This window comes from Patagioenas fasciata, chromosome 25, assembly GCF_037038585.1.
Source record: "Patagioenas fasciata isolate bPatFas1 chromosome 25, bPatFas1.hap1, whole genome shotgun sequence".
NCBI classification, from domain to species: Eukaryota; Metazoa; Chordata; class Aves; order Columbiformes; family Columbidae; genus Patagioenas; species Patagioenas fasciata.
Window position 1 is genome coordinate 299,778 of NC_092544.1, and position 139,564 is coordinate 439,341.

The 139,564-nt window shown below is 56.1% G+C and overlaps 2 protein-coding genes and 3 long non-coding RNA genes across 10 annotated transcripts; 3 read left to right on the forward strand and 2 right to left on the reverse strand.

Annotated features, from left to right (window-relative positions):
• Window positions 1-5,944: 5,944 nt before the first annotated feature.
• Window positions 5,945-55,433, forward strand: PTPRU (protein tyrosine phosphatase receptor type U). 6 transcript variants are annotated; one of them, XM_071799219.1, is made up of 32 exons: window positions 18,322-18,655; window positions 19,084-19,212; window positions 25,191-25,462; window positions 25,554-25,635; window positions 26,258-26,373; window positions 26,859-27,033; window positions 27,745-28,038; window positions 28,894-29,202; window positions 31,868-31,977; window positions 32,510-32,711; window positions 33,514-33,616; window positions 33,745-34,018; window positions 35,652-35,688; window positions 36,183-36,321; window positions 37,850-37,879; window positions 38,393-38,550; window positions 39,440-39,630; window positions 40,751-40,823; window positions 41,010-41,086; window positions 41,748-41,765; window positions 42,508-42,544; window positions 42,828-42,925; window positions 43,020-43,136; window positions 43,786-43,934; window positions 44,911-45,052; window positions 45,144-45,293; window positions 45,826-45,999; window positions 47,907-48,047; window positions 49,640-49,765; window positions 50,214-50,371; window positions 50,941-51,076; window positions 52,524-55,433. In XM_071799219.1, the coding sequence occupies exons 1-32, from the start codon at window positions 18,337-18,339 to the stop codon at window positions 52,584-52,586; spliced, it is 4,599 nt and encodes a 1,532-aa protein (XP_071655320.1). In that variant the 5' UTR covers window positions 18,322-18,336; the 3' UTR covers window positions 52,587-55,433. The 6 variants fall into 6 exon arrangements, with proteins under 6 accessions (XP_065712977.1, XP_071655320.1, XP_071655321.1 ...); XM_071799220.1 differs by lacking the exon at window positions 41,748-41,765; XM_071799221.1 differs by lacking the exon at window positions 37,850-37,879.
• Window positions 55,434-61,989: 6,556 nt separating this feature from the next.
• LOC139825599 (uncharacterized) lies at window positions 61,990-66,951 on the forward strand. Its single transcript, XR_011735757.1, has 3 exons — window positions 61,990-63,532; window positions 65,181-65,386; window positions 66,430-66,951. It is a non-coding gene; the product is annotated as an uncharacterized lncRNA (long non-coding RNA).
• Window positions 66,952-75,958: 9,007 nt separating this feature from the next.
• LOC139825619 (uncharacterized) lies at window positions 75,959-87,681 on the forward strand. Its single transcript, XR_011735809.1, has 5 exons — window positions 75,959-76,627; window positions 77,223-77,902; window positions 78,445-82,041; window positions 83,744-84,400; window positions 85,657-87,681. It is a non-coding gene; the product is annotated as an uncharacterized lncRNA (long non-coding RNA).
• Window positions 87,682-115,481: 27,800 nt separating this feature from the next.
• LOC139825596 (uncharacterized) lies at window positions 115,482-119,107 on the reverse strand. The gene is made up of 3 exons (XR_011735752.1): window positions 118,973-119,107; window positions 117,661-117,957; window positions 115,482-117,374 (listed from the first exon to the last, which is right to left on the reverse strand). It is a non-coding gene; the product is annotated as an uncharacterized lncRNA (long non-coding RNA).
• Window positions 119,108-122,456: 3,349 nt separating this feature from the next.
• LOC139825597 (uncharacterized) lies at window positions 122,457-130,871 on the reverse strand. Its single transcript, XM_071799020.1, has 3 exons — window positions 130,516-130,871; window positions 123,813-123,926; window positions 122,457-123,069 (listed from the first exon to the last, which is right to left on the reverse strand). The coding sequence occupies exons 1-3, from the start codon at window positions 130,703-130,705 to the stop codon at window positions 122,705-122,707; spliced, it is 669 nt and encodes a 222-aa protein (XP_071655121.1). The 5' UTR covers window positions 130,706-130,871; the 3' UTR covers window positions 122,457-122,704.
• Window positions 130,872-139,564: the final 8,693 nt, after the last annotated feature.

Here is a 139,564-nt window from a genome sequence, read left to right on the forward strand (position 1 = left end):
GGACACGCGGGCACCCGAACCCCGCGCGGCAGGGGGTTCGTAACTGATTACAGCGGCCGGATGAGGCGCCTTTCCCTACCCTCGGAAACGTATGCGTCCGCAAATCAGGGCTGGCAGACAATTTATGATTATTTTGTTAATGTTTCTCCCGTAACAAGCACCATTTCCTGGTGATTGATGACTGCTCCAAGTACTGAAATTGCCTTTTTTTCTTTTAGGAGAGATGCATGAAAATTCCCTGTGTAGTTGAGGTTTCAGGAGCGGGTGGCAGGGAGGCAGAGGAGATGGTTCCTTCGGCCGGGGAAGGAGCGATGCTCCCCGCTCCCCTCTGCCTCGATACCGTGTTCCTGTTAATGAGCGATGATTTATCACAGCCACTGATTAATTTGACTAATTCATACCTATTCATGGCTGGAAAGCAAAAGTGCTGCTGATGAGGTGGGTTTGTTCTTGCAGACGCGGAGCCTGGGGGTACGGGGATGGGCAGGAACAAGTGCCTGTGAGAGCCGGGTGACACCAGGGTGACATTTGCTGTCATTTTGTCCCTAAAACCTCAACACCTGTTGGGGATGGAGACTTCATCCCCTGGTTTACAAGGACAAGCTGAGCCCAGCAGGTTCACCATAACCCGAGGAGCCTTGTGTGCTCTGCGCTGCCCTTAATCAAGTTAATGTGGCATTATTAATTCACTCCTTACAAGACTGACATACTTTTTAATGAAGGAGAATAACAATCTATTGCCTTTATTCGGTGGAGAAATTGAAGGTGTGTCTGCTTCTGTTGGGAATAATTGAGAGAGCTTTGCCTTACAGGCGGTTTTCTTTGGGGAGGTGGAATCACAGAATCATTCTGGTTGGAAGAGACCCTCAAGATGGTCGAGTCCAACCACAGCCTCACTTGGGACGCTGGTGTCACATCTCGGTGACACCAGGTGTGGCCCAAGCCCCGCTGGCCTCCCAGGGCCCTCGCGGGTGTGTTGGGTTGGGGTGCTGGGGTCCCAGGGCCGGGATGCACCGACCAGACGGGGCTTGGAAAACCACCTGCAAAATAATTGCCCGTTTCAGGCAGAGAAAGGGATGCTCAGAAACCTCCTGTGGGGAAAGGTGTGGACGGCTGCACGTCCCGTCAAGCACAGGGGTCCCGTCCGTCCTCCCGTGGCCATCTCAGGGTCCTGGGGCTGGACCTGGCCCCACCACCTGGTTTTTATAAAGCTTGGGATCAGCTCAGCTGTTATTTTCCCATTCTGAGCCCTGTTCTCCCCAAACCAGCCGCGCTGCAGAGCTCCATCGCTCTCACGCCCATCACCTTCTTATTAGACATGCCTGAGTCTTCGAATACAAAATACATTGTGCTGAGAGACCCACTTTACATAATCCTCTGCTTATCCCCGAATCCCTCATTTAACACCTCTGACCGTGCCGGACAATCCCATAAACTATTGAATCCTTCACGTAAAGACTGGAGCCCGGTGCTCCTGGCTCTCAGTAGATGTGACTGGATGCCCAAAGTGGCTCCATGTTTCTGAAGGACACAAATGGCTGCTTCTTGCCCCTCTGACTTTTTAATCCCCCTTTAAATTGATTCATTGTCAGAATAAAAATATATATAGAGAGACAAAAAATGCGCCGTTCAGTGGCTAACAGCTGTCGCTTTTCCCATCGCTGCTTTTTCCCGTTCTGCTCGCATTTGGGTTGTGGGTACTCGAGCTGGTCCGTCCCTGGGTTCTCGGTGTGGTCGGTGCGGAAATCACCCCGTGGGGCGCTGTTCGGCTGGGGCGGTGCGGGGCTGGCCCCTGGGGCGGGTGTGGGGTGGCGCTGAACCGCGCTGCGCTGCTTTTGGGACCCGCGTCACAACAGCACCCAAAGGCACCACCCTGGGTGAAGAAAGGCATCAAATCAGCATATTTGATCCTTTTTAAACTGTATTTTAGCTTTTCTTTTGTCCTCCCCTTTGCTCGAGGACCCAATCTATTCCCATTCTGCTCCCATGGGCTGCAGACCCCAAGCATTTCCAGCACTGCAGGAAACTCTGAGTGCGAACGGTCTGAATTCTGGAAGGAACTGATGGGTCTCTGGGTTTTACCGGTTCAGAGCTGGGCGGTTTTGTTTGCTCCTGTTCAGCGTAAATGCCCGACAGGTTGGGTTTGCTGGGAACTGCCCTGCTGGGGTTTGGAAAAGCACCAAACCGGAGCTGCCGATGCTCAGAGGACGACAAAGGAGAGGAGCTGACCCTGTCCCGAACGTAAAACTGAGTAAAACGAAACCAAACGAGCTGTAAATGCAGATTAAGAGTGAATAAATGCTAGATAGAACACTGTTTGCTCCCTTAGCCGGGTTTTATGGGATGGAGGAAGCTGGCTGCACACCCGTCTCCTTGCTCAGGCTCCAGCCGTCAGCACCGAGCGGTGATTATGAGAAATTTGAGCAATATCCAAACCCCAGGTCTGAAAATAAATGGCTTTTGTGATTTTGGATGTGATCAGAGACCCAAAAACGCCTCGACTGAGTCACATCCCCCCTCCCCCAGAAAAAACAAGACCTTGAGGTGGTAGTGGAGGAGAGGGCATGGAGAGTTTTGGTGTACATCTGCAGAGTTTCAACGCCTTTATTTTATTTTATTTTATTTTATTTTATTTTATTTTATTTTATTTTATTTTATTTTATTTTATTTTATTTTATTTTATCTTATTTTATTTTATTTTATTTTTTTTATTTTATTTTATTTTATTTTATTTTATTTCATTTCATTTTTTTAAATCAAAGTGACGTTATTGCGAGGTTCAGGGCCGGGCAGGTCCCTGCGGCTGGGCGGGCAGCTGCTCCGGGTTACGCGCTGAGCGGACAGACAGACAGACAGACAAGGCGCGATGCTCCGGGGCACTTCGGGTGAGAGCGGCTCGAACAAGCCCTGGGCGGGACGGTCCACCCCACGTGGCCGCGCTCAGGCCGGGACGCTGCCGCGGGCGCTGGTTTTCCTGCGGATGGGGGGGCTGCACACAGCTGTGGGAAATGCTTCAGAAAGCTCCTTCTGAGAGGGGGGAACGCTCCTCCTCGTGATCGGAGCCTGGGGTGAAAAAATGGCCATTTTCTGGGTGCGTTCATTCCGCAGACTCCGCCACGCGCTGGGCATCCGAGGGGCGGTGGGAGCAGCAGGGTGAGGATTTAGCTCGGGGTGTTGGGCACCGAGCTTGTTCTTCCAGCCCCCCACGGAGAACCCAGCGCCCACCGAGCACAAACCCGGCGGCGGGCTGGAGGGCTCGGATCTTCAATAAGCCATTTCCATGGCTATTTCCTCCGGGAACTCTGGTTCAGTCGTTGCGTTGAAGAAGAATAGGGAGGTTTATTTGGACGAAGACACAGAAGTTATTTCATCCTTTCAGGCTGTGATAACTCATCTAACAGCCCCATTACATCCGGGCGCGGCACCGCGCCGGGCGTCTGGCCGCTCGGGGCTGGGGGGCGGGATGAGATGAGATGAGATGAGATGAGATAATCTGTTTTGTCTGTTGAGGAAGAAAAAAGGGGGTTTGGCATTAGTAAAAGGCAGGTGATTTGAGAAAATAGCAGAGACTTATTAGAGAGAAAGAACCGGATGGGGGTGTAATAGCTGGAGGTGTGGAAAACGGAAGAGGGATGCAGGGGAAGAGAGGCTGGTGTGAAGGGGAAAAGGGAAAAAGAAGTGGAAAGTAAAAATGTGAGGGGTGAAATTGCTTGATTCCAGTGCAGGCTGCTGGGGGTCGCGTCCCTGTGGCTCTGCAGGAGCCGCCTGCTGCGCGGGAGGCGCCGTGCGAGCGATGCTGGAGGGGTGCGGGTCCTGCCCGGGGCTTGGTGGGGAAAATGGGGAAAACGGGGAATTACTGTGCTGGCGGCAAAAGAAAAATAGCATTCTAAAGATAAACCAGAAAAGTACCGCTGGCTCTTAAGAGATTCAAAGCGCCAAAGCCCAACTTTGCGCCCTCAGCCCGGGGAAGCCGGGAGGTGTGTTCGGAGCTGCCGGCCCCGAGCGCCCGGAGCTGGAAACATTGACGCTCTGAACGGCAGGGGCGGTTCCGGTGGAGATCGCCTGCGGGCACGGCGGGGCCTGCACCCACCTCCCGCTCCACGGAGCCCCTGCCGCCGTTCGCTCGGCGAAAAGCTCTTCAGCTCCCAGGAAAAGTTCAAAATGAAAGGTTTGAAATGAAGTTGCACCGATGCGGCCGGGGCTGGGGTTAAAACTGCGGCAGCGACTGCTTTTCCTCACCCGCTGCGCTGCTGGGGTGCCCGCTCCTTCACCCGCACCCCAGGAACCGGCTCCAGGGGTGGTTGGTCCTCCCAAATTTTCCCTGTAAACGTTTATCGACGGCTGGGTAAATGACAAATAACTCAGCCTGACGTGGTGAAGCGGCCCGGCAGCCTCCGGGGATGAGCTGGACCTGGACCAAGCCTTCTGGCGATGCTGTTGTCCCACTGCCAGCACTGGGAACTTCCCAGAGGGTCCGTGGGGCTCAGTGACAGCAGGGAGCCGACCCCTGTCCCCTCCCTCTGGGCGCTGCCGGTCTCACAGGACAGGGCTGCGTTGTCGCAGGGTGCTGCTAATGCCCAGGCTTCTCCCTGCACGATTTGGGGAAAAAGTGCCGACATCGCAGCACCGTTCCCTCCAGCCCTCCAAGTCTTCACCTGCCCAAGTGGTTTCCCAGCGGAGTCGCAGCTGGGGCTGGGATAACGCCAGGAAGCTGATGCAAATCTCCCTCCGTTCCTCCCCCCAAACCTTTGGAAAAACATTTTCCTCCAGAAATAAGGCCGGAGAGGATGTGGGTGAACAAGGCGCCTTTCATCGCTGCTGGCACGGCCGCGGGGACACCCGGGGGCTGCCAGCGCCCTGCGCCGCCTCCTGCACCCGCAGCCTTTTACACCCTTCTGGGTTTCTCTCCATTCTGTTCGCTCCAGGTTTCATCCTGCATCTCCCTCTCTCCATCACTGCCTTCCCACCACAAGGGACAGGGGCTTCGCTGGGTGTCACCAGGGTCCCATGTGCCACTGCCACCCCTTGTCCAGGTTTCCATGTCACCATCTGGCGGGGGAAAGCACCATGTCACCATGTCCCTGTTGCTTGAGGACATCCAGCAGGACATGGCAGCTGGGGTGGGAGACCCCCCCAAAGGGTCTGGGGGCACTGGAAACACTGGGGCACCCACCAGCCCGCCCAGGGTGGGTGTCACCCCCCTTTACTCAGCTCTGTGGGGTGCAGGAGCCCCACACAAGGTGCTCTGCACCCCTCCCACCTGCAGCTCCCACCCCACCCACCACCAGCACCCGCTCTGCGGCTGTGGGCCCTCAGCTTAGTGGGGACCCCCCCAGCCTGGGGACACCCTCTGCACCTGGGGACCCTCCTGCAACCAGGGATCCCCCAAAGCCTTGCACCCCCTGCAACCAGGGCCGACTCCCTGCACCCAGCGGCCCCCCCTGCAGCCGTGTCGCGCCCCTGCAACCGGGAAACCCCTTGCAACTGGGACCCCCCTGCAGCGGGTGCCCCCTCCCAGCCGTACTCCCTCCTGCACCCGGGGCCTCCCGTCTGCACCCGGCCCCCCGCCCGCAGCCCGCCCCCCGTTCACCGGGCGCCAACCCCGCAGCCGCGCCCCCCAAGCAGCCGGCGCTCCCGGGCAGCGTCCTCCGCCACCGGGAAACCCCTCCGGTAGTCGTGCGCCCCCTGCCCCCCGGGACGCCCCCACCGCCGGGCCCCCCCATCGCCGGGACTCCCCCCGTCGCCGGGCCCCCCCGTCGCCGGGACTCTCCCCGCCACCTCCGCGCGGGGGCGGGAGCGGGGCTGGGGCTGCGGGTGCGCGCGGCGGCCGGCAGGGGGCGCCCCCGGCCTGCCCGGTGCCGTTGCCGCTGCCGGTGCCGGTGCCGCGCGGCGCTGACGTCAGGCGGAGCGGAGCCGCCGCTATTTGAGGCGCGGGGCGGGCGCGCGTGCCCCGCTGCGCCGCCGCGCAGGAACCGCGGGCCCGAGCGGCCCCGGCCCCCCGCCCTCCCCGGCCCGGCCGCACCATGCGGAGCGCCCGGGCACTGCTGCTCGCCCTCGCCCTGCGGGTCTGCGCGCTGGACACCGAGACGCCCGCCGGTACGAAGGGGGGGGTACCGGGGCGGGGGGTGTGTTCGCGGGGGGTCCTGTTTGTTGCGCGAGCTCGGGAGTAGCTCCCCAGCACCCCCCTGGCGGGGCCACCCGCGGTGCGAGCGGCTCCTCCCGTCCCGCCGCTGTGGCTTCCTCCGGCCGTCGAGTTCGGGACACCGGTGCCCGGGGCTCCCCGGAGCCCGCTGGCGGGTACAGGGGCTCGGCTGCACCCCCCGTCTGCACGGCCGGAGCTGAGCCCACCCAGAGCCCGGCGGCCTTCGGTACCGGGGCGGCCTCCCTCCCTCCCTCCTCCGTCCGCCTCTCCCGCTGCACCCCCGGGAAGGAAAACTCCCCCCGCTGGCAGCGGGGGCTCGTTTGCAGGGACAGCCCTGCAACGGCTTCGGGGCTCGGGCGGGGAGGACGCATCGGGCACCGAACGCCGCCGTCGGGAGCCCGTTGGGGCGGGGGTGCAGCCCTGGGCGGGGGCGGCGGGTCCGGGCGCGTTGTGTGTCCCTCGGTCCCGGAGGGGCCGGGGGACCGGGGACCCGTCGGAGGAACAGGTGGCGGCCGAGGCCGCTCTCCGGCTGCAGCCTCGCGCCGTGCCGCGGGTGTAGTTCGAGCTGTGCCGAAGCACGGTCGGTTTTGAGAATTGTTTATCTAGGGCTCTTTGTCGTTGTTCGTGGAGCAGCTCGGCGTTGGGACTCGCGGCTCTGCCGCCCCGGCGGGGCGCCTGGCCCTGCCCTGCCCGGGGAGCGGAGGGGAGTGAGGAGCAGGGGTTGGCTGCTGCGGGGTGGGAGAATTTGGGGCTGCCGAAGTGCGGCCAGGGACCGTGAGTGCTTTTTGCAGGAGAAACTGAGGCACGGGCAGGAGGGAGCTGCTGCCTTGCTCTGAAGGACCTGGTGCTGTAGCTCGGTACAGCAAGGTGCATTTTTGCCTGGTTCTTTATTTTATTTTCCTCTAAAATGAAGCAGCTCACCCGCGTGCAGTCCCTGTGCTGGTGCATTGATTTCTTTCTGTTTTTTTGGAGTAATGGCCTCTCTCAAAAAATTATAAATAGTGACACCCATCAACAGTAAGCAAAATAAGTGCGACCCATGCAGAAGGGGGAACGATGGATGGATGGATGGGGGAAATACGAAGCGGCTGAGGCTCCTGATGGCTCATGTGAGGTGGAGGAGGTGGGGAAAGAACGGGTTTATATTTTATTGGGGCAGCTGGAGGGGGCAGAGCCGTGTGCTGGGTGAGGGCTCAGCTCTGGGGTGCAGCCGAAGGGACCGGGTTCAGCTGGAGGCGAGGGGGCTGTTCAGCTCCCCGTGTCCGTTGTCCTCACCCTCAGCTGCTTTTCACATAAATCTCAGTGTTTGTTCCTCCGGGTGCGGCTTTACTGGCGGTGGGGACATCGCCTGGCTGCAGGGCCGTGCCCGGGCGGTGGGGACATCGCCTGGCTGCAGGGCCGTGCCCGGGCGGTGGGGACGTCCCTGGCTGCAGGGCCGTGCCCGGGCGGTGGGGACGTCCCTGGCTGCAGGGCCGTGCCCGGGCGGTGGGGACGTCCCTGGCTCGTCCCCGCGGGGCCGGGGGCTGCACAGCGGGCAGGGCTGCTGAAAAGTACTTAAACCATCTGTGCGTGCTCTGGGGTCACCGGAGACCCCGGCGCCCATCGCGCGGAGCACCGGCTGCTCATCGCTGGGTGTTTGGGAGATGAGTGCTGTTCTTGCCACCCCTTTAAAGAAGGGGCGCAGTGTGATCCTTCCACAAGTGGGGAAACTGAGTCACGGCGTGGCTGGCTGACCTGGCTGAGCTGCGATAGGAGCCGGGTGCTGCGTTGCAGCTTCCCCACCAGCTCGGGATGCTCTTTGCTCCTTTCTGCAGCATGCGAACTTTTGCGGTTTGTTAGGATTTCAGACCGACTAAGCTGCCGGTGCTCGTTGTGTTGAAAAAGCGTTTACTGACCCTCCAACCCGAGGGGTCCCTTGTGCTCTCGCGGTGTCAGCGCCTGCGACGGGGACCTGTGAGTTGTCACTGGTGTGCTTTGCCAGCCCCACCTTTCCTCCGTGGGCTCTTTGCAATAAAAGCCAGAGCTGTTCTTTGCTCTTGCTGGAAGTGTCCATCTGGGAGCAGCCTGGGCTGCGGGGCAGCAGGCTGTGTAGCCTCAGCTCGCTTTGTTGCCTCCTTTTGCCTTCTGCTTGGAAAGGGTGCAGCTCCATTCCTCTGTATCGCACTCCTGCACCCCAAATCTTCAGCAGTAACTTGCTGTGTGGGGGTACCCCAGCCTGTGTCCCCTGTTCCTGCTGCGGGCTGTTTCGTGACACTGGGGGCACGCAGTGGGGACACAGGTGGGGACACAGGTGGGGACACGCGCCTGCAGCCGCGGGCGCTGCGCGGCACTCCCGCTGTAATTATGCGGAAGCGGTTTGCACTTGGTTTGACTGCGTGAGCAGCAATTAAGCAAATAAAATATTTGAGTTTGGAGCTTTGACTTAGGTTGGTGCTGCTGGGGAGCCCCAGATTGGGGTTGGTGGCATCTCTGGGGGCACCAGACTTGTTTAGGGGGGTGGTTGCTGGTTGTCTTGGCTGGGCTCCTCGCTGCGGACCCCGGGGGTCTTGTTGCCCCGGGACAGCCCTCGCAGGCTGGCAGGTGCAGCGGGGGTGACCGTGACCCCATGGTGGTTGTGTTGTCTCAGTGAATGGGAAGCCCTGAGCAGATGCTGTCCCCAGGGCTGGGATTGGGGTCGGGGAGCGGAACAAATCCGCCTGGCGTCCCCCGGCCGTTAACCGCAGCGTCTGCATCCGTGGGGCCTGGGGATGCTGTGTGTGTGGGCTGGGGAGGGGCCAGGAGGGGACCTGTCCCCAGGGGCCGCAGGGACACAGCTGCCGGCAGCCCCTGCACCAGCCCCAGGTGATGGGATCGATGTTTGATGCTCTCTGGTGCCTGCTCCTGCTCTTCGCGGTGTTTATTTCCCTCCATCTGGCTGCCACTGGGCTCTTCCATGCCAGGGCATTTTTGTCTCCCCACCCTGCCTACACCGAGCACATGAAATGTGTGAGAGCACTGTCAGCTTGTTTCAGGCTTGGATTTTTTCCCCTCGCTGCTCTGCCGTGCCAGGGAGGAATCTCTGTCTCTTGCTGCTGTGTGTGTGCTCTCCATGCTCTGGAAGTGCTGTGGCCTTTCCCAGAGCCCCAGACGCTGCGATCGCCCCCAGGCTCCCGCACGCCGGAACATCGCGCACGTCGGTGAGCCTCGGTGTGCCCGGGGCAGGGCTTCCCTGCTCTCCTGGTCCCCCTCCGTGGATCTTCACCACCCGTGGGGCTGAAGCAGAGTCACGGGTGCTCTGGTGCTCCTGTCCCCTGGCTGTGTCTGTATCTCTGTCTCTGCGGTGGAGGGTGGCAGCGCCTGTGTTTTCCCCTCCACCGAGCCTTGCAGTTGCATTTGTTTCATTTTGACCCTCTCTGCTTGCTCCAGAGCTCCTGTTTCATGTTTTGCTCAGGCTCTCAGCCCTGCCCCTGCCTCGGAACAGGGATCCTGGTGAGTCACCTCCTGGCCTAAATTCCACTTGTTTTTTTCCCCTTTGTTATCCAAACTAAGACAAACCATCCCCATCCAGCTTCCCTGGGAGCTTTCCCGGAGCAAAGCCCAGCAGGATCCGGGCCCGGGGGGGGCAGGGACACCGCCTGGGAGACAAAGGCAGATGCGTCTTGGTGGCTCTGACCCCTGCCCTGGCTGTGACAGCCTTCCTGAGCACCCGGGATGGACCTTTTCCATCGCACTCAACCCATTGCAAAGGTGCTGAGAGCCCCGAGCACCCCAGTGCCCCCCATAGAACTCCGCTCCGGGCTGCAGCCCCCAGGAACTTGCTGCTTTGCTTTCGGCCGCTGTGCGAGGGTTAAGCAGGAGCAGAGGCAGGTACATCCCTGCTGTGTGCTCGGAGGTGGCACAGGCTCGGGAGAGCCTTATCGACACAGCCCTGCCATCTGCCTGCTTAAACCTCCATAAATAAGCTTTTTAATAATCTATTATTAACATGCACTATAATTGTCTTATTAGACATGTCTGGGAACCTTTAGTTACCGCATGATTAAATGTCGAGATTCCCAAACCTCCTCTTCTCCCCCATGGCAGCTCGGGGTTTGTTTTGCAGCTTTCCTTGGATCCTGCTCCAGGCTGGAGACCCCGCTCCTTGTACTCGGGGAAACTGAGGCTTGATTTCCGGACAAGGGTTCCCACCAATTAGTCCCTCGGAGCTAATTGCCTCCTTGTTGGCGGCCTTAAAATAAGTCCTGGAGATGGAGCTTTTTCTTCCTGCTGCAGGTGGCCTGGCCGGAGCTGCTGCTGGTTTGCCCTGTGTGGGGATGGATGGGGGGAGGCGGGGTGGGTGACAGGGGGGTTCCCTGGCTGGGGGTCCTGGGGACATGGGGCCTGTCCTTCCTCACCAGGAGGAGGAGGAGGGCTGTGGAGCTGGCTGGTGCTGGAGGGGCTTTCCTGCGTGTTCCTGGGCTGGCTCCTTCCCTGGCGCTGGGAGCGGCCGCTCTGCGCCCTCTGCCTGGATCAACATCCAAAGTCCAGCTCGTCTCCAGCTGCTGGAAAGCAGAGGCAGAGCCCCCTGCATGCAGGGACAGCCCTGTCCCCTGCCCCAGGCTGCTGCTGGCGCCGGGGGGGTCACACATCAGCTGCTCTTTCGGGCTTTTTATGTTTTCTCTGTTGAATCTGGAGCCTTGCTCCCGCTTGCTGGGTGCTCGTCAGCTGCAGCTGCTGCCGGGGCTGCTCTTGTGCTCTAGGGTCCCACCCGGGGTGTCGCAGCCCTGCTCTGCAGCACACGGGGGACACACAGGTGTCCTGGGGTACCCCATGGCTTTCCTACAGACCTAAGGCCCTCAGGCTTTGCACCCCAGTTTCTCCCACCCAGAGACTGAATCCCACGGCAATGGGGCTCTGACCGCGGGCTGGGGGCTGGAAACCCGGTCCCGGGGGGGGTGCGGTGGGAGCGCAGCGTTGCCCCCTCGCTGCCCCGGGGCTGTAAATGCGTTGCAGCCAGAGCAGCTCTGAATATTTTTGTTATATGCTAATTTTTTTTGGCTTGCAAAATGTTGGCGAATCGCCCGGGTCCCTGCGCCCGCAGCTCCTGACCGTGCAGGGTGCGGGGGGTCCATCCGTCCCTGTTTGTGGCTGTACTGGGTGCTGGGCTCTGCCCCAGTGTGGCACCACCAGGTGCTGGGGACCCCCCCAGGGAACCCTGTATGAGCCAGTGAACTGGTTTGACATCCCGGACCCTGCTGTGTGGATCAGACCTTTCTCAACATCGTTAAGTTGATCAGGATTGTGTGGTTGGGATGCAGCAACCGATCTGGCTTGAGATGTTCTGAGCTCTCCCGGGACAGGACAAGGGACAAGGACACCGATGACCTGATGTGTCTTAACGAGGCCACTGTCCCCACGGCCGTTCCTGGTGCCTGCAGATGACCGTGCGTGCAGACGAGCGCAGTGGTGGCAGCCCCTGGCATGCTGCTTCCCCATGGACAACTTAAGCCTAATTAGCCCAATTAGCCCAGCCGGGGAGTGAGCGCGGCTCCAGTTCAGTGTGTTTCACCCTGCAACTGGATCATCAGCCGCTGGCTGGGGCCGCGATGTCACCGGGGGGAGGATGTCACCGGGGGGGGGATGTCACCCGGAGCAGAGGGGAAGCACTCGCTGCAGCCGGGGTGGGGGGCTCGGCTTTGGGGTGCTGCCCGGGGCTCTTATCGCTGTCTGGCAGATCACAGAATCGTTTTGGTTGGAGAAGACCCTCAAGATCACCAGGTCCAGCCGTTCCCCACCCCTGGGTGCCGGAGCTTTCCGGTGTCTTTTTGGGAAGCAGGAGCGGGGGTGATCTCTGCAGCCCCCGTGCCAGGGCAGGCTCTGCCGCTCCCCGTGGGGCTGGGGCTGCACTGGAGGGTTGGCTGATGCCCAGCTGGGTCTTTTCCCAAGGACTTTGCCATTTCTGCTTATTTTTTACTGTAGTTTCATCTGTCTGCTGAGTGATAATGTCCAATTGATTTTTTTCCCCCCACAGCCAGCACTCAGCCTGCTTTCCTTTGATTATAACGATATCAAACCGGAGCGGTGCAGCTCTGTGTGGGGCTATTTCTTCTTTTATTAGTTGAACTTCTAATTTAGTGAATCACCTGGGGACCTGCTGCTCACTGTGCTGGGCTGAACAGCGTCTCTGGGTGCAAGGGGCTGTCTCCTGCCTGGTTTTCCTGTGGGACGGCTGAGCTGTCCCACTTGGGCTGGGTTTGGTGGCTGCAGCTGCTCTGGGTGCAGGGAAGGGGTGCACGGTGCTGGGCATGGGGGCTGCAGGGAGCTCACTTGGGTTTGAGTTGCTGAACGCCCGTTCAGCACCGCCGCAGGGCTCATCTGCCTGGTGAAGAGGGGTTTGGACCTCTGGGAGCACGGGGTGGCACTGAGGCGCTGATGGAGACCCCGGCAGAGCTTGCTGGAGCTGCTGGTGTTTACCTGGGATGGATGCATGGATGCCTGAGCCGACACCGACCCTGGGTGGCTGAGCCCAGCGTGGCACTGGTGAGAACCCCCCTGCCGATGTTTGGTTTTGGGTCTCGCTCAGCCGCGTCCCCGCGTGTGCCTGCCTGCAGGGCACCGGCTCAGCCCAGCGCGCTCCGCGGAGCCGTGACCCGGACCCTTTTCACTCCCCACGGTGGCTTCTGCCGGAGCCTCTGACCCCCCGGCCGATCCTGTTCCCCGTGTGTGACGTCGGGGGTTTTGCTGCGCGTGACGGATGTGCCCACGTCAGCCGCTCCGCCACCTCTGAACCCCGGTGTCGATCTTCCCACGCTGCTTTTCCTGGTGCGACGGGAGGAGGAGGAGACCGCCCTGGATTCCGCATCGCACCCAGACGTCCTGCTCTGCCCGACCTCCCTCCCGCCGCTTCCTGCCGCTTTTGTTTCCCCGAGGGCTGGGGGGGGATGCTGGGCACGGTGGGCACCGTGCCGCCCTTCACCGGCTCAATGAGCCTTCTCCCCTGCTTTTTTAATTCTATTTTAGTAGTTTTTCCCCTTTTTTTCTCCTCCCTTTTTCCCTCCTCCCCCCAGCCAGGTGGCTCCATAGTGCAGGAGCTACAATTGCACAGCGAGCAATCAATAAAGCAGGATGGAGGCTTCCAGCTGCCTGCCTTGTTTTTTATTCCTATGGGGTCCAAGAGGCAGTCCTGGCTATGTTAATTAAGTGATGGTTAATTATTAAAGCACTTGTGTTGCGGGTTAGTGGCCTCCTGGCCGGGCGTTTCAGGGCGTTTCTGCGCTGCGGGACCTTTCCTGGCCTGGGTATCAATAACGGAGAAGTGGTGCTGGTCCTTCCCTTGGAGCAGGACTTGCTGGGACAGGGACAGCACTTGGATGGGGGTTAAATTCACACGTCCCCTCGGGCCACGGGGCCACAACCTCCCGCCTTGTGCCCCACAGCGTCACAGCACAACAGCTGGGGAGCCGCAGCCCCGGTTGCATTCGCATCGGGGTGATGCAGCACCCTGGTCCCAGCGGTCCTGAGCCCCTGGGAGCTGCTTTTTGCAGCTGGATGTGCCCCAGGCAAGGACTCTGCCAAGATTAATTCTTCCCTCTTTGCTTTTCAATGCGTCTTCCTGAGGAAGTGATGCACGTGAGCCAGCCCTGAGCTGTTACAAACCCTTCAGGTTGTGTGTCCCGGTTGTATTTGCTCGCCCAGGTTCCGGGGTGTCCGTGGTGAACCCACATGTCCCAGTTCCCCAGTCCCTGTGCCCAGGGTCCCCGGAGGCTCCTGGTGCCAGAGCTGGGACTGGGCACCTGCTGTTTGGGGTTCAGCACCCGCATGGGGGCTTGCAGGTAAAATCCATCAAGAGCTGGAAAGAGAGATTTGTCTTCTGTAGTTGCTGGTGGACGGATATTGTTCAGTGCTGCGCTTTCCAAACACCGAGGTTATCGGGCATAAGTGACTTATTATGCAAATCCTCTGTCTTAATATCTGGCTGCTCTCTCCCTGGAATTGCATTGGCTGAACCCCATGCGTTATTGGAGCTGCTAATGTTTACACATTAGCTTCTTTGGCTAATATACAAGGCTTCAAGTTGCAAATTGATGTTTCTTACAGCTGAGCAAATTATTTTTCTATTAAATGCAATATTTAAAATGATTTGGAGAAGGAAAACAAACTACTGGTGAGAATTTTAATGGTGCTGCTTTCCATATTCTTCTAATCTGCTTTTATCGGGGCCAGGAAATGGGTAATTTTTTTCCAACATTTCTGTTTTGCAGAAGTGGGGAACAGCGAAGAGCAGGGAGGGTGTTTATTGTGATCTCCGGTGCGTGTGGTGCACAGAACGCGTTTGCTGGTGCCCCAGGGCCTTCTGAGCATGAGTGCAGCTCGGGGGATTTAGTCCTGCGATCCCCCCGCTGGGCCCCGGAGCCCGGGATGTCTGGGCTTGGCTGGACCTGGCCCTGGAGCCCCCGAGCGATGGTCGTGGTTTCCGGGGGTCCATCGGTGCGAGGTGCTGGGCTGCAGGACCCACTGTGTTGGCTGAGCTGGATCCTCGGTGCCGCATCCCCCGAGCGAGTCCCAGACCCCCGCAGCATCATCCCCCGTGGATAAAAATGGGGTTTCCGATCCCATATCCATTAATAACCGCGCCCGGGAGCCTGCAGCGTGGTACGTATGAGATTTTGCTGGGTGAGAAGCGTGTCTAATTTTAGATGGATCGCAGTATGTGTTCCCTGTCCCCCGCGTCTGCTGGCGCCTGCAGGAAAGCAGCTCCCAGCGTTTCCTTCCCGGGGCACCTTCCTGGAGGAGCCCAGCAGCGGCGGATCCGGCAGGGGGCGCTGGCCGGGCTGGGGGGCGCTGGCCGGGCTCGGGGGCAGCATCTGGGCATCGCTGCAGCGGGTTTGGGTCCCGAGCTCTCCGCTACCCCCAGGCATGGCGCCGGCTGCTGCTGGTGCCGTGGGGCTTTGCCAGATCGCCTGCGTGCCTCAGTTTCCCCATTTGCAGCAGCAGCATCCACTATTTATCCTGTATAAAGAACTTGATCGTTTGGTGCAGAAGAAGAGCATCTTTTTCATGTGCATTTAAGAGAAGAGGCCTTGGGTATGATAGTCCAGGGCTGTGTGACTGTGTAGCCTGTTGCTCCATCCCTGCTCCTGGGAAGCACTTAAAGCTCTGGATTTGGGAGACAACGGAGCTCTGCTCACCCCCTGCCCCATCTCAGTGTGTTTGGATGATGGTGGTGATGGGTCATAGCTCTGTTTCGCTGCAGGTGATGGAGCCGCTTGGCTGCTGGCGTGGTGCACGGTGAGTCCGGTGGGTACCCAGCTCCTTCTGATTCCTGCGGGTGATTTCCTGGGCCGGGCGCAGGAGCAGCTGGAGGAGGCCGGGGATGAGGAGTTCATCCGGACTGCAGGTCACCTGTTGTTTCCCAGCTGTGGGGTGCTGGGGCTGCACCCCAGGGTGACCTTTGTGCTGATCTGGTCCTGGCTAAGCCAAAATGGGAACAAAATGGTTTTTTTCTCATTGATTGGCTTTGTTTCATCCTGGGCCACGAGTCCTGGGTACCTGCCCTGAATTTCATAGTCCTGGTTAGCCCACATTTGTTCAAATTTGGATATAACCCTGTTTTTTTTATAAAACCTTTCTACTTCTGGGTATGATATTCACGTAGCATCCCCATCCGATGATGCCCCAGAGGGTCTGGGTGGGGTCGTTACCCATGGTGTACAGAGCGTGCGACCCCATCACAGATGGTGCTGGGCTGCACTTTACCGCCGGAACCTTTTCAAGGCTGCTTGATAAAAGAAAAGAGAAGCCTGAGGAGCATGTCCCACGGAGCAGGAGGTTAAACAGAAAAGGTTTAAGTGTGTAATTAACTTTGAAGCAAAAGGAACGTAGACTCGGCGGATGAAGGAGCGCGGGGCGGGCTGGCAGGCAGGCGGCCGCGTTCCTCGGTGGCCACGGAGATTTAATTAGACACCGTCCATAGGACTTGGTTGTTTGGTCTTTGTTTTCCTTCCTCTTCTTCTCGAACTCTTTGTTCCTCCTCTCCAGCCCTGGGTACCCGGCAGGGATGCTGGGTGGCACTGGTACCCGGCAGGGATGCTGTGGTACCTGGGAGGGATGCTGCGTGGCAGTGGTACCCGGGAGGGATGCTGGGGTACCCAGGTGCATCAGCACCCAGGGAAGGATACTCTCCCTGAGCACACCGTGGTGCCACAGGGATTTTGCACGGGGTGTTTATCGGGGTACGTCTCATCCTTGGCACAGGTGCCTGTTCATTGGCTCTGGGTTTGGGGAGGTTTAGGTGACTTTGGGGTGTTCAGACACCATCTCAGCTGCATCCTGCCCCCGGAGGTATCTCATCCTGCCCCCGGAGGTATCTCATCCTGCCCCCGGAGGTATCTCATCCAGCCCCGGGGAGCAGACCGTCGTGCCCGGGTGGTATTTTTAGCCGTTCTTGCGTTCAGATCGCGCCTCCTGCGCTGCCGCCTCCATCTCCCCACCCGGAGCCGCTGTGACCGTGGCCTCGAGCCAGCGCAGGGGCGGGGAGCCGGGGGCTCCTTGTTTCCCAGCAGGGATCTCCAGGGAGCACGTGGCGGTGGAGCGGTCCCGCAGGCCCCGTCCCGCTGCCGTGTGCGGGTGTAACCGTCCCCGCTGCTGCGGCCCGGTGTGTCACGCTGTGATCTCCCTGCCCTCCTTGCAGACATTTTAATGCACTTGAATTTTTTTGAAAACTGCTTTGGGTTTTACCCCTTCTGACTTCTGACCCCCTGTCGAGCTAGGATGTTGGCTTTTAATTGCTCAACTGTTAATTTTTATTCCTCTATTAATCTTGTGATGGGGAGTGAGAAGTGGCTGGAGGTCGAGCGTCTCCCCAGGGAGGTGGTGCTAAAAGCACCATGCAAACCGAGGCTCTGCAAAACCCCTTATTTTTTCTTTCTGCATACAAATCCCAGACAAATTTGCTGGCGACATGGAGCCACCTTCGTTTCGCTCTGCGGATGGGAGGGGAAGCTCGCGCTGGGAAGATCCATACCCATAAAGCTGTCTGAGGGCAAGATGGATCGTCCCGGCCAGCTGCGCCTCCGCCAGCAGAACATCCACTCCGCGTAATTGCGTTTTAAGCTTCTGGAGCCTGGGCATCATCTCAGAGGCGGCCGAGGATGCGGCCTTGGGGTGATGGGGAGCTGGGGCACGGGATGCGGGTGGCGGGGGAGGAGGTTACGTCTCTCAATGTCGTTAGTAGCTGGGAATAATTTAATGAGGCTCTGCCGGCCCGGAACGCTGCCGCCTCCGCTCCGCTTTCTCAAACCAAAGAAAAACCCAACACTAGGAACGATTTTTCTCCTCCCAGAATGTCCCGTTCCGCAGATCTTGGAAAGAAACTCTTCCTTTTTTCACTAAATCCCTTGGCACTTGGTTTCTGACACGTTGTTTTATTTTGAATTTCTTTTTCTCCTGTTCCTGGAGAATTTTGACAGGTTTGTGCTTTTTCCTCCACGAGCAGCCGCGGCCGGGTTCCAGACCCGCTCAATGCGGTGTCGGCGGCGGAGCCGGGGGAGCCGCGGCCCCGCTCGGTGCCGGGGGCGGGCGATGCTCCGCTTGGGAAGGATTTTAAGGAAACTGTGAGTTCTTGGTACCTCCGAGCATGGGAATAGGACATAATTTGCTTTTAGATCTTAAAAAGAATTTTCCTGTGGGTCTGGGAGGAAAAACCAATTTGTTGATGGAGCTGGAACGCACCCTGGTGCTTTAAAAAATGAGCGTGAAGTTGGGGAGAAGCCCCAGGTGTGTTCTTACGTGTGAGAGAGCTGGGAATCGTAATTTTCTGTGCATTTAATGGGCTTTTTTTCCAGTGTTGGACTTGTTTGTACAAGCGACGCCCCCGAGCGTCCCCGGCACGGGAAGCCCGACCTGCCGGGCAGCGGCGGGGCCACCGAGCGGCAAAGCCCCCGGCAGTGCGGGAATTACTGATGTAATTTGGGGATAAAACAGGAAAAAAACAACTGAAAAAACAAGCCCAGAAGCAATAATCCCCTGGCCCCGCTCTGCTCTCACGCTGGCCCATTAGGGAGAATTTGCCTTTGTTCGTTCTGCTTGCTCAGGGCTTTCCTGTTGTGCCAGCCCAGGGGCTCCTGTTAATTAGCGCTGCTGCCTGGTCCCCGTGTAATCTGGGGGTTTAGCGGAACAATGGGTCAGTGTTAACGAACCAAGAGGTCACTGTTAATGAACCGGCTTGATGGGGCCACATGGGCAAAGGGAGCCCCAGAGCCTGCGGGGTGCGGGGCCGGATGCGGGATGCGGGGCTGGATGCGGGATGCGGGGCCGGATGCGGCATGCAGGGCTGGCCACCATCTCGTGTGCTGTCTCCATGTCACCTCGGTACACATGGGGACAGGTGGCCTCTTGGCACTGGTTCTGGTCCTCCACGCTCACCCAGCACCTTGCGGAGCAGGGAGGCGTGCGGGGCTCTTGCCTGCGCTCTTTCCAGAGGACAAAACCCAATCCCAAAGACCCAAAGGAGAAGCAGAGGCGCTCGGAAGTGCCACCCGCGGCTGGGGGGGCTCGGTGCGTTTGCGGGGCCGTGAGTGCTGCGGGTGGTTGGGGCTGGGAGCAGCCGCTCTCGGGGAGCGGTCAGACCCACGCGTGTGGGGCTTTGTCAAGGGATTTTTGCAGGAGCCCCCAGGGCCGTGCGAATCCCTGTGTGACCACAGCGAAGTGCCCGTTTCTCGGAGAAACCCCGGGTTTGGTGGTTGCCCCCGGGAAGCGAAGCGGGGAGCTGCATCCTGCTCCCACGGCTGAGCCCCCCGGGCGCTGGGACCTGCCAGCTCCTTTCACTGGGGGGCCGAACGGGAGAGATGGGGGTTGGCGGCAGACAGGACCGTACCCTTGCTTATGGTACATGTAAGGGGAGGCCTGGGGTCCCCTCGTGATTTGGGGGCAGCCCATGATCCCAGCAGGGCTTTTGGGGGTCTGACAGGTCTCTCTGTCCGCAGCCGGCTGCACCTTTGAGGAGGACGGTGACCCGAACCAGTGCGAGTACAGCCAGGGCGAGGACGATGACTTCGCGTGGGAGCTCATCCGCAGCTACATGATGCCGCACCTGCCGGCCGACCTGCCTCACGGTGAGCCCTGGTCCCCAGGGGGGTCACGCCTGTGCCCCGTGTCCCAGAGACCTGCCCCAAACCTGTGCCCCAGCGCCGAGCCACCTGACTTCTCCATCTGTAATCCCCACAGTGTTTTAGGCTCGTCTTGTCCTGGGTCCGTGGGCAGGTGCTGGCGAGGTGTGACGAGCTGTGTCCGTCCTGAGCGCGGTGGGGACGGGGGACACGGGACGCTGCTGCTGCCGAGGGTTTTAACGGCACAGCAGGGACAGGGACATCGGGTGGCGCTGGGTACCGCTGGGGCCCTTGGTGGGGTGTAACCCTGTGTCATCCAGCCCCCTGGGGCAGAGGGCTGGGGGAGCCACAGACGCTCCAGATGCGGCTTTGGGTGGAAAGCCAAGATTTCCAGCCCCACTCCCTCTGCGCGTCCCCTCTACCACGGCCGTGTTTGCTGCCCTTGTCCCCGGGTGGCTGGGGCTGCGGGGCACGTCCCCTCGCCCGCCCCGCGCGATGCAGCAGCCCGGGCAGCTTTCCATGCTTCCCCTGGGTCTCGGCGGCGTCTCCGGCGGTGCCAGGTTCCCCATCTGGTGTGGAGCGTGGCAGCTGCCGCCAGCCGGGGCGCCCGGATCGCGCTGTCCGGGGCACCTCGGATCCCTCCCCGGGGTCTGCAGCCGCTGCTGTTCCTCACGGGTGCATCGGCTCCGGCTGCTGCGCTGCTCTGGCATCTCGTGAGAAGTTCCTTCTGCTGGGACATGTGGAAGATGGATTTCTGGCTCTTGCAAGTGTAGGGAAAAGCTTGTGGCTGTGAGTTGGAGGCATCCCTGAGGCCCTGGGAGCTGTAAGGAAGAAAATGCAAATAGGTTGTTTTGGTTTTGTTTTTAAATCTCATTGTTTTAAGTCATTTTCCGTTATTTTCTGGTCCATCTCCTCGCTCGGATCGGCAGGCGGAGGGAGCGGAGCCGGGCGGGCGGCTGTGCCTGGGGGGCGCTGTGCCCGGGTGGTGCGAGGTGCTGTGCCCGGGGGGTGCTGTGCACGGGGGGCGCTGTGCCCGGGTGGTGCGGGCAGCTGAGCGGGTGGCGCTGTGCCTGGGTGGCGCGAGCGGCCGAGCGGGAGGCGCTGTGCCCGGGTGGCGCTGAGCGGGTGGCGCGGGTGCTGTGCCCGGGTGCGGGCCATGGGCTCTGCTGGCTCCAGACTGTGTCCCGCCGGGACCCCCGAGTTGTCCCTGTGTCCATCTGCACCGGGGCCGAGTCTCCTGTTTTTCGGGACCGCTGGCTCCTCCCTGGTCCCGGCGCTCCGGCTCCTGGGATCAGGTCCCAGCCTGATGATGGGCATAAGGAGATGAGAACTGGTGCAGAGATCGATAGTAAAAATGACTCTTTTTTTTTATTAAAACATTAACTGCTTTGTAGAAAACTCGTCACTGCTCCGTCAGTCTGCCTCCAGCTGTTTGTCTGGTGCCTTGTTCATGCCGGGGTTTAATTTGGCTTTTCCCCGCTAAACCTCCCTCCGTCATCTCCTCTCCCTTCCTCTCCCATCCCCCTGGCCTGTCCTGGGCACCGGGCGGGGGCGAAACAGCACTGACAGGTCCTGCTCCCCGGGATGGCTTCCCAGGTCATTGCTTTACACTGAAGTGTCCTAGTTCGTGTGTCCTGGGGGGGCCTGGGGCAGTGAGGGGGGAAAGCAGAGCTGGGGATTGAGATGGCTCATGGTGGAGGGTCTTAAACCTGTAATTAGGTGAGTTTTCTGCTCATTTTTCAGCAGTAATTGAAAATCTGGAGCAAACTGCCTGAGTTTAGAGCCTGGGGGGCTGACGGGGTCCGGTGGAATGGGGCTGCTCTCTGTTCTGGGAAATAACTCCAGCTTAGCAAGAGCTGGGGGCTTAAATCAATGTGAAGAGTTTAAGAAATAAACTGCAGAGCTGACGGGGAGGTGGGCGCAGCTGGTCCGGGTCAGATGTGCGAGCACCGAGGGTCCGGTCCCCAGGGAAACCGCCTGTCCCCAGTGGTGACACCCAAAGGGCTGCTTGTCCCCATAGGCGGGGGTCCCCTAGTAACCCCCTCTCTTCACTGTCAAGGGGGCTGTGGAAGTGCAGGCGGACACTGCTCGCAGCCTGGGGGCACCGAGCGGGTGCGGGGATCCCGTTTGCGTCCGGTTTCACCCCAGTACGTGCGTGGAGCTCGGCAGGAGGCCCCCGGCGCCCCCGGTCCCGCAGCAGTGCGGTGGATGCAGGTTATTGCGCGGCGCTGGGGCCTCTCCAGGGAGCACTTTCCAAAGGAGTCTCGTGGTCTCAGATTAAAATGAGTTTTTGTTGGAGATCAGCCAGTTTCAAGGAGCGTAGGATTTATTGGAGCGGATGCTGGCTGCCGGCCACCCGCCTCCTCCTTTGCATCCCTCGTTCTGCTTTGGTTTGGGTTTTTTCCCTCCTTTTCTCGACTTGACTTGTCTCCCTCCTTCACCTGAAGACAATGGATGGGTCTCTCCTACGCTGCAATCGCCATTTTTCTTATCTTCAGCTCTTTATTATTGGTTTTTAAAGGAGCGGGTGAGGCGGGCGGGAGGAGGCGTCATCGCCGCGCCCCAGGATAGCTCTGGGTGTTCGGGTGCTGCTCCCCGCTCTCCCCAGCATCGCCTCTATGAGCCGGGCTTGTCCTCCCCTGCCCGCGGGCCCTGCAGCGTCTGATTTCATAGGAGCTCCGCTGTTTGGAAGCCGAGGGGAGGAGGCGCAGCCTGTGCCTTGCTCAGCACCGGCGCTGCTGGGCACCCGGGGCTCGTGGAGTTCGGATGGGTCTCAATGCGCTTGGAGCAGGGGACGGGGCGCAGGGTGGTCCAGCCAGTAGGGTGAAGCATGGCGGTGAAATCAGGCTCAGTCGTTGAGCTCCTGGTGTGAAGCGTGAGTTGAGGTTACTTAATGAACAGCAAAATGAAGCAGGGTGTTTAGGTGAAGCTTTTCATGGATGTGGATGGAGCACGGAGCGGAGGTCCCTGTCCTCCCCCCGCAGAGATGCGCGGTGACCCCTGAAGGACAGGGATGCTCTGCAGGGTCTCCCTGGGAGAGGTGCAGGTTGAGTTCACATGTGGGAATTCAAAGGAGGCGAACTGAGTTGGGAGAAGCTGTGGCGAAGTTCCCCTGGGCGCCTCGTGCCCTCCGCAGCGCCCGCTTTCTGCCGCTGCACGCAGCTCCGCTCGAGAGCACTGCTCCGTCATCTTTGTGGGTGGGTTTTATCTCCGAATGCCTTTTCGTGCCTTAGGTTTTCCTTCCAAACTCAGTGACATTAGAAAACGCTCCATCACTGAGTTTGTTCCCCGCTCATCTTTTCCTCTCCACACACGGAGCCGCTGTCGTGTGCGGCCACATCGCCGTGTCCCAGCGAGGCCGTGTGGGGTGACGGAGCTGTTGTCCCCACCCCAATGAGCTCCGAGGAGTCTCTTTCAGGCGATAGCTCCAGCACCGCTTCCCAACCAGCTCCTGCTACGTATCCATAAAAACCTTGAAAAACTCAGCTGGATTTTTGGCTCCTGAGGGTTCGACTGGTCCAAGGACCCTGCGGCAGTGGAGGATCAGATGTTGATGTTGGGGCTTCTCCGAGAGATGCTTGTCCTGGGGCTTGGTGCAGGAGCAGGGATGAGGTACCCGGTGCCCAGTACCCGATCCCGGTACCTGATCCTGGTACCTGATCCCGGTGCCGGCTCTGACACATTGAGAAGAAAAACCAGCGCACGAGGAGGCACCATCGGGCTTCATCTTCCAACGCGGTTTTCTGGAGGCAGGCGCCGCAGCGCTCGGATCTGGTCCCCCGGCACCTCTTGGCTGGCGGTGCCGCCCTCTCCTTGTCGTGCTGCCTGTTCCTGCCTTTTAATAGCTTGGGTTTCTTTTTTTAACTTATTTTTATCTCTCGGTGGTTTTGTAGGAGGAAAAACTTGGCAAGACGGTGAAGCCGGCGGCGCGGGAGCGGCTGCTTCCCTGTTTTTGGGCTCTTTCGGGCTTTGGGTGGCGGGTGCAGGCAGCCGTGGGCAGGGCGCTCGGGCGGGCAGCGCCATGGGAGCGCTGCGGCGTCCCCGCGGAGCTGCGGAGGAGACTCCTTGGGAGCTCCTTGCTCTCCGATTTACTGCCAAGGTTATCGGAGGTGCTGCGGTATCCTCGAAGCTCTGATTTGAATCCCGAGGAAGAGCTGATGATCCCGCAAGTGGGAGAATTCCTCTTTGCTGGAGGGGTACAAGGCTTTCAGAGCACAGCCCTTCCGGCTGATTTTCACAGCTTTAAACCTCATCGTTGACTTCTGTGTAACAAATTGATGGTTTTCCTGTAGGGAACGTTGCTGGAAACTTGTTTCTCCTTTCATTTGTTTGATTGAAATATTATGTAGCGCTTTTTGAGTCTTTTTCTCCGCAGAGCACTTGTAAAAGCCCGCCTGAAAGCTGAATCGAATTGTGTGGCTGCAGCCAGGCTGGAGGGACATGGGGGCTGGCTGGTTATTCATGGTGAGAAGGGGTGGTGACAGCTCTCCCGGACCGGTGTCTGGGTTCAAAGTGACCTTAATGGAGGCTCCGGGGGAGGCCGGGGAGCAGGGCCCGGCGCGGCGTGTGCCCGCGGCCCGTGCGTTGGGCTGAGGTCGCAGCCGGGGTTGGCCCCCCCGGGCCGTTTCTGCGCCTCCCGTTTCCTGGGAGGTTTGGAAATTATTTTCCTCATGATTTTTGGAGCAGATTCTTGTGCTGCGTGACGCTGACATACGGGCAGGCTCAAAACAACGCAGCTGTGCTGCCGAGCTGCGGTGTCGCATCAGCCCTTGGGTACGTGTTCCCCCCAGCCTGGGGACACAGCAGGGCTGGGACACCCCCTCCTCTCCATCCCGTCTCTGGCTTTGCTGGCAGGAGTTAAGCTGAGCTTTCCAGGCTGGGCCTGGGCAGTTTGCGGGGCTCTGGCTGCAGCTCTGCTCTTGCGCTGTCTGGGGAGGTGGGGGCACGGGGCAGCTCCCCAACGCTGGGGACACGGGTGGGTGCCCCCGCCTTTCCCTGCTGCCTTCCTTAGGTTTTTCTCGGTGCCTCCTTGTCTGGGAGCCGGTGGGAGGAAGGTGCGTGAATTCGTTTAAATTAGCCGGCGGTGAAAGCTATTAATAATTAAGCTCCTACTGTCAGGTAAACAATGGTAGACTTGAATAAATGGCCTGGCTTTGTTACTTACAGCTTCTGCCGTTATTAAAATGGAAGGATATTAATAATCCCCTCACCTTTGGTGGTGGGGAGGGTTTGGGAGGGCAGATGGGAAGCCCCGTGTCCCAGCCCCGTGGCTGCGCCCCATGGAGCTGCTGGGGCTCCTGCATCCCCTCCTGCCTCCGACCGCCTGGGATGGAGCGTGGGGTGGGAAGGTGCTGCCTTTGGGGTTTCTATCCTTCCTGCCCCATAAAGACGGCTTTGGGATTGCGCCGGGACTCCTGGGTTTGGGGCTGGTGATTTGGGGTGCTGGGAGATGGGGCTGGCGGCCCCGAGAGCCGCGGTGCTGCCGCTCGTTAAGCTGACGAGCGCTTTTTTCCCCTCTGCGAGCACCTGCTGAGCACAGTTTAAACTCGGCGACAACTGCGTGGTAAATGATACGAGGCGAGGGGAATGGGAATTAAAACGGCTGGGGCCCGGCTGGGGAGGTGGTGTTGATGCAGCCGAAGCTGTGAGCGTGGAGGGAAGGCAGGCAGAGGGGCTCCGGTGCCGCTGAAGCTGTTACCGACCCCGCTGGCCTGCAGGCGTGGGGCTGGTCCAGCAGCCGGGTCCCGTTTTGGTGTCCTGTCGCTGCCCAAAGAGGAATCTGACACCGACTCCATCCTGTGTTCCTTGCCCCGTCCTGCACGTCCCCAGGGACTGGTACCCAGTGGGACCTGAGCATCCTCGCTGGGTCGTGCGCATCTTCGCAGTCCCACATCCTCTGCCTTCTGCGTCCCTGCCAGCCAAGCTCAGGAGGTGTGGAACGGGGGGTTACTCCACGCTCTCCCCCCTTCTCCCTCCCGCCGCAGGCTCCTACCTGATGGTGAACGCCTCGCAGCACGCCCCGGGCCAGAGGGCTCATCTGCTCTTCCAGGCGCTGAGCGAGAACGACACCCACTGCCTGCAGTTCAGCTACTTCATGTACAGCCGGGACGGGCGCAGCCCCGGCACCCTCAGCGCCTACGTCCGTGTGACGGGGGGGCCGCTGGGCAGCGCCGTCTGGAACTCCTCGGGCTCCCACGGCCGCCAGTGGCACCAGGCGGAGCTGGCGGTCAGCTTGTTCTGGCCCAGCGAGTACCAGGTGAGCCCCAGCAGACCCCCGTGTGGCGCGGACCCTGCCTGGCGTGGTGCGGATTCCCCGCAACGCGTGACCCCTCTGTTTGGTGCCGCAGGTCCTCTTCGAGGCGGTGGTCTCCAGCGAGCGCAGGGGTTATTTTGGCTTGGATGACATTTTGCTCTTGAATTATCCGTGCTGTGAGTGTCACGGGAGGGGACCCACGGGTGGGGGGGGTGTGATGAGGGGGTGGGTGCTGCTGAGCTGGGCTGGGCAGCAGGATTTGCAGCTGGTGGAGTATCACAGTATGTAATGTAATGCCGAGGTGCAGCCTGGTGCCACCTGTGTGTCCTCTTGTCACCTGGGCGGGTGGAGCTCCAGCTCCTCAGGGGTTCTGGGGCTCGTTTTTCCATCTCCATCGCTGGATTTTTATAAAACCTCCCAGAAGTGCAGCCTGAACTCGTGGCCTGAGAGGGGCCGCCTGGGCAGGTGGGACCTGAACTCCTGGGTGGTCTCCACACCCTGGATCTTGGGGTTCACCCCCTATTTCCTCCACGCTGGGGTAGGAGACCTACCCCCCTCTATCAACCCCATAGCCTGCATCTGGTGACAGTGCAGTGGGATGCGGGATCCTTCTCTGGGATGGAGGCTCATTTTATGGGGATGGGAACAAATTCACGAGCCAAGGCTGAGGACTGAGCCCGTCCTGAGCTCAGCTCCAGCCCCAGCATCCCGGGTGGCTTTTGGGCTGCGGTGGGATGTTTGCAGCAGGTCCCCGTGGAGCTTGGCTGCTTCATCACCTCTGGCTTGTGTCCCTCGCAGCAAAAGCGCCTCATTTCTCCCGCCTGGGCGACGTGGAGGTCAACGCGGGGCAGAATGCCACCTTCCAGTGCGTGGCCGCCGGCAAGGCCACCGAGGCCGAGCGGTTCCTCATGCAGGTGAGCAGCGGTGGTGACACCAGCATCTCCGCTGACACCCCCGTGCACCGCTCCTGCAGTGTCCCCGTGCCGTCCCTTCGGGAGAAGGGCAATCCCTCCCCAGCCATTTAAGCAGATGTCATCTGGGGATGTGCTCGGTGGCTCTGGATGTCACATTGTGCCAAAAAGGAGCGTGGCCAGCAGGTCAAGGGGGATGATCCTGCCACTCTGGTGAGACCGCCATGCAGTGCTGGTCCAGCTTGGGGTCCCCAGACAGGACACACATGGAGCTGCTGGAGAGGGGCTCGAGGATCCCCAGCAGTGACCTGAGGCTGGAACAGCTCTGCTGGGGACAGGCTGAGAGAGCTGGGGTGTTCAGCCTGGGCGGGCTCTGAGCAACCTGAGCTGGTGAAGATGTCCGTGCTCATGGCAGGGGGCGCTGGGGCGGCTCTGAAGGTCCCTCCGACCCAAACCGGTCCATGACGTGTTGTTTCTCCCGGGGGCAGAGGCAGAGCGGTGAGGTTGTCCCCGCCGCCTCCGTGAAGCACATCAGCCACCGGCGCTTCCTGGCCACCTTCCAGCTGGACGAGGTGTCCAAGGAGGAGCAGGACCTGTACCGCTGCGTCACCCAGTCCAGCCGCGGCTCCGGCGTCTCCAACTTCGCCGAGCTCATTGTCAAAGGTGGGGACCTGGGTCATGGATGGGCTGTTCCTGCTGTTTGCGGAGGAGGAGGAGGGTGGGATGCTGGGGGCGGTGGGATCACAATTTCTCACTGAGTTGTTACACAGGGATGGTTCTGCCTTTCCTAGTGGCCTTAAATCATTTATTTTTGATTGCAGTAGGTGGGAATTAATTCATTGCAGTGAAACTATGCTGCACCACGCTGGGCAGTGTATCTCACAGAGATAATTAAGGTTTGATCAGATGAAACATGAGTAGCCTGATCAGGCTGAAGATGCAGGGGGGTGGACTAGAGGAGCTTTGAAGTCCATGATTCTGTGAAACCCCATTGCAGCCGTTAAAGCTTCACTAAAAGCGATGGAGGGTGTATACGTGGGCTGAAGTTTGAAGAGTGGAGGATGTCCTCCCACGTTCTGGTGTCCATCCCCATGTTCTCTGGGCAGAGGATCCAGCTTTGTCCCATGCTCTGCAGTGAGATCTGGGTTCGTTTGGGGAGAGACGTTGTGAATATCTCGGCTATAGCTAGTGGAAAATCAAAGGATTGTGGCACCTGTGCCTGTGCCTCTGTTGGCCTGTGCCTGTGCCTCTGTTGGCCTGTGCCTGTGCCTCTGTTGGCCTGTGCCTGTGCCTCTGTTGGCCTGTGCCGGGGCTGGGGACACTGTGGAGCTGCTTCTGGAGGGGGATGCTCCACCGGCCCCTTCTCTTTTCCAGAGCCCCCCACACCCATTGCACCCCCCCAGCTGCTCCGGGCCGGTTCCACCTACCTCATCATCCAGCTCAACACCAACTCCATCATCGGCGACGGCCCCATCGTGCGCAAGGAGATCGAGTACCGCATGACCTCGGGGCCCTGGTCGGAGGTCCACGCCGTCAACATGCAGACCTACAAGCTGTGGCACCTGGACCCCGACACGGAGTACGAGATCAGCGTCCTGCTCACCCGGCCCGGCGAGGGGGGCACCGGCAAACCGGGGCCGCCCCTCATCAGCCGCACCAAGTGTGCAGGTGGGTCCCACGCAGTGTCCCCGCGGCCACCCAACGGGAAGGATGCTGGTGGGCACTGGGGCTGAGGTTTGGTGGGTTTTGGTAGAACCCGTCATGGCAATGGGTTTAATGCTGGGGTCCCAGCAGCGTGGGGCTGTGTGCCCATTGCTGGGCTCACCCCCCAAAACCAGCTGGGGTTCTGCACAGTCCCATGAGGACACTGGGACCTGCAGGAGCATCCACTGAGGTTGCAAAAGCCTCTTGCAAACCTGAGCTGCCCAAATTCCTCTGTGATGCAAATCCCAGGGGAATTGCCTGTGGGGTGGGCAAAGACCTTCCTTCCTCCCGGGGTGCTTCCCACCACCCTTGGGTGCTGTTGGCAAAGGAGCTCGGCTCCTCATTAGATCTGATTTCTCCTGTTCACGCCAATTAGAGCCAATTAAACTCCTTCCCAGCGACAGTGCTCCGTCTCTGTCCTTTCGAGAGCCTGACGCGGGTGGGATGTAAATGCGAGAGCTCCCATTGCACAGGCACGTTCGTCTGGTTATTTGGGGCCGCTCACGGCGTGGATGCTCCAGTGCCACTGTGTCACTGCACCAGCTGGGGCTGCTACCCGGTGTCACCTCCACAGGGGACCCGAGCCAACGGGGGCTGCTGTCCCTGTGCTGTTGGTGGTTTTGGACCTGGTGATGTCCCAGCCCTGTCTGCAGGGCCGCAGTGTCCTGTGCCAGGGCCGGTCCCGGTTTGGGTCAGGGTTGCTGTCTGCACCCAGCCGTCACCTTCCTATGCTGTAAAAGGGCTTTCCCTGGTAAAACACATAAACCCATGAGATGTTTTACTTCGTGACTCATCTCTCCCCATCTCTGCTCCCTCCAGAGCCCATGCGGGCCCCCAAAGGCCTGGCGTTCTCCGAAATCCAGTCCAGACAGCTGACGTTGCAGTGGGAGCCGCTGGGCTACAACCTGACCCGCTGTCACACCTACACCGTCTCGCTCTGCTACCGCTATTTCGTGGGCACCGGCCACAACCAAACCTTCCGGGAGTGCGTGAAGATGGAGCGGAGCGCCAACCGCTACACCATCAAAAACCTCCTGCCCTACAAGAACATCCACGTCAAGCTCATCCTCTCCAACCCCGAGGGTCGCAAGGAGGGCAAGGAGGTGATATTCCAGACGGATGAGGACGGTGAGTCTGCTCGGGGAGGTGCATTGTCCCAGAAATACAATGGGCAGCTGCTGGGGTGTTTCCCGTGGCACGGTGTACATCGGTGGCCAGGGGCATGCTGGGAATATCTCCTGCGGCCATCGCAATGGGGAGGTGAAAAGGCTGTTGCAGCCCCAGGGCTGTGCAAGGGGAGATGAGAAAACAGGACAACAGTGTCACCTGGGGAAGGGAAATCCAGCCTGGGGGACAAGGGGCTGGATGGGGATGTCACTTGGTCCCTGGAGCAGAGCGTTTTAGCCGTGCCCAGTCCAGCGAAGGGCACAACCGTTGGCTGCTGCCCAGCTTCTCCCAGCACGGGCCATCCTTGTTCATCCCTTTGTGTGGAATTGAAGCCTGGCAGCAGCAATGATAACAATTAAAACAATCAATGCTCTGCATTTAGGTAACATCTTTCATCCGCTCGATCGCTGGTTCGCTTGGCATTGCTACGTTTCTGGGACGGTGCTGTTACCCAGAGCCCAGCAGTGGTTTTTTGGGCTTCCTCGATGCTCCTCCCCTGTTATTTTACTCTTGTGTGGGTTTGGGTTGTGCGAACGAGCTCTCTGGGTGAGCGGGTGTTGATTGAGGGGTGTCTGGCCCTGGTGTGGCTGGAGCATCCCTGGCTCTCGCAGTCACTGACACTGTTAAGCAAGGATCTCCAAAGCACTTTTTAGCATCAAGAATCAGCAATTAAGGTAGAAAAACTGGTAATTGCAAAGGAACTGACCGGCTCCAGGCTCCCCGGATGAACCCCGAGAAGAAACCTGCCATGAAATCACCCATGAAATCGCCTTGGTTTGGGACCCACCAAAACATCCAGTTTTTCTGTGTGCGCTGCTGATTGTTCCCATTTCCCAGCTGGAAAGCAAAGCCCATGGAGCTGGAGCAGAGTTGGGAGGCTGCAGCAGCGCTGTGAACCCGATCGGGTCTCCAGGTCCCATTTTCATCTCAAAAGCCTAAATCTGGCGCGTGTCTCCGTGCATCCCATCAGCACGTTGCGAATCTCCAGCCCCGCATCTGCCTGACCCGCAGCACCCGGCTTCGCGCTCCTGATGGTTTGTTTTCCAGCTCCAGTGGCTTCAGCTGTTCTTGCTGTGCTGTGACGGCTCCAGCTGTTTGCTTATGGAATATTAATACAGGAGCTCCAGATGTTTTTCTGCTCTACTGTAATCACTCCAGCTGCTTTCTCCTCTGCGTTGATTATCCAGGGCTTGTGGCTTCCCCCTTGGATTGAACTTGGGGCTGTGTACACGTTCAGTCTTGGGTGGGATCGATGGAGGGATGTCTGCCTATGGATATATGGCAGATATTACACGTGAGCTTGGCCCAGCACCTTCCTGCCTGGGCGGATGATCAGGATTTGAGCTCCTGCAGCTGGGCGATGAGCAGCTGGAGATTTCGTTCTGTGTCTGCACAAAACGATGAGGCTGAACCGCGGGTGCCGGTGGAAGTGTCGCTGCCGGGTGTTGGTGCTGCCGGAGCCAGGTGTTGGTGCTGCCGGAGCCGGGTGCAGGCAGGGTACACACAGTGCTAGCCAGAAAATATATATATAAATGCATAAGTAAATACGTACATGCATATATGGATGGCAGAGAGGTATACGCAGACCTGGGGAGCCATTGTGCACCTCTGCCGGTCTCATCCCAGTGCACGCACAAGCATGTGTTTTCTGTACATATACATATACAAATATATAGGCTACATATAAAAATGTCTATATGGGTATGCACATTCCTGCCCTAAAGGTTTCCATAATTCTCCACAAATTTAATAAGTGCCTTGCGTACACGTGTAGGACAATGGCACCTCTGATTAAATTAACTTATAAATCAAGTGGAAATTGTGTATTTGCACGGGGGGAAGCAGAAGGAAGCCGAGCCCTCTCGCTCGGCCCCGTGACTGCATATGAGAAGCTGTGAAAAAGAGAAATAGAGGGGAAGAGCTGGTGTCCCTGTGCAGTGAGGGGGTGCGCTCGTGGGCGGTGGAGCCTGTGGTGGAGGATGCTGCAGGTGAATCGTGGTCTCTGCGGAGCCACCGCCGCTCCCGTCCTCCTCGCTGGCCCCTCAGGTCGAAAAATCCATGGTGAAGACGGGAGCATTGATCCTGGTGCTGTCGATCGCTGTTATTGTTTGCAGTTATTGTTGTTGGTGTTAATTAGAGGGGAATGCTGGGGCGCGCTGAGCCCGTCTGCAGATAAGGACGCTATTGCTTACGGGGGGAGCGCCGGCGATGTCTCCTGAGGGTGCGTCTGCGGGGATTTGGGTTCTATGGAAAAGGGAGTTTCGTTTTAATTCCTCGCACAGGTGAGCTCAGGTGAGCTGGTGATGGCGCTCGGGGACTTGCTGCTGTGCCACAGCGTACGATGCCAGAGATGCTTCCTGTGGGGACCGTGCTGTGGTGGGGGGACCTTCCCCCATGGCAAAGTGTCACTAGTGGGGGGCATCATCGTCCCAGGGAGCGTCATCGCCCTGGGGAGCCGCCAGCCCTGTTGGTGGCCCGTGCTGGAGCTGGGTGGCGTGGCAGAGGGGACGCGGTGGCTCAGTCACAGGGCAGAGCTGCTGCAGCCATCGAAAGGCGTTTCCCGCAGGGTTTCTCCTCCCAATCCGGTTTCCTGCCGCATCCGAGCTCGTCCTCTTTCCCTCCCCAGTGCCCGGCGGCATCGCCTCGGAGTCCCTCACCTTCACCCCGCTGGAGGACATGATCTTCCTGAAGTGGGAGGAGCCGGTGGAGCCCAACGGCCTCATCACGCAGTACGAGGTAGATCCCGGACAGCTGGGGGACCCACGCGGACCCGTGGGGACACGAGAGGGTTCCACCAGGGTGATCCGGGACAACTGCTGCTTTGGCTCGTGGGGTTAAGGGCGGCTGCAGCGTTGCAGCTCCCCCTGAGCCCTCGGCTTGGGGCCGGGATCCAGCCTGCGCTCACCCTCCTGCCAGAGGGTCTGTCCCTGCTGGGCAGTCCTGCTTTCGGGGTCACCGGTGTCACCCAGCAAGGGATTTTTTGATGAACCTCTGCTTTTGATTTCCCCTAAGAAGTGTCTGCCCTGTGACCATCCCCGAATTCAGCCCTTTAACCCCGTTTCCTCCTGGATCTGGGGTCTCTCCCCTCTCTGCTGGTGATCACAGAATCACAGAACAGTTTGTGTTGAAGGAGCTCCCCCAGCGCCCCCCCTGCCCCGACAGGGACATCTTCACCAGCTCCGGTTGCTCAGAGCCCCGTCCAGCCCGGTCTGCCTGACTCTCCCCTTGGTCACATTTTAAAGCCGTGATGTCTGCCCTGTCCCTGCAGATCAGCTACCAGAGCATCGAGTCCTCCGACCCGGCCGTCAACGTCCCTGGCCCGCGGCGCACCGTCTCCAAACTGCGCAACGAGACCTACCACGTCTTCTCCAACCTCCACCCCGGCACCACCTACCTCTTCTCGGTCCGGGCCCGCACGGGCAAGGGCTTTGGCCAGACGGCGCTCACCGAGATCACCACCAACATCTCGGGTGGGTTCCCCGGGCTCCACCCTGGTGCTGGGGCTTTTCTTTCGCACGGGGATGTGATGGCAGTGCTGGGGTCTCCCGTGCGCTGCTCTGGAGTTTGGAGGCTGGGTGCTGCTCTGGAAGGATGCTCTTGGGGGTGGCAGCTGTGCTGTGACCCCCCGGGCAGACCCCACACCATCAGCTGGGCTGCCTGGGGCTCTCTGGTCAGGGAGTCTGGACGGCCCGGTGCACCGGTGCTGTCTGAGTTATCACCGTACAAGCGAGGGGTTAATTTGGCTTCATTAATAAGCCTTGCAGTACCTGGGGCTGTTTGCCCGTGTCTGCAGTGTCTCTATTAACTGCAGCAAATGGGCTGCGACGAGCCCTAATGGGGGCACCGAAGGTGCAAAGCAGCATGAGCCCGGCCCTGCAGCTGCTGGTGGTGCCTTGGGGACCACGGGACCGTGGCAGATGCGAGGGGGTGTCCCCCACCTTGGTCTGGGGGTGCTGCTGCCCTGGGTGGGATGCTGGCGCTGTGCTGGCGATTCCAAGCGGTGCTGTCCCCTGGGCGCGTTTGGGTCCTGCTCCCCTCACCTCCCCTCTCCAGACCGGCGTTGTGGAGCCCCCTCAGCACACACCCATGAGTCCTCTCCCACCCAGAACACTTCAAGACCTTTTGAAGGGTTTTCTTTGTTTGGAATAATTCACGTTTCACCATTCAGTGATGAATGCTTGTGCCTCGGTTTCCCCCGAGCAGGGGCAGCCCCGAGCACATCCCTGGGGACCAGCACTCACCCCCGCCTGCTCTCTCCTGCTCCCCTTGCAGCTCCCACCTTCGACTACGGGGACATGCCGTCGCCGCTCGGCGAGTCGGAGAGCACCATCACGGTGCTGCTGCGCCCGGCGCAGGGCCGAGGGGCTCCCATCAGGTAGGCTGGGGCTGCCCGAGGGAGAGACCCCAAAATGTGGTGTCACAGCATGGATGGTGGGGTCGAGCACCAAGGGAAGGGCAGGAGCATCCTTTTAACAAGCTAAACCTGCACCTGGTCCTTGCCAGCACCTACCAGGTCATCGTAGAAGAAGACCGGCCCAAGAAGCTGAAGCGGGAGCTGGGGGGACAGGAGTGTTTCCCGGTGCCGCTGACCTTCGACGACGCCGTGTCCCGTGGCTCTGTGCATTATTTCGGGGCCGAGCTGCCGGCCAGCAGCCTCACCGAAGCCAAACCCTTCACCGTGGGGGACAACCAGACCTACAGCGGCTACTGGAACCCGCCGCTGGAGCCCAAGAAGGCGTATCTCATCTACTTCCAAGCCATGAGCAACCTCAAAGGGGTGAGTAGCTGTGCGACCCCGCTCCGTCTGGTAGGTTTCTGGGGTCCTGGTTGGACCAGGCAGGAGCCCACGTGGGGGGGTCAGTAAAATTGGGAATTGTTTTAGATCCCTCTCCCTTGGCTCCTCTCTCTGGGCTCAACCCCAGGCCCTGCCCATGGGGAGCTAGTGCCTGGGGACACCCTTGGGTTGTGGCCGGGTGTCCCCCTCCTGGCACCCCCAGGCTGTCCCATCCTCCTCCTGGTGCTGATGGAGCCCAGTCTCCACCACCCTCTGTGCTACCAGCCAGGACCCCAACCAGGTGGGGAAAACCACATTCCCGGGGCTCGTCCTGGGGTGGAAAAGGACCCTTTGGGCAGCAAGAGCTGTTTGTGCGTCACTGGGACCTGTTGCCGACACCGTGGCTGCTGCTGAGAGCTCCAGGGCAGCTGCTGAGTTTCCAGCTGCTGTCTCCCTGCCTGCTGCTGCCTGCGTCCCCCTGGGGCCGATTTCCACTATCGGGACCCTCTCGGCTTCACCCGCTCCAGCAGCTCCTGTCCCACCAGGGAGGATGGGCTGTGAAAGCGAAGCAGCAGGACCTGGCAGCATCCTCATCCTCATCCTGCACAGCTCCGTCTTGCAGAAAAGATGCCGGTTTAGGGGTTTTTGAATCCTTCCCTCCGCTCCGGGATCGTTCACACCTCGCTGGGCTGTAATTAGAGCCGGGACGGATGGGGAGGATCTCTGCTCTGGCTTGTTCGGGCACTGCTGGATAGTAACTGGTGGCTGAGCTGGCTCATAGCCTTCCTGCGGGGAGGCAGGGGGTTTGTCCCGGCTGCCATCAGGCATTGTGAGAAAGCTGCAGCCCAGCTTGCGTTCTTTGTGGGCTTTGTGCCAGACAGAGCACGAAGCAGGAGAAGAGAGCTGGAGGCGCCGGGGCGAGCAGCGCTGGAGCCGCCCTGCCCCGGACAGGTCCCCGGGCGGGTCTCCGCGCCTCGGTCCGCGGGCGGATGGAGCGGAGCTGCCAGACCCCGCGCCCTGAAGGGCTGGAGGAGGCTCGGGGAAGAACGCGGTCCTGCCAAAATGGTGCTTTTTTCACTTTTGCGACTGAAGTTGGATGTACAGGAACAGGGAATGTTTTTAGCTGAACCCATCCCTAAAAAGTGCAAATACCGAAGTCTGTTGGAGACCTGAGCTGGAAGCGCTTGTGGCGGCCTTGGTAGCAGCACTGCCAAGGGATGGGGCTTGAAAACTGATGGGAAAACCAACCCTACAAAGCTCTGAATGATGACCTGGGGGTGTTTTAACCACGGTCGGTGATGTGCTGGTGACCTCTGGCTCGACGGGGTCTGCTGGGTCTCCCCTTTGCTTCTGAGCTTTGCCATCTCCTCTGTGCCTGGAGCGGTGGCCTTGGCTAAACAGGAGGACACCAGTTTAGGGGGCACCGGGACAGATCTTTGAGCAGCATCTCTTGGAGCGCGTGTCCCTGGGAGCTCCTTTGCCTCGGCAGCGGGTGCTGCAGCACTAACCACCCGCACACTCTCCTGATTCGGAAGTCGAAGCGCCGACAGACCAGCCGCACAGGCACCCAGCGCCGCGGGGAGCAGAACTGCGGGGGTCCCCGTCGCGTGCTGACCCCTCTTTTCTTCCTCCATAGGAAACCCGGCTGAACTGCGTCCGGATCGCCCGCAAAGGTGAGTCCCCCGTTTCCGGCCGGCACGACGCTGCCCAGGCTGCGGACACAAACCTGCGGCCGCTCCGGCGGGCGCCACCGTGTCGGTGGGTGTTGTGCTGCGGTGACCGGGGTGTGCGTGGTGGGTTGGTACAGTCCCATCCTGTGCTCTTGTTTCCCGCTTTCTTTGCTGGCTGGGTTTTCCCTCTTGATGCCGTTACCATGGTGGGAAGCGGGAGTCGGTGCTGGATGCTGAATCCAGGCATGGACCAGCTTGCGGTGGGTGCGGTGAAGGGTGGCACAAAGGGACTGTCTTACCCCATGGGGACCGAGAGAAGGACTCGCCCGCCGTCAGGGTGTGACAGCGCTGAGCCCCGTGATGACTCAGTGGAATAAAATCTGCTCAAGGAGCAATGTGTATCCCGTGGGGCAAACCCCAGTGTTTTCCTGTCTGGTGATGCCAGCCCCCCTGGAGCTGAGCCTTGACCCCTCCTGCCTGTCCTTGTCCCCTGGCAGCTGCCTGCAAAGAGACCAAGCGTCCCCTGGAGGTGTCACAGCACTCCGAGGAGATGGGCCTGATCCTGGGGATCTGTGCGGGGGGGCTCATCGTCCTGATTATCCTCCTGGGAGCCATCATTGTCGTCATTCGGAAAGGGTAAGGAGACCCAGCATCGCGGCTGCTGCCTCCATCCGTCCCCTTCTCCCAGCTCAGCCCTTCTCCACCACCCCAGCGCTAACTGGGAGTTACTGGTGGTGATACTGGCACGTCGGGCAGACTCCAAACCCTCTCTCGAGCTGTGTCTCCGTGTGCTTGTGCAACCCACTGCGCACGGTGCTGTCCTCGCTCTGTGGCACCGGCTGCATCAGGAGGCCCTGGGGATGTCCCCTTCCCCTCGGGGCTCTGCAGTTTTGTTCCCCTCTCCCTCTCTCCTGTATTTTTTGGTCATTTGCCTCTCTTTTGCTTCTTTTTTGCTTTGTGCTCCTCTGTCGATTCTGCATTGATGATGCTTCTGGCCAGGATCAGGCTTGCAGGGGTGCTGGGCAGGTGCTGAGTGTGGCTGCCCGTCCTGCCTTGTCCGGGCACCATCCTGCACCCTCCTGGGCTTGTTCTACTGGGGAGCCACTGAGCTTCCAGTGAAACAGGAGCAGTCCCTGGCCGAGAGCCCTCGGCTGGCTCCAGAAGAGTCACTCAAGTGGGGGTGCGCACCGGGGGGACCCCCAAACTGCTCTCCCATCCCCACGCTCCCCAGCGTGGGTGCAGCCGTGGCCATCGCAATGGGCTCTCCCTGGGGAAGCCGGGGGTGGGGGCAGGAGGACAAGGGCTTTTCAGGACACTCGTCCCCAGGAGCGCTGGGGATGCGGCCGCTGCTTTTTGCTCGAGCCCAGTGCCCCGGAAAGCGGCTTCTTACGATGTGGGGCTGCAGGCGGCACTGGGCCAGAGGGGCTCTCAAAGCCCAGGCAGAAAGGGCAGCAATTACCCACCTTCCCAATGATGGGAGCAAAGTGTGTTAATAGCCAGCGGGGAGAGAAAAAACAGCAGGGCGCAACCTCAGCCCCTGCAGACCTGCGGATCTCTTTATGGCTTTGTTCGCCTTTAAAGGGTTCTTGCTGATTTACACCAGGTGGAGAAGCAAGGCTGGAGCGTCCCTGCGCGTTGTGAGGGTGCAGGACCGGCTCCTGCCCGCCGCCGCTGCTCTGGGTGACGCCTGTGCAAGTGACATCGGGTCTGTCCCCGATGGAGCAAATTCCGATGTGGTTTTGGGAGCGATGCGGTGGGGCCGGTGGGTCAGGAAGGCACGAGCACAGCTGCTGCATCCCCAGCGCTCGTGCTGCGGGGCGGGAGGAGGAGTGGCAGCTTGCATCATTTTGGTTGGAAAAGCCCCTCAAGATCATGGAGTCCAAGCGTTAACCCAGCCCTGGCACTGCCCCTTGTCCCGAGAACCTCATCTGTGTGACCCCTGGGACAAGGGTGCCACGGACACCCCATTGCTGGTGCTCGGGCGCTGCCATCGGGACACCAGCTCCTGCGTGGAGTAAATAACCTACGGATGTAAAAAAGGAACCAAGTTTATTTACGGTGCATTTAATTTTCCGGCAGCCGCGTTGCCCCGTAACCCCCTTCCCTGTGCCAGAGAAAAGCTGCTTATGCAATTTCTGCTGTTCTTTGTTTGCACGCTTGCCAGGAGGAACTACTATTCTTATTCCTATTACCCGTAAGTAATCGTCACTCTTTCTCCATTGCCGTTCCTCCTGGCCCCCCCGTCCTGCCGCTCCAACAAGCCCTTTTCTCTGCCCGGTGCGTTCAAGGGCCTCTTTAGCTCAGGGAGAACGACGCTGCGGAGCTCGTTAGAGACCGAAGGCAGCGTGAAAGGGAGGGGTCAGTGACTCGGGGTTGAATCCTGGATTTTGGCAGGCATCTTGCAGCGTCCCAGCCCCACCAAGATACCGATGTGGTTTCCCGTCTCCTGTTCATCCTTCCCGTGCTTTAAGAGCCTGATGCTGCCTCTCAGACACGCTCAGTCGCTTTTTTTTTTTCCTAAATGTCCTGAATTTGGGGTGTGAGGTTCTGTCCCAAAACAAACCAAAGCATGATGAGCGCTGGAAATAATCAGCCCTGCTCCCCAGAATAATCCCAGCCCGGTAGCTTTGGGGGAATCTCACAGCACCGTCGGCTCGGCCCCGCTCTCACGCGCTCCCCTCCCCTCCCGCCGTGCGTTTTCCTGCAGAAAACCCGTCAACATGGCCAAGGCCACCATCAACTACCGCCACGAGAAGACGCACATGATGAGCGCCATCGACAGGAGCTTCACCGACCAGAGCACGCTGCAGGAGGACGAGCGCCTGGGGCTCTCCTTCATGGACACCCACAACTACAGCACCCGAGGTAGGGACAGGGGCCCGAAATACCTCAGAAATTGCTGAACTGTTTACCCAAGGCTCAGTAGCAGGTATTTGAGCCTGATGTGTGTATACGCCGCAGGCTTTTCCGTGCCATGCAAGGAAACCTCCAAGGGCATCGATCTTGTCAGCGTCTGTAGTGGCTTTTAGTATCGTCATCCAGATGTTGCTGGAGGGAGGACACTCATGGGCATCATGACCTCTCAGAGCAAAGACCTGAGCTTGTTTCTGGGAGGGTTGAGGCCGTTTGTGGGCTTAAACGCTGGCTGTAGCCCCCAAAGCTCGGTGAACCCCAACTCCTCAGCCTAGGCCGAGTTTGAAAGCTTTGCAGCAGCCTTTGCCCAGCACAGCCAGGCTTTGCTCCCTGGTGTCCTGCACAGCCCTGGGCTTCGGGGGGTTAAAGATCCACTGTGTTCACATCAGAGGGAAACCGATAATTTAACACGCGCTGGAGTGTGCATCTCTGTGCCGATTTAGTTGTAAAATAACTCGTTTGATGCCCCAGTTTCAACCATATGCTAATAACATCTGCTACAGTAACTTCAAGATGCTGCTTACACACGGCTCTTCTCCGCTGGCTGCGGGATTAATACACTTGCTGGCATTGTCTCGTGGATAATAGAAGCCCACAGGGCAAACTTTTCCTCCTCTTCATACAGCTAGCGAGGTGTATCATTTTTGGGTTGCTGTCCTGGCATGGCTCACAGGCTGCTGGGTCTCTGGGCTGAGCTGGGGCTGCTGCTCCTCGGTTTTTTAGCATCTCCTGGGGATGTTTCCAGGTGCCCTCTCATCCCTCCATGAGTGCCAGGACATGGGGGGACACAGTCCAAGGTTTGCTCCCCTGATGGCCCTGGCTTCTCCCGCCCCTTCTGCAGGTGACCAGCGCAGCAGCGTGGTCAATGAGTCCAGCAGCCTGCTGGGGGGCTCCCCCCGGCGCCAGTGCGGCCGCAAAGGGTCCCCGTATCACACCGGGCAGCTCCACCCCGCCGTGCGCGTGGCGGATCTCCTGCAGCACATCAACCAGATGAAGACGGCAGAAGGTTACGGCTTCAAGCAGGAGTACGAGGTGGGAGCATCTGGTGTCCTGGGGAGGTGGGAGGGACAGGGTGGCCTGGGCAGGACCTGTGTGCAAGGAGAAGATGCTCCAGACCTGGAGCTGCAGCGATCTGAGAGCAGGAGCTCACCGCTCTCTGGACAGGGATCGTAGGCACGTGGGGCGTCCCTGGCTCTGGTCTGGCAGCTCAGGATTTAAGTGTCAAGCTTGAAGAGGTCCCTGAGGGGACCTCTGGGTGAAGAACCTTCTCCTCAAGTCCAGCCTGACCCTCCAGCGCATCTTCTGCCATTCCCTCGGGTCCTGTCACTGGTCACCAGAGAGGAGGGGATGCCGTGCCTCTCCAGCACTCGTCCTGTGACGCGCGCGGCTGTAGCCTGGGGACAAGCGAGTCCTCAACAGCCCGGCAGGCGTGGAGACCCCGGGAGAGGACAGGGGAGAGGGCGCTCCCAGGGCGAGGAGTCCCCCCACGGCTTGTTGGCCATGTCGTGCCCGTCCCACCCCCAGGGCTGGGTCACTGGTGCCGGGGCGCACTGCTCCTCGTGCCTCGGCCACAGCAAGCCCGGGGGGCTGATCTCCCGAATCCTCCGTGTCCCACAGGTCTGACAATTGAAATTTCCCAGGGAAATTACTGTTTAATGCTCAGTTGTTTCAAGTGCAGGAGCCTTCTTTTTTTCCTTCCCCTTTCATGTATTGGACAAACCAGGGCTTGCTATAATCGTTAGTGCTCCTTGAAAAGCTGCTGTATGTTCCTGGAACTACTCATTTGAAAGCACTCAGATATTATGGGAGGGGAGAAAACATGTAATTTCCTTCCACTTTCCTCCTCTTACGCCAATCTGTGAATGTTACTGTTATTACACACAAACCTATTCTGTGCTGGGGAGAGAAAGAGGCTGGGGAGCTTTAGGAAAACACAACCAGCCCTAGGAAAAAAACCAAACAGAGCAGGCAGTGTATAATTCACTGGAAAATGGGGCATTTTGTGGATGCCACAGCAGCAGGTAGCTGGCAGGTGCTGGGGCTGTGGGGCCTGGCTGCTGGGGCTGGAAAGCCACCCTGTCTGCAGGTTTTGGGGCTCGGGGGACGCCCCCAGTCCTGCCCTCGGGTCCTGACAACCACCCCTTCCTTCCAGAGCTTCTTTGAAGGCTGGGACGCTTCGAAGAAGAAAGACAAGACCAAGGGGAGGCAGGATCACGTGTCCACATGTGAGTGCCTTTGGCACAGGACAACCCCGAAACCCACCCCGTGTGCCTGGGGACGCTGTCCAGTCTCTTGAACGCTGTCGGGCTGGGGCCGTGACACCTCCCCGGGGAGCCTGTTCCTGTGTCCAGCACCTCTGGGTGAAGAACCCGTTCCCCGTGTCCAACCCGGCCTCTCCCCTTGCTCTCCAGACGACCGTCACCGGGTGAAGCTGCACCCGCTGCTGGGCGACCCCAACTCGGACTACATCAACGCCAACTACATCGACGTGAGTGGGGACGGAGCCTCTTTGGGGGATCTGGGGGACACGTGAGGTTCCTGGGGACCCTGTGGCATGTCAGGCTCTGTCCCTGAAAAATCAGCATTTGGAGGGGCTGCGACAGCCCAGGATGGGCTGAACCATGCGTCCCTGAGACGTGCTATGAAGAGCCCATCTGGTTTATCGACGTTTATCACAACGTCTGTGCTCTGTTGTCACCGTCCCCTGCAGCTGCGTCTCTCCCTCTGCTCTGTTGCTCCGTTCTCATTCCCTCCCTCCTACCCCTTTCCATCCTCTGTCCTCGCCTGCTCTGGGGGATCTCCCTGCTCCCTGCGGGGAGGCTGCAAAGGCTGGGGAGGCCACAGGGGTGTCCCCCATCGCCTCCAGTGGTGCTGAGACCAGGACGGTGCAGGATGGCTCCACTGGGTGCAGGGCTGGAGCATCTCCTGGAAGCACCAGCAAGTGCCTCTTTTCCAGAGGGTGTCACCTGGCAATGGTGGCCTGATGCCCAGGCAGCGTCCCCATGTCTGTCCCGTGTCCGTTCTCCCCTGTGGCTCTCCATGACCTGCTCTGGGGCAGGCGCTCTAACCTGTCTCTCGGTCTCTGCCTCACTAATGTCGCTGTCTCTGATCTTTTTCTCTTAAAACTCTGTCCCAATGGGAACATTAAGATTCGGATTAACCGAGAAGTAAGTAGACTCCTCCCTTCCCTGCTCCCACCTCCTCCCAGGCATCGCACTGGGCAGCGTGGCATTAAATAGCAGCTGGGAGACGCAGGCTGGGAAGATGTCTGGGTAGACTTGGGTTTGGTCCAGGGAAGGGGAAGGCGAGGTCTCTGCGCACGTCCTCCCCGGTGAGGGGAGCAGGAGCCGTGTGCTCGGAGGAGGGGTTGAATTCAGCCCACACAAATCCCCCATGAAAGGACCCGTGGTGGCTGCAGAACCTGCCAGCGCTTCCACCCGTACGATGTGGCTGAGCTCCGCGGCACTTACGGCCAAGGTGTGGGACACCTGCTCCCTTTGGCAGTGGCCTCACTGGGACGTGTTCTGCTCTTTGGGCTGGCACGCACCAGTGGAGAGCAGGGAATGGCCCCAATAGCAGCTAGGATGAGGAAAGGGAGCGCAGCCATCACCCAGCATTGTGTGGCTGCTGTGGGACAGAATGCCCTTAATGTGGCTCTCATGGTTGTGTTGTCACCCTAGGGTGCCCATGGGGTGCTGTGGGGATTTTAGTGCAGAACGGGGATGAGGGTTGGGGGTTACAGGAGCTTATTGTGGGATTTTTGCTGAGTCTCCTCCTCCTGCTGGTGGCCAGGACCTGGCCCAGGGGACCATGGAAGACCCCACAGTTGGGTGACTGGGCAGTGTTTTACGGGGCTGTGTCACAGTGTGTCCCCCCAGTTTGGGACTGACGTCTGTGCTTCCCTTGCAGGGCTACCACAGGTCCAACCACTTCATAGCCACACAAGGTGAGTCGCCTCCTCCCCTGGCACCTCTAGATTTACCAACCGGGTTATGTCAATGAGGGGGTTTAACCCCGTGTGGGCAAGAAAAGGGAGGGATTGGGCCAATTTGGGGCCAAATGGGGTGGCAGCAGTGTGGAGCAGCTCCTGCCCCACGGCACCGTGTGTCCCTGGGGAAAAAGGGTGCTGGACATTCTGCGGGGTGCTGGTGGCGCAGAGCGGGGAGGGGAGGTGCCGGGCGCCGCGGCACTGCCGTGTCCACCCCAGTGGCCTTTGCCCCGTCCCGCAGGGCCCAGGCAGGAGATGGTGTACGACTTCTGGCGCATGGTGTGGCAGGAGCACTGTTCCAGCATCGTGATGATAACCAAGCTGGTGGAGGTGGGCCGGGTAAGGACCCCATCACATCCCACTCCCTCCGGGCTCCAGCTCGACCAGGAGCCTCCTCCACAGACCTGAAACCCCGGCCGTCCTCTCCTTGCAGGTGAAATGCTCCAAATACTGGCCAGATGACTCCGAGATGTACGGGGACATCAAGATCACGCTGGTGAAGTCGGAGACATTGGCCGAGTACACCGTCCGCACCTTCGCTCTTGAGAGGGTACGGTCCCACTCGTGCCGCCCACCACCTGCCCATCCCTCGTGGGCAGAGAACCCACCACCTAACCATTGCCAGATTTGCATTTACCAATACCATGTTTATTTACCCCAATGTGGGGCGTGGAGCTGGTGTGATCTACCCCGTAATCTACAGGAATGTGAAATTAGGTTGTAGTGTGGAGGGTGTTGGTCTCTTCTCCCATGGAACAAGGGAGCAGAGGAAACGGCCTCGGGTTGCGCCAGGGGAGGTTGAGGTTGGATTTAGGAACAATTTCTTCCCCCAAGGGCTGTGGGGCATTGAACAGGCTGCCCAGGGCAGTGCTGGAGTCACCATCCCTGGAGGGCTGGACAGACGGACATGAGGGTCTCAGGACATGGGGCAGTGCCAGGGCTGGGTTAATGTGATTTTGTGATTTTATGATGACTGTCTATAGGGCAGGGAGCAAAGATGCTGGTGGAGTTCGACCCATGGCTGCTGCCACCTCCTCCTCTTCCTCCTCGGCTGGTTTTTAACCCTGCAGCCCCCTCGCTGTGTGGTCTGTCTGGCTGACTGCTGAGCTGGGAGAATCACAAATTCCCAAGAAGATTCCCCGTTTGAGTGTCTTTCCCTCCCCGCGCGCGCTCCCTCCATCTCAACCCTTCCCTTGCAGCGGGGCTACTCGGCCCGGCACGAGGTGAAGCAGTTCCACTTCACGTCGTGGCCCGAGCACGGCGTCCCCTACCACGCCACGGGGCTGCTGGCCTTCATCCGCAGGGTGAAGGCGTCCACGCCGCCCGACGCCGGCCCCATCGTCATCCACTGCAGGTACAGCGTGGGCTTGGGGGCATGGATGGCTCTGGGGTGGGCAAGCGCTGTCTTAGGTGGGTGCTCAGCCTCTGACTCCAAACGATGCTCAAAGCTCCAGATGATGCTAAAAGCTACAAATGATGCTGAAATATTCATCAGCGAATAGGGGCTGCCCCAGCGCGTGTTACTGGTGACACAGCCCTGTTCCCGTGGGCGAGCGTGGCACAGAGGGGACGGGCAGCTCGGCCGCCGCTCGTGGTCAGGATGTTGGGTCTGGCTGAAGGGAGGGACAGCAGGACAGCCCCGTTCCCAGGGTCACCTGCTGGGCTGTCCCATGGGGCTCAGCCACTGGGACGCTGGTGGCAGGTCTGAGCAGGAGCGGTGGCTTCCTGTCCCCTGAGCAGGTGTCCCCGTGCACTGGGTTAATGGCTCTTCCTCCGCTGGGCAAACAAGGAGGAGCTGATGAGGAGGAGGGATTTTGGTATTTGATTTCTCCCTGTCAATCGCCTCATCAGTATTCATTCACCAGCAGCAGCCGGTGTGATTAGTGCCCGTAGCCTGTAATCACTGATAATCACGACGAGTGATTCATCAGCCCCAGAAATTAGTATTTCACTCAAAAAGACTTTGTAAGAAAGGAATGGGGGGAGCAATTCTGTTCCCTACGGTTTGCGGGGGGGTCGCAGCGTCAGTAGTTCTTTGGCTGTGAGTCAAACCACACCATGATTTGGGATGTTGCTGCTGTTGGGGTTGAACAGTCGGAGTTGGGGTTCCCAGGGCCGTGGGTCAGTGCCGGGGTGGGGAATGGTTGGACTCTATGAGCTTGAAGGTCCCTTCCAACCAAAACGTTCCTATGACCCCAACTGCGCCCACACCCGCGGGCGGGGGCCGTACGTGGAGCCCTCGCCCACACAGCTGCGCCGTGCCCTCGGCTGTGTGTAGATGCCGTGTGGACTGGGAACGTGTTTGCTGTGCTCTCCCCCTCCACCTGCAGCGCCGGCACGGGCAGGACTGGCTGCTACATCGTCCTGGACGTGATGCTGGACATGGCCGAGTGTGAGGGCGTCGTGGACATTTACAACTGCGTGAAGACCCTGTGCTCACGGAGGATCAACATGATCCAAACGGAGGTGAGCGGGTGCTGGGGACAGCCAGGGACACGTGGAGCCGCTGTCACCCCAGGCTGTGGGGCTCACCCCTGTCCCCTGTCCCCCCCGACAGGAGCAGTACGTCTTCATCCACGACGCCATCCTGGAAGCCTGTCTGTGCGGGGAGACCAGCATCCCCGCCAGCGAGTTCAAACCCACCTACAAGGAGATGGTGAGGATCGAGCCGCAGAGCAACTCCTCGCAGCTGCGGGAGGAGTTCCAGGTGAGCGGCCCCAAAACCCCTGCAGCCCCCCTGCTCCTCATCCTCCTGGGGAGAGGCTTGGGGTCTTCAGCTGGAGAAGAGAAACTCCAGGGAGACCTTATTGTGGCCTTTCTGGACTTAAAAGGGGCTGATAAGAAAGATGGGGACAGACTTGTGAGCAGGGCCCGTTGTGATAGGACAAGGGGCAATGGTTTTAAACTAAAGGAGGGAGATTCAGGCTGGACATGGGGAAGGAATTGTTGCCCTGAGGGTGGTGAGAGCCTGGCCCAGGTACCCAGAGAGGTGGTGGATGAACCATCCCTGAGACATCCCAGGCCAGGCTGGACGGGCTCTGAGCACCCTGAGCTGGTAAAGATGTCCCTGTCATGGCAGGGGGGCACTGGGGGGCAATGAAGGTCCCTTCAACACAGACTATTCCATGATTCTATGGTGCTCAGCACCGCTGGCACCAGCAGGCTCTGAGGAGCTGCAGGCGGGGGTTTTGGCCCCGGTGTAAGCAGGGATGGAGCTGAAGGAACACATGTCCCTGCAGACCCTGAACTCGGTGACTCCCCACCTGGACGTGGAGGAGTGCAGCATCGCCCTCCTGCCCCGCAACCGGGAGAGGAACCGCAGCATGGACGTCCTGCCGCCCGACCGATGCCTTCCCTTCCTCATCTCCGTGGATGGAGACAGCAACAACTACATCAACGCGGCCTTAACTGATGTGAGCGTCCTGTGGGGATGGAAGGGGCCGGTTCCAGTTGTCTCAGGGCACCTTTTCACGGCAAAACCTGGCTCGGCTTGAATTTCCAGCCTCATTTAGCAGAAGGGCACACGGCAGCCGTGTGTGGGGGCAGGAAGGGCTGGGACGGTATAGTGGGTCCTTCACCCTTTTCAGCTGCTCTCACAAGCCACACACAAAGGGCGTTCATTGACGTGGTAGTGATAGTGGAGCACAGGAGGGTCTGCGAAGGGGTGGCAGCGCTGATCCCCACTGTGTGCTGCCAGCACCCTGCTGAGCATCCTGCTGCCCGTTGTCTTGGTGCCATTCAGGGGCTACAAACCGGCCCTGAAGCCCCTGGTGTGGTCGTGAATGACACCTGTAACAGCAGAGCTGTTTCCTGTGTGCCAGTGACTGCAAAGCAGAGTGGAGATGTCACCAAGCGTTGGGTGTCACCACAACCTCTTTCCTCTCTCAAACGAGCTGGGTGCTTTGCAGGAGCAGCGCTGAGCCCCCCCTCACCCTGGGCGCCGTCCCCAACCCTCCTGGTGGCAGCTGGGTCCTGTACTGTGCGCCCGTCTCTGTGCGGGTCTCCTCTCCCTGCCGTCGCCTGCTCTCGCTGCCAAAAGCCGTTTGGAAAGCAGAGGTGGTGGCCGGGGGGCAGCACCCACTGGCTGCAGCCCCCATCGGGAGCTTTGTTTTCAGCTTGCTTAGTGTTTGCATATATGTTTTATCTTCATACCTCGCTGATCCTCCCCTAATCTCTGCTACAGGGTCAGAGAATACACATTTTTTTAATAGACAGAAAAAGCTCTTTGGATGAAATTCTCGCTGAAGGGATAAAACCCATTTCCCTCTTTGAGGGGGACAGGAGAAAAGTCTCATTTTGTGTAAGTGCTGAAGCGGTTTGCTCGCTCGCTCTGTCCATCTGCCAGGTCAGGTTACGTGCGCTGCCGTCACCGGTGCGGCCGAGCTCTGCTCCGTGCCGGCTGCCGCCGTGGACGCCGCTGCCGAGGGATTTCGGGTGCCAGGACAGGGCTGGTCAGCCCCTGGTGACGTCCCCCCCCCCGCCGGTCTCCGCATCCTCCTGGAGAGCGGAGGGCGGGGGTGTCCGTGCTGCCCCACGGCAGGGTGGGGAGGGTCTGATGAGGGCTAACCAGGGAGGTTTTGCAGCGGTTCCACGAGGTTCCGCGGCAGCCGGGGGGCTCCCCGTTGGTGCTCATTCACGGGCACAGAGCATGTTCTGTTTCCTTCCTGTGTCTCTGGAGACTCAAGCTCAAGTTTGTTGATTTAAAGGTCGATTGATGCAGTACTGAGTTGGCTGTGGGCTCGCGGTCCCTCGGCAAAGCCAGCGCCAGGACGACCGAGGGGACAAATCTCATTTGAGGCACAAACGAGAGTTACAGGAATTTTTTTCTTTTTTTCCCTCCTTCCTCCTTGCCGTCTCTAGGGGTCTTTCATTTGGGGGCTTCCTCTCCGTTCCCCAGAAAAGCCCTTGAGCCCAGGTGAATGGTCATCTCTCTGCTGCTCTTGGTGCCCGGCGATGCTGAGGGCGATGCTGAGGGCAATGGTTTCATTCAGGGCCAGGGTGCAGAGTTGGAGCCACTGGGCAGCCTCCGCCTCCGCTTGTTTTTGGTTCAAGGTGACATCTTTTGCCTCGTTATTGGTGCATAATACCCTTTTCTGTGAGAGCAGGAGGCTGGTGCTTTCATCCTGACCAAGGACAGGTCACAGCATCTCCCCAGCACCAGGGCACGGAGGGACCGAGGCTGTGCCGGGGAGGCCAGCTCTGCTCCAGCAGGGGAGGTGGCTTTGGTGCCACCCTCCTCTGGTTGCACTGATTTTTTTGGGACGTGACCAGTGGCTCCAGCAGCTCTGCCATGTCCGGTGCTCATCTTCCCTCTCCGCAGAGCTACACCAGGAGCGCTGCCTTCATCGTCACCCTGCACCCGCTGCAGAACACCACCACCGACTTCTGGCGGCTGGTCTACGACTACGGCTGCACCTCCATCGTCATGCTGAACCAGCTCAACCAGTCCAACTCCGCCTGGGTGAGCGCTGCCCCGGGACGGCACCGAGCCCCGCGGGTGGCCCCGCCCTGCTCTGTCCCCACCAGCCATGGGGACAGCAAACCGGCCTGGGTTCGTGGCGTTGGCATTGCGTTGGTGTTGTGTTGGCGTTACTTTACTGTACCATCATCTTTGTGGGTGCCCCAGGGAGGTACAAGATTATTGTTATAAAGAATTGATTTTTATTCTTCTATTACAAAGGGGAAACTGAGGCACGGGGTTTGTCCCACTTTGCTCTTCTGAGGGCACCGGTGCCTTGTGAACGCTGCTATATAAACCAGCCTGCTGCAGAGCAGCGGTCCCGAGGGTTTTACAGTGTGAGGGGCTGGCAGGTCTGCCAGGCTGGAGGGGACGCGTCCCCTGTCACCCCGGGGAGAGAGGGGCCGTGCTGGGCCCTGCCTCGCTGAGCGCTCCGCTGCTGCGCTCCCGGGGGTGCCTGCAGCCCTCCTGCCACCCCTGCAGAGGATGTGACCGTCGGCTTACAGGTCTGTGATGTTCATTCAATGAGGAAACTTATTGGTTTTTAACATAAAATTAGCATTATAGACTCTTAATGGCTGTCTGGAGAAGACTTCATTAGCTGGGTTATTTTGTGAGTTGAGCTCAGATACCCGATGTAAATGACCCAAACCGGCAGTTGCACCGTTCGTCACGAGGATGCAGATGGATGCAGCGCTGGTACCGGCTGCCGTGGAAATCGCTGGTGTTTATTTATATCTATACATGTAAATGTTGGACACCACGGCGCCATGGAGCGCACCCACGTGTTGCTCGGTGCTGAGCGGATGCCGCGTGCTCCAAAGGCCCTTTGCTGTCCCCCGGCACCGTCCGGTGGGGACCCTGCCGTTTTTCTTCGTTACTCAGCTCTGCCTCTCTCCGGACGTCTGTTCTTCGGGGGGTGTGTGTTACAATAGTTAGCTGGAGCTTAAATGTTTACCAGTTTAGCACCAACAGGTAATAAATCAACCTTTACAGCAGGCAGCTCGGAAAGGTGACTTAGAGGGTATATCCCTCACTTGAACTGTGTCTTGCCGAAGGAAGTTTTAATATCCAAATTACAGCTCTGAGCCTAGAAGGCTTAGAGATCCGGGAGATTTATAGCCCCTATTAATAACCAATTATTTCTCGAACACGTTTGCCATGCAGTTAGGCCCAAGCCGTTAGATGGCCTGAAATGCTAAATGCCCTGTTAAAGTGTGGTGACAAACATCATATATTTTGTGTCGATGCTGCTTTCCCAGCTGTCGCAGTGAGAAAACAATCGGATCCGTGACCTTTGGGCTGAGCCATCCGTCAGTGCTGGACGCGTGGCGGGGGACACGAGCGCTCCCCAGCCCCTCCTGGGCTGTCCTGGCCATGGGGACACTGGGAATGGTGCCCCCGTTGCTGAGGGGCTGGAGCACAAGTGTGATGGGAGCGGCTTCTCATTTTGGGGCCACCCCTGTGCCAGCGGCTCCTCTCGGTGTCCGGCGCCATCCCCTCCCTTCCCCTCAGCGCTGCCGGTGGCGCGTGGTGCCGTCTCCGCGTGTCCCGGCGCCTGTCCCGGCCGTGCTGAGCCGTGCTCCTCTCCGCAGCCCTGTTTGCAGTACTGGCCCGAGCCGGGGCTCCAGCAGTACGGCCCCATGGAGGTGGAGTACGTTTCTGGAGCGGCGGATGAAGACATCGTGTCCCGTCTCTTCCGAGTCCAGAACGTCACACGGGTGAGGGTCTGGCTCCGTGCCAGTGAAGGGTGCTCGGGGGGGCTTCGCACGTCTCTGTGTGTGCCCACTTGCTCCCCCGGCCTGGCCTCATGTAGCTTTGGGGATGTAATCTTCCTCCTGGAGCCCGCTAACCGGCTTAGGTCCCAAACTAACTGGATTACCAGGGCATTAAGGTGTCCTTCCGCTGCTCCCTGGGTGCCACCTTCTCATCAGCCTCCTGATTTACAGCAAACACGACAAAACTCATCCTCTGGGGTGGGATGGGGTGGTGGGACCGGTGGGACAGTATTTGTTGTGCAGGAGAGAGCCAAACCATCCATCTTAAAGCATCAGGAAAGGGTTTTCCTCTCTTTCTCTACTATCAATGCGTGGCAAACCCCTCTTGCCCTCCATCAAACCTCCGATGGAGGCAAATGAGGGCAGCCCATGATGAGATTTGCCTTTCTAGTTGCAGGAGGGGCACCTGATGGTCCGGCATTTCCAGTACCTGCGGTGGTCGCCGTATCGAGACACCCCAGACTCCAAGAAATCCTTCCTGCACCTCCTGGCCCAAGTGGAGAGGTGGCAGAAGGAGGGCGGCGACGGCCGGACAGTGGTGCACTGCCTGTGAGTGTCCGTCGGGGACGGGCGGGCCTGACCTGGGAGAGGTGTCACCAGCTTGGGCTTCACAGTCCTGCCTGGAAATCCTCTAGAAAGTCCTCACTGGGGTGACTTTGTGCCCAGGTTGTTCTGTCTCTCCCACAACACAAGTTACCTTGTGGTCACCAAACCAAACCTGTTCCGACAGGACAAGGGTGATGGTTTAAACTAAAGGAGGGAGATTCAGGCTGGACATGGGGAAGGAATTGTGGCCCTGGGGGTGGTGAGAGCCTGGCCCAGGTACCCAGAGAGGTGGTGGATGAACCATCCCTGGAGACATCCCAGGCCAGGCTGGACGGGGCTCTGAGCAACCTGAGCTGGTGGAGATGTCCCTGTCATGGCAGGGGTGGCAATGGCGGAGCTGGGAACGTCCCTTCCAACCCAAACTATCCTGTGATTCTATAAGCTCTGTGCTGGGTAAGTCATGGGATGGTTCCTTCAGCCGGCGCTACCCAACAGAATGGACAAAGGGGGACTAGAGGAGCAGGAAGATGCTCCAATGCCATCTTTTCACCACCAACACTGTTTCCCACCAGGAACGGAGGTGGCCGGAGCGGCACCTTCTGTGCCTCCACCATGATCCTGGAGATGCTCAAGTGTCACAACATGGCAGACGTTTTCTATGCTGCAAAGACCCTCCGCAACTACAAGCCAAATATGGTGGAGACCTTGGTAAGGACCAGACACCACCGATCCCCGCATCCCCGGCAGGGCGGAGATGTGCTCGGGGCCGCTCGCCTCCCACAAAATCTCCTTTCCCGTCCCAAATCCTGATGCTGACAGGCGCCCTCGCGCAGAGCGTGTCCTGGGGCAGGCAGGGAGGCAAAGGCAGCTCTCGGAAGGAGCCTCGCGCTTCCCTTCCTTCCGCGGTGCCGACGTCCTTGGCATTGGGCTTCTCGGAAACCCTTCCCAGGAGTAATAAGGCAGGTCTGCATTAATTCACAGGATGTAATTGCAGCTCTTTGGAGGGCTCACGGTGCCGGGAGCAGCTCCGAGGTGGAATCAGGCAAATTCCTGTTGGAAATACAAAAGGGAACTGCGTTTTGAGTGAAATTAATTGGCGGACATGCTGCTCGGGGCAGCGATGGAGCCGCGTTCGTGGAGGGGAAAGGGCTGTGTCCTGTTTCAGGTGCTCGGTAACAGGACGGGGGGAGCAGGCGGGTGTCCGGCCCTGTGCTGGAGGATCCAGGTGCTCGTGGTGTTTTAAAGGCAACTCAGCCAGAAATGTTTACCTCGTGTAGGTTACAAAATCCCTGAGCTGCGAAATGAACTGGTTTTGAGGGGGGGATGTGGTTTGCATCAGGAATTGAAGAGGAGGAGGTGAGGGGGGGACGAGGAGCAGAGGAAAGCATGGAGGTAACGGGAAGGTGATGTGACAAGCGTGAAGCCACCAGACCCGTTGAGCTGAATTGCAAAGGTATTAAAAAAAGGCAAGATTTCAAATCAGGACACAGGCGTCCTCCATCCTCAAATGAACCCGAACCATCTATTCTGGGAAACCCATCTACTGGAGTCCCTGGGAGGCCGGATCCCCGGCCGGTGTGAAGAGCTGAGAGCAGCTGGTGTCACCGTTTCCCGCTGCCCGTGCACCTTCCCCTCAGTTTGCCTTGGGGTTTATTTTTGTGATGATAAATGGAAACAATCACTTTTCTTAATCCAAAAAGCATTCCATGCCTTTAATCTGAGCTGTCGCAGCGCCTCGCTCCGCAGCCCGGCTCCCCGCTCCACCCGCCCCAGTGAGCTCTCCCCTTTCCCTCCCGCTGTCACATCTGGAACGTTCCCACAATGGCCCAGCGCTTGCAGCAGCATCAGAAACCTGATTTACTGGGGACTTTTCTCCCCAGTCTGGCTGGTTTGACGCGTTGGGTGCTCGGAGGAGGAACACCTCGTGGGGATGGACGCTGCCAAGGTCCAAGCGCCCCTGTAGTTTTCTGTGCTGTGAGTTGCATGAGGACAGGAGAGCACGAGAACGGGTCATGTAAAGCAGAACAAGGATGGATAAGAAAACTTCTGCCAGCCCATTTCACTGTTCTTTGCTCTAAAACCCAGAGCCAGGGAAGCTTCATGCAGCCCCTATAATTTACTTGGGATCATAACACTCTGTTCTCTCTCCGCACAGGAGCAGTATCACTTCTGCTACGACATAGCGCTGGAATATCTGGAGTCTCTGGAGAGCAGATAGCACCCGGGGCTGGCGCAGGACGGCCCATCCGCGCGTTCCGCGCTCGGACCTTGCGCTCGTCTGGAGGTGAGGAGTGGAAACGGCAAAGGGCCCAACGAGAACACCCGGCAGATCCAGAAAAACAAAAGAATATGGGGATGTATCTTCATCCTCCGCTCTCCATCTTTCCTTCCCGCCCCAAGCGCATCTTGGGGCCGGGCGCTGCGACTCGTCCCGTCCCTGCGCCGCTCTGGGCCGTGGGGCCGGGGTGCGCAGGGTGCGGCGCCACCAGCGCCTCTGCAGCTTCTGGAGAGCAGGCTGGGAGGAGGAGGAGGAGGAGGAGGAGGAGGGCAGAGGAGCCGGGGCCGTTTCCCAGCAGGGAAGGGTGGATGATTGGAGAAGAGACGCTGGTGTTTCAGTTGTGCGTGGAGCTGATGCTGCTTTTTCAAGGAGCCCAGCTGGCTGCTGGGAGGTGTTTCCCGTGGTGGGGACGCTCTGAGCCGGAGCGAAGACCCTGAGAGGAGCTCTCGAGTTTCTGCCCATTCCCACCATGATCTTTGCTGCTTTTGTTCTGCGAGTTGTGACCCTCTGTGTATCCAGCCCGTGACAGAGCGGGGACGTGGGACGTGGAGGGTGCGATGTCCCTCTGCAGGGACCGACCAGAGCCCTCCTGCCGCCCGTGCAAAGCTTTTCCAGCGACGGGTCCCCTGCATCTCTGCACCAGCTCTTCCATCTGTAGCAATTAATTCCTCCTGGGCTGATTCGAAGGCACCAGCCCACGGATCCGTTTTTAACCACACCTTTGTGAATCTGCACGAGACACCTTCGGTGGCAGAAACACAATCCCCACAACTCGGCTCCGTCCCCTGTGCCTCCCGGGTGCCGCCTGGGCGCCTGCTGCCTGGGTTCTGCTGGGGCTGGCGACACGGGACGGTGGTTTTGGCGCTGGCCTGTGACCCGGGCCAGGCACAGGGACGTCCCCCCGCCTCCGGTGCCACCCGAGGACAAGCACGTGGGCCCAGTGATTAATACCTGATACTTTTTTTGGCTGCGTCTTGCTGCAGGTGGGTGTGAGGTGTCACTTTGCCTGTCTGAAATTGTGATAATTACAGGTTTTTCTGCTTCCAAGGGGGAGGCAGTTTTGTAATCAACCTGTGGTCAGGGTTTCCTCTCCTGCCAATGGTCCCAAGCAGGTGCAACAAGAGGGATGCAGATCTGCATTCTGCCCCGAGATGCAAGGAACCGAGGGGATGTTACTTCTGTTGGTTTTGCTTCACAGTCGTTTTTTGGAGGATGGAGCAGGACAAATGAGAAACTGTCCTCCGTCCTCCAGAGGCTGCGTGTTGGTCACCCCATCACTCATCATCCACATCGTCATCCCTCCTGTCCTTAATGTCTCGCCATCTCTCATCCTCTTCCATCCTCACCCCACACCCGTCCTTCAGCCCCATCTCCCCGGGGCAGGGGCGGCTTCCCCGGCAGTGAATTCAGATCCACAGCACGGCTCCAAGCTCTGGAAGGTGCTGTTGGGCTGGACCCACCTGCAGCGCAGAGGCCACCGAGCTGCAAACCCAGGAGGTGTTTCCACCCACCTGCCAGGGGAGGAGGACAAACCACGATGGTCGATCTCTGCCCCTTCTCCCCCGCGGGGGATGTGCTGCAGCCACCCGCTGCCCTGCAGACACCCCGGGGTGCTGATGAGGGTCTCGGCAGCACCATAGGGTTTTGCCCAGACACTTGACTTTTCTGTGTCCTCACCAAATAATTCACACAGCCTGACAATACCGTAGTCCAAGGGCTATACAACACGATTCCCCTTTGTTTCCACCCCTGCAGTCTCACTCTGCTGCGTGCCCATGCTGTCTTGTGACTAAATAGTCCTTTGACCCCACCGGAGCCTGCAGAATGGTCCGGTAACACCAGTACCTGGTAACACCAGTACCTGGTAACACCAGTACTCGCATCACATCGGAATAAATTAGTGTCCTTCTCCCAATCCCCATCTGTCTGCAGGTGTGTCCACGCAGGGAAGGGGCCGCGTGGTGGGTGTAGGGAGGTCCCAGGGTGCAGAAATCATTTGGTTTTGTATGAAAACAGCTGAGCTCAGCCGCTGGAGTTCCCAGGGATGGGATGTTGCTCCAGCGATGCTGCTGCTTCATCCCAGCCCTGGAGCCTGGACCAGCTGCGTCCTCCCCCAGCGCATCCCCCAGCGCATCGCGGGGAAAGTGCTGCCAGAAAGGTAGAAAAAAGGAAAACTGAAACCCCATTTAGTCCTAATGCGACAACAGAGACTGGAGGAGCTGTATATATGTTTGAAAAGTGAGGTGTTTTTTTTATATATATATATATATATATCTCCTTGCTGGGAGTCTCGGAGTTTTTAGGGCATCGTTTGGAAGGGCAGACTTTGGAATCAAAGTGCTATAAAAACCAACTGATCTCCAGCACCTACTGAGATGCTCATATGACATGAGGCAAGGACATCCTGTACATAGAAATATATATATAGAAATATATATATAAAAATATAAATACTGTTCTTAAGCTGGATAATGTTTATTGGTATTACAGCTTGGAGTGGTGCTTTTTTTTTTTTCTTTTTAATAAAAACAAAACCACAACAAAAAAAAAGGAAAAAACTAAAACGTGAGAAAGACAGCAAAGGGGAGCAGTTTTGTCTGCGTGCAGAAGTGGCCCCGGCAGCCGGCGGCACCGGGCGCTGCTGCCGAGGGACCCGCGAGCCGGGGCGGACGCGTTGCTGTGGGTTGTACCACGCACACCCAGCTCTTGTTAACTGGTTTATTATGATGATGATTTTTGCCTTTCCTTTGAAGAAAATCAGTTGCATAAATAAATGTTCCAAATTTGTGATGGCCTCTGGGTTTCTTGCGCTGGCTGTGGCCCGGGAGCTGTGCTGGGGGAGCCCCGATGCAGGTGCCACCAGGCAGCGGCAGAACAGACCTTTGTATCACCATATCCTGCTTTTCAAGCGTGTTTTTGGGGAGTACATCTGCAGGGCCGAATTCCAAAGCCTCCGTGGCACGGAGGAGCCGTGTTCGCCCATCGCGCCGCCGAGATGGGGCTGCCCGTGCTCGCGGAGCTTTGCTGTGGGTTAACGGGGAGACCCGGGGTCGGACAAGACCGGCGAACCAGCCCGGCCCCACGCGCTCACGCGGTGCCTCCATTTCCATCTCCACTGCTGGAAAAGCTCTTACGGGGAGAAGAGACGCTGTCGGTGCACTTCCCGGCTGGAAAATGCAATGCTATTGTACGAGAAGCCTTCGGGAGAGCAAGCTCCTGCATTGTCTTCAGTGATTTATTTATTACACAGCAGCCCTCAGTTAAATGTGTTGTGATATTAAACACTTCCAGTAACACTTGAGTCTTAATTTAATGGAGACCAATGGAGGGAAAAAAAAAATCTAATTGACTTGTCAGGACTGTTTCTCATCTTTAATTAAGGTTCGTGAAGGATGCGTTAATTGCATTTTACCAATAAATAATAAAAAGGGGGATAATGCAAATTAAAATCCAGAACTGCACTGGGGGAGGGCCCTGGGTGCACATCGGGGGGGTCAGCCCTCAGCAGGGGTGTCCCTGGGGTGACCTCGGTGTCCCCAGGTGCCCTGTGCTGTCCTGGAGAGCAGGGTGGGGACATCGTCGCTGCTCGGGGAGGGGCGCAGAGCTGTGTCCCCCCAGTGTCCCCGCAGTGTCCCACTGCTGTCCTTGTCCCCTCACCCTTGCTCTCCGTGACTGTGCAAGAAAACCCCGACCCCAGCTGGAGAGCATCTGGTAAATCTGCATCTGACAAAGACCAGACCCTTCTGCAAGGTCACTGCTGCGTGGCCCCGAGCACCCGCGCCCCGGCACCAACACCTGGGGCGGCCACCAACCCGGCGCCTCCTCCACCCACACCCACCTTTGGTTTCCTCGGTGCCTGGTGCCCTCCTCCCCGCCGGAGCCGGAGCCGGAGCCGGAGCTGGAGCCAGAGCCTCGCTCTTTCCAGCTGTGTTTCAGCCACCGCTGGTTGGGCACTCGCTGTCACCAGCCACTAATGGTGAAAAAGTCTTCCCCCTGGTTTTATGAAACCCACCATTCCATCAGCTGCTCCCGGGGCCCTGCTCCCAGCAGGGACTGTAAATTAACCCTTCTGCCCCATTAAGGTAAAAAAAGGAGCCGATTCTGTGGGACAAGGGTGGTGGAGCCTGGGGAGAGCTCGGGGGGTGGGTGGCATAGCTTTCCTTCCTTCATCCCTGCAACGGCTCCAAGAGGCTCAGCCCAGGAGAGCCAACAGGTCACCAGCACCGTCCTGCGGAACTGGACCAGGAGTCCAGGTCTCCATCCTGTTGAGATGTCCCATGGAGATGTCCCTCCTGTCCCAGCTCTGGCTCATCAGTGCGTCTTGGTGAGTGACACAGAATCATTTCGGTTGGGAGAGACCCTCAAGGTCATTGAGTCCACCCATAACCCACCCTGTCCCTGCCCCATGTCCTGAGAACCTCATGTCCGTCTGTCCAGCCCTCCAGGGCTGGTGACTCCAGCACTGCCCTGGGCAGCCTGTTCAATGCCCCACAGCCCTTTGGGGAAGAAATTGTTCCTAAATCCAACCTCATCCTCCCCTGGCGCAACTTGAGGCCGTTTCCTCTGCTCCTGGCGCTTGTTCCTGGGGAGCAGAGCCCGACCCCCCTGGCTCCAAGCTCCTTTAGGCAGGTCAGAGATCAGAAGGTCTCCCCTCAGGCTTGCAAGAGAAATAAAGAAAATCAGCTCTAAAATGGAGCCATTTCTATACAACCCGGATCCCCTGGGGAGAAAATACGAGTTAGTGCTGATGTTGCTTCATTCATTTCTTGGAAAGCCCCTTCCCGTCCTGCCAGGGCGGCGCACACGGAAGGAGCCCCAACGGCACCGTAATCTGCATGCTGGTAGTGTCACCTCCAGACGCTCCATCAAAAGGCTCAATGAGAAGAATTTGTATTTCGAAATAAATATTTCCTCACGGTGTGCAAAATATCTAATCATGTATTTATCCTTAAGTACTTCCAAAAGTCAACATAATTATTCCAGTCCCATTAAGTTTAATTTGCAGTAAATTATGCATTTAGCTTTAAGTTGAGGTTGCTGGTTAGAGTCAAGATAAAGCTCTTGCTATTTATAAAGCAATATTTCAGCGCGGATATAAAATACAAACGGTTGGACAAGAAAATCCTACTCAGGAAGTTTGGAGAGAATTTCAAATAGGGAGGCTAACAAAAGAAACCCGCAAAGTGTCTGCGCACAGATGTGCAAGCACATTCGGTCAACTCATAGGAACTCCCGAGAGCTCACGGGGCCTCGGCTGCCAGGAGAATTTTCTTCTGGCTACAAAACTTGGCATTTTTCTCAGGACACGTTTTGAAATACAAATTAATCATTTAACTCTCCCCTTGGTGTTGTGTCTTTGAGGTTTTCGGGACAGGGAAGGTGTTCCTGCTGGAGGAGACAGAACAGCTTCTATCGGCGATTTGTCTGTGGTCTCGGATGTCCCTGCAGATTAACAGATAATTGATCACCCCCTCTCTGAGCAGCCCAAACCCCTTTGAGGCGATGGGAGACCTGCGATGGCCAACGATGGGTGCTCAGTCTGCCCTTCTGTGGTAATGTAATGGTGCTGGAGTCGCATCTCTGAGTGCTGGACCCACCTCTCCACGTGCTGGACCCTCATCTCCACGTGCTGGACCCTCATCTCCATGTGCTGGACCCACCTGTCCATGTGCTGGACCCACCTCTCCATGTGCTGGACCCTCATCTCCACGTGCTGGACCCTCATCTCCATGTGCTGGACCCACCTCTCCATGTGCTGGACCCACCTGTCCCCGTGCTGGATCCTCTGCACTTCAAGGTCAATGGCCAAGTGACCATTTTTCCATCCAGTCCCAGGAGGTGAAGAAGCCCATGGGAGGACTTTCAATCCCAAAGCAGCCACGTTGCCGTTGGTGTGGAAGCTCCCGACGCTTCGCTGGGTGCCAGCGCTGTTCTGTTTTCCCATCTGGGACGCGAGAGTGAGCGTCACCTCCCGGCACAGGGCGGCTGTGAGCGTCACCTCCCGGCACAGGGCGGCTGTGAGCGTCACCTCCCGGCACAGGGCGGCTGTGAGCTTTGCTCCGCAGCCCCTGACCCCCCAGCAGCGGGCGGGTTGCAGGGCTGGCTTGAACTTGACCGCGGGTCCCACAGCGTGGGCTGGCGGCGGCAGAGCAATCGTCCTCTAACGAAACAGCGTGCGAGCACCTCGGGCTTTCACCGTCCTTAAGTGGATGGCGTTTAAAAACAAGGGGGAACATGGAACACCCCGTCTCTCCCCGCTCCGTGGCACATTTAACGCAGCTTGAAGAGGGATCGAGCTCACCCGAGAGCCGCGTCCTCAGCTCCCTCGGCCTGGCCCCGGCGCCGGGAGCTGCGCTGCAGGAGGGCTGGGCGAAGCAGCGATGAAAAGCTGCATCCAGGGTCACGAAGCCGGTCAATGAAACAGCCAGGACTCAGACACGGAGCATTTTAGGTGATTTTCAGACCCAGTCACTTGTGCAATGCCAAGGTACGCGCTTGCTATCGAATCATATTCCCCTTTTTAGTTTATCTTTCCTGAGAGCTTTTGGAGACCATTAAGGGAAACAAGGGGTTTTTGCAAGGTTAAGAGACTCAGTGTCTAAACTCCCCATAAAGGTCTGCAGTAATTTACAGCTGCAGGCAGCAGGCGCGCTTCGCGGGGGGAAGGGAAACGCAATTTAAGAGAACAGAAATAAATAAGAAGCCGCAGCAGCCAACACTCTCTGATTTAATCCCCAGCCCACGAGAAAGATTTATTCTGTTATCTGACAGTCTGATCACCCCAGGAATCCCATAGGTCAACGCATATCTGCTGTTATTATCTCTGGGCTCCTTCCACCAAGATGCACAGGGAAGATTTGTTAAAGAAATCAAGCAAAGAGGGGTCCTGAGCGTCACAGATGGGACCCCAGAGACCTTTGTCATGGAGATAACCCAAGTGATGCTTCTGCATGGTGGCCTGTGGGTCGCTCTGTGCTCTGGGTGGGAGAGAAACCTCACGGGACGTGAGGAACGCTTGAACCTGAGTGCGAAACACTGGCCCAGGTTGCCCGGAGAGGTGGTGGATGCCAAGTCCCTTCATGGAAGGGGAGTCCCTCTGCTATGGGGCTGAGCCCAGCTGGAGGGTGTGGGTGGTGCCTTTGGTGGGCTGCGCGGGCAGGTGGGCACGTTTTGCACACTCATGTGCAAAGGAAACGAACATTCGGTCACGAGTGGTGGACAAGCCCACAACACAGCACGGAGGGACCATGTGAGGCTGGCATTAGGGACCCAAAGGAACCAGAAACCCTCTGGTAGGTCCATCAGAGCTGGGAGGAGCTGCCCAGCCTGGCAGGAGGCTGAAGGTTAATCAAGTAATTAACCTTAATTAGCAAGGGCAGGCACATCTCAGGTGTTCCACAGGTCACAGCAATGAGGGAGGGCGAGAGCTCAGGGCCAGGGGAGGTTCATATACAGACCCCTGGGAAGCAAGGAGCTTTTGGGTTGGTGGAACCGGGTGCCTCCATCCCAAGGTGGGTTCGGAACTGCCCGGTGGGAAGGCAGGAGATGGGTGCAGGGTGGGGCTGCTGTGTCTGCATCAGGCTGGGAAAAGTGGCTCCTGAAGTGCAGAGGCACCAAGGACTTATCTCCTGGGGCCAGCACGGCTCAGGGTTTGTCTTGGGTCAGTGTCTGAACTGCAGAGCTGCAGGTTCCAGGTGGTTTTCTGGGGAGCTGCTGTGTCTGGAGTCACCGTGGGAGGAGCTGGAGGCCCTTCCATGGGGCAGAGCCCCGTGCTGGCCGCGGGGCAGCAGCGGTGGCGGCGGGGCAGCAGCGGTGGCGGCGGGGCAGCAGCGGTGGCGGCGGGGCAGCAGCGGTGGCGGCGGGGCAGCAGCGGTCACGGCACTCCCCGAGCCACGCGGCTTCGCCGCTCCAGGCGCTTCTTGGTTCGGATGCCAAAAACAAAGGTGAGTGGGAAACATCTCTCTAAACCCATGAAGGAACGAGGAGCAGGTTGAAAGCCATCCGGAGGGGCACCTGCCGCGCGTTTCCACCCCCGCGGTTCTCCCTTTCACCCTGCTTGGCCACCGGCGCCTCTTGTGCAACCTCGCACTCCCTCCCAAACACCTCACCCGCTCCCTGTGACCTCCCAGATAACTCGGTTTTCTCTGCAGAGTCACCATTTCCCAGTGCTTCCCCTCGTTTACCTTGCTGTCTAACGATTGCCCCCTGCAGAGTGTGTGTTTTGCTGTTGGAGCTGCCTGGGAATGGCACCAAAAAGCCACGGGAAGCTCTCCTACGCAATCAGGCACGTAGCCACAGAGACATATGTGGAGGGAAACGCAGCCCATACCAATAAACAGCCAGGATGCAGATACATAAACAGACACAAATAAACAGCCTCACTCCCTCCAGTAAGCCTGAAACGCATCCATGCAGGCAGAAACAATACCAAACCTATATGGAGACGCTCAGATACATAAAAATGCATGTGAACGTATAGATCTTCCCTTTCCACGCAGCTATAGCAAGAGCAAATGTGAAGGTGGGGCGTAAATGCATTAAACAGCCACACATGTGCTGCCACACAGAGAATTTGGCAAAGACCTCCCTCGGTTTCCCTGGCTGAAATGGAACACATTGTTGAGGTCCAGAAGCCGAAGTCGTTTGCGAGCCCGTCCTTGCCCAGCCTCCCGGCTTCCAGAGGCGTCTCCATGCGGGGAAGGGCTGGCTAATGGCTGCAGGCGGGTGGGCAGAAACTGCTGGCCAAGGAGACGGTGTGAGACGGGTAGATGGAAGCTTAATTAGCAGCACTGCATTAATTGACCAGAGGAAGCGGTTGAGGGCTGCATTTTTCTGTGCACAAAATGCTGTTTTTCTCTTGATCCAAGGTTTTTCCAGCACTAATTAAGTAACCGTGGGCAGCCCGGCCGGCCTGCAGCCGCTGTTCTGGGGAAGGTGTCTGCTTGGGGTCTGGGGAAGGTGTCTGCTTGGGGTCTGGGGGAGCTGTGCTGGGGAAGGTGTCTGCTTGGGGTCTGGGGGAGCTGCTCCGGGGGAGGTGTCTGCTTGGGGTCTGGGGAAGGTGTCTGCTTGGGGTCTGGGGAGCTGTGCTGGGGAAGGTGTCTGCTTGGGGTCTGGGGGAGGTGTCTGCTTGGGGTCTGGGGAGCTGTGCTGGGGAAGGTGTCTGCTTGGGGTCTGGGGAGCTGTTCCGGGGGAGGTGTCTGCTTGGGGTCTGGGGGAGCTGTGCTGGGGAAGGTGTCTGCTTGGGGTCTGGGGAGCTGCTCCGGGGGAGGTGTCTGCTTGGGGTCTGGGGAAGGTGTCTGCTTGGGCTCTGGGGGAGGTGTCTGCTTGGGGTCTGGGGGAGGTGTCTGTTTGGGCTCCGGGAGGAGTGATTTTGCAAGCAAAACCCTGCCAGGGTCTCCTCCTGGGACAAGATCCCGAGCAGAGCAGAGCGGGTCTGGGCGCTGCTCTGAGCTTGGGAGCTGGGACACGTGAGACCCCAAAATGTGACTTGTTTCATAGGGAAAGGAGAGCAAAAATGTTGGGAGTGCCTGGGAAGGAAGAGGTGAAGCCGGGAAATGCTGCTGCTTTTTTTTCTTTCGTTCTGTAATTCTAAACCTTTCCTTCGAGGAGCTCACAGAACTTCGTGTTGACATTGGCTCTTCGGGCAAAGAGTGAGGTTTGCGTCAGACCACAAAATATTTCTCAACCAAAACAAAAACTGCATGAGAAGGGAGCTAACACAGCGCTGCGCGGTGTCGAAACCAGACCTCCGCAAGTTCTTTTCCCTGGCCTTCCCCCACCCCAAAAACCCAAACAGCTTTTGCAAAGCTTGATGTGCGTTTCCAGAGGAGCTGCAAGGCCTGATTCCTGTGGGCTGGTGTCTGCGTGACCCACTGTGTGTTACCCACAGGCTTTCTGGGCTCTTCTGTGTCACCCGTGCCAGATGTGCCAACATCTGCATCCCCATGGGCAGCAGGAATGGGGCTGGAGCGATGGCTGCATGCGACGGCATCTGAGCCTCGATGTGGGGGGGACAACAGAAGGGCTTAATGAAGGTTTGAAAGGAACATCTTCTGAACTTTGGAGCAAAGAAGCTGCAGTTTTATGGAACACGTTTGCTTGGAGGGGGTGGCGAGGCCCCTGCTGCTGCTGTTCCTGGAGCTCATCAGGCGGATTTCCACCCTGCCAGTCGCAGGAGCTTCTCCTGGAGGTGGCTCCGTCGGTGACCCCAGCCGGGCTGGCGCCCTCTGTGCTGTGTCCTCCCTCCCGCCCCGGCTGGAGGTGGCTCAGGTCCTGGGACAGCCCACGGCCAGCGCAGGGACCATCCCGGCCGGGTGCCCATCCTGGAGCAGAGCACTGGTGGTGCTGGTGGGAACAGTCCCGAGCTCCTGGGACCCTCCTCTGGCCACGGTAACCGGCAGACACCCTCCCGCACCCGGCTGTGCCCGGAGCACCCGCGTCGGTACTGCGCACCCTGCGGTTTTGACAGCGACGCGGTGGCAGAGCAGGGAGCGCTTCAAACCTTCCCAAGATTAGGGCCAATCCTGCTCCCACCAGAGCTGTCCCGGGTGCACTTTCCCTTCCATTGCAACCATTTGCTTCTTTTGAAGCTCGATAAAAATTTCCTTTCCCCCACTGTTTCTCCCTTTTGCTCCTCCCTGACAACATCCTGCAACAACTGAAACATCTGCAATGGCACCTCCGCCCACCCCAAAAGCACTTTCTGTTTTCCCTTGTCCTGGCACAGCTGCGCTTTCCGAGGTGGCTGTTTGGAGGCGAGCGGGGGCGGCGAAGGGGGCTTGTGCCGACCTGCCCGCGCCACATCTGCGCCCGAGCTCCTGCAGCTGGCTGTGCCGGGGCCTCCGTGAACAGCTGTGCACAGGAGACCAACCGCTCCGGTCACCAGGGTAATCAATCTCCTTTGTTTAATGTTTGCTGGGAGACAGGTCCCTCTTAATCTATTACGGTGTCATTAAAAGGGAAAATGTTTGCTCTGTAGGGCCTCAAATGGCCTTTTTAAACCACAGTAAAAATGTAATTACCAGCTCACTTAGGAATTTAACCTTTTCTTGATGCTAACATGTGCAGATTTGTGTCCAGAAAAGTGGGAGCAGATACAGAGATGGGCCTGAATCAGAAAACTGGTAAGAATAGCCCAAAAGTGGCTGCTGGGTGGGTCCTCTGGTGTCTTGTGACTGCAAGGGGGCGGCTGCTGCCGCTGCTGCCGCTGCTGGTGCTGCTGCGGCTGCTGCACGGAGCAGGGGGTGTTTGGCAAGATGCTTCGGGATCTGCAGCTGAACGTGTTGCCGTTTAAGATCACAACCATCTCGCCCAAAGCTTGCAAATTCCATAGGATCCTGAATTTGGATCCTGCCCTTTTTGAAATGCTCAGGCTTCGCAGGCTTCACCAGCCGTGCAGAGGGCTCGGCTCATGTCGGCAGATGGGATTTGGAGACGGCCTCGTCCAAACTGCCCTTGTTCCCTGCGGGTGCCAGCAGCTCCTGCCATATGGGGCCTCCCGGAGCTATAGGGGTGCACAGAGACAGGCCTGGGGATGCATCGGTGTCACCCAGCCCAGGGGTCCCCAGGGCACCATTGTTTCTGACGCCGCCTGGCGTTCGTCACCACCGTACGGCGAGGGCAGCAGCAGGGCCGGCTCAGGGGGGTTTGTTCCCGGGGGTCTGTCAAACGCGCTCCGGAAACAGAGGCAGCAGAAGGATGTCACCCAGTAATTCCCTATTTTCACATCGACTACTGCTCCTGAAGGCAGATTGCTCTGCTGTGGTGGCTTTCCTCTGCCTTGGCCCAGCTCAGCACAGGTTGCTGCAGAAGTGGTGGGGGGGTCTGCGAGGGGGGCACAGGCGTGTGGATCCAGCGTTAGCACCTCGCTTTGCTCTTCCTTGTGAGCTGACAGTAGTTCTGGCTCCACCTATTGTTACGCAATCAGATGTGGTTGGATTACATTTAAAACCGTAAGTGGCCGTTGATGAAAGCTCCTGCGTGTCCAGCGAGGAGCGCTGCACCGGCCCGCAGCTCTCGGCCTTGCCCGACACCCCAGGGAGGGCGAACGCTGCTGGAGGGTGGTGCTGACTTTTGGGAAAGCTTTAGCTCTTCAGGCCGGACTCTCATGTGCAGCCAGTTGTTCTCCAGTCCCACCAGCTGCTTTGGTCCCCTGCAGGGTCCTGTTTGTGTCTGGACTGTCACAGGTGGGGTGGCTTCATCCTGTGACATTTGGGGACAGCCCTCTTAGTCGGGCTACGAGCTCCTGCGCAGATCGCAGCTCTTGCTGAGCCCCTTCGGAAACCTCCCCCACCTTTTCCAGCGACAAAGATGTCCCAGCTGGGCAAACCAAGGGCCTGATCCTGCCTGGCCTCGAGCCCTGACCGAGCAAATCAAAGCGAATCAGTCGCTGGGTGTTTATTGGAGGTGCTGGTCCCACTGTCCTGCACCCACGTCTCCTGTGCGGTGCTGCTCCCAGTTCACACCAGTGCCAAACCTGTGCTCAGACTGCGCCTCCAGCACGGACCCTCAACAAGAAACTGCCTCAATTTGCAGATGTGCACGCGCCGGGGGGAGAGACCCCCGCCATCCGCCCCGGGCGTGCGGAGAGGGACCGGGTTCCGCACAACCAGCGTGAAATCCATTTCCAGGGACGGCGATTAGTGGTAATAGCACCTGAAATCAATAAAAGCACCAACGGATCCATTTTTAACAAGCTGCACACCGAAGGTGAATGCAACTTCCACAGATTAATAGAGCAGGTAAGTGTGCTCTTCAGAGAGGTGACGGGGAGGCTGCATTAACAAAAGAGCCAGTACAAGGCCAATTTGGGCAATGGAGAGAGCTTTCCAGCTGAAAAAAAGGTGGTGAAGCAGAGGTCAGCAAACTTTCCAGAGGTACTTAGGCCTGGGAGTGGAAAAGCCCTATCAATATTCTTAGGCAAAAGCTTGTGAGCCCTTGAGAGCTCTGAGGAATGGCTGAAAGTCTGAGCAATTTAAACGTGGTGGAACGGGGGGAGCACGTCTGACGCCGGGGTGAGCGGTGCGGCTTTGTCCAGCGTGAGCAGGGCGGGGGGCGCAGGCGCTGGGGTCTCTGCCAGCAAGAACCTCTCCGGTCTGATATCTGCTGGTGTCCCCAGGGCAGGCAGCCTTGTCCTGAGATTTCCGGGAGCTCTGGAGCCACATTATTGCAGCCAGACTCATGTTCCTTGGAGTGAAGGACCTCGGTGCGTAGGAGATGATGTAGATGAGAGCAGAACATGGAGACAAAAGCCAGGAGGCACAAACCTCTCTGAAGAAATAGTTGTTGATTGGTGCAGTTCAAGTCAGCGAGGAAATTCTGCTGTCAGCTCCATGCCCTTGGGAACCCTCTGTTATCTCTGTGGTTTTCATGCGGTGGTGTCATCAGGCCTGTAGGAGAGGCAGGGCTGATTTGATCAGGAGGCAGCTCACCTCTTGGCCTCTTGGAGCAAATCAGACGCTCAAATCAGGTTTATCCGGCAGTGCGGGCACAGAAATTGTTCTCCATCATACGAGACTTCATTTGGTCTTTCTGCTTTTCCTCCTCTTTTCCCAATTTTGTTTTCCTTTGTACTGAGTATATAACTTTCCTTGGGACTGATAGTTAACATGGCCTCACCAAGGGAGAGTCAATTTTCCTTCCAACTCCATTAAAGAAAGCTTGTAATAAAACCTGAAAAGGATGGATGATAGGGCTAGTTAGTAACATTAAATTAATTAGATAAGGGAAGATGAGTGGAGAGGGTTCCTTAGTGCGGTTTAGTTTCATGGATTGCTGTTGCCAGGTTCTCCTCGTTGATCAGAAGAGGCGTCCTACGTGTGCCCAGAGGGACGGACGCGCCGGGCGCCGCGGCCGTGGTGTCTCTGGCACCGCCCACGCCGCCTAACAGTGCACGAGGAGCAGAGATCGCGGGTCTGCGGATGCTCAGCGGTACATCTTCCGTTGTGGCTGAGGATGGTGAACGACTGTAATGAGATCCCTGCTGCTGGAAACCAAACCAGGTATCTGCGGGTGTGAGAAGCAGGCTTGGGAGAAAGCAAGACAGCAGAAGAGAGGAGGCACCGTCCTGGTGCAGTAGATAAACCCTAAACCCACGAGTAAGATGATAATGCGTCCTGGAGAGCTGCCAGAGATGAGTTAAGCAAAAGAACACAGAAGATGTGGGTTCGAGAGAGCTCGGCCAGGCTCTCCTCAGCTGCAGCGGGTCCGGCAGAGCCACCAGCACCGCACCGGTGAGCCCACCGGTGTCCGCCCCTCGGGGCACGCGGACCGGAGCTGGCGCCCCTCGGGGCACGCGGACCGGAGCTGGCGCCCCTCGGGGCACGCGGACCGGAGCTGGCGCCCCTCAGCCGCTTCAGAGTGGCTGGAAACGCGATTGCTGCTCCTGAGCGGGGGAAACTGCTGAAGATAATGTGAAATATCCTTGTGCCACATACGCTTTATTTTGAGGAGCAGGCAATAACCCTGCATCCCCAAATGAAATATTGAATTTTAAGGGAGATGCAAACAAGTACAAATGAAAAATGTCTCTGATAATAAAGCAAGCATTTGCTAAAATTAAAATGGAATGCATTACTGTCCAGGCTGGAGACAGAAATGTCAGCAGAGCTATGAAACGGGAAGCTGACTACTTATGTGACCAGATACATTTATTGTTTTCTTTCTGTTAATGCCAGTGGCAGCATTAGAGGTAAAAAAGCCTCCAATTGCCTGACAACACTTTAGAAGTGAATTAAACCCAGTCCTTGCAGAAGCCTCCTTAGCTTCTGTCTCTGCAGTAATGGAGATTTGAATGGAATCGCATCCAGCAGGACAGGGATGGGGAGAGAGGAATTAATTTTGCTGAGCAGAAATAATATAGATAATATAATAATCATTAAAAGGACAAGTGAAATTGGTCTGGCCCTCAAAGCAATCAATATGGCCCATTATCCAGTTGAATTGGCATTTGATGGGAATGGCTCGTTATTGTATTGGATGTGTCTGTGTTTCACATAATCAACTAATTCAGAGCCAGAGGTGCATTAATATCAGGCCGTGTGCGTTCGCAGGGAGTTTGTGGCAGTTCAGGAAAGTGTTTATGTGGCTGATCTGAAGGCACGAGAGCTCGAGCATCCCGGAGGGGTCACTGCCTGTCCCTGCGCGGTGGGGACTCCGACCACAGCGCCCTGGTCCAGAGCCCCGGGAGCTGATGAAAGCACCCGACGTGGCTGTGGGCCAGGGCTGGCGTGCAGGTACCGCTCTGTGACACAAGCGCCAACAGCGGGGACGTAGATGCTGGATGTGGTGGTGTGTGCCGGGGCAGGTGTTCTTGTGACAGTTCAGACCTGGCCAGACGGCACAAAACTTGCTCTGGGGGAATTGCCAACGTGTTTTACACCACCCAGGGCTCAGTCAGCGGGGAGAGTGTGGAGAAGGCTCTAGAAACGCGGTATTGCCTGCATGGAACATTAGGGCGCAGGTCCTGCAGCTCTCCAGCATCTCTGTGAGGCTGGAAAAGCGACACCAACTTGCGTTTGTTCTTGTAAAAGCTTCATGATAGTTTCCTACATTGCAGAATCTAAGTCTGGGGGGCATAACCCCTGAAACACCCACCTCCCGCACGGTTTACCTGGAAGAGGACTTGCATCCTCTTGCAGAGCCCCCGTGTGCTCTCTCACCCGATGGGTCCCACAGCCGGGGCTGCAGGAGGACTGTGGGATGGCGCAGGGATGCTGAAGCGCCCGGCCATGCTGGGGGAGGCTGCTCCCTGGGGAAAGATCCCGTGTCTCGGTGCACAGAGCACGAGTGTGATGGGGCGGCTGAGGGACCTGGAGCCGAGGGGACACCTTCTGATCTCTACAGCAGCCTTCCAGCACGGCCTCGGGCAGCAACACGCGAGTGAATGGCTCAGACAGGGTTTTCCCAGCCTCTCGAGGAGCTGGTTTGCAATGGAGCCCTGACCGTCGCACTCTTCTCTCGGTCACGACACAGTTAATCTCCATTTTCCTCCAAGCAGGAGAAAGCACAGAGGTAAAAGAAAAAAATCCCAGTGATTTCAGTCAATTAAGCTGAAGCCTACTGGGGCTGTTGCTTTGGGATTTTTTATTTATTTTATTTTATATTTTTGTAAATGAGTCTTCCAGGGTCTTCGAGCACTTACCATGGGGAGTGACAATCAGAAACCGCTGCCTTGCCTCTCCCCATGCTGCCTCTCCACAGGAGCTCAAGAAATCTTAACATCCCATCAAAAGCTAATTACATTCTGACACACCAATTGGAGACATCGAGAGATGGGGGGAGAGCAGCTTACATAATGGTTTTAAAATTACACAGAGCATGTTGAATGTTTGGTGCTATGAAGTGCCAATAGTTGAGAGCGGCAGAGGCTGAAGGGTAATGGGAAGGAGTTATAATGGGGTTTGTACTTGAAACCCACTCCCTGTTGTAGGTGCAAGACCTGGTCCTGCACCGTGTATTTACTTGCAGTCACTGCAGTCTTGTTTTGCAGGGACAGATGCCCCCAGCCTTACCCCACTTGGGTCTCTCTGCACATGGGATCGAGGCGTCACTGGAGCGAAGGGGGTGGCTGTCACCTCCGTGTCCCCCGGGGACCCCTCCAGGTGCCAATAACGCCCCCTGTTCTTGTCCGGAGCCCCCGCAGGACGGGGGGCAGCGCCACGGGCAAGGCGGGGACTGTGAGAGCAGCCGGGCAGGAGGACCCGTCCAGGGCCGGTCACTGCAAAGCTGCAACTGGGAAAGGGCTGCAAGAGGCTTTTTTGGAAAGCGCTCCTACGTAGTCATCGCCTTCTTGTGTCCTTCCCCAGGCAGCTGCTGCGGGCAGGACGCTGCTTGAGACGCAATGGGTGCACTGGGTTGGGATAGGGAGACAGAGGAAAATTGAATTGCCTTGGATCTTTCTGGCCTTTTTTCTTCTTGCAGCCCTAAAACCAGCTGAGAAGGCACCCGCTTCCACCAGCTGGAGACTTCGCACATCAGCAGCTCCTAGAGCCCCTGGGAAAGCGAGACCCTCCAAGGTGACCTCTGAAATGAGTATTTGGCTCCTCGTCCTCCGAGCGCAGTGAATCCTCACTCCTGGCTTGGCGCTGCAGCCGTGGACGCGCATTGAGCCGTGGCAGAGCGCTGGTGCAGAGCCGGTGGAGGAGACCATGGGGCAGCAGCGTTCGCCCCCGCACCTGGAGAAGGCGCCGTTTTCTGAACCAAGTCGACCAGCTGCCATAACACCAATGTAAGTCTTTCTTAATGCTGCTGGCTGGGCTCAGGAGCATGGCGGGAGGGCTGTGGCTGACCAGGCAGCAAATTAACTGGAATTTCATTATCTAATAATTTATATGATGCCTGTGTATTTTGGCAAGACACCTTCATTAACAGAAGATGCCCTCTGCCCACCGACTGTTTGCATTACTGGCCTCCCAGAGACCCCATGTGATGCTTCTCCTTTTAGTGGCCTTCATGAGAGAGAGAAACGCTCCTCATTTCCCTTGATTTTTATAATGAATTTCGTTCCCTCCAGCTCTGCAGGGATTTGTTGCTCTGAAGTGCAGAGCTCTGCTGCTGGAGGGAGCAGCGGGGGTGTCTGCAGGCCTTGCTCACCCGTCCTCCCTGCGGCGCTGGGTTCATCTGGGCCCCCACGCCAAGAGCCCTTGGGGTGCTGCAGTTCAGAGAAGGGAATGGGGCTGGAAAAAGTGATTTAGGTTGGAAATGTAGCAGAATTTCTCCCCCAAAGGGCTGTGGGGCATTGAACAGGCTGCCCAGGGCAGTGCTGGAGTCACCATCACTGGAGGGCTGGACAGACGGACACGAGGTTCTCAGGACATGTGGCAGGGACAGGGCTGGGTTATGGTTGGACTCGGTGATCTCTGGGGTCTCTTTTTGCAGAAAGCAGATTTGCGTTTATGAAACATTGTCACCTGTTGGGAAATGGTTTTGTGAGCTCTGCAGACAGATGGGTCTGCGATGGTGAAGGAATTAAACCCGAACGCAGGGACATGACGCAGGAAAAGCAGACGCTGGGTCAGAGGAATGGCCGAAGCAGCTGACACCCTTCCCAGGGCAAAACTGGCACTGGGGATATGCCACCGGCCTAGAGCATTCTGAAGAACAGAGAGGCAGATGCCCAGATCTGTAGTTTTCGTGGCCTGCCCAGCACAGGCTGATCTCACCGGGAGATGAAGGGGGGGTCTGCAGGCAATTCTGTCCCTCCAAGTGATGTGCTGCAAATTACTGGCAATCAGCACAGAAAGTTTCGCAGCAGATTGATGATGTTTTGAGGCTCGGAACTGGAACCCTACCGGTGATTTGGAGAGAGCTGGAAATTGCTTATGATCTCATGGTGTCAGGTGTCTCATTTACAATAAATAAATACAGCAAATACACCCCAGACAATTGCTGTCAGGTATCGGGAGTCATCAGCCAGAGAGCTCCCTCGGAATTTGGTGCTTTGGTCAGCCAGCTTTAACTTATTGGAAACCGCAGGCAGACAAATATCAAGGACTTTGAGTCAGAGCTGAGGTACGCTCAGGATATTCAGCTGTTCGCATGGGGTTTGGGTCGGTCTGTAAAGGAATAAATGAAGTGCAGAACCGAGCAGAAGCCGCTTTCAAAATTTCCCATGGAATTCAAAAGCAAAGGGTGCGTTGTTTTCTTTCTCTCGCCGTGGATATCGCAGGCAGGAGCTGCCCGGGGCTCAGAGCTCTCCGCGGCGCTCCTGCAAAGGGCAGGGCTCGCTGCGCCAGCCGAAATGGAAGCGCAGGAATCCCGCGCTGCTCCCGCTCCGTTCGTCCGGGGGCTGCAGTGAAACCTGCTGGAGGCGCGGGGCGATCTGCCATCGCACCTCCGCGATTCCAGCCCCCGTCAATTGGCAAACACGAGTGTTGAGGGTGGAAAAGCTGATCTGCGGGGCTCGGCTCATCTCGGGGAAGAGCAAAGGGACCCGTCCGGCCCCTCTGCTCCGCCACAGCCCATCAGCACGGCTCGAAATTCAGACCCCGAGCCCTCGCGATGAGGGCTCGCGGACGGCCCGTCGCCTCCGAACCAGGGCTCCCGCTGGCGCTAATGCCACTGACGTCAGCGCCCGCTCCCCAGCAGGGAACTCGTTCCCAGAACTATTCCAAGCCATTGTTTGGTGAATAATTCTGGATAATGAAAATGCAGAGGGGAGGAATTGGAAAGTTGTTCCTTGTTGATTCACAAAAGAGGAGAAATGGAGGAATTTATCATGTCAGTGGTTCGCCTGTGAATTATTCACTCGCTCCACAGAAAAAAGTAAAAACCCCTTTCCCCCCAGCCACCCAAGACAAGGGTCCCTGGCTCTGGGGAGTCCCTGGCTCTGGGGAGTCCCTGGCTCTGGGGGGTCCCTGGCTCTGAGGGTCCCTGGGTCTGGGGGGTCCCTGGCTCTGGGGGTCCCTGGCTCTGGGGGGTCCCTGGCTCTGGGGGGTCCCTGGCTCTGAGGGTCCCTGGGTCTGGGGGGTCCCTGGCTCTGGGGGTCCCTGGCTCTGTGCTGACATGTGTGATGTGCCGGTTGCTGGCGGTGCCCCCGGCCCCGCGTGTCGAATCACCACCGCACACCGACACGCGCGTCCCGCTGCTCGAGGGGAGGTCACCCCGAAGCAGCGAGGGGAAGTAAAACAGCGGCGCTAGATCCAGGAACCGTGCCAGAGAAGCCATAAACAAGTGGAAAGGCTATTAACAGCGCATAACCTGATGGTGTTAGACCAATAATGGGAGGAGACTATGCTTCAGCAAGGGACATTAGAGCAATGTTTTACTGTCTCCGTGCTCCTAAGCATCCATTTGGCAGCAGGAAGGGAAATGCCGTTGAAAGAGGGTTGACGGTGGGAGGCAGAAGAAATACGCTGCCGCGGGAGATGGAAGGTGAAGGAGGCTGGGATGGGAAAGGACGAAGGGTTGGGGTTTGGCTGCTGTCTCTATGGTTTCCAAACAGAAGACCTTAACCTGAGACCAGGCAGAGATGGGTCGAGCCTAAGGACCAGCCTTGGGAAGGGGGAAGGGCAGCGCCGGCCCTGCCGCGATCGGCGTTGACCCTGCAGTTCAGCCCTCGCGTCCGACCCTGCTCAGAGCCCGGGGCGCTCGGCTCCCGAGCTGCAGATGCGGGAGGGATCTGGGGAGTGGGTGGGTGGTCAGGAAGAGGATGTGTTTGTTTTTCTTATGCCACTACTCAAACTCGCATTGATTTAGCTAAAGATGCTGTTTAATACCCCATTTAAGTTACCATAGTAAGAAATGTCCACACAGGGGCTTTCGGGGCGTTCGCTGATTTGGTTTGGAACCTGAACTGGGTGTAATTTACTGGAACAGGCAAGATCTCACTTGCTGAAATAAAATAATAGTGCCAAAATTGAGCCAATTTCTTAAGAAGCTAAGCTTATAATTCTAAGCTGAGTTTTCACTAAAGGAAGACACACATTTTAGACTAGGAAATGAGACTAAAAACAATCCCAACAGAGGCGGATCATCTATCACCCGCATTTACTTTTACCCTTGCACCTTTCTTTAGATATTCTCAGGGCTGATCTCTATACCCACGTGGACTGAGATGTTGCTCCTGCCTCCCCGCCCGTCTCGAGGAAGCTGGCACGAGTGCGAAGCGCCCGGCCGGAGCAGCAGCTCTGGCACCGCTTGTGCAGCCCTGTGCCGCTGTTCCCATCCCGGGTGCAGGCGCTGCCCTGCGCGGGGAGCAGAGGGGAGCACAGTCGCACCCATCGTTAGTTCGGAGAGCGGGGGAGCGCGTGTGTCGGTTTTGTACACACAGTGGGGTCTCCCGCGTGGTAACAAATTGTGGGAGAGGCGCTGGATTGCTCCTCAGTGACTGCGGCTGTTGCTGGATGGACAAGTTGGTTCATGGTGGGGGAAAATGTTGCTTGTAATCAGCTATTGATCTCAGGAGATGCTGCAAAAATTGTGTATCTGAGATACCACATTAATTCCTGATTCCTCTTTTGATGTTGCCCCGTTGCTCGTGGTTCGGTGGAAGGATCCTGCGCGCGGAGCAAATAACCATTGGGAAATGAGGTTTCATTGGGTTCTTGTCCTTCGGAGACAATTGGGGAGGCTCCGCGTGGCGGTCCCTGGGCTGGCAAAGTTAATCCTGTCTAGTTTAGTCCTGGGGTGAAAGGATTCACTGAAGGTGTGCGGGAGCGGGGGGCGGGAGGGCGCTGAGAGGCTGGGCCAAGGACCAGCCGTGCGGTCACAGCCTGGGGGTGCGCGGACTGAAATCAGCTCTGCAGGTTTGCCCAGGCCAGAACAAGGCCGGTTCTTGGTGCCCCGTTGGCTCCGTCCTATTGTGCAGCACCCAGTGAACGTCAAGGCTTGCCAGGCTGGAAATAGAAACACCGGGTGGCTGGTTCCCAAGAACCTTTTGCTGTGCCTGCCTGGAGAGCCCTTACGAGGTGAGGAACAACACCAGGCGTCATTAATTTGGGAATGTCGGGCATTTGGGGTGAATGTGCATGAGTGTGTTCGGATGACGCAGGGGAGGAGTTTTGTGCCCCAGAGCTGCACACGGGGATGAACAGTGAGAAGTGCTCCATCAGGGCTAAAAGTGCCAGGGATGAGCTGATTTTCCCGGGGTCCCCCCGTCCTGTCCCCCCGTCCTGTCCCCCCGTCCTGTCCCCCCGTCCTGTCCCGGCAGCCTGCACAATCTTTTATTGGTCCCATTAAAGCCAGTTGTCAGTGCAGGGATTGATTTTGGAGGAGCACAAAGTTAATTCATTTCCAAAATGAAAGGCTCCGTATATAAAACACAGCCCGTGTCTCGCTCCCCTTGCTCCTCGGGATCGCTGAGCCTATTTCATGCCGCTTCTAATAGCTCTGGAAGCCCTTACTGAGATTACAGCAAGGATGGAGACTGCACTTCGCCTGCATGTAGATTCAAGGATAAAACGACAGATGTCTTTCATTAAACATCTCCGGAACGAGCTGTTCAGGAGGCAATATGTATTCAGACACCATCAATATTTCATAAAGCCGTAATAGATGTTATCATAGGTCCTCCATCCAATATTTATTGCACCATAATCATGGATACATTGCACCAGGGCTCTCCATCCACCCCTACCTGTCCCCCCATCAGACGTGCACCCAGGTACCCAAGATTTAAATGAAGTGCAAACCTTGTGCCACAATAAATTTGAAGGAGTTTGAAGTTGTTTGTTACTTCAGGCACTTTCCAGGCCCGACAATAATGAAACAAATCTGTTTGCAGAAGGCGTTTTTATGGATGGGTTTCAAAGTGAGTTGGCTCAGTGTAAATCTCTGGGTCGAAGCCATTAGAAAGCATTTAAGCTGCTGCGAGGCAGCGGGCTGTGTCTCCAAGTCTGTGGGTGTTGGAAAGCAGAGACCTAAAATTAGCAGCATGGAACAGGAATCCTTTCGGGAGGCAGCTGCTGGGTCAACACGGGCAGGAAAGCTGAGCACGGCTGGGCCCGGATCCTTCCCTCCCCAGCCCCCAGCATCCCACGGAGGTTCCTGAGCAGCCAGGGGAGCTGTGCAAGGGCTGGACCTCCAAGATTTATAGTGGGGACTTTCAAAGGACCCTGACGGACGAACGTTTGGAGCCGGTGTCACTCAGGTCAGACCCCTGGTCGCGATGTCCGTTGTGCCCTCCAAACGCATCAGCCTGAGGGAGGTCCAGCTATTACCCTCCGACTTATTCTTAAATTGGTCAAACTTCTCAAAAGCATTTGGCTTTGGATCACAGGACATCCTAATGGATGAAGTGGAGCCATCCAAAATCAACGCATTGAATGAACAGGGTTGGTAATTGGTTTCCAAGCAGGGACATTCCACATCAAACAGCTTTGTTTCTTGTGGAGACCCGAAATGGCTGGTCCCGACCCCATCCCATTGAACGTCTCCAGCAATGAGCTAAGGGGAAAGAAAAAAAAGGGAACAATATTAAATCCTCATTGATAAAAGCTGAAAGTGACACAAAGACTGGGGAAGAAGAGCCCCAGTTAATGATACAGAGCCTCGGGTTTTCTTGGCAGCGCTGGGTCAAGCAAACACGGTGTTTTGGTGTGGTCAGGTGTCACGCCATTCACCCCTCTTAACTGAAGCTGTCTAAAAGGTGTGTGGGGTCCTGGGAGGGGCGGAGGCACCTCCAGAGCATGAGTTATCAATGACACCTCCGACACCCCTCGGGGCGGGACAGCGCGCGTTGCCCTCCGCGGGCAGTGGAGACCGGGGAGCGGTTCGCTTAAACACGTGTAAACTCCTGAATGGGTAAAACCGGGGGAGGAAGCCCCGCTGTGGAGCGGGGAACGCAGAGAATGCCTGCAGGACGGGGTGAGCAGCTCGTGATCCTCTGGCCGCTCTTGTGCAGGGAGGTTGTGTCCCCTGTGCTTGGCACAGCACCTGCAGTTCAAAAAGGGTCTGGGAATGTTGGAGCAGATTCAAAGAAGAGGCAGAAACAGACTAATGAATGGGAAATCACACCTTTGGAGAGCAAATCAAGGAGCATGATCTGCTTAATTTAGCAAAGAGAGGGTAATAGCTGGATGATGGCGCCATTATACCCGCGGGGAAGCGGGACTGGTGCTGGAGAAGCCTCACAATGGGCAGAGCCGCGCAGGCTCGGGATGGTTTGCCAGGACAGCCCAGCCCGGGAGCAGGGCGGTGGTTCTAACAGCGGAGGAAATGATTTGGTGCTGGATTGCTCATCGCTGGGTGTTTTGGAAGCGTGTAACTCAAAAACATGCTGGTTTTCCTTTCCCAGAGCTGTGTGATGCACCCCACTGCGCTCCCCGCAGGGGCTGGAACAGGGCCATGAATGGTAGAAAGTGCCTAAGAAACACCTTCTTTACTGAAATGTTATGATCTTCCCAGGCCCGTGGGGCCCTGGGGAAGCAGACCCAGACCATCGGGAATGCACACACGTGCACACAGAGGGAGGGAGGAATTCTTGGCATGTGTGAGAAGTGTGAGCCTGGGGGCTCACAGCACGCCTGAGATCTGGAGCAGAGGTGAGACAAAGAGCTTTCCCTTCAAAACAAGGTGTCCAGGGAGACAGCGGCTGCCAAAGGGGCCGGGGGCCTGGGGGAGGCCGGGGGGGCTGGAGAAGGGGGTCTGGTGGGAGCCGGGATGGACGAGCACTCGTCTCCACGTCTCTCTCCATCGCACCCCTTTAAAACAACACCCGAAGGCCAAGCAGCGCCTGTCTCACCGAACGGGATTGTAGCTGTGATTGAACACGAATCACGGGAGCGTTTCCCTTGGGCAGGGCTGGAGTGCGAGGAGCGGGCGCAGGGGCGGGCAGGAACGCTTCCGTTTGGCTCCTTCACCCCTGTGGCCCCAGGTTGGACTTTGAGTGTCGGCGGAACACGAAACATTTGCTGATGTGAATGAAGGAGCCTGAAATAACGTGGGAAGCTTGGGGGATGCTGACACTCGAATAAATCCAAATGTCCTGGTATTTGGTTAAACTTGAATCTGAATATTTGTGTATGTTTTTTACGACATTTACTTGCCTCAGGGAGCAATTTGTGGAGCTGAAATAATCCAAGATTTTTTCTTTCTTCTTTCTTTTATTTTTTTCCCCGCCTGGTGCTTCCCCTCCAGGAGGCGAAAAGCCTGGAGAAGATCGGATCCTGCGTTATTTTTACCCTTGCCAACAGCTCCCAGGCGCGCGGCGCTCGAGCTGTGAAGGGTGCGGAGCGAGGCCGCGGCGCGTGCCGAAACCCCAGCCGGGGAGCTGGGACCGCGCCACCCGCCTCCCGGTAAAACCCGCCGGACCCCCTGGGGACCACGGCACCCCGAGGTGTCTTGGCGACCCACGGTGCCCAAACCCCATCCCCCTCGCTGCTCTGGGTGACTGACGCAGCACCTCGGTCCCTTCGAGTCGAATTCCTGACTTCTGAGGAAACCTGGCTTCCTGACAACTCGGCTTCTTCTCCTTATTATATGTAACACATAACCTCCTTAATATTACATACGGCATGTTTAACTGCTTAATTTACTCCGGGAAGTATTGCCAAGTACAGCTATTCTGTTGACGTATCATTTGCATGATGAACTAGTATATTTTAAGCCACAAATAGGGTGCTTCTGTGAGCTATCTGTCTGCACTTTTACAAGCTACCAGCAGTGAAGTGTCTTCGCTGCTTGCATTGGAGGATGCAGCCCCACACGATGCACGGGGAGGGAACGAATGATCCTTCCTTCCAGGAGCAGAGCGGAGACTCCTGGCTTGTCTGCATCACGGAGCCAGCTGCTGAGGCTCCTCCGGAGTAAATTCTTGGGTAGGCATTCTCTTTGGACTCTTTTTTTGGATTCTGTTTTGGGTAAGACTGGAAATGATGCTCTTTCACCAGACAAAGGAGTGTCCCCTGCTGCGTGACCAAGGGAGAGGTGGTGGATGAACCATCTCTGAGACATCCCAGGCCAGGCTGGATGGGCTCTGAGCAACCTGAGCTGGTGGAGATGCCCCTGCTCATGGCAGGGGGGCACTGGGGGGCTGGGGAGGTCCCAACCCAAACCATTCCATGGTTCCTTCTGTCCCCATGCATCCGTGCGTCTGTCTGCCCCTCCCATGGGGCAGCGCCACCTTCGGGCTCTCGGCCAGGCCAGGCTTGCAGTCACAGAGCGCCCCGCATGGCTTCCAGGCCTTTGAAAGCCAAAGGCTGACATCTTGAAGTCTAATTTGACACATTTCCAACAGGGGAAGCATTTATTACATTAGACAAGTTGGTGCAGCTCTCAGGTTGGGAATTGCACTTATTTGACATAATAATGGTGTAAAGTCCTCTTCCTTTTATTATGTTATCTCTCTTTAATCATGCAGAGACGCTCCCCAGTAATTTTAATCAAAGGCTCAAGCATCACTTATCTGAGGATTAATGACTCAAACTCAGTGAGAGGAGAAACTTTGAAGAGCTTGAACTGGGAGGAGCGAGAAAAGGAGAGTTTATGTGAAACTTCTTCCCGTCTTTACGCGTGTGGTTATTTTACCCGATGTTATCTGGAGCACCTTTGCGCGTCTGGGAGCGGGAGGAGCCGTGTCCCGCTGCGCTGAGCACGCTGCGCCGGGGAGCGCGGCACGGAGCCAGGCGCTTCCGTCGGACATCCCCGCGCAGAAAGATGGGCGGGCAGAACTGCTCTTCTCTATCGAGAAAAATATCGGGTTGCCTGAATCTTTTTCCGTGTTTGATGGGAATATTTAAATCATATTTGTCTTGGAGTGAACCCTTTTCCTTCAAGTGCCATTTCTAACAAGAAAAGAAAGGGTCTTTTTTAACTTTGAACAGAAATTGTTGTGGAAGCCCCAAAAACTTGTAAAAACACCCCAACCCCAAAGGAACTCGCGCGAGGTTTGTAAATACAAGGTTTGTGGTGCTCATTCCTGCTGTTCCCAGTGAAGTTCCTGACTGTGTTGGAAGTGAGCTGTTCTGCTCTACGTTCCTCACGGGCAAAGCCCTGGAGCTGCTGGTGCAGAGGGCACCTCCGTCCAGCTGGGCGGGCCAGGCTCACGCCCCTCGGGGACGACAACTCCCTCCTCACGTCCAGCCCGAATCTCCCTCAAAAGTCTGTCCCCATCTTCCTTAGCACCCCTTCTAAGCGCTGAAAGGCCGCAGTAAGGTCTCCCTGGAGCTTCTCTTCTCAGGATGGACGTCCCCAACTCTCTTTGCTGTCCTCAGCACAGGTGTCCCTCCTCATGCCACCGTCGTCGCGCGGATTCTTCTCCCCATGCCCTTCTGCAGGCTGTGGTAACAAACCCTCCCGCTTTGGCCGCTGGTGCTCCGGCGGGTTCCCACCGTGGCCTGCAGGAGCGGCTGCAGCTCGGAGGGGCCCAGAGCCAGTGGGAGCCGCTGCACGGAGCCACTGCCCCATCCGCCGCTCCGACCAGCGCGAGCCACACGCAGCCGTGACGCCAGACGGCTGCAGCGCGATCTGTCGCAGTGGATCTCCGGGCAGATGGATGCTAGATAAACATTTCACAACCGTGGGGTTATTATTGATGCAATTACTATTAATGCTATTTATAAGTATGATGCTAACACAAACATAGCACTGTAGTAATGAACACAAAGCATACTTAGGATGATTGCTGGTCTAATAATTAACGATGTCTATCACTGATGCTATCTGCTGTTACAACTAATGATGCAATGGCAACATATCTTGATGGTTTGGGAAAAGCTCAGTGTGACGAGTGGGAGCCCAGGGGAGGCTGTGGGAGCCGGAGAGGACACCCGGCTTCGGAGAAAATTGTCATGGGAGCCCGAAAACTGGGGACATGACTGAGCCTTGGGTCTTGGCAGAAGCAGATTTGGGGCTGCAGCTGGCGCCAGCCATGGTGGCTCTGTACAAGCGATCTCTGAACCAGGCTTTGCAGCTTCCTGGGCTCTGAATTCAGGGTGGTCAGAGCATCTGGGCTCGAGCAATTTGAAGTGTATGGTTTGTGCTTTGGTGCCAAAGCAAAAGCATTAACTGAGGATCTCGGACCTGCTACTTGCCCGTGCTCACATTTCAGCTCCGCTTCCGACCTGCTGTGCGCTTCCCGTAAATCTGTGCCTCCATCTGTCTGGTCTATTTTTGCTGCAGGCTTATTTTGGGCCAGGCCTTGGCTCTGTGTCTGTGTGCGGCTCCCGGCACGATGGGGCGTCCAGTCCAACCAGGACCTCCGGCCCCGTCAGCGCCGCGATGGGGCGACTGCAGGCCCTGCCTGGAGCTCAGGCGTTGGCGCTGGTCCGGGGCAGGATGGGTCTGGCCTGACCTGAAACGCCGAGGTGCTCAAGCCTGAGGTCGTTACCTCAGAACTGACTGCAGTATGAGATGATTTGTTGTGGTTTTTTCTCCATAAGCACTATGGAGAGAGCTGAAGGTGTATAACTTAATTACTTAATTGCTTAACTTGTGCACAGATTAGGGTGGATGAAACTGATCCGAAGGCTGAGTTGGAGAGAAGGGCCCATTCTCCCCTTAAGGTGTAAAGCTAATACCATGACTTTAGAAGTAATGTTGATGCCATACAGGGAGAAAATCAAGCAGGTCTTTTCAGTACTTTGTTGCCCAGGATGTCACACAATGGCCGGACCCTGGTGCCCCCAGCCCCAGCAGATGGGGAGGACATTGGGGAATGGGCATCCTTTGAATGCCATTGCATCCCACAGAGCCCCTAAAGCTGCTGGTACCAAACCCCAAATTATTCTGTGATTCTCTGACATATGTAAGAAAAATCCCTTTTTGTAAGCCTCTGAATATTAAGGCATTTATATACCTTAAAATAATCAGGGCTAGACATTTCTGCTCCAGCAGACCCCGAATAGCTTATGAATGGCTTCAGACAATATCTCCCCTCTATATATGTCACACACAGTAAGGGAGTTGGAGGTTCCTGCCCAGTACAACAACACGGGAAAGATTCATGGTATGTGCTTCCCCGCCATGAACGTGGCTTCCCAGCGCTTTGTTAATGGGCATCGATTATGTTCTGAGGAGTTTACTGCCCTGTTAGAAAGTCATTCAGGGATTTATGGGGCTGGCTTTAAATACGAAAGTGAGACTGCCCTGACCCGCCTGCGATGAGCCTGAGCCCAGTGCCTCGAGTCGGGACCGGGACACCAGGGAAAGCCCTCCCAGGACAGTTCATTCTGAAGGTAACAAAGGGGTTGAACAGAGCTGCTTGGGGCACATCACTGCAGACCTAAAATACACAGGAATCGCCTCATTTCCTCTCCCACTCTGCTTAACCAGAGATGATAACAGGATAGCAATTGGAATTCAGGCCCCAAAATGCGGAGCACTGGGGAACAAATGGGGCTGAGCTCTTCACACGGCGCAGGGACGAGGGCTTTTCACCGCAGGGTTTGCAGGGAGGATCACGGGACTTGGCGCTCTGCCTCCCATCAGAAATCTGAACATCTCTCCTTAGATTCAGACGATTATGGGTGAGACATGTTGGCAGCTTCCCTTCAAACAGAAGGGGGATGCCAGAGATTTTCTTAGAATTTAGGATTTGGCTCAACCCGAGCCGTGGGATGGGCCATTAGCCAAGGAGAATGTAAACCCTTTGTGGAAGGACCATTCATGCTGTCGTAGCTTGTTTGTTTTTCCTTCCTTACCCAGTGCGCTGCTGCAGGAACGCGTTGGGGGTTCTGGGTGACACAGTCGTACAGCGGTAACAGTGCTGAGGATAACAATGACGTTAAGACACGGCAGCGTGGTTCCCCCAGCTCGCAGGCCAGCCTGTGGATTTGGCTCCAGGGAGCTCTGTGCTTGTGCTCAGAGCACAAACCAACCCTGGCGGTTCCATTTGCTTTTGCATTCAGACTTTTGCTGCGTTCGGAGCACACGGAGTCCCCATTTCCTACTGCTGGACCATCCCCACCAAGACGTGCAATGGACCCCTGCAAACCTGGGAAGGCTGAGTCGCGCTCAGGTGAGTCCACCACTGCTGGAGATCACTCGGATGGCTCCCCATTCCCACCCCAGCACTGGTTTGGTGGCAGATCTGCTGTCATCCGGCCAGTTTAGAGTCTGTTTTCATTTACACCACTTGGCTGCAGCCCTCTATCCACACAGCGAGCCTGGAAGCGCTCCTGCTTTGCCAGTCCAAACGCACATTTGTGCCAAGTTAAGACCTCTCCAGGAAGGACTCGAGGAGCCCCGATGCAGGGGTCCCCTCAGACCCCCCAGCTGCAGTTCCCAGGCTGGGGAGGTGAGGCCCCTTCCCTTGGCCCCACAGGGACCTGGGCTGCATGCAGAGCCAGATGAGCCAACGCAGAGCGGCAGAGGCAGGACGAGCCCGGTCTAACCTGGCTTTGCAATGGGGAGGAGAATAATTTCAGCAGTAGAAAAAGAAGGAAAAATATATATAAAGCTCAAGAAGAAGTTAAAATAAGTCAGTTAAAGGCAGCAGTGTGAGAGGAAGCCCTGAACCCCCCGACTTTCAGACCCTGGGTTCCCCAGGTCTCATCCCCTCGAGGTCCTGCAGGTGAGGAGCACATCTATAGGAACACATCTATAGGAACACATCTATAGGAACACATCTATAGGAGCACATCTATAGCAGCAGGTCTGACCCGCAGGGGCTGGGGAGCCATGGCCGCTCTCACAGTCTGGGGAGAATTCAAGGAGAAAAGGAGGGTAACTTCAGGATGGCTCTGCTGGGAAGAGGTGGTGATAAATCAGCCTTTCCACAGGGGACGTGCGGAGATGGCCCCCCCGCTGCAAACACACAGACGTTTGTGTCTCTCCATCCTGTCTGAGCAAATACCCCCCCGGAGGTGGAGAGGGGACATGTGGAGGGGACAGCACAAGAGTGCCCAGCGCCGGCGCTCGCTGCGGGGAGGAGCACGGGGAAGGGCTCCGGGCCAGGCCCTCAGCTGCTGTACGTTAACATCACTCCATCAGTGTCAGGAAACACATGCTGGCTCCTGCCAGCCCTTTGGCTCCAGCTCCTGGGGCCCCGCTCGGGTCCCGGCAGCTGAACATGGATTCCTGCAAACCTTGTGCGTTCACCTCGGTTCCTGCATTTGGAGATGCTGGTCTGGCACTTTAAACCAGATGTTTTGGTGTGGGGAGGGCAAGCTCTAGGTGAGGTCATGGGACGCATTGAATTTGATGGAGGTTTTTCCATGCAAACACCCTTCTTCTACCGGGTTTCTGTAAAAATGGAGATTTCTGTAAAATATGTCCCCCTGTAAGTGTCAGTTTTGTTTAAAGCGTTCATTTCTTTTCTTCGGCAAAGTCAGAATGAAATGCTTCCCTCTGGGCTGATGTTAAACTGCTCTGTCTGAGTTGCCATGAGCGCAGATTTCTGGGTAAAAATTGTCACCTGGAGCGTTTGTGACAGAAAAATCAGAATGGATTTAAGTCACAGTATTTTGCAAATTCAGGTTGAATTGTGACAAGGAACAAAGAAACCTCTGCACAACACCTGGCGTTGCGCCCTCCACGCTTTTAAAACGAAATGAACCTTAATTCAGAAGGATTCCTGTTTTTTGACATGTAATTCTTTTTCACTAAAACACACAGGCATATATATATATATGCATATATAGATATATAAACTGCATCTTTTCAGTCTAAAGAGTAGATTTTATTCTTAAAGTATTTTCTCCTCACTACTTGTATTGCAGCTGTATGATGTCAGGTATTGGGGTGCCCCAAGGGAGATGCTCAAAACCACGATCTCCTGGTGGGCTGAGGGACCGGGATGGACCGGGATGGACCGCGATGGACCACGATGGACCGGGATGGACTGGGATGGACCACGATGGACCGGGATGGACTGGGATGGACCGGGATGGACCGCGATGGACCACGATGGACCGGGATGGACTGGGATGGACCGGGATGGACCGGGATGGACTGGGATGGACTGGGATGGACTGGGATGGACCGGGATGGACCGGGATGGACCGTCCTCCCTCGTGGCTGCGGTGCCAGCGCACCCTGCTGCCTGTCCCCGGCTGCCCCGGGCAGCACGGGCAGAGCCAGGTCCATGTCCTGCTGTGCCGAAACGAGCTGTCCTGACACATCCGAATGGAAACTGCACAGGATTCCGGTTCTGCATGTTTTGAATTTTCTGTCATCATTTGGGACAAGCAAATGTCAAAACACCAGTTTTGGGTTCTCCCTGCATCTTGTCTGACAATGCACTGATTCGCTGCCTCGTATCAGCCAGGCTGACAGACGGGTGCAGCAGGACAGCATCACTCCCGGCTCCTCATCGCTCCCAGGAGGTTCTCCCACAGCAACCTGGAAATGTCCTGTTCCTCACTCATTCGTGGAAGGTACGTGCTCCGCAGTCTCCTCCCTGGAAGAGGAGGGAGACTCAGGCTGGACATGGGGAAGGAATTGGTGCCCTGAGGGTGGTGAGAGCCTGGCCCAGGTACCCAGAGAGGTGGTGGATGAACCATCCCTGAGACATCCCAGGCCAGGCTGGACGGGCTCTGAGCAACCTGAGCTGGTGAAGATGTCCCTGTCATGGTAGGGGGGCACTGGGGGGCTGGGAAGGTAATGAAATTCCCCAGTTTCCTCTGTTTTCAGGCTGGTGGGAGGCAGCTGCAGGCACAGAACTGCCTGACCTGATTCCTCTCTCCCTGGTCTGGGGAGTTTTGCTCTGCTGGTACCTAATTGCATCCAGGCAAATGTTATTCGCAGAGCTGGGCTCCAATCTCAGCTTCTAAATAAAGCCATTTGTGTGGTGTGGAGGAAGAGGAATGAACAGCCACAGGACCATTAACGCTGGCATGGGAGTTAATGAGTCCTGAAGAAATCCTGCATTTCACTGGGCGCTTGGCAGAGTGGACTGGCTGTAACAGCGGTCTATCGACCTGCAGCCCTTCCCTCCTGTTCTTAAAGTTACTTAATATTTCATGAACATCTTCAGGGCAAAGCATTAGCTTCATTCTCCACAGCAGCCCTTGATATCTTACTTGCCATTCCTATTGCGCACTAAATGTTTTATTGGAGTGATTGTGAGACCTTTTGAGGAGCTTCCAGAGCAATGTTTGTCCACGTCCCCTCTGCCCGTGACAGGCAGCGGTGGGAGGTGCTGCTCAGGGTGTCCCCGATGGGGACCCCGTTCAGCCGCCCCGTTTGCTGGGAGTGGGCTCGCGTTCGCGGGGACCGTTTGCCGTCGGAGGGGCGGCATTAGCGGGGATGACGGATGCGGGGAGCGGCGCGTCCTGACACTTCTGAGACCGAGAGCCGGGGGCTGCGCTGGGTACCCGCGGCATCTCCCTTTCCTCCTAAAGGAATCTGAACCGGCAGTGATGTAACGGGGAGGGAGCCGGGGATTTCTGGCCGTGGCCCCGCGACTGCGAGGTTGCTTCGGCTCTCCCAGGGAGCGGCAGCCTTGCTGCTGCTTCATCTTTGAGGAGTTTGTGATCCACTGGGCTCTGCTCTGAAGTTGCAGGTGGGAGAACAGGGTTGTGATGGAGGAATAGACCAGCACAACTGTTAATGCCAACATTCGCCTTTAATTCTGGAAGATAACTCAGATATTGTGTCTGACTGTTCATTTCTCTGGCTTCACTTTCCGCAGGGATGCGCGGCGGGCAGGAGCAGCCGGGAAAGGAGCTCCAAGGGAATACTGAGAGAGCATGGAAGAGTGGTAAATGGTTCCTAAAATGTATAAACACGGGTATTCACTCCGGAAATGTCATCCCAAGAGCTGCTGTGTGTCTGTTCAATGCTGAGATGTACCGGAACTCCCGTCCCGTTGACTCCACATATCATCTGCAAGACCTCACTGAGAAAGGGGACACAGAAGGTCCCCGGCCCACAGGGAGGGGTCCCAGGGCCCCTCTGCTGGGCTTTGCCTTCTTGCAGATGCTGTACCCCAAATTTGGCGCTGAGAACTCAGCGCTAACGGGTGTGTGAGCAGAGTGAGGATCCTATGAAGAGCCAATTTGCTGAGAGGGACCCCGGCTGCTTGTTGTATCTGGCAAAACCTTCCTCAGCACCTCAGGGGAGACACAAGCTTGAAATCTTAATTAAAAAGCAGAACCCAGGGTTTCATGCTAGGCTGATATTGTGACTCTCTTCCCTTTATGGACAATTCTTATGCAAGCTCCTACTGTGCCTGTGGAATTGCTAATTCAAAGCAAGCCGCAGCGGCGTGCGGCGCAGGGCCTGTGTCAGCAGCGCTCACCGTCGGGATCAGGTTGTGCTCATCCCTTCGCTGCTAGGAACCTGCGTTTTATGTCCCCAGCCCTTCCTTGTCATCTACTTCAGAAACCCCCCGGAGGAATATTGGCACCATCTGCGGTGTGTGGAGAGAGCACCAATAAAACCAAGTATTCAGCACTAGAGCTGTTTATGGCCAAATAGTGATAAGGTCTGTATCAGCAAAAGATATTCCTGGTGCCGAAGCTTCCTTTGGAGATTTGCAGGGGAAGGGGCAGAGCTGCTTGGACAATCACACAAGCATCTCCCAGAACAGCATTTGAGAGACCCGTGATTCATTTCTCACTTTGATAGGAGCCGGAGGAAACCCGGGAAAGCCAGCCTGCCGCTGTGCCCTCTGGCGCGGGCTGTGACCAGCGCGCTGCGACAGAGCTGCCCCATCTCCGCCTGGAAACGGACCGAGGATCCCAGATGCTAGGAAGGGTTGGTTTTCTTTTCACGTCTCATTAGGGACGTACGAGCTCCTCTTTTGATGCGCGACTTTGGAAGATGTGACTTCATGGCTTCAGTTTCTCCATCGCTGGCAGAAAATACAATCTTCTGTCCCATTAGATCAGTGAATGGAAAGCGATTGAGAAGGAACCTGGTAGTGATGGAAGAGCTTAACAGGCATGAAAGTGCAGTTCTTTGGGCTGGTCCTAATAGGAACATACCCAGAATTCGGGAGATTTTAGGGCCAGGTGGCACTTTGGGAAGGCAGATGCACCTGGGGAGTCCAGGAGCTCTCTGTGGATCCCTGGGCACCCGGACCCTCACCAGCCCTTGCCCAGCTGTGACTTGCACTTCCCGCACAGACTCGAGAAAGATTTGAGGTCAGATTGGTGCCAGCGACAGATGAAATTCAAGATAACTTTATGGAGAAGGACTCTTTCAGACAACGCCTGATTCAATTGTGAAACTCACTGCCGGGGCCAGCGGAGACCAAAAAACAGAAATGGGTTTGAAAAGTCATTAGACAAATATGTACAGAAAAGGGCCATCGAGGGCTTTTAAACACAAGGTACTTACAGACAGATCCTCGGGCTCAGGAAGGCCCCAGGCTGCAGATTGTCCGAACTGGGACGGGTTTATGGCCACGTCTGTCCTGTTCTGGCTGTCCAAGAGGGTGGCCTAGCTCTGGTCCTTCATCACAAATGAGCTCTGCTACCTGATTAGAGATCGATCAAAACAGGGGCTGGAAGGACATTCAGACTGAACCTGACTGCTGCTGGCTCTGCAGGAAGGCGAGACACAGCTGCAGGTTTGGACACAACGTGGGTTTCCCCTTGTCCCGGGGATGTGCAAACCCGTCCCCGTGGGGACAGAGAACCCCATCCCCATGGGGACAGAGAACCCTGTCCCTCTGGGGACAGAGAACCCCGTCCCCGTGGGGAGAGAGAACCCCGTCCCCATGGGGACAGAGAACCCCATCCCCGTGGGGACAGAGAACCCCGTCCCCGTGGGGAGAGAGAACCCCGTCCCCATGGGGACAGAGAACCCCATCCCCGTGGGGACAGAGAACCCCATCCCCGTGGGGACAGAGAACCCCGTCCCTCTGGCACAGCAGGGGGCGCGCGCACGGTGCCGCGTGGTCCAGAGTCCCCCAGCATCCCCGGGCTGCAGAGCCAGCGAGGAGAGCGGCGTGGGCTGGGCTGGGAGCCCGTGCTCAGCAGTTCCGCTCCAGACAGAGCAGGCGGGCGGTGGAGGGGTTGATGGATTAGTCTGTCAGCTCCGGGAAGAGAGGCTGCGTCTGCCTAAGGGCACGGCTGTGATTGAGCCCCTAATGGATTCTGCTCCTAAAACTTCCCTGTAATACAGAAATTGCTGCATCCTTTAGAAGTGGGAAAGGTGGGCAGAGAGAGGTTTTGAGTTATACCAGAGGGAAGATGGCGCCCTGCCCCTACCTGCACCCTTCCCTGCCCCTATCTGCTGTCCTCCCCTCCTTCCCACATCCTTGCACCTCAGGACCCCCAGTTCTGCGCAGATGTAGGACAGGAACAGGCGGTGGCCTTGGCACGGAGGGGACCTTGTCCCGGTCCTCCTGCACGGCCACCTCCGCACAGCTCCCGGTTAATTCAGCCCCAGCTCTCCCGCCGGGTCGCGGGGGGGCGCGGCGCTGCTTCCTGAGCACTCGGCGTGGCTGAGCACTCGAAGATGCTCTTAGTGTCGCATCGTTCTCGGTGTCTGCAAACATACAGATAAACAAATCGATGGTGCCTGCTCTGTGATGACTTCAGCTTCTCACAGATTTTTGTTGGTTTGGCAGCTCCTGGATGGAGAGAGATGATCCCGACAGTGCAAGAGGCCTCAGCCTTGGAAACAGTGCTGGGCACGGGGAGGCTGCCGGGTCCCCACCTGCAGGACAGGTCCGGGGGCTGATGTGGCTGGGGGACCGGTGTCTGCGCTAGGGAAGGCTCGTGCTGGTCTGTCTTGTGCTGTGTTAGCTCTCTGAAATGGGTTTGGTAAACAGGTGGGGCTTTCTTGCTGAGAATCTCAAAACACGTCCTCAGGAGGCGCAGAAGCCGGGCAGTGCCCCCCAACACACACCTGGCCTGGGCTGTCACCCAAACGCCGTTTGCTCCCACTCGTGCTCAGGCTGTCCATGCAATGCGAGCAGGGCAGCAATGAGAGTCCGGCAACCTCTATCCTGGCAGCCGCAGAGCTCAGGTTGAGTGAGCCGGTGTTAGAGCCTGTGTTGATGTAGAGATGAGGGGGGCCGGAAGGGACCTGCGCTAAGCTGGCAGTGGCAGATCCACAGTGGCAGATCCAGCCTGTGGCCCGGAGCAGCCCCAGGGCACAGGAGCTGTGGGGACAGACTCTGAGCCGCCCCTGGTCTGGCAGGGCGCGCAGGGCTATGGGGACGCAGGGCGCCGCGCAGGGCGCTGCGGAGCCGGGCGGCGATGCCCTCTCGTGGGGTCGCTGCGCTGCGGAGCGGGTCTTGAACAAGCTGGAGCTGCGGATGCTCCAACCAGGGCGAACTTCACCCGCGCACAGCTGGTTTGGTTTTTCTTTCTCCCTTTTGCCAACATACCCGTCAGTCAGGGTTGTGATTTTGTTCGCTCCCTACAGTCCTTTCGGACTTCCCAGTACCAACCATCTTTTTCCAGAATAAAATCCCCCAAACATGTAGGATTCTCCAGCCCTGGTGGGACTTGAATATAGATAATCCAGGTCCCCCATCACCTGCCCTAAAGACAGCATTGTGCTTTCCCCACACAGCTGAGGAGCGGTGCCAGAGCCCGCATGGTGACCCTGCTGCAGAGCCGCAGCGCTGAGCAGAGCTGGTCCTCATCCCTTTGCTTCGCGCTGAGCTCCTGCTGATCCCACAACTACCAGAAAATCAGGCTGTAACCTGGGGCAAGGGGTAGTTCACCTGATACCTTCCCGGAGCTTGTCAGTGGAGAACTACAGGCTCAGTCCTGGCGCTCACCACGGCTACGCCGCCCTCCCTTGAGCCCAAAATGCAGTTCAAGAGGAAAAACCACAATACTTGTGTCTCCAACTCCCTGTGGGTCTCAGGGACGACCCTGGGCCTCGTGCAAAGGCTGGCAGACGTTACCTAGCGAGGAATGTGTTTAATCTGCCGGATGATTTCCCCCCACGTCCCCCCCGACGTTCGGGGCCCGCACGCGTGCGCAGGTCTCACCGGGGGCGGGGAGTCCGGCCCGCGCTGCGCAGCGAGCGCCTGATTCATCGCTCTTCATCCCTTTTGCCATTTGCCATAATAACAATAATCAAAATGAATTAATTTGGTGTTAGTGGAGAAAGAACATTGAAAATGCATGGGAATGGTGCTGCAATCAAAGAAGATACATGTCGATTCAAAGTAAGACCTCTTCATCTCTTTAATAGCTGCCTACCCACCTTTGACTATTTTTTATTCTCAAGGACAGACTATCATATTAATACAACTTATATTTATTCTAAAACGTTTTCCATCTTTCACAGCGTTTTCTAAATATCTCAGTAAACACAAAGTGGATTTCTTGCTTTCATCCTTCCCTAAAATGAGGCAGATGATAAAAACTCGAGTTTTCCCCACAACCAACATACCTTTTTATAGCTTATTTGGATTCAAGCAAAATATATCAATTAGATGATCATGTGGAGCAGCCTCCTGTTTATGGGGTGATAACTCCAGGCATGCAAACAAACTCTCTGGGTATGTGGCCACAGTGTTCATTAGCCAAAGGTGCATTTATATGAGCCTGATAGGAAACACCATCAATTTATTATTAACACTAGATAAAGGTCAGAGCTAATAAAGGACTTATTCACTTAAAATGGGACTTGGGTGCCCGATTTAGGGTCTTGTCTGAAAAGGATAAGCCCCTTCAGAGGCTTGTGGTGCCTTGTGGAGTCTCCTCTGGAGACACTCACACCCGCCTGGAGCGGCCTGCGCGGTCCGCTCTGGGGACTCCGATGTGCCATCTGTGATGTGCCATCTGTGATGTGCGATCTGCGATCCGTGAGCTGCCCCTGCTCCGCAGGACGCCTCTGGTCCTGTCCCAGGCGCACAGTGACCTCCCGGTGACGCCAGGAGGTGCGACGAGTGCCTTGAGCAAAGGGCTCTACCTCCATCCCCGTGCTCTGCGGGGAGGAGACGCCGGACGGGACGAGGCGCTCTGACCACCGGGGACCTCAGATACACGTGGCACACAGGGACCAGCCGAGGCAGCGGGAGCGAGAACCGTCCCCCACGGTGGGTAACACTAAACCTGGTTTGCAGCAGCGCTGTGAGGTTCGCAGTGGGTCCCCAGGAGCCGGCCTGGAGTGTCTCCCCTTTCCCGAGGGCTCCCCAGCCCCAGACAGGGAAGCAGAAAATCACCCCATAGAGCTCCATTTAGCCCCAAGCCGTTCTGGGCTCTCATCTCTATTTTCTTGCTGTCATTCAGAGGAGAACTTCACGGGGAAATATGAAAGAAACAAATGAGAATTGCCGTGCTGGTGTGACAGCGAGGAGAGCTCGGAGCCGGGACGCTGAGCGGAATGATAAATCCCATCACTTAAACCGCGTAATGAATTTTCCTGGTGATTTGTCTCAGTGCAAAGAGGGGGAGAGGGGGAAAGGTACGAAATTCTGCTCGGATTTTGCAGAAGGCTGCGGGCAGTGCTGACTGAGGAGTGCGGACCCAAAGGGTGGGTGCCTGCAGCGCATCCCAATCAGTGCCCCTCCCGAACAGTCCGGGCTGCAGTCCTCAATGGAACGTCAGATCGGCTCTGCCTCCGCTGCCATTCGTTCTAACAACATCGTTTTGTCCAAGGAGCCTGGAGAACTAACGTGTTAACGTGTTCCAGGAGCAATTCTGCAGCTAAACAGAGAAAAAAGGCTTTTTTTAATTTATCTTTTATTTTTTATTTTCTTTTGCGTTACAAGACATTTCTGTGCTGAGGGACATCTGTGGGGGCTGGAAAATCCTTTGCCATCGATTTGCTGGGTGACCTTGGATAGATCACTGTCCCTCTCAGTGCTTATTTCTCCTTCCCTCTCTGAGCTTCCCATGCGTGCAGGTTGCAGGGTCTTTGGGGCAGGGACACATTCGTGCTGTGCCCGGCACCGCACACAGCACCAGGACCATCACAGACCTAACCCGTGGGTCTTTACAGAGATACAACAGAGTTAAAGGAATCCCAGGGACTGTCTGCAAAAAGCACATTTTAACCTTGAAAAGACAAGGTGGGTTCATCCAAACGAACGCTCAGGTCAGCGATACAGCAGCACCTGGCCCCGGGTCACCCAGGAAGGGTTCACAAGCAGCTCTGAGCTGCAGGGAAGCACCAGCCCCAGCTCCAGCATCCTCCCCTCGTCCCCGTTCTCAGCAAACTCTTGCAGCCCATCCATCTACCCCAACAGCGGACAATTACGGATCTGCTGCACGAGGTACATCAGTTACATCGATCTGGCTTCGCGGCACCAGCCGAGCTACCTTTGCTTTCACGCAGAACATTAATGGGAGCAATAGGCATGACAGCTCTTACACACGGAGGCACCGGGCTCCTCACAGTGGGTAAATGAACCTTGGAACTTACATAAAGCAGAAGGTAATGAAGAGTAATACAAGTTTTAAGCAATTCATATATTTCCTCTCTCACCCTCCTTCCCCACGTCTGTTTTCCCTTTCCCTCCACCCTCTCCTCCGAGGGCCGAGCTCAGTGCTCACGCCTTGCTCAGCCTGTGGGTCCATGGGGCGAACGTCCCACGGAGCTGGAGCTCCAGCCAGCGCTGGGGAGCAGCGGCACACGGAGCGAATGAGCAGCACCTCCCCCCTCTGAGCTCTGCCGAGTAGAGATTTACACCTTAAAATGCTTCAGAGTATCGCAAAAGAGAAGAAAAGGGAAGGAAGTTATTCTTTCACAATGTTAAAAATGTTCTGGAATGTGTATGTCTGAGACTTCTAACAGTAATTTTTTTGCCCTTGTTGCTGTTTGTTTGGTGATTTTGGGAACGGGATTTCCCTGGGAGACAATCACCTGCGTTTTGAAGGATGGTTTGCATCTAGCTGGTGGGACAGAGCAGAGGGGCCTGGGGCGGGATTTTGGGGGGCAGATCTCTAAAGGGCTTTTGAGCTCCAGGTAACGGTTTGGAGCTGTTTGAGGCAAAAGGCAGCTATTCTGGTCACCAGCTCCACTGAGAGTTAACGCGGCCTAATGCGGCGTTCTGGCCTGAGCTTTGCTGACGAGCTGAGAGCGGGGATCCACCTCCCACCCCGAAACCCTGCCGGAGGGAGAGAAGAGCTGTGCCTGCAGCGCGCTGGCTCAGCGGAGTGGAAACGGGGAGGCTGAAAGCCAAAAGAATAATTTAGAAAATTACCAAAAAATGCCCGTTTAATTCTTTCCCATTTCCTGAACTATTTACGGCCCTGGAAAGCTCCTGAAGTGGTGGAAAGCAAGTGTTCTGAAAATACTCCATTGCACAGATAAATCTGAGTCTTTTATGCTCAATTTGGAGATGCAGACAACAAGGAAATTTTTATTCTATAATTTTTTTTCCTTCCTTAATTTTCATTGTTGGTTTGAACAGGCAGCGGAGGCAGTAGGAGAATCCCTGCGGCCTCGTCCCTGGCGCGGGGTTTGACTCACCCGTGCTCCAGCGCCGTGGTCGCAACCCCAGCCTGGAGCCGGCGCTGCGCACCCGGCAGCGTCTCCGGCCGCGGCCCGCGGGGTTGAACACCAAAGCGAGCGCAGCACCTTCCTGTGCCCTCTGGGAAACGGGACGGTTGTTCTCGGTGGCCGGAGCCGTGAAGCAGAGGGTGGTTTGTTGTGAACGCAGCCGAAATTTGCTCTTCCAGGCGGGAACCAGGCGGCGCGGCACGAAGCGCTGCGGCGCAAATTGCACCTCCCTTTGTTTGGGCCTTAGATTATGGGACTAAAATTAAATCTAAGCTCTTTGCAGAAAGGTAATTTTTCCTAATCACTCACACTGCTGCACAGATCTCTACAACTTGATTACATCCTAATTAGATTAATTGGATGGAGAATAACTTTTTTCTCCAAGAAGATCAACTGGAGAAGACGAGCAATTCTATAGACTCTGCAGGGGAAACCCACCCAACCAACAACAGAACCCACAACCCTCATTCAAAGCTTTAAAACCAAAGCACAAAATGCACAGTAATTAAATTGTTAAAGAATTTATGAGCATATCTGGATGAGATAGTTCAGGGCTTTTTTTTCCCTTTCCCCTCTTTCATCATCTTCCCCTGTGCTCTCCCTCTTTTCCTCCTGACCATAAACCAAGATGTGGAATTCCAATTCCTTCATTGATTTCTGAGATAGAAATTTAAGAAACTCGAGTAACAAAGGGCTGCACTCGGGCGCTCTGCATGCGAAATGGATTGCCTTTGTTACAGGGGCACAAAATATCGAGCTGTATAATGCCGCCAGGTCTTCGGCCTGAATACTAATGGTCCTTACTTACCAGAAATGAACACAAGCCCATGAGGGTCAGCATCTCCCAGTTGGCTTTGGCACCGCAACAAAGGACGAGGGACTCGAACAGGGGGTGAATTGATGCTGGGCAGCTTTTTTCTGCTGGATGCATCTGTCTGGTAGCGCCCGTGGCCGCTTCAAACAGCCGGTGGTGTTCGGAGGCTGCGCTCCTGATGTCCCCGCTGACTCCGGTTTGCCCTTTCCCCGGGCAGCGCTTGGCTCTGCTGGGAACAAGGTCGAGCCGAGGGGGGTGAATCATGGCTATAAATTCATTCTTCCCCGGCAGGCACAGGTCACCGGATCGCGCGGCTCTTCTGCCGCCCGCCCTGCACCCAGGACACTGCAGGTCCAGCCCGCTGGTGGCCGGGGACCCAGGACAATGCGGGGCTGCAGGTCCAGCCCGCTGGTGGCTGGGGACCCAGGACAATATGGGGCTGTAGACCCAGTCCGCTGGTGGCCGGGGACCCAGGACAATATGGGGCTGCAGGTCCAGTCCGCTGATGGCCGGGGACCCAGGACAATATGGGGCTGCAGGTCCAGTCCGCTGGTGGCCGGGGACTCAGGACAATGCGGGGCTGCAGGTCCAGCCCGCTGGTGGCCGGGGACCCAGGACAATATGGGGCTGCAGGTCCAGCCCGCTGGTGGCCGGGGACCCAGGACAATATGGGGCTGTAGACCCAGTCCGCTGGTGGCCGGGGACCCAGGACAATATGGGGCTGTAGACCCAGTCCGCTGGTGGCCGGGGACCCAGGACAATATGGGGCTGTAGACCCAGTCCGCTGGTGGCCGGGGACCCAGGACAACGCGGGGCTGCAGGTCCAGCCCGCTGGTGGCCGAGGGTTTGTGCTGAATGAAAAGCGCACTCCCAAGCTTGAAATATGAGAAGTATTTGGATAAGGCAGATAGGCCAGCTTGAAGACATAATCCACAGGAATAATGACAGGGCCTGGCAAAGCCAAAGCAAGAACTGAAATTAATAGCAAGAGATCTATTAAAGGGATTAGCTGCATGTTGTAACACTTATAATGCTTTATCTCACAGTGGTTGTGGCAGGAACTGTATAATTCCCTGAAACAAATGGCTAGGGGATGATTTATAGATTGGAGAGGGTGGAGAGAAACTGCACACTTGGATTTCCAAACCTTTGCGCTTTAGTTGGGGGTGAGAGATGGCGCCGTGGCCCGCGGGACCATCTCTGTCAGCGTCTCAGTTGGGATCAAGAGGTGCCTGCGCAGGGACCCTGGCTGCTGTCCCCATGGGGCCATCCTGGGGAGCATGAACTGGACGGGCAGCTGTGCTCTGGGAGCACCCCAACCATTGGAGCGTGGGGAAGGGCCGGGGCCGGTCCAAACCATGGAATCACAGAATCACAGGACGGTTTGGGTTGAGGGGACTTTCCCAGCCCCCCAGTGCCCCCCTGCCATGACAGGGACATCTTCACCAGCTCAGGTTGCTCAGAGCCCGTCCAGCCTGGCCTGGGATGTCTCAGGGATGGTTCATCCACCACCTCTCTGGGTACCTGGGCCAGGCTCTCACCACCCTCAGGCCAACAATTCCTTCCCCATGTCTCGTTGTTGAAGCAGACACAGCCAAACACACAAATATTGCCTCTGTTTTTGAAGGGGAGCTGTGGTTTTGGGGACCCTCTGTCTCTGCGGAGAAGCCGGCGGGATCTGCTGCGTTCTGCACACCCGTGTTCTGCCTCTCCAGTTCAGCCCCTGGGCAGCCGAGGCACCACGAGCCACTTCTGCAAAGGTGAGGCCCTGACATTCTGTCAGCACGAAACGGACAGCTTAAGTGTATATATGCGCATATATCTCTATATCTACAAATATTAAAATGGCAGATTTGAGCTGCCAGAGGTCTGAGTGCTGGACTTTACAGCCTCAACCTTTTTTGGATGTAATTCTGGGTGTGCCATTTGTAAGATTAAATGAAAAAATAAAGCAGAAGATGGCAAACGCATTGCCAGGACCACACAGCGGGGCTGGAGCGCACTCCTGTCTCCAGGTCTGTAACACTGAGCTTGGTTTCTCCCAGGCCTGGCTCAGGTGCTGACAGCGAAGCTCTCCTGGGCTGCTCCTGTACGCTCCGGGCTGTTCACAGGCTCCCGGACCTCCTGGTTCACCACGCGGCCTCACCAGGTCATTTTATGTTTCCTGACTCTTGGTAGTCAGTTTTAAGAGAATGGAAATAAGGGAAAGATCAGTTTTCGTCATTTCTTTTACAATATGCCCCTAAAAGGAGCCTCATAAAATATGAATTCCACTGAATGTGCCTGTTTCTAAATTCAGAACATGTGTCGGGGTGAATCTGCAGCTCAGAAATGAAGGACAAACCGCCTGGGACGGGAGGTTTGCAGCCGGTCCCCCCCAGCCCCCGTCCTCCGTGTGCGATGGCGACATTCGCGGTGTCCCCGGGACACGCTGGGGTCCCTGGAATTCTCCTGGGGTGCTCCTGGCTTGCTGAGCCCCCCGCCCTGAACCGAGGCGCCCAGCGCTCAGGCTGGGTGAGGAAAAGCTGCCCTGCCCTGCCCTGCCCTGCCCTGCCCTGCCCTGCCCTGCCCTGCCCTGCCCCGCCCTGCCCCGCCCTGCCCTGCCCCGCCCCGCCCTGCCCTGCCCTGCCCTGCCCTGCCCCGCCCTGCCCTGCCCTGCCCTGCCCTGCCCTGCCCTGCCCTGCCCTGCCCTGCCAGCGGGGCGGGGGCGGCTCCCAGGCCCCCCCGGAACGCGGAGCCGGGCAGAGGAAATCGCTTCTGATCTGCGCAAATAATTCCCCTGGCAATTCGGGGAAGGTTCGTGTTTCAATTTCTGCCGTGTTAACTTTATGTTTGTAATAATTAATTTCATGATAATCAGCTCAACATTGTGAAACGCAGAATCGATGCAAACCAGAAATTTCTTTTATTTTACAAATATCAAGGCTGAAACACGAACAAAGATGGAAACGTCCCAGAGGCAGAGGGGAGGGAGGGGCTCTCTATGGGCTCCTTCGTGAACAAGTTCGGCTTTAACAGACATTTGCTGTAGTCCCAGCTTCCTCCTTGTGCTGAGGACATAACTGGCCCCAAGGTCAAGGTTTTCTCTCCTCCTCCTTTAATTTCCTTGGGTTTAAGCTGAGGTACAGCCTTGCTGGAACCTCTTCCAGGGCAGCAGCAATCACCGCGAGCCGAGCTCATTTCTCTTCGTTGTGGGAATAGTGTCCCAGGGAGGGAACAGCGCTGCCAGAGCAGTGGGGAACATTTACAAGAGTGTGTTGTGAGCCTCCATAAATTACCCAGCACGGCGTGAAAAAGGAGAGGATGGAAGCAGGGTGTTTAATCAGCCCCACATCAGGAGCTGCAGAACCAGATCTTCACTCCTTCGTGGGAAAACTGCCCAGCGGAGAGCTGCGTTTAACCAGCAATCTGTAACTGGTGCCATCCGGATGGATGTGATCCACTCATGCTAGGGAGGCTATGGGGTTTTTAATAGGACTTTTTGGGCGTGGGTCCCTCGTGCATCCCCGGGTGCACCCTGCCCATTGCAGACGCTGCTGTTGTTTTCCTGGTGATGATGATTAACCTGGTCTTTAATTGGGGAGAGCGCCTGGGTACTTACTGACTCGCAGGCTTTGCTTCTCTCTGATAAAACTCCAGCAAAACCAAGGAGCAAGGCACGTAATTTTATGGGTAATGAAAAGGGTCAAACACATTTGCTCATTGATGAGAGAAGCTGCAGTAAATCCTTAACCGGGAGCGGATGGATCAGGGTTTCTGAGCATAGACAGGCAGAGAAAAAATGAGGAGGCGAGCTGGGCTGATAGGTCGGTCTGGGAGGATAGATAGATGGACAGATTAAATAAAGATCTACTCAGCCATCCATCCATCTATCCTCAGTCTTCATCTGGGAGGAGAGTTCGCTCTCTATGATGGGAAACGCATCAGGACGGGAGAAGCGAGATGGATAGGTGGAGGAGCAGATGGATGGTCGGGGAGCTTTCTATCCATCCATCTCCATCTGTCCTCACACCTAAATCTTTATCTAATCTGGTCGGCGCAAGGAGACAAATCGCTGGAAACCTGAGTAAAGAAAGAGACAGACAGAGAAACAATTTCGGGTGGTGTGGAGAGAGAGGTTGTACTCACCCCGAAAGGTGGTGTGAGGGGTGAAAGGGAGCGAGGAGGCGGCGCTTCAGAGCAGCTGTTCCTGCACTGCCCTTGTTCCCTGCGAGGCCGCGGGTCCGTCCTGGCCGTGTCACTGCGGCTCACGTCACTGCAGGTCACGTCACTGCGGGTCACGTCACTGCGGCTCACGTCACTGCGGGTCACGTCACTGCGGGTCACATCACTGCGGGTCACGTCACTGCGGCTCACGTCACTGCGGGTCACGTCACTGCGGCTCACGTCACTGTGGGTCACATCACTGCGGGTCACATCACTGCGGGTCACCTCGCTGGGGTCACCTCGCTGGGGTCACCTCACTGCCGGTCACCTCACCATGGGTGACCTCGCTGCTCCCCCGCTCGCTCGGGCGCTGCCTTCAGGGGACAGGGAAAACAGTAAATTAAAAATATCTCTTTTTTTTGGCCTTGCCAGCTGCTAATGTCCCCTCTGCTCAGGCGCGAATGCAGGATCATTCTGCAGAACATTATTGGGAAAGTCACCGCGTTGGCTTTTTCTATACAAAGAACACCATATGCAGCCTGTGGAGCTGCAGCATGGATCGGATGGGACGGCCGCAGTCTGCGCACCCTGCCCGTCCCCGTCCTCCCCCAGCCCGCAGGAGGCCCCGCGCTGCCCCCGCGGCCCCCCAAAGGTGACAGCTCCAGACAGCCCCGCTTTGCCTTGGGAGTGCTGGTCCAGGTACCTTTGAACAGTAGGTTCCCCGATTTTTTAGGGAGAAGGATGCAAACACAGAGACGCTCAGGAGCTGAGTGCTGTGCCGTGCTGTGCAGCTCCCGTGGCCGTCCCGCCGGGACATCCCTCCAGCGCCTGCTCCAGACCCCTTCCCAAAACCGTGCCGTGCAGGGAGCCCGAAGCGGCGGCACCAGCCGCAGCGCTGCCGTGCCCCACGCCTCGTTCCAGTAAGCGGTGCTGCTCCCGGCCATCGATGCCGAGCACTGCGGTGGAGCTGCTATTTTAACACAGAATCAAACCCCCGCTTCGCCTGCCAAAATCGATAAAGGAATCGTGAGTGATACTTCAATAATAACGATCATGATAATAAATACAGCAACGTGCTGGATGCCGCGCTCATATGCAGGGGCACAGTCCCTCCCTTGTACTAAAAGATCCTGACCCCAGACAGCTGGATACCAGGAAATCTCTTTATTGATTTAATGACCTTCGGCTGAAGTCGCGAGCAAAGAGAAGAGACAGGCAGGAAGAGGCAGACGGAGTGGGGACAAAGTGTCAAAGCGATGTATCGTGGTTCTCCGAAATTATTCTACCTTTTTAGCCTCTTCCTTACCATGTCCCGGGGCCAAGCTTGTCAGTCCTCAGGAATAAGGGATAAAGAATAAGGGATAGGGACGACTTTGCGGCATCTCCCCCCGCCAGTCACCGGTTTGGTGCTGCGATAGGGTCACTGGGTGCCATCCTGCAGCTGCAGGGGACTGTTCCAGCTGTAGGGAAACCCGTGGGCGTTCCCCCGGCCCGAGGACCCCGGTGACCCTCGTCCCCCTCCGCTGTCCTCCAGGACAGCCCCTCGCCAAAACCCAGGGACACAGAACCCACGCTGAGCCAGTTGCTTAGCATGGATGAACGTCAACGGGGAGCCGGGCGGGTGGAGGATTTTAATACCCATCCCTCTCTAACTGCTGCGGAAAGGGGAAGTTCATTGGTTGTCGATACTACCCTGCTGGGATAAAAGCTTAAGAAGCGGCTTTGCAGACGCCCACTGCGAGGAGCGCGCTGTAAACGCTTCCAGAGCGGAGCGATACAGCACGGGCCGTGGCTGCCCCCACTGAGAGATCCTGCTCCGGCTGCTTCCAGGGACACGCTCACGAAACGCGACCCACCGGCACCGGCACCATCAGACGCGTATTGTTCCCGGGGGCAGAGCTGGCCAGCAGCGAGTTAACACCGAGAGCCTTGCTCTTAGGCAGCGCTTCCGTATGTCAGCCCGAAAATGAGTTTAAAAGAAATAGGGGTTTTAGCATCGTCACCCTCCCCTCCCCGAGGGAAACTGAGGCGAGGGCACTGCCGCCCAGCGCTGCTGTGCCTGTCCACTGACACATGGACAGGGCTTTGTAGACAGGAAGACGTTCTGCAGATGTTCATTTACTTCAGTAAAATCATTGCCGTATTAATGAGACTCAACCTAAAGCCACTAAACATGACTTTAAGGACTATCTCAAAGCCGCTATTGAGATGGATGGGAACAGACATAACGTGTTTGTAAAGTTACACTTAGTCAAATCAAACTGGAACTCATTAAATTCAACAACGATAATTCACTGAATAATTCACTCTGGTTGAATATGAGAGATTTGGAGAACCTTGGGTTGTTTGATTGAAAAACAGTTTATTTATGCTCCCGCATATGTGACAAGGCAGAAATACGAGCGGAGGGTGGAGAGCTCTGGCCCCTGGGTGTCCAGGGCCTTGCAGAAAGGTTCATTAAAACCGAGGGCGGACAAATTCTGCCCAGCGGGAAGGAGCGCGCTCCTGCTGGGGGTAATGAGCAGCCCGACCCACCGCGGACACGGGGTTGTGCGCTCGTCTGCTGGGGTGGGATGCGGACACACAGCGAAGCTGCGAGGCTGGGGCAAAGCGCTGGCTGGGGTCCTGGGTCAGCTCGGACCGGCGCTCGTACCCGACGGAGGGGGCTCTGTGTCCGCCAGGCGCCGCAGTAACCGTGCAGCTCAGCCTTTTGCTTGGCCTCTAACTTGTCATAGAATCACAGATCAGTTTGGGTTGGGACCTCCCAGTCTCCCCTGCATGGTTCGCCTTCCCCAAACAGGGAGAACAGTCTGTTCTCAAGGTAAGGAAAAAGCTATTGCCCTTCTGGGCAAGTTTGTAGGCCAAATCCCAGCTCTGGTCCAAACTGCTGAGACGTCCCCGCAGCACAGGAAGCGCCCATCCTTGTTCTACACACGAGAAAACCCTGGCACAGATAAGGTGGCCGGTTCGGGCATCTTCCCTCTGTGCCCCCTTCTCCTTACCCCCTCAGGCCACCAGCGAGGGGACTCCACAAGCCGCTCAGGAACCTCCCAGCAAAAGAAAAAGCTTTAAACAAAATACAATTTTACAGTTCATTTCAGTTAATCACAGAGTCTATGTTCCAAAATGATCTCCTCAGCGTCGCCCATGGAGAGAAGCAATGGCTGATTGGCATTCCATTACTAAACAGCTAAGCCATTCATAATGCAAAAAACCAGACTTGATGGAAGGATTTGATTCAGTTTTCAAGCCAGACTAATTCAAAACCCAGCGCTCTATAAATCAGAGCAAATGTTCTTTATAAAAAAAATATAGCCAGAGCCCATGTGCAGCATCAGATCTATGATTTATGCCTGTATCCCATTAAACTGAAGGACAAGCGAGGGGAGCACGGGGCTGCCACTGAGTATGAGATTCTAGTCTGCCCTATAATGAACACGTCCAGTGACTGCGGAAACAGCTGCGGTGTCCGAGGGCCATTTGGGGACAGGATGTTTCCCTATGGGGAGCGGGCACGGCTCAGCCCGGCCCTCCCATCGCTGCCTGCAGGGACAGCAGAGCCTGCGCAGGGATGGGGCAGAGCAGAGCGGATCTCACCTTGGAGCACCAGGGTTATGCAAACAGGCTCTGGCCTCAGTCCGTGCTTGTTGGTGGCTTCCCTTCCCCCGACCTCGCCCAGGGGATGGCGGCTCCTCACCCTCTGACACCCACATCTTGCTCAGCCTTGGTGCAACAAGCGGCGCCGAATCCTGCACCGAGCCCCAGGTCTGGATTTGCCTCCGCTCCCAGGATGGTTTTACAAGCATCCTGATATTGTTTGCTTTCTCTATAGCTCACAAAGCGCCGGGTGGAGCCGGGGGCTGCTCACATCTGCTGGCAAGGCAGAGCTCTCAGGGAGGAGGACGCCGCCTTCCAGGAGCGGCGCTGACATTTTAAAAGCTGCGTCTGAAATCCCCACACAATTAAGAGGCATCTTTTCTACATTCCCTCCCTATCTGAGGCATCACACAGCCGAGGAGCCAGCTGAGAAGTACATGTTGATCTTGACAGAAAAAGCTACGATTAATGAATAATGGAGCACCAGCAATATATAACTTGCAGGCGGAGCCATCATAATTCAATCCAAACAGTAATATCAGGGTCTTTTCTTGGAGGAGTCTAAGCAGCAGTTAAATATTAAATAAAAAAGATGACATTTTATTTTATTTTCCTTCGGCAATTCTGCATCTCCTGAGCCAAAGCAGCAAAAGGCAGAAGGTGCCACCTTGAACGGGGAAGGAAAGTTTAAATGTAAATTAATCTGCCCCCAGCCTGGGCTATAAAAGTGCTTAACGAGGGCGAGCAGAACAGGTCTGTGTCATTCTGCTGCACTTTCAGGCTGATTTACACCGGGATTTGCACCCTTTGTCTTCCCATCATCATTCAAATTGCTGGGGGCTGTTCTAGGAAAAAGCCTCAACTTTTCTTGCTGGTTTTGCGTGCGTGTGAAGATGCATCCTTTAAATACCCCAATAACACCCGAGCCCACGGCCGGGTCCCGGCTCCATCTCCACCCCGGCTCCCGCGGTCAGAGCCGCAACCTCCGCCCCCGGCCTCTCCACCCGTCTCCACCGCACTGACTCCCCATTTCTTCCCAAACCTCAGGTCAGCCCTTCCCGGCAGGTCCCTCTTCCTGGCTGATGGGTTTCATTAACTCCCCGAGCGCTGCCCACCTCACTGCGTTCGCTAACGACTCCATCGAGCATCCCTCACTGTGTTCGCTAACGACTCCATCGAGCATCCGCTGACACCCGGTGTTTAACTCTCCTGGCTCTTTTCACACCACCTCAACCCGCGCGTTGCTGCCCGGGCCAGCTCCCAAGGCAAAACGCACCGGGCGCCCTCTGTGCATTCACAGTTATTAAATAAACTGTGATGGTTCCTCCGCCACTGACCACAAGTCCCCTCTGTGTGAAGCGCTGTGCAAAAGTGCCCGGAAATGATGGCTCCTGCAAGGAGCTGTGAGTACAGGGAGGGCAAATGGGGAGGATGAGGACTTGGGGAGAAGCGATGGGTACGTATGGACACTCGTATTCAGCCCTCTCTCTAAGTCTCATCCTGCAAGTGCTGACAGCCCAGAGCGCTGGGTTTCCCAACCAGAGTCAAGAGATTGCGCGGGAAAACAAGTGGAGAAAGGTGAACCGATGTGGCTGAGATCCAGGAGCAGAGAATCCTTTAAACCCCGCAAATCAAATGCTTCCATGCAGCGTTTATAGAACCACAGAATCATTTTGGTTGGAAAAAGAGTCCAAGATTAACTGAGAAGTACAGTGAGACCCTGGCCGGGATGACCAAGTCACTACTGGTACCTTGGAACCTTTGTATGAGCACTTAGGGGATCTCCATTGAAGCTCAATGCTCTCCGCTCTGCAGCACTAAGTCCCGTGCTCACTGGCTCCCCTGACCCACCTGCACCCTGGGCCACCCTCTGCCTGCTTTGCAGACCCTCTGTCCCTGTCCCGGGCCACCCCGCGGGATGCGGCTCCTGGTGGGACCTTCTGGCCACCCTCACCTTCAGCATTTTTCCTAAGCAACCCCACATTTCGACACATTCAGTGCAGCTCACTGTATTTCCACCCAAATATCAATGGGATCTTGTCTGTTAAAATCCCATCTATTTGAGCATATAATTTTCCTGGAGTCAGAATCTATTAGTGAAATCTCAGCCCGTGTGACAAGATAACAGAATCCTCAAATTAAATAGGGTTTCCACAATTACAGCCTCCCCCTTTCTTTTCCAGCATTAACACCATAAACGCTGCTGTCAGGCAAGATAAGATCTGAATTCCATCCTGACAAGGCAAATGTTATCAGAGATCAGTTAATTACACACTGGATTTCAACAGCAGCAAATAAACCCCCCTCGAGTCAGTGTGAAAACTGCTGCCTTCCCAGCAGCGGCTCCCTGGGCCACCAGGAACGCTTCCCCCATCCGTCCGTCCATCCATCCTTTCCGCCTGGCTCTAGACCCTTCCCCAGGCCCAGAGGAGCGCCCCACTCCTGCATTTTAATACTCCAAATGATGCATTTTTTGCTTAAACACAGGCACCACGGGTGGGGAGTGAATGCAGCCCATCATACAGGGATTACACCACTTCAGGATACAGCCAAAACCATTTCATCTTGCCTGACAATGGCTTTGTTACATCGCTCCCTATTGCCCAAGTCACGCCTGTCTCTACCAGCCGTGGCTCTTTCCCCGTTCCTCTCCTTTCCGTCCCGCGAACGCGCGCGGCGCTCCTGCGAGCGGCAGGGTTTACTCAACCGCCGATAACTCCAGTCTAGCCTAACAAAGAAGTAAATGCACCACGGCATCTCTCGTGCAAAGAGCTGTCATAAAGTACGGCTGGCAATCCGAGTGGTATAAATACTCCTTCGATTAAGTGCCTCATTGAGGTGAGTTGATGATGCTCCATTAGGCTGAAGTGATAGACTCGTGGCTCTCGACAGGAGCGGTGGGAGCGGTTTCTGGAGCAGGCGGGCTCCTTCCCGCTCTCCCCAGCTCCTCCTCGCAGCGCGTCCTCCCGGCCCGGGCTGCTGGGGACAGCGGGCTCGGGGCAGCTCTGGAGCGCCAGGGATTGGCGTCAAATCTGCTGAGGTGCATATCTTGAGCTGCAATGAAAGCAGCTCTACCCCCTACCTCGGTATCAGGAGTACCAACATCTTCAGCTTGCTGCTGCAGCTTTTACCAAATTCAGAAGAAAAAAGAATAAGAAAGACAAAAGACACAGAAAATGTCCAGATCCAGGATGCAGAAAACATCTGGATCCAGGGAGGGTCCTGGCTGTGGCGACTGGGGTCTCGGGACAGGTGCCCAGCCTCCCACTCGAGCAGCTGGCATCCCCGTGGTTAAGTTTGGCTCAAGGAGCCCCCAGCTCTGCACTAGGGTTATCTCAGGGGCAATCAAGCCCAGCCCAAACAGGAAATTAAGATTCTCGTTATTTAAATGGGATCCAGCTGCAGGACAGTGGAAGGTGTGGTGCCCCCACCATTAACTACTCCAGTCCTCCTTGGTGGCAGCCCCTGTGACGCCTGCTGGGACACGGCAGGAGCCCCGTCCCGTGGGGAAAGGCACCATCACCGCCCGTTTCTCTTCTCAACTCCACACACAGAGCACCTTCTCCACTTTATCAAACAGAAGCAAACAGACGAACAAATTGGAATACATAAAACGCTTGTCACTTGCGCTTTCCAGCTGGCTGGCGTTCCCCGACAGGCTGTTTGCGAGGTGTCCATTATTGTTACTCACCACCGATAGCCGCTATTATTTTTGTTACTTCCTTATTGAACACGAAGGTATCCACTTTCCCTCCTGCCTCGATGAGACAGGATGCGATGGCTTCCATGGTTAACTGGTCCCAAGCAGGTGTCGTCTTGCCTCGGAAGTGTGACAGCTTCTTGGCGAGCGGGTGACCCTGAGGGATACAGGCAAAACCATCGCTTCTGCTCCAGAATGATCTATTTTACACCGAGGCATTAGACACAGCCATTAAAAAAACCCAAGGCAGCACTTAATTGTAGAGAAAAACAGAGGGATGTGAATGTAAAAACAAATTCAGGCTTTATTTGCTCGCGGGAAGTAGGAGATGGGTCAGCGTCACCAGTTGGCGGTGCAGGAACCCGAAGACGCGCTCCCTGAGAAGCTTGCCCGGAATGCACATCAAGCCCTCCCAGTACAAACAGGACTGCATCACGTCAGCCTCGTCAAAGGGGGTAATGCAGATGAAACACGTTAAAAGGATCTCATTTTCAGGACAAGCTGATCACTCTTCCCTTGAAAACAAAGCCCTTGTAAAAGGTCTTAATTCAAGCAGCCAGATGAAGCTGCCCAGAACGACTGCTGGTGGATTTACCGGCATTGAGCAAGTGGCACAAAGCTGCCAGCGCTGTGTGGCTGAGCTTCCGAGACCCGGCGGGCTGAGAAACAGCGACTGGGGACAAAACTGAGACCACGGGGCAGGCCGTGGTGAGACGGCGAGTGCAGAGCCGGACTCCTGCAGAACCGGGGGCCCGAGCGCGGGGCTGCCGTCCCCTGCTCTGGGCATCAGGCGAGCATCGCCCTTTCTGGAAAGAACCATTTTGGAGAGGATCGTGATACCATTAAAGGAAATAAAGCTTGAAGATGGGGTCATCTGCTGTCAGGGTGGACTTAATGGCCTTAGGAACTGATATTCAGCTGTAGAGGAGGACCTTGGTCCTCAGAGATAGCAGCATCCCTGCGGCATAGCCCATCCTGTCTGTGTCCTGCTCCGGACATTTCGTACTAGTCTAGAAGGCAAACTGAAGATATTCTCTGCCAAATTGTTGTCTAGGAGAAATGTGAGCAATATCTGAACCGGTGCTGGTCCAACGGGAGCGGGTTGGTGTTTTCAGCAGGATATAATGCCCCTGCAGGCTGAGCTGGGGTAACGGGAACACGGGGGAAAAGGACCGGCCAGGGAACAAATCAAGCGAACAGAGCCCACCGCCTCGAGCAGTGTCTGCCCAGAGCCGCTCGGCCTCCACTGGCGCTCGCAGGACGGCTTCCAGGCCGGACCAAGCCCTCGTCACCGGGATGGCCTGGGGCTGGAACCGGGCTCTGCCTTGTTCCGCTCCCCGCTCCAGCTCTGATCTGCCCGCCGCTCTCTATCACAGCCACACGTCAGGGACGCTTTGTGCTGCTGTGAGAGGCAGAGTGGAGCACGCTGCCAACTGTCCCCGGAGGACAGCTCTTCATTATTGATGTGGAAAGTGGAAAATAAAATAGACTATTACACTTTTTATCTGCAGGGAACATTTTTTTCCTCCCCATCCCCTCCCTTCAGATATGAAAGCATTTCAATCCAGAGCACTGCTCTGAGCACAACGAAGGGAGAGCAGCAGGCACATCCATTTACAGTGCAGGTGACCTGCAAAACGTCTCTATCACGTACGATTTCATGATTCCCTGACAACCCCTGCGACAGGACGTCTCGTACCTGGAGTGCCCCAGCTGTGCTGCTCTTTACAGCCACTAAACCCGGCTTTGATTCACAAGAAAAACCCCAGTTCCTCAAGTTCAAACAGGCCTGCAGCAATGGCACATGGAGGGGGTCAAGCAATGTTCCTTGGGCTGAACCACGAGCCAGAGAAAGATCAAAGGACACTGGGGGAAGTAAATAAAATAATAATAATAATCTTCCTTTAAGGGCAGCAGCAGCGCCCGCTCTGCGCTCCAGCCGCTCCAGCCGCTCCAGCCGCTCCAGTCGTTCCAGCCGTTCCAGCCGTTCCAGCCGCTCCAGCTGTTCCAGCCGCTCCAGCCATTCTAGCCGCTCCAGCTGTTCCAGCCATTCCAGCCGCTCCAGCTGGTCCATCCGCTCCAGCTGTGGCAGCTGCTCCAGGCACCGTGTGCGAGGACAGAGCAGCGCCCGGCTCGCAACGGCCCGGCCCTCACAGCTGCGCACAGCTGGCCAACGGGAAATCGGGCATTTGTAGGTACAAGCCCTTTGATTTTCCACTGGGAGAAGAACATGGGCAGGCAGAGACGGGACTGTAAATCAGAGCTCACTGATACGGATCCCAGAAAGCCTCCGGATCAATATTTAAAGGGGCGAGCTAGGAAAGGAAAATGCACTCCCTCTCTGTCCATCAGCTCTGCACACAGCTGCTTATCTTATCTATCTGGTATCTCCTCCCAGGCTTCTCTCTTTCCAAATCTGCAGCACCATCTCACCCTCTAATCATTTCTCTGTGTTCCAGTCTCACTCCTACAAAGGAAGGATCAGGACATTTGGCACCCAGTACTGAGCTCTCTCTTCACTATTTACTCATGCACAGAAGGCTTGGAAATGAAATCAGGATCAGAGATGCTGACGCTGTTTGTAACGCTGCACAGACAGGTCACACTGGGGCAGTTCATCACAATCCACCGGGAAAGACCTGGCACCCTGGTAGCTCCAGGTAAGAAGCTGCTGTCGTGTTCTTGTTTGCTTTAGGATTGCGGTCTCAGGAGAAGAACCATTTGGATGCTGCTGAGTCGACGCGTTGTTGAATGTCAGTGCTGGCTGGAACAGCTACAGCTGCTTTAGCCTTTGGAAAAATCACCTTGGTGTCCCAGCTGTGTCCCCTCGCTGCAGCGGGACGCGGCCACCTGCAGTGACACTACAGCAGTGAGAGAGGTCTGAAAACCCACTCGAAAACGGAGGGTTACATGGATCTAGCGGGCAGCTTCCATTGTACACAGTTTGCCTCTGCCCACCGGGCCAGGGATTTGCAGCTGAAATGCCATCTGTATTTGGTAGGCTCTTATCTCCCTGCTGCGCTGAGATAGCACCTGATTACCGTGTATCGCAGCATCGGGCTCTCCGGGATGCATCCATCCTCGTCGCAGGCCTGGGGACAGCCGAGTGCTTTTATCTCCCTTGTACAGATGGGCAACGCTTCACTACGGCCCGGACCCCCACCTCGGGGTGAGCGATACAGAGGGCAGCATTAATTTATTAAAAATGTGGCAGTCTGCAGTGGGATGAGCACGAAATTCATCTCGCTTGGTCAGAAGTCACCACACAGCTGTCTCCATGGGAGATGGCTCATGCTGTCACCTAGTAAGGCATGGCTTAGCCTTAAGGCCTAACTTTAAGGTGGGAAGCCTACCTGAATTAGATAAGGAGCTGAGCTTCTACATGCACTCCTCTTCCTAGAGGTCCCTCCTCATGCTCTGGTGCTCCTGTAGCATCTTCTTGCAGGCGCTTTTGGGTGCGATTTCAAAACAGGAACAGAAAAAGAAATGGTGGGAGTTCCATGAGTGTGTTGTGTACTGACACAGGAATTCGATATCATTCAGGCAGCAAACTTCACATTTCTGTGCAAATGAGGAGCCAGTCACACTGAACTGGAGGGAGAGGATGCTAATGGATGTTCTTCTAGGCTTTAAGGAGAAGATATTGCCCAATGCTGTGGAAAATTAAAATTTGTTTCTAATATGTATGGTAAATTTGATGCTAAAGACTAAAGAAAAATGGGAAGAGAGTTTAATCCGAGCTGCCCCGTTTTTGCTGGAATGTCATTTGCTATGGTTTTTGCTCCCCCTCAGAAAGCAAGAGACTCACTAATTAGTTCTTGCATTCTCTGCATAAATTATTGGTCCCAAGCATGGGAAGGAGAAACTACGGGGTGCTGGGAAAGGCACTCAGGGAGCTGCTGCTGTTCCGTACCCCAGCGCGTGTGCACCTGCCCGTAAACGGGAGGACGCGCGGTCTGGTGTCCCCAGCCACTGTCGGGGGACGCCCCGTGGCCCCTGAGCGCGTCTCCCCTCGTTGAGGTCACTGCGGTGAGACGTGGTGCCAACAGGACGAATGGATTAAATTGACTTTATTTACAGATTTACGGAAATTCCACATAAAAGAGATCAGAGCGCGGGTTCAGGCAGAGGGTGTGGAGTCGTTTCCAGTGACGCCGCCTGTTCCTCTTCCCCACATCAGTCCATTCATGTCAGTGAGGCTGTTTTCTGCACTCAGGGAGTTAATGCCGCTTTCACTTTGGGGCATAAACAGGGCTCAAAAGCCCTGAGTATTTCACACGGCGCTTTCTGTGCTGGACTAAACTAAAACAGCTGTCAGATTTGGTTCTCCGCTGTACTTAAAGTGACACAGATTAGGACGAGGGAAGGGAGCTCTCATGGCAAATCCCCCGCGCCGCTCCTCGGAGGCTGCGATAGAGCTGTGCTGCTTTCTGCAGCGGGAGAGACCTCGTTAGTCCAGACCTAAACCCGGGCATGGCCCACCGTCCAGAGCCACCCTGCTTGCTGCTTCTCCTACAGCTTCCTGAGGAGGGAAACCAATCCTTTTACCCGAGGACTCTCACAATCTGCAGTGAGCGCCGGGCACCCGCAGCCCCCAGCCTTGTCTGCACAGATATTCCTGGTGATTAACACGTTCTCCCAACATGCACGGGAGCATCCTTTGAAACTGATGTAGTCTTAATTCCGTTTAGCATAACTCACATTGGGGTTTGACGTAGTTTAGCAAATCCACCAGAAATTCCTTAATTCCGGCGAATTCTCCAGGGCGCCCCGTGTGCAGCAGCCAAGGGCTGGCACGTGCGGCTCCCAGGGACAAACCCGTTGGAATTGGCCGAGGTGTGTTTTGTTTACCCCCTTCATCCACGATACGTGCTCCCAGCTGAAGGGTGGGCAAGCGACCACCCAGCTTCACGCAACCCCTTCCAGCCTCCCATCCTCACATCCAGCCCCCATTAACGTGCCAGACGTTGCTTGGAACAACGGGGTTATAGGGCTGCCCCAAACCCCCCGAGCAGCTGGGGTACGGGAAATGATGCCACAGTCTCGGCCAAGCCGGCATGTCTGCCAGGCAAAGCCACCAGTGCTCGGAGGCAGAAAAGCATGCCGTAAAATCCAGTTCCAGAGGGGATTTGACAGGGAGATGCTCCAGATCCCAGCTCGGGAACAATGGATCCCCAAAGGAACACGCCCCGCTGCGGGGCAGGGTTTCTTTTCCCAAGGCTTGCTTGTCTCATGTCTGCAAGACGATCAGTGATATCTTTAATTAATGGCCCTGCGAGCCCTGCGAGTCTGTGTTAGCACAGCATTGCACACCCTTGCAAAGTAACTGGAGAACCCATAAATGCTTCTCTTCTCATCAGCTTGCCAGCTTCAAGCAGCTGGAATGGAACCGATGCCAACGCAACGACTCTGAGATCATTAACGCCTTCCCGGACAAAAGGACGGTATCTCAAGGGTCTATTTGCCATAAACAAGCCGGGTGAAAACAACGGGAAACACTGAGGAATAATATCCTGGTGGAGAAAAGCTCGCTCTGCTGCAAAGCAGCACAGGGAATGATGGCGGACGGTGTGTTCATCCTCCACGGGCTCTTACACTAACACAGCCCGGGCCGGGGCTGCGCGGAGCTGGGCTGAGCACCTGCGGCTGCTCCTGGAGGAAAAGCATCTCCGGGTGCACGGGGTGCTGGAAACACTGCGGCATCCTGAATTAACCGGTGCTCATAATCAGGCAATAGTGGTTAACCCATACTGACCAAGAGGTCAGGATGAGCCGGATGCTGGGGCAGTTCTGGGCCCCTCACGCCAAGAAACCCTTGAGGTGCTGGAGGGGGTTGAGAGAAGGGAACGGAGCTGGTGAGGGGCTGGAGCACAAGTGTGATGGGAGCGGCTGAGGGACCTGGGGGTTCAGAAACCTGTTTTAGGATGGGAGAAATCCTCTCCCTGGAGGTTTTGATCTCCGCTAAGGCAGCGCATCCCAGTAGCTGTCTCTATCGTCTACATGGTGGAGCAGCCCAGCTCTGCAGACGGCCTGAACCATCTGGGTAGGCAGCAGCTCCGCACTGGAAACCCCACCACAGGGCTCAGGGCGTTTCTTGATGTTGTGGCTAAACCACCGGTGCCCAGCGCAGCAGACCTGCCTGCTCCCTTCCACTGCTCCAAAGAGAGAGTTACACAAAACGATGAAACATATTCCACTTGCATCTGGCTCACAGGGAACATAACAGCATTAGGCAGCCTTGCTGCTCATTAAATGCCTCTGACTAGAAGGATGTAATGAACCAGTTTTATTACAATAGTAATTTCTTCCTATCACATTTGGTGGTTATATATTCATGGGGGATGCGGGGAAGGGCGGCACATCAGCACAGACCGGCACATCAGGATATATGGCACGTGGAAAAGATGACACCAGGGTGCGCGGCTGACAGACAGGAGAGAGCCGAGGCGGCGAGCAGAACACCCCCAAGTTCATTATAACGCTGTCAAACTGACCTTTACAAATATATATACGAGCAATAAAATGGAGACCCTCTGCTCTTAGCGTCAGAAGCATCAGCAGCTCCGCAGCTGGTGTAGTGAGCACTGGGGACCTGCCGTGCTGTCACACTCCTCGGCCGTGTCCCCGCGTGGGGCGTCCGTGCGAGGCACACAGCGCCAGCAGGTGCTGGGACCCCACGGACCGGGCGCTGAGCTCGCTACGGCACGGCCCCAAAGGGAAACCCAAGCAGATACGGCCTGGAAAGGAGCCCGCTTGACTTCCCAAGTCCTAACGCCGGGCTCTTTTTCTCCATTTCCAGTCTGGTTGTAACCAAGGTAGTTTTCTAAATCCGTACAAAGAGATAATCCATGATTAATAGTCATTTTAATAAATTGCTAATCAATTTATATGGGTTGCTATAGAGTCCAATAAATCAAAACCAGGTTGATTATAACCATGGCTTATAGCCATCTTATAATACCTTCCACTGATGTGCTTATAATAATCTGTAACATCCGCTACTGCTGTCGATAACTCATTTAAAACACCCGTTAGTACTTTTTTAACCTGCTAAAAGCAGGGGGGGAGTAAATATTCCCCTCTACCTGTAATTCACGTGGCCTTTCACGGTCGCAAATATGGGGCCAAATCAATGTCCAGCTCTCTCCTGTCTTTCTGACTGGATTCGCGCAGCTCTTTGGGAGCAGCACCGTGTGCCGAACACCGACCGAGCCCTGAGCTGCCGGAGAGGGCAGTGTGCTGGTTTCTGAAGAACTCAAGCCTGCAGGCGCTGACACGGCCCTCGCGCTCCGTAACAACCATCTCCTTGTGGATTTATTCGTCTTAAGCAACAGCAGTTGGTCTGAAAAGAAAATGTATTTAACCTTTCTTCTTAATTGTCGCACTGTTAACCTGTCAGTTCTACAAGGGGCTGTTAATAATTCCACTTTAAACGTCTCAAAAGGAACTTTCATGTTTAAATATTAAACATTAAAAACTCGGGTACAGTCAGAAACGAATCGATGCGGCACTTCCAGCAGTAACGCGGCTCCATCGCAGCCCGCTGGGCGCTGGGGAACCGCCACGCTGAACTAAACCGGCCCAGACGCAGGTGGGCTGCCGATCCTGACCCCCGCTCAGACCCCCGGGGTTTAACCAGGGTGAATAACAGGGGTTTAGTCCCGGAAGGACCAAACTAGACCTTCAGAGTGGGGCTTTACCTGCACCTTAAGGTGAGATGCACACTGAGGGGGAGAATGAATTAATTTGGCTCAGCTAACTACAATTTAACTAACGACTGCAAAATAGAAATGTACACAAAGCAACTGGATTTTAACGCTGCTTTTAGCTTGGAATCAACACCAAACTTCTCTGCAGACACCTGTCCTGCATTAAGAGGCATATTGGTTTTGCTTTCATTGCTATTTTAATCTAAGCCTAACACCCCTATCATTGGCAAACATAGCTTGAGATCCATCTTAACCCATCCCAACTTGTCTCCATGTCAGCAAACCCACAGAGCAGGTGACTGCAGCCTGGGCAGGAGGGGACGGGAGCCTTCTCGCCCCATTGTGGGGTGGTGGCAGAGCCGCCGGTGGCACTGGGGGAGCTGGACGGTCCGTTCGTGAAGCTGTGCGGTCACACAGCCCTGGTGCCGTCGTTGTGCTGCCCTTGGCAGGAGCCCCACAACAACCCAACGGCCTCAGAACGTTCTGCTCTACCCCCACCCCACGGACAAACTCCCAGAGACTCCAGGAGCCTGGCCAGGACATCACAAACTCTCACATGGGTCAGAAAAGCAGGAGAGGGGCGCTAACCACATCCAGATCACGCCTTGGTCCTTGCAGTCACGATGCTCGCAGCAACCTGCGATGCCACGGGGCTAATTCAGTGGTGCCGTCTAAGGCAGCAGATTTAGAGCTTCTCAGGTTTGCTGAGGCTCCCTGGACGCTTCCAACGCCCTGTCTGCTGATGCATAAAGCAATCTAAATAAGCGTAATTTATGCACCGAAGAGAAGGTGCAAGTTAAAATAACTCCCGGCCCAAAATAGCCTCTAAGTGTGGGGAGAGAGTAAGGGGAGTCTGAGCTTTATGCCGTGCAGAACATCATCTCTGAATTTGGCCCTGGGCCTGAAAGCTTTTAAAGATAATGAGTAAACATAGTTTGTAGGAGGTCACACACGGCTGCACACTCCTCTCCAGGACCTGGTCAGCGAGTCCTGGCCCAAGCAAGACAAGTCCGAGCAGCCCAGGGGCGATGCCGACCCGCTGGATTTCCCCGTGCCGGCTCCTCCGCCTGCTGGCACCCCTGCAGAACAGAGCCAAGACAGGGCCGCTCCGCTCGGTAACCGGTGTACCGAACACACACTGAGCTACAACCCAGCAGACCCTTCGCCTCTCGGTTGTTGTGCACATCCCAGCTCACTTTGATGCTCCCTCCTTGCACAGGACAAGCTGCTCTCCAACCAGGTGCCTCCTGCTGTACCGGGAACACGTGGATTTATTGCCATCGATACTTCACAGTGACCCGAATATTTCCCAAAACTCGTGTCATCCTGCCCAATGCACACTTTGTGCTTAACTGTCACTGAAGGCATTGCTAATACTGATAGCCTGTGACCCGCCTGCAACCCGCGCCGTCGATGACGCCGTGACCGCGGCCGGTGCGGTAAGTGCCATCGCTGGCGCTCGGCTGAGAACATCATGCGCCTCTGACATGTGAATCAACCTCAGGGTAAGCGAGCTGATTTAGAATATAATGAATAAATATCCCCGGGTTTGAAGAGGAGATGCTGTCAAAGGCTTTCTAAAAATAGTTGGTAATTGGCTTTGTATTCCTGTTATTATTGCCTTGGAAGTTTTAACCCACAGTTTGGTCCCTGAGCACGTCCCCGCGCTCCAGACCACGTCCCAAGGCACCGGCGCAGCAAACACCCAGCAGAGGGTCCTCTCGGCTCCAGATGGAAACAAAACCCCTTAAACGCCGCCCTGAAGCGCTGTGCCCGGGGGGCCGGGGCGCTCGTCTGGCTGGGGAGGGCTCTGAAGGGTCCAGACCGCGAACATAAATCCCACGGAGTTTGGACAACAAGTCCCCATCTCTAAACCAGCCCGGACCTCCTGCACGTCCCGGGCTGGGCAGACATTTCCAGTTGCCCAAGCGGTGACAGCAACCACGGCTGCTCATCTCCCCCCTCGTCTGTCTTCTGCGCCACGATCACGCCCCTACTGCCTTTGATGGGGCTGAGATGAGGTGCTTCTTCCCCAGGCTCTCACATTAAAGCTCGCACGTATCTTTAAGCACATGTGGAGTAAAGCCCTGAGCACTGCAATTCACCCAAATCATCGTGATTCCTTTTATTTTTACATTAAATGTTTTTCTTTATGAAAGGCATAAAAGAACTATAACAATCACAATGAAATAAGAAAGTGAATGCCTAGAGGTAACTACAACATAAAATCATATTCATCATATCATAATATTTTACATTTGCTCATTGTTTTATGTGGATTAAAAACCCCTCGATACACAATTTAACAACAGCAAGAAAAGCTGCAGAAGAGGAAAGGGAAAAGCAACGCGCAGCCCAGAGAACTGCAGGAGGTGCTCTCTGGGTGGAACACGGGCCGGGACCGCGCTGACCGGGTCCAGAGCTCCGCAGCAGGCGCCCAGCCCCGCAGGCCGGTCCCCGCTCCCCGCACCCGGTCACTTGTGCCAACGAGCTCAGCGCAACCGCCCGTCCCAAAGCTCCGCTCCGCCGCTGCTCCGGCCCCGCTCGGCTGGCTGGAGAGAGCAGCACCAACGACCCGGGGAGCAAAGCGCTCTCCATGTCCTCAAAGACTGCAGACCAGGATCAGGTGCCCCCCCAGGAGCTGCTGCTCACTAACGCGTGCTGGACGAGGCGAGGAGTGCAGAGCCTGGGCTGCACTGACCAGCCCCTTACCAATAGGTCGTGCCAGGCGCTCAAACAGCCTGAACGTCTCTGCATGCAGGAGGATTTGTGGTCAAAAACGGCATTTTCCACACAGCTCCTAAGGTGTCTTCCCCAAAAAGAACTGCTAAAATACTAAATTCTGCATGGAATTTGCGAGTAACAAGGGCTTCTTGTTCCTTTTTTCTTCTGGAAAGTAAGAGAACAGATGAAGCAGATGCTGTTCCGCAGTCTCCCGAGCGCGGCAGAGCCCAGGGGGCAGCCTGGGGGTCTGACAAGGCGGTCCCGTTGAGATCAAGCAGCAAGTCAGAGGGACTGTGCTGCACGCCCTCCCCTGCGTGAAACCCAACGGACACGCACCGCCCGTCCTACAACACCTTTAAATGCATTTCCAGATGCTCCCAAAGAACACTTCACATTATCCACACACCATTTTTCACGTGTAAAGACTGTGCTGTTCTTATTTTCTGTAGGGCAAGTCAGAACAAAGCTTTGTGGGTTTTGTTTGTCCGAAATGAGCCTGCGTGGCAAAAAATCTGCTGCACGTTGATACCATTGTGCAACTCCTACAGCTAGAGCTTCTGCCACGGCAGCCTGCAGACACGGCGCTAGCGAGTGCCAGAGCTGCAGAGCTGAGCGTTGTGCCCGTTTCTTAGGCCAGAAGCACCGCTTTACCCTCAGCTTCCCACGCTCTCAGGTTCCTGGGGCATGTTTTAGTCTTCATTTCACATTTTGTACCTCGTGCTGCAGGGAAGGGACTTGTCCTGTGTTCATGCCACATAGCTCAAAAGAAAAAACCATACAGAGCAAACCTGATTCCCACATTTGAGGGAGGGGGAAAAAAACCCTTTTCCTGGCTTCAGTCTGTGCTTTCCCCCCCATTCAAATGAACTCGGCGCCCACACTCCTCTTGGAACAAACTGAACCAGAGGGATGCGCACGCAGCCCCTCGCCTTCCCCAGCCGTCACGGCCACGCCGCTGCTCCGCGAGGCCAGCACCCCTGACAGCGGAATGCATTTCATGCCTTTATCTGTGGAGCTGCAGCCCATATTTTATCGCCTCTCTGGCGCTGCCCGGAGCGCTAAGTGGGTCAGGGAGCCGTGGTCCACGGGCCCTTCAATCAAACGGTGATTTTCCTGCCCGCCGCTGGCGTGTCAGTGTGGGCACAGGCAGCGGCGAGAGCAACAAAGAGCAAATAAAGGAGACGAAATGATAGGCGGTAATTAAGTTATTCTTCATCTTCGAGATTGCTGCCGAGGACAAGATTGGTACAATGAGCCCAAGGCGCTTCTCCTTTTGCTCCTCTCCATCTCAATGCCTGTGACATGGAAGATGAATATGCAGCATTTTCTATTTGTGCTACTAAAACGCCCATTAAATGCCAGCAGGGAAAAGCGATACATGAATACTAGAATCCTGCAGCCCGTCGTGCCTGAGCGAGCGGGCGAGCATCCCTCCTCCTCCATCCGGAGCTGCGCTGGGGACGGGGCTGCTGAGCTCCGGTGACGGCAGAGACCCGCCTGCCCCGCTCCCACCGCCTGATGCCGAAAGACAGGATCCTAATAAGATTTCCTCCCTGCAAACTCGGTAATTTATTCACTTACTGCACATCTCCACTCCGGAGATGCTATGAGGATTTGCCTTGCTGTTTAATGCCCTCCTGCCCCGATGTGTTGCATGACCAGAAGCGTTATCAGTGTCTCAAAAGCAGCTTTTAGCTGCTGTGCAGCAAACTGGTGCCTCCAGTGCAGGTCTCTCCATTCACACCACCGCAAGGGCTCCCGGGATGGGATGGGGTCAGCCGGGGTGTCACGGTACCCAAGTGGGGCAGGCACGGTGAACGTGTCCTCCCGTGGACCCCGAGGAGGTCCCGTCCTCGATGCAGGGCTGTCACGGCACTGCTGCAGAGCCAGAATCACAGATGGGATTGGGGGAGAAGAAGAAAAAACAACAACAAAAAACAACCCAGAAAACAACCAAACAAAAACCCCAACCTTGTGGTTTCTCGGTGCTCTGAAGCGGGTCCAGCACGAGCGGCTCTCACCTAGAGAACACGCGGCAGATCCCGTGGAGGGTCAGCCAACCTCACCCAGCACCTCCGCTCCTCGGGATCAGAGTCCCCGCTTCCTCCCCACCTCCTCCTCACATCCCATGGAGACGTCTGCGGGAGCCGGTGTGCAGCGCCAGCCCGGCCGGCTATCTGCAGCCTCACACCTTGCGGGCAGCGCCGCCTGCCAGCACGCTCAGCACCGCCTGCCAGCACGCTCAGCACCATCCGCAGCCATCCTGGCAATATCTGACCAGAGAGCGGCCGCTGGCAGCCATCAGGAGCAGATAAGCGGGGACTCTGGCTGATGTGTAATGCCAGGTATCAACAACGTCGCAGGGCGGGAGATCAGCATCCTTGTTATCTGCTGTTATCTAATTCAAGGAAACAACCATGTGCACAGCACATATTATCAAATGCACAGAACTCCTCCAAAATGATATTAAGGCAGGAATTTCACAGTTCCAGCTGCCACTTCATCTTTAATTCACCCCGTCCCCAGGCTCTCCCAGTCGCTGGAACCCGGAGCGGTGGGTGGCCGGGCCGCCTCGTGTGCTCCACAGAGCCAGGTGAGTTATGAGGGAGAAGAGACTTAAAGAAAAAGCATAGTACTGCAGAATTTTCTCCTGTTTAAGCAATAAACAGTGTTATTTTAACAACATCTCTTTGCCTTTTCCCTTCCCCTGCCCAGCACAGCCGTGTGACGTGGGGACTGAACACACCGGTGCTCCAGGCAGGGAAACAGCCCTTGCTCTGCCACATCTGTCATCTCCATGGAGAGCGGACAGGAACGGGCCCTGGCAGCAGGGACAGGACGACTTTCCCATGGTCCTGCAGCAGATGGGCAACAATGACACTCCCCATCTCACCTCTGTTTGAAACCGGCACAGGTCACACGTCCATCTCCCACTTGTGATCTGGTAGGGAAGGGGTTTTTAACGGCAGGGGAACGGCTGCGGTGTTCAAACACCATCCCTGGTGACCTTTCAGCCCGATGTGGCAAATATTTAACACCGCAGCCAGACCACCTCTGTGGGAAACTACAGAAATGCCTGCACAGCACAGCTTCTCACCAGAAAAAAAGGCAATATTTAACGGGGGAGATGTTTCTGTTCATTGCCACTGGAGACCGAGGCTGCTGTTCAACTAGAGATGTAAACTGAAGGTTGATACCCAGCGTGCTGGGGAGGAGATGTCTCCGTGTGGGAATTGACTGCTAACGGCACCGCATCGCCCCACTGAACAACCCGGCTTACTGTTATGTTTATTCAAGGCTCATTTTGTTTAAATGGAGGTGCTGGAATAATAATACCTTTGGATCAGCAGTGGAAGAGCTGACGGGGGAGGACGTTCTCCATCCGGAGCATGAGAAGCACAAACCTCTGCCCAGGGGTGCTCAGGGGGCTGGTCACCCGGATCGGCCCCCCTCAACCAAACCACCTGCCTGAGCCTTATGGCCACTTTGTCACACGGTGACAACCCCTGTGCACGAGGACCCCGCGACGAGCAGCACCCCAGCTCCTCACTGCTGACCGCAAGCGGGACACGCGGCCCCGCTGCTCGGGTGACGACGGAGCCGCAGGAGCAGCAGCGCTCTCAGCAGCTCTTCCGTGATCTCCAGACACGGCCCCCTGGAAATTTCCAGTTATCCAGCTGAGGCACAAGCGGCTCCAGCGGCCGCGTCCTCGGCTCAGGCTGCTGCAAGGACAGCAGATTTGGGCTCAGATTCCCCCACCGAGTTTTGGGCAGCTGCCTGCGCCAGTTTAAGGTCACGGTCCTCATTTTTGATGCAGTTCATGGCTCAAACTCCAGCTCACATCAAAGGGCGGATTTTGATCTGTGAACAAGCATGACAGCCATGGTCGTCCGTGACAAGGCAGCTCAAAGCCAAGGGAAGGTGACACAGCTGGGGACAGAGCTCTGCCCAGGGGACCTGGAGCTGCTCCCGAAGCCCAGGGCCGATCCAAACAGCACGGTGCAGGGAGGAGGCCGCAGAACCTCACCCCTGGAAAACGGGATACCCGGGGCAGCGCTCCTCAATTCCACTGATACAGCCGAGGTACCGAAAATCTCCCAGAGTATCAATAAATTAAGAAAAGAAAAAGCACCGTTTGCTGCAGGGACTCCCCAGGGGGCACGGGGTGTTTGCACCGCCTCTGGTTCACGGTGGAGCTTTGCCAGCCCGATCAGCTCTCCTGGAGCTGCAGAGGAAGAGAAACCGACACATGGAGCAGCCGGACCGCGGCAGCCGGTCAGCGCGGGCGTCTCACCACGGCGCTCCCGATGCCAGCCATCCTGCGCTCTCCCAGCAGAACATCTACGTGGAAACTAATGTTGACCCTCGGAGAGAATATTTTCACTTCAAAAAGGCCCAAAAAGAGTTCTTTCAAACGTTTCCCTGTTTCTTGAAGGGGGAGATACGCAAAGACCAACCCTCTGCTGCGAACGGTTCTGGTGCTGAAGACGCGGTGACTCCTGCAGGGAGGGAAGGGCCAGCCACAAACTGCCCGGGCATCTCTGCGCGATTCTCCCCAGATCTGCCCTGTCCCGGCTGCTCCGGCCTGGGCTGCACAGCCCTCAGCGCCCAGCACGGGCTGCCGGGCACCACCCGGGGTGCAGGCTCCTGTGGGAATGACGGAGCAGCGCACGGGGCAGGGATCTGGCACACCCGGGGCACGGCAGAGAAATGGAAGCAGGGAGCATCATTAAAGCTAAATTAGCCAAGGTTTTATTTATTATTTGTGGACTGCAACAGACACAAATAATAAAAAAATGTGGCCTTTCAGCCAAAGTGCTTTCTGCCCAGAATAATGGCTTGGGTTTTTTTCTTGGACCATTTACAAGTGAGGAATAAAACGCAGGCAGCCCCGGCTGCAACACAACAGAGCAGCTCCAGGAGAGAAAGCACAACCCCAGGGCCACAGTAATATCTTGTGACACCAGATTTCAGCTCCAACATGGAGCAGCGCGGCTGCTCCATCGCCGGGTGCGACCAGCGCGCCTCGTGCACCATGGAAGAGACCTACGAGTGCGATGTGACGCTGCCACCAGCTCCGGCGGCAACAGCCCGAGCTGGGACCGGCCCACGCGGCACCCACGAGAGACTCGCGCCCGCTGCCCCGTCCGTGCCGAGGGAAGGGGGCGGCAGGATCCGCGAGGCCCCCTTTTAAAGCCCCGGCCACGCACCCGCCGCGCGGAAATCCATCATCGCCGGTCTCACTGCCGGCTTCCAAAGACTCATTTCGGTTTGGTTTCTGTCAAGAGTGTAACCACTTGAATTTATGCAGATTATGCACTCCTGCCAGGTGTTTATTTTATACACTTTCCTCCCACCTGCTACACTGTGAAAGAAAAATTGGGTAATGTTTGCTAATGAGGCAAGTGGGATATTTCTGGGCCCCTTTAACTTCCTAGGAATAAAATATATTTTTAAAAAATTGCTGACCCTTTAAACCTCCACAGTTACTTTATGTCAGGAACACGTTTCTTAGTCAGCAAAGGGTCTTTCCTGGAGGAGTTATTTGTGATTCATTAGTGCTGGGGTAACAGCCACCCTCCTAAATGACTCCTGTGCTTATAAAGCACCATCTGGCACCGCGCGAAGGGCCGCGCGCCGAGCCGCTGTAAATCGGGGAGCTCCGGCGGCTCCGCGTCCTGCCCGGCTCCTCCCCACGGCCTCGTGTTCCCTTCCACGGGGCTCTCTCGTTCTCTCCAACGCGGCCCCATCGCCCGCGCTGGGGAAACCGCTGCTGGGGGCACACGCAGAGGCCCCGGTGCAACAAGAGGCGAGAGAGATCGGCAGGACACAGCCAAGGAGAAAACGCACAGTTCATGCTAATCAGCCCACATTAAAAGCATTTCCCACTCAAATCCCGCCTGTGAAATGTGGAAACACTCTAGAATCTCTGGTTATATAAAGGCGGGATCCACACAGCCAAGATGGACCTGGACCAGCAACAGACCTGGGACCGGCTCCTTCCACCCCAAACCAGCCCACAGGACCCGACAGGAACCAGAGCCCCCAAACCCCTCACAGCAGGGATTAATAATTATTAACGGCAATAACAAACAACTAAGGCAGGGATGAGACAGGGGAAGGTGAGGAGAAAACAGAGTCAAGCAGTAGGAGAGAAATGAAGACTCTTTCTGATGCTGTTGTCATTTGCAACAAAGCTTTTCAAACCCGGCAGCTTATCTGGCGCCGGCTCGCTCTCCTCTCTTTCTCCGCAGCGTTTCAAGATGCTGATATTTGCGGAAGGCGCAGTGTGGCCACTGGATAAGGGAGAAGAATGAGCCCATCACGGCTCTCCCCCCTCCCCTGACAGCTTCAAGCCATAAAACCTGGGGAACGCGGAGCTTCCCCTAGAGACAGGCAGCCTGGAGACGCGGTCAGCAGGGCTTGGTGTCCCATGGCCGTTCAGACAAGCTTATCAGCACGGTGCCAGGAGTGCAGAGCACAGCGGCTGACAGAAGAATCCAAGTTTCCTTCTCTTCGCCATTCACAGCTGGGCCACTCGTGCCTCCTGGCTGGGCCGGGCTCCCATCCTGACCACTACACAGCCACTTGTCGCTGATTTCTGCCAGGGTGTTTCCTCCTAAACTCAGCCTTGTGCCACGCGAGCCCCATCCCTCCACGTTTCATGCAGGATCGGTTTGTGCAGAGGTACAAAGATCAGTTTACACGGAGACCGCAAAGCTGGAGGTGCAGAAGAGGCTCCTCTGGGAGCAGCAGGGAAGGGCTCCGAGGGTCGCTCAGTCTTTGCCGGCCCCGGTGGAAGCCCGACCGCAGCGCCAGCAGCTGAACACCCACTTGCACAGACACCTCGTGCCATGCAGACGCACACGATGCTCGGGAAGGGATGGGGTCTGTGCTCCAAGGCGGGGGAACGCGGGACGACCTCCTCGGGGAGCTCCGTGCCCTGACCACACAGCACCAGACAAGACCGGAGCAATGGGCACGATGAGGCTGAACCAGCAGAAGAGTGAGAGCAGAGAACACCCGCAGGACCAAAGGATCCAACAGGATTCAGATCATAGAGCAAATGCAAAAAAAGAAATATACATATATATATATATGTTTGTGAACAATAGCACCAAAGTCTCTGACGGCATTAGACCATCAAACAGCAGAAAGAACAGTGGCACAAAGCGCTGGCTCTCCCCATCTCCCTTTCTTTCAAAGAAGAACTTCCTATAATAAATTTCAGATTGCTCATAATTTAACTCCCTGTGTACAAATGCAGCTAACAACGCAGCGTTCCACCAGAAGGCCTATTACAAGTTTCCTTCCGGTAATTAAGAAGCTTTTACAGTAATAATATGAATAGAAATAGGCACGAACAAAAGTATTCCAGTTCATACCCAGCCTAGCTTCATTTCTGGGCTTTTTTATAATCTTTCACAGCTTGTTCAAGCATTTTATTTGTCATCCTACAGAGCCCATGCCGGGCTGCAAGGACCGGGAGCCCATGCGCCCCCCAGCCCGCGTCCTTCAGCCGGCCCTGCAGCGAGGCCGGGGGGGCTGCAGGGGAACAGGACCGGCCCAAGCAGGGGGTCTGCGTGCTCACAAGGTTTATTTCTCCAGCTGTCCCGTTTCCTGCTTTTCCCTGTTCCACACCAACGTTTTGGAACGACAGATGGTTAAAAAGTGAACCTGCAAACCCAAGTGCGAAGTTCTGCATGCGGCTTTTGGGCCATGACGAGTCTCACCTGGTTTCCTGCTCTTCGCAATAGCATCGCTGGAAAGGGCAAAGACCTTAATTTTCCCTGCACGCCACTTCAAATGTCTCAGCTCCTGGTTGCAATGCCAGGGCTCCGTTGTGTCTGTAATACAACATAAATCCTGAGGGCAACCTCGCGCATTCCGCTCGCGCTGCTGTAGACGGACGGGCTGCAGAAGGAACTCGCTCTGCGACTCACAGGATGAGCGGCTGGGGCTGCAGGGACCGCTGGGGACCGTCCAGTCCACCCTTGCTAAAGCAGGGTGGCCAAACCCAACCAACCGTGTGAAACCCCGAACAGACAAAACCAGCCTGGACCAGGGTGCCCAGAAGGTCTGAGGGTCTGGGATGGAGCCCCAGATCTCCAGCAGCTGGGGCCTCCGCACGCCCAAGCTGCACAAACCCTGGGACAGATTAAACAGAGGAGCTGGAAGCTGCAGTGTTAACTTTCTGGACTAGTTTTGCTCTTCAAGAGCAAGAAGTTGAGAGGTGTGATCTTCACTGAGAAGGAGAACATATCAAAGTAGCAATAAGATCTTTGTTTCCTACACTTTGCATTGCATACACACATTTTACACAGTTTTGTACAGAGTGTTGCCTCCGGACTTTTCTGAAATTGCCTTTCTGTTTAACAATGTGCCGAATGAATGGGGCCACTTCCCTTTCATATTTCCGTAATTAGCCTGTCCTAAATCCTTCAGTAGCCTTTTGGAAAGATGTTGATTATTTACAGTGTGCAATTCAGATGTCACTGGATTATTAACCTTGGCTGTGTAGTCTGAAGTGCCTGGATTAGCAGATATGAGTTCATTTCCTCCGCTTCAGGCCAGAAAAACGCAGGCAAAACCGGGGCCACGCAGGCAGGTGGAACAGCGGGGCTCAGCTGCCGCCCGCACGCGGGGGTACAGAGAGCGGCGTCGGCCGCTCCGTGTGGGAAGAGGTTGGAAATCGGGAGCTCCAGCCCCAGCACCCCCCGGAAGATCAACACCAAACAAGACTGTGCTGAAACAGGGAAACAGAGACTGCAGCTGAGGGCTTTCCTGCTTATTTTCGGGTTATTTTGCAGAACTAACCCAAACACGCAAGCGTGTCCCGTTGTCGTTACTGTGGTTTCGCTGACAGAACCCATCCTGTCGCAGCACGAGCGGCACAAGAGCCGTCACCACCACGAAAGGAGGAGCCGAACCTTCCTGCGAGTCCAGGAAACTCAAACACGGCAGAGAAAATGCCACCAGTCATTCCCCCTGTAATCAGGTTTGCAAAGGTTGACTTGCAGGAATTAAAACGTGGAAACATTTAAAATATCAGTGAGTTCTGGCATCCTAAGTGTGACATATAAATGTGACATTTATACGATAATTTGGCAATTAAATATGCAAGCGAGGATGCTTTTCTTTTCAAACACGAAGGGATGGTACTTCCAGCATTTACCACGTCACCTTCTGACTCCAGTGGAAAAGCATCATTTGCAGCGCGTGCGTGGGGACGCGGAGCAGCACGGACCCACAGCGACCCAGCAGCGCCTCCGGCACATCGTGTCTGCTGCAATGGCACCACTGGGGGCTCCAGGTGGAAACCCCACATCTTGCTGCCCCAAAATCAAGATGCTTATTATTGCCAGCGGGGACGAAGAGAATGGTCCTTGTGCAACCCAGCAGAACGAGCTTGCTCCCAGGATAAAGAGATGAGCAAGAAAAACCCACTGACAGTCTGGATCTGCTCAATATGCACCCCCACGGAAAAGCCCCACAGTCCAACCTGGCAGGATCCCAACCCTACACCACCTACGAGAGCACAGCACCACCCGTCAATAGGGTCAGGCTCAGTTGTCACCTCGGCTCCTCCCAAAAATCAACGCGTCAGCTTAAATCCAGGACACCTGCAGAAACGAAACCTTTCCCCAGTTGTGCAACCAAACGCGGCCCCCGAAAGAGCTTCTGGCTGTGCTGGGAGGGCACGGGATGGAGCAGACACCGTCTCCCTTCAGCTGAGCTCCCACTCCATCGCCCCAACCTCCATCACCCCACTCCGCCTCCATCGTCCCCGCCTGCCAACACGCAGCATTTTTGTCTCGGTTGATAAGGGAATTTTTAATTATTGTAATTATCATTTGAAAATTGGGTTTCTGCCACAGACAATTGAAATTAGATTCTGTTACTTTTTATCTTTGTTAATGTCTTTTAATACGAGGTTTCATTTCCTATCAGCAATAAAATATGTGTATGCATGCATACATGCGCTCGGTTTAAGTAGATGCAGAGACCCATGCACTCTTAAGATATATGTGAGTCTATTACATATGCTAGAGAGATTTTACAGCCAGAAAGGACCATTATGATCAGCGAGTTCCATCTGTTATGAACCAAGGACCGTGACACTTCACCTGTGATTTCTGCACCAAGTCACCTCTTCCACAGAAGACGCTCAGCCCTGCCAAGGAGAGTTTGTGCCATGGACCATCCCCTCCTTCCACCAGCGCGGGATTTTGAAGGGTGACTCCTAATTTAGGACGATCTAATCTGCACCGTGCGATTCCGAGGGTGCACACGAGAGGAAACGGCCTCGAGTTGCTCCAGGGGAGGTTGAGGTTGGATCTGGGGAACAATTTCTTCCCCAAAGGGCTGTGGGGCATTGAACAGGCTGCCCAGGGCAGTGCTGGAGTCACCATCCCTGGAGGGCTGGACAGACGGACATGAGGTTCTCAGGACATGGGGCAGGGACAGGGGGGTTGTGGTTGGACTCCATGATCTCAAGGGTCTCTTCCAACCAAAACGATTCTGTGATCCTGTATTTCTCCCTCCCAGCCAAGGTAAAACCTTCAGGGTTTAAAAAAGAGTTGTGGGCTTTTTTAAAATACGAGGAGAAGAAGCTGAAGAGTTTTATTTGTTACATACCACAATATGAACTTCATTCAAAGCAATCTTGCACTCTTAGAAGTGGTGAAATAAGCCTTCCTAGTTTAATCTGCCTGCTCTGGAAATAATCAGATCCTGCTTTTTGCATAGACAGAGTTTTAATTACCTCTGAAACTCGCCCGGTCCCATATGAGCAGCTTCTCAAAAGCAATCTATTAACAAACAATAACCCCGCTGCTTGCCGCCTGGTACAAAGCAGATGCTATCGCTGCTCTGCTCCTCCTCCGCCTCCCCAGCACCACGGAGCGGTTCATAAACGGGCTGCTCACGGGGACACGAGCGCGGGGATGGGCCAGTGAAACGCGCGCCGGGGCCACGAGCAGCGCTACGGGGTTTGAAATGCACGCTGGGGTCACGAGCAGCGCTACGGGGTTTGAAATGCACGCCGGGGCCACGAGCAGCGCTACGGGGTTTGAAATGCACGCTGGGGCCACGAGCAGCGCTACGGGGTTTGAAATGCACGCCGGGGCCACGAGCAGCGCTACGGGGTTTGAAATGCACGCTGGGGCCACGAGCAGCGCTACGGGGTTTGGTTCCCACAGGTCGTTTCCAGCAGAGGAGCCCGAAGTGCCGGGGAGGGGGCGTCACTGGCAGCCTCGTTAGCGAGTTGACCCCAGCACCAGGACGATGAATCCATCCTCTGCTGCCACGGATGAGGTTTGTGTTGGGTGTCCCAGACCCTCCGCCCTTCTGTACAGAAGGATTTTTTTCCTCTTATCTCTAACAGCAAAGAAAAGGGCACTGTGTGCTGGAGATCATGAGCGGCCAAACCTGCACATAATGACCTAGGTGTCCCAGCAAAAAGGACAAAACAGCCTGCAGGGGTGAGCCCCCAGCCCTAGCAAAGTCAAAAGGACACATGTAAGACCTCACTGGTTAAGCACTGAACAAAGCAAAGGCACAGAGACCTCAGCTTCTAACCCTCGCAGCTCTGCAAGGGCTCTCCAGCCGGTGTCCAGCCTTGGGCACCAAACCTGCCCATTCCTCACCGGCTGGTGCCTGTGGATGCTCTGACACCGCATGGTCCATGCTCGTCCCCACGAGATGATGCTCTGACACCACAGGGTCCATATGTCCCCACGAGATCCAGGGCTCCAGAAGGCTCATCCAGGAGCTGCCAGCGAGCAGCAGCACCAGGAGCCCAGCAGAGTGCGAGGTCCCACGGCTCCCAGCACTGTACAAACACTTTGTGAGCCAGAGCCATCAAACAGCTGCTGACATTTGGAAACACCAGCCCCTTCCCACACTGTTTCCCAGCTGCCTCTTTCGGGGGCAATCAAATCTCCTGTGCCATATACAGAGGCGAACGTCACCAATCACTGGAGCTACTCCATTTGCATGCAGAAACACCCACACCAAGCAAGGCACGGGTTCCCCAGCACATTTTAAAACTGTTGTCCCACAGGGTATGGCGATAGCATTGCAGAGCTACAACACAAACCCTGCTCGCTCCCAGCACTGCCTGTTCAGAATCACGGTTTTGCTCCAATAAACTCTCCAAACAGACCACGACCCCCCAGTTTCTTCTCACACAGGGGAATGGAGATCCCCCATATGTCCAGGGTAAGAGGCACCAGGGACCCACATCAGTGGGGCAGCTCTGCTCAGAGCCCTGCCCTGGTGCAGTGCGTCTGGACCCTCCTGTAACATCTCCTTCACCTCTTTCCACTGAGCTCCTGCTTCAATCATCAGTCTTTCATACTGAATGCACACCTGCCTTAGACCCATTGCTGTCACATTGATCATTTCGGCTTGAGAGCCTAAAGAACCTAAAATGAAGTTCCCTTATTGCGCCATTAACCTTCTCATGCATCCACTCTTTGCAGCCGCGCTGCAGCGCGCCCTTCCCAGGCCACGCTTCCCCAGCGCCAAACGCCCCGATTCCTCACAGCAAACAAGCTCAAACACAGCCAAGAACATTAACTCTCCAAAGCCAAATTGTGCAACGCCACATGCCACACATTTTCCCATTTCCCATCTTTCTTACCAGGAAACAAAAAAGCACAGAAGCGGCCTCAAGACCTCCCCGCAGAGCCTGGATGCTTGTCTTCTCCATCACCAGCTGCCATGGCCTCTATCCAAGATCATTATAGAGACCAGCAAGCCTTTATTTACTCTCGTTAAGAAAGACTAACAAGGCACAGATGGAGCAGGATGCTAATGGCACAGGGCTGGCTGCTCTCCGGTCTCCTGGCCGCGGTGACCCCCGAGCCAGCTCCGCTGCAGGACAGCGGCAGCGCTGGGAAGGCCCGGACGCCTGGGCCGTCTGCCCTGCACGTGGGAAAGCCAAGAATCTGGGGCAAAGCTTGGTGTTCTAGCCTGGGGGTGCAACCCCTGCTCTGCGCCTTGCCTGGCATTGCGAGAAGAGCTAGAAACTGAGGTCTTTGGCTGCTTTGGAAAAATGAGACCTGTGAGGGCCTTTGGTTCTTCCTTTTAATTAAAAACAAAAAACATCCCCCCATGACAGCAACTTTTAGCACCAATCACCTCCAGGATCCAACACTGGAACAACGAGCAGGCAGCCAGTAACGACCTGCTCTGCAGCACCCTTCCTGACGGCCGCGATTAGTAATTAACCGCAGGAGGACCTCACCGCATTGAAACGTTTCTTTGGTGTTGGAGAACTGACGGGACCCACCGAAAACAACACGGGAAACCAAAGCGGAAGAGCAGCTTGATGCAGCGAATAAATGACGGCGGCTGGGTGCTGTGCCGCTCGCGACCTCGATGGGCCCGATCGATAGGGTCTCGTTAGGGTCCTGGTGACGAGCGGCACCTCCAGAGGTGCTGGCTGCCTCTCATACAGCAGAATTGTCATTTTTGGGGGGTCTGCCACACTGACGATGCTCAGGCTGAGATTTCCCAGTTTATCATCTGCATAAAACCACCCTATGGATGCATGAAGAGCCAGCACCATCCTGACAGCTTTGCTCCCGTGCCCAAAGGTCTTTTCTCTGGTGCAAACTGGAGCTGATGGAGCCCTGGCTGCATTTCCAACAGCTCAGGAAAAGCCTCCCGCACCTCCTGGCGGTTTTGTGGTCCTGGAGAACCAGAGAAAACAGAGGAGAGAGCGGCGGCCTGGCCAGTGCTAATGAGAAAGTGATTGGTCACCCCGAGATGTCCTTGTGCTTCCCAGGAAAGTCACAGTGCAGAATTCCTCAATATTTAATGCAGCTTCTTAATTAAGAAAAGGGTAAAAACCTGAGGGACACCAACCCCTACTGCGAGTTCAGGGCAAAGCTTTAAATACGGCTCAGTCACTCATCTCGGGGAAGGAGGGGGTCGCTGATTAACAGCTCTGCTTGGACCAGAGAAACGGCCCCTGTGCGCTCACGCGTGACGTTACCCCCAACGCCCTCACCGCAGACAGGAAGTTTCCAGGATTTTAGAAGCACTTTTATCCTATCCTGTCCTACAGAAGCTGGAAATCTGAAGTAAGGCTCAAAACATGGAGAGTCCAACAAAGTAATTAAAAAAAGCCGCGCTGTCTGGTTTCGCAGGAACATTTCAGTTTGGTCATTCCAAAGGTTTCATTTCCATTTCAATCTTCCTGTTCGTCCTGTAGCTGAACTTACATTTCAAAGCAAATTTGAAACAAAATATAATAATTCCATTTCTAGAAGTCACAGTGACCTACTGATAATTTTAAAAACTTTCCTCCGTTTTTCCCAAATGTGAAATCTGCTGAAATTGGTTCTTGGCTCTGCAGCACTGACCTCGCTGAGCCAACACGTCACGATGACATTTCTCCGGCGGGCGGCCCGCGGGCACACTCACCTCCCGCTAACGCCCCGCACCGCAGCGGGAGCCACCGCGCCGGGCTCGGGTTCCTGGGCTGCAGCTGCTCCCCCGTTTCCTGTGACACCTCCTGCGGTCCCCGGGCGCCCTGCCCGGGCAGCAGCCATGGACGCACCGCGAAGGCGGCTCCCAGCTGCCCCCAGAGCCACCTGCACACCCCTGCCTGCATCCGGCGAAATGCATTTCATAACCAGAGATGTGGGCTCTCCAGTCAGCAGCCGGTTTGGCAGCGCGTCCATAGAGCACGTGGCATCTGTCACCGCGGGCAGCTGCGGGTGGGAGCGTCCGGCGCAACCACGAGGGCCAGCGGCCACGTTCACCCTGTTTTCTCTGTTCCCCTCTTGCCCCTTCTGCTGCAAACCCCTGGGCCCAAGATTTTATACATGCCCCCGTCCAACAGAAATAAACAACCTTTGCTGCTGGACGCAGCCGAGCTGAACGATCTGCTGTGTCAACAGCGATGAGAAGGAGACGGAAAGTCCAGGTTTGGGTCGGTGTGCACGAGGAGCGGTCGGAAGCAAACACGTTGTACGGCCAAGGACACACCAGGAGCTCCAACGAGCAGCGGGCAAACGCACGGGATTCAAAATGTCCTTGAACTTTGGAATAAAAGAAGGAAGAAGGGGAAAAAACCAGCAACGTGAGCATTAGTACAAGAACATCATCAGGTGATTAAAAAAAATTGAAGGGAGGCTAAATATGCCTTTTTATTATAAGCAGCAGCGCCTGTCGACCTTGCCTGATTGGAGCAAGGCAGGGAAGCGGAGCTGGAGAGCTGGAGAGATGGAGAGATACGCAGCCCCGCGCAGCCCCGCGCAGCCCCGCCTGGAATTTAAATGACCGCATTAGCATTCAGGATCTTTGCATGTGTTTAAATGTGGATTAAAAATGCATTAATTGGTCTCGTTCTAACAAGCTCTTCTCTTTGTATATCAAATATTTGAAAGATTCGGTATTATCACCTCTTGTCTGTGCTGGAATTGAAGAGGAGAGAAGAAATGTAATTGAGGACTTAAGGAGTGTCTCCTCCTGTTTGCTCAGTGCAGGGCTATCTGATGGAAAGCTCGGGGGAAAATGACTTTGATAAGTACATGAACAACATCTAAAGGCAGCACAACTTGGCAATGAGTACCGACATCCAACCAGAAGCCCTGTTTTGGCAAGGAAAGTGGCTTTCCAGTAAGTGCTGTGTCAGAGCTGCTGGAGCGGTTTGGACCGTGTACCCGGTCCCGAGCCAGCGCCAGCAGGAAGGAAAGCGGCTCTGTTGATAGGATCTGAAACCACAGCTGAGCTGCTCCCTCGGCTGCAGCCCCAGGTCTCTGGGGCAGGGATGTGTTCCTGGACACAGCTCCACGTCCTTCCCGGGGCACTGGGAGATGTCAGAGCTGCCACCGGTGCGGGGGACCCCGCGTGGCGTCCAGCTGGAAAAGTGTGCCCAGAACCTCGGAACCTTCATCACCGGCTGCAAGAGTCCAGTGAGCTCCAGAAGCTTTGGGGACCCGGAGGCCTCACACCCGAACGAACACGTGGTTGCGGTTCAGGTTTTGAGGCTGGCAGCCCCCGCTGTCGCTGGCAGGATCTGAACGCCCGGTTCCTGTTGAAATCCCTGTGAACTCCGCTGTCCGGGTCTCCTCCCCAGCTCTGGGAAAGCCCGGCCTGGGGCCGCGCTGGAGTCACCGCGGCTTGGTTCCTCGGCAGAGCTTTACTCTCAGCTTCAGGCTGGAACATTTCCAGACAAACTTTATGTAAAACTCACTCCAAACCCGCGTGGGAACCCAGGCTCATATAAATTGCTACGAACTTTTTGCTCATTCATCATTGTCAGAAGCTCCAAAGAGCTTCCTTCTTTTAATTAATCCAGAGAAACACCATGACCCTCATGCTGCTGCCGCAGGTCAGGGCCCCTAAACCTGACCTTTGCAGCTTTTTGAATGGGTTTAATTAAACAGAGCTTGTTGTCTGGACTCGCTCCAGCCCCAGCACGCAGCACACGGCAGATCCCGAGCTTGCCAGAGCCCTTTGGGATCTGCCCTGCTCCACCAAAACATCCTGCGTCCTGCTCCCCGGGCCCACGACCCCCAGAGACCTCTTCCCATCGGCAAATTGTATTCACCCGACAGGAAACCTCCTGGAAGTGAGGCTGAAAATCCTGCAAGAAGGAACGTCCTTGGCCATGGACACCAGCAAGGGTTCAGAGCCACCAGAGGAACACCCCGGATCCTTCCAGCTGAGGATGTCACAGCAAACGTCCGGTCACGGCCAGCCCAGCCACGCTGAAGAGGGGGCTAAACTGCACAAGAACGGGTCAAACTGCACAAGAACGGGTCAGACTGCACAAGAAAGGGTCAGACTGCACAAGAACGGGTCAGACTGCACAAGAACGGGTCAGACTGCGCAAGAACGGGTCAGACTGCGCAGGGCAGAGGCGCCTTTGGGGAAGGGAAGTCCTGTAGCCCCGTTTCTACCTGGAAAAGGGAACACAAAGTTGTGTTCCTGCTGTTTGCTTCAGAGTTTGCTCACAAGGGGAAATGAATCCACAATTAACTAGTGGTGTGAATTGCAAGTGGATTAGTTAAATTGCATTAAACACAGGTCTGGATACTTTCATTTAAAATTAAAGTGGCTTTAATTCAATTTGGCTCAAGTCACTTCAAAAGTGAATTAAGTAAAACTTAATTATGGACCCTTTAATTCCAAATGAGTGTGCCTACATAGGTTGTTTAATGTGCTTTCATTTATCCGTTTTAAGAATTAATCTTGATGAGCTTTTCTGAATCTCCCATGGCAGACAGACCCTCATTTGTACAGTAAAACACCCAATTCCCTCCCAAAATGAAGAAAAGAAGAAGAATTAGAAAAGTGACTTCTGTCTCCAGCCAGACAGGATAATGGTGCTTTGTGTGTCCTGTGCTCCCTGTGTCCTGTGCTCCCTGTGTCCTGTGCTCCTTGTGTCCTGTGCTCCCTGTGTCCTGTGCTCCCTGTGTCCTGTGCTCCGCGTGTCCCGTGCTCCCTGTGTCCTGTGCTCCGCGTGTCCCATGCTCCCTGTGTCCTGTGCTCCCTGTGTCCTGTGCTCCGCGTGTCCCGTGCTCCCTGTGTCCTGTGCTCCGCGTGTCCCGTGCTCCCTGTGTCCTGTGCTCCCTGTGTCCTGTGCTCCGCGTGTCCCGTGCTCCCTGTGTCCTGTGCTCCCTGTGTCCTGTGCTTCGTGTGTCCTGTGCTCCACGTGTCCTGTGCTCCGTGTGTCCTGTGCTCCATGTGTCCTGTGCTCCCTGTGTCCTGTGCTCCCTGTGTCCTGTGCTTCGTGTGTCCTGTGCTCCACGTGTCCTGTGCTCCGCGTGTCCTGTGCTCCCTGTGTCCTGTGCTCCCTGTGTCCTGTGCTCCCTGTGTCCTGTGCTTCGTGTGTCCTGTGCTCCACGTGTCCTGTGCTCCGCGTGTCCTGTGCTCCCTGTGTCCTGTGCTCCCTGTGTCCTGTGCTCCGCGTGTCGTGTGCTCCATGTGTCCTGTGCTCCCTGTGTCCTGTGCTCCGTGTGTCCTGTGCTCCCTGTGTCCTGTGCTCCCTGTGTCCTGTCTTAGGTAACATAGATACCCATGTCCTATTTCCAGAGGAGATGCAAACCCTTAGGGATAAACATGCAAAGGTATCAAGGCACTTAACTCCTACACAGAATGTGGGCCATCATCTGTAACTATACAGCATAATAACCACAAATCTCTCTTCAGTAACTCTGAAGGGACTCGCTACAACCTGCTAAGACAAGACATTTAAATTGCAGATGACTGCAGTCAGGTAAAACGCAGCCCCACACCGAGTGCCCGATTTCCCGTTGAAATGGGCCCGTGCTCAGGTGTCCGGGTGAGGTCGGGCGCCCACAAACCCTGTACCTGCAGGAGAGGGGGCGTCTGCAGGCTCTGCAAGGGCGACTAGAGCCTGTCTGCTTCTCTGGGCACCAAAACACCTGCCATATCTGCAGCAAACTGGGTTACTTCTAGATAAGGAACTTTACCAGGCAATTTAAGGCAATCTGTCATATTTTGCACCAGAGGGATGAGTCAGAGACAACGTCCCAGCTGCGGTGCTGCAATTTGGAGCTGAAAGCAGGTAACTTCTTAAGTGCCTCCAAATATATTGAAAGCACTCGTCTGACTATGCCCTGCACCAAGTTCAGGTCAAATTCCCCTAGATTGTTGGAAAAAAATGTGTTCAGTGCTAGAGTTGGGTTATGGTCGGACTCGATGGTCTCAAGGGTCTCTTCCAACCCAAATGATCCTATGACTCCTAAGCGCTGTCTGGTATGAGGAAGCAACCACGTGCCAAAGATGAGTTTTGGTTATTGAAGCGTGTTAATCAGTGGATGAAGCCCCAACAGTGCAGAGGTCTGGCTGCCATAGCCATGTCCTAAGGCAAGGTCTTCATCTTCTGAAATGGAACATCTGAGACCCACCAAATACTCTGGAAAGCTCATACAAGTGGATTTTGTGAGGGGCTTGTGCTTCCTGCTTCTGTCCAGAGCGAGCGTGCCACAGAGACCATTTCTCAGCAGGTCCGAGCCAAAACGAAAAGCAAAGCCGCGCAGGGATGCGGATTCCGAAGGCAGAAAGCCAGGCAGGCTTTCCTTACCGCTACAGCTTCCTGGTCTGAGCGCTGGTTTGGATCTGGGGCCAGAAGGGCCCGGTTACCGTGTGCTCTGTCCCTTCCCACCACGAGCTGCTCCCGAGCGCTACAGTGACTTGAAAGAACTCAAAAGCTGTTGACCTTCTTTGATAACCTAACGTATTGGCTCTCCGTTTGAGAATGGTGCTTTGATTGAGGTTTGTACTTTATTATTATTATTATTATTATTATTATTATTATTATTATTATTTTACAGATGTCAGATGAGCTGCTCATCTTTGTGACCACCGAGAACGACGGCGGCGGCGGAGCCCGCGCTGCCCCGCTCGGTGCCTCTGGTGGGTGGTGGGCACTGTGCCGGGCGCTCCCATCGCACCGCTCACCCCTGCACTCTGAAGGCTGCAGGGGCTGGGGCGCGAGGACAGAACCCCGCTCCCCGCTGAATCCAATCTCCTGGAAACATAAATCAGACTTTTTTCCCCGTGACCTAAATGGAAAACATATTGTTGTGAAAGTGCTGTTCAAACAGAATTACCGCAACCTTTTATCAACAAAGAGACCGTCATATATCAGACATCTGGTGTGGATGTCAATTACAATAATTAATTGGACATCTCCCCAGATGCCTGACACTACGTTCTGTCAGCACTTTCTCTGGCTTCAATCAAAACTGCTGCTGCATTATGCATGAAACTCATGGAGGAGCCGAGGAGATCAGCTACAAATCACAGCTAACACAGCAAAGCCCTCCTGGTTCTGGCGCCTCTCACCTCTCTTGAAGGCTGCCGAGCCAAGGTCTCATACATCGATTTCTTTTCCTCCCCAAACAACATTTTCACGTTTTACATTCTTCCATACGGAAGTTCAGACAAGAAGGATGAGTGAGGAAGAACAACGTACCTGGGAAGAAGGCAATGACTGCGGCTCTGTCCCTGTGCCGCGACGAAGAAAGTGGCTCAGTGCTGGAACCAACTGGAAACAACGCGTGGAGCATCCTCTGTGACCACCCCAGCATCGCTCCAGAGATGATCCCAGACACTGCAGGAATACTGGAAATGCTTTACAGCAGGGACAGAATGAAATTCTGCTTTAAATCCCTAGGTTTCCCTGTTTTCACCGGGGCAAACACTTCTGCCTCTTTTATTTGTTGTATAAAGCATTAACACACATTTGAACAGCACGAAGCGGTAGATGAATGTGCAACCACCACGCACGTGCCGCTCTGGAGCCGCCGAGCTCCTTGGAGTTGAAGGATTTGCCAATGAAAAACAGAATTACAAACAGCATGTGCGTTCTTAGAAAGAATATTTGTAGCAATCCATGTGTTTCAGTATTTCATGGCAGCGTCTGGGCCACTTCCAGTCAACGCAAACAAAACCAGACTTAGATTGAAATGGATTTGCACTGAAACAAACCACAAACCTTCTGAGGTCTCTGGTTCTTTTCTCTATTTTCTCCCGTCTCCTTATCAGTAAAATATGGGACTAAATGAGAAGTGAACAAAAAGTAATTTTTAAAATTCAAATGATTAAGCTTTGAGCATAACAAAATGAAAAATGAGAATTAAATTACAATTCCATTGTTCATGTCTACGCTTTCAAGAAAAATAATGATTATTTTTGACTTGTAATGACAGCTAATGACACATTGTTACCAGGAGTGAGATGTCAGGTCTTATTAAACGCCCCAATGAATTTATGGCGAATGGAAACGTCAGCGTGCTGTGGGCAGCACGGAGAGCGCTCTCTGCGGGGCAGGGGACCCCAGCTCGGGGCAATGGCAGAGGGTGGAATCGGCGAGCACAGCACGCACCCATTGCTCATCGACACCTGCAGTAGGTTCGCCAGGATTCTTTTGGTCAAACCCCCAAGTTCTCGGTTGTCATTTGCAGAACAAACTCGACGCCGTTGATGGATTTTTCGTGTAAGGTTCATCTCCACAGGATGTGCTGAGAAATTTAATCTGCTAGTTAATAATTGCAATTAATTGAGGTTGGGGATTTAAAGTGGATTAGCTAAACTGCATTAAATCGTTGTGTAAACAGTCGCATTCAGGAGCAGAGCGGCGCGGGTGTAACTGACCTGTCCTTGCAGCTGATACACGAGAACGGGAAGGGCTGAACTTCACATTAATGGCCTTTCCGTGCAGTTATTCTGGATGTGTTTTAGAGTAACTTTTGGCTGCTTACTCTGCCCTGAAAGCACCAAGCTTTGTCTAACACTGGTGAGAGTCCCTATAGAGCAACTAATGCCCTAGGAATTCATGGCATTTGCCACAATTTCATAGTGAAGAGAAAACCTCAGGAACCAGAGTGCACTGCACTGATTTGTGCCACTTCGGTTCTCTTCCCGTGTGTGGCAAAGCGAAGGGGTCTGTGTGTGTCGGGCACTGGAAGATGCTCCCTCCATCCGGATACCTGATCCATTTCCACCTCCCCCGATGGGCGCACACAGGCAGTTTGTGAGATTAAATACGCTTCATTTATCTCCCGCATTTCTTAATTGATGGGTACTTCTGATCTTGCTTCGTGTTCAGACAGAGAGCAAGGGCGCTGCGGAAATGCCAAATGCATAAATACAATACAATAGAAGAATCCCAAGGAAGAATAATTGTTTTGGACCCACCGGAACAGTGAATTAACGCCGGAGCTAGGAACAGGCAGCAGCAGCCACCCCGCGCACCAGCTCAGCCTCCCGCAACAGAACCAGAGAGTGTTCTCTTTGCTTAAAAAAGAGAAAGATAATTCCCCAGTAACTTGCAGCCCCAAATCCCAGCAGCCAGTTAAGGCCCTTTGCCTCTGACATCCCTCCGCCAAGGTTCGCATGGTGATTATTTTCAGTACTTAATCTTTTCGAGTGATTTGTGCCTCCTAATAACCGAGTGCTTGTTTCGCTATCAGCCGGTTCCAGCACCGCTACCGCGTCTCCGCAGCTCAGACCTCGCTCCGTTCACCTTGTGGCTTCAAACACCATTCTGTCTCCAGCAGGGAGAGAGAGAAAAGCCCCCCAAATCCCATATTGCTCCTTACAGTTTTATTGCTCAGGAAACTAAGGAGAGAAAGTAAAGGTCACAAGAACTTTAAAACAACAGTAAAGTCTCGAGGACAGGGGAGTTTTACAGCAAGCTACAAGCTTGAAATTACAGACATTTTTTTGTTTAGAATGTTCCAAGACATTTCCAAAACACCAGAACCATGTGAGCCCCGCTCTGCCCCATGGCTCATGGGAAATTACTCAGAATTGTCTCTCGAAAGAAAGCAGCTTATGAAATGTCAGACGGTAACTGAGAACCCACAAGGGCCTCGACTGGACACGGAGGGAGCTTTATAACCCCCCCATGTCTCGGGACCCCGGCCTCACATTTTCATTTATATACAGCATGAGGAACCAAAGCTCAGCACCAAAGTCTGTGCAGCTCATCCCAGCGATCATAAATGACCCGCTGCTCCCGCACAGCCCTGCAGGACACCCAGGGACACCCCTTGCCAGCGCGGGGTCTGTGTCCCCCCCGCTGTCACCAGCACCAATGAGAGCAAAGCCCTTCAACGATTTCCCCGAGCTCCTTAGTGCAGGCGCCCGTCCACCGCGGCTCCTCCCCACCTGCCCCCTCGCAGGGCTCCTAACACGGACAACAGTGAGATCTTTGGTCCCTTTGCTCCCCTAATCCAACACAACTACCTAAATACCTCCTCTGTGCCACCACCACCACCACCACCCAGCCCTCAGCGAAACTGCTGACAGATCGCCAGCCACAGCCAGCAGGATGTTTCTTTCATTATCATAATTGATATCAATAGCAGATGTCAGACCTAATGAATGAGGAGAGTCGCTGGCAATAAGCGATGGGAGGGGACAGTGCTCCGTGGCTGAGCACCCACCCCCCGCAGGCGTTCTGCTGCGATTGGAGCGGCTGCCCGGCCAGCGCCAGCGGGGACAGCGCGTCGGGGCCATGGCACCAACGCCCGTCCTCAGCAGCCAAGAAAGGATCTGCTTGCTGGAAGACATCTCATCATCTGGGGGGGCTACCTGCTGAATTTTTTGTCCCTGGTACCATTATCTGGCCTCAGCACCACTGTGCACATGCACAAAACGTCAGACGGCAGCACCAGCATCCAGCGTGGGGATGGGCAGGAGCAGCACAACCTCCAGCCTGGCCACGACCAGCACCAGCACCGGCTGCAGGGATGCAGTGATGCAGGGTTGCAGGGGTGCAGGGATGCAGTGATGCAGGGTTGCAGGGGTTCAGGGATGCAGGGATGCAGGGTTGCAGGAGTGCAGGGATGCAGGGATGCAGTGATGCAGGGGTTCAGGGATGCAGTGATGCAGGGGTGCAGGCAGCGCTGAGGACTCACGTTGACAGTGCTTCCTCATGACTGTAAAACACTCAGCAGCAGTAAATTAGCAGCTGAGCTCCCCAGCT

Bases quoted from the DNA above. Each gene is read 5' to 3' on its own strand.
- LOC139825597 (XM_071799020.1), bottom strand. From the start codon at position 130,705: ATGCAGGCAGGGGTGTGCAGGTGGCTCTGGGGGCAGCTGGGAGCCGCC. The intron at 123,927-130,515 runs GTGAGTGTGCCC...GTTGTATTACAG, and splicing joins GTGCGGGGCGTTAGCGGGAG to ACACAACGGAGCCCTGGCAT. The intron at 123,070-123,812 runs GTGAGACTCGTC...CTGCTGGTTCAG, and splicing joins TGCGAAGAGCAGGAAACCAG to CCTCATCGTGCCCATTGCTC.
- PTPRU (XM_071799219.1), top strand. From the start codon at position 18,337: ATGGGCAAAGGGAGCCCCAGAGCCTGCGGGGTGCGGGGCCGGATGCGG. The intron at 26,374-26,858 runs GTGAGCAGCGGT...TCCCGGGGGCAG, and splicing joins CCGAGCGGTTCCTCATGCAG to AGGCAGAGCGGTGAGGTTGT. The intron at 49,766-50,213 runs GTGAGGGTCTGG...TTGCCTTTCTAG, and splicing joins GAGTCCAGAACGTCACACGG to TTGCAGGAGGGGCACCTGAT.